Source organism: Lotus japonicus, chromosome 5 (assembly GCF_012489685.1).
Source record: "Lotus japonicus ecotype B-129 chromosome 5, LjGifu_v1.2".
NCBI classification, from domain to species: Eukaryota; Viridiplantae; Streptophyta; class Magnoliopsida; order Fabales; family Fabaceae; genus Lotus; species Lotus japonicus.
Genome location: NC_080045.1, coordinates 9,896,274 through 10,040,452, shown reverse-complemented (window position 1 = coordinate 10,040,452; position 144,179 = coordinate 9,896,274). Strand labels below are relative to the sequence as shown.

Sequence of the window (144,179 nt, the reverse complement as noted above, 5' to 3'; positions counted from 1 at the left end):
TTCTGCCCTTGGGTCCAATTTGGACCGAGATGTGGAAGATGTGTGCATATAATTGTTCAACCAAACACTTTTTAAGGGATATCAATATGTAATCAACATGCGAGAATTTTTTTTGAAAGTGTCTAAAGGTGTGCTATAATTTAACACACGAGTGCGCATTCTATTTATAAGATAGGCTGCTGTTAGGACAACATCCCCCCACAAATACTTTGGAACATTACTCTCAAACATGATGGCACATGGTACTTCAAGGAGATGTTTATTTTTTCTTTCAATAGTGTCATTTTGTTGAGGAGTATTTGGACATGTCGATTGATGTTGAATGTCTTTATTTTTTAGAAACTCATTGAGATTTTTATTGAAGTATTTAGTTCCATTATCACTCCTCAAAATGGATATCTTTGTGTCAAATTGAGTTTCTTCCATTTGTGAAAAACTTTTAAATATATTAGGAACTTCAGATTTTTCATGCATAAGGTAGACCCAACACACCTGGGTGTGATCATCTATGAAGGTTACAAACCACCGTTTTTCCAAATTGAGTTGTAATTTTTGAAGGACCCAAAACATCACTATGGATTAAGTAAAAAAGGTCTAGATGCATGATAAGGTTGAGAATAATAAGGAGCTCTTTGATTTTTTGCAAGAACACAACTTTCACATTCAAGAGAAGAACAATTAACATTTTTTAATAAATCTTGAAACAAATGCCTAAAATATTGAAAATTCAGGTGCCCTAGTATGTTATGATAGAGTATTATTTGGTCTGTAACAGAGGTGCAACTCATACTACAAAGACCTTGAGCTACTTTATTTTCAAAAGGCTTAAAAGCATTTCATGCTCCTGATTTATCAAGTTTGTGCAAAAGTCGCCCCTACTCTTCTTTTGTCTACGTTTTTGCCCTCGATGTTTCACAAATGAGCAACGTTTGCCCCTCCGTCACTCTGCCGTTAAAAAATGGTGACGTGGCTATTAAATGCCACATCAGCATCCTATGTGGCCTGCCACATCATGAAATAAAATTCAGAACTTAAAAAGAGGGGTGAAGAGATTCGAACTCGGGTTTTGTAAGTGGCATAACAAACACCTTATTACCAGTTAAACTACACAATCAATTTATAAATCTTTCAACACAATTGTATTTATATCGTTTATCTTGTTTATCTTTCTTCATCATCAACTTCATATCATCCTCTTCATCGAAGAAAACCCAAACAACCCCAATACATGAATCAATCAAACCGAGAACCTCCAACCCCACAAACCCAAAACTCATACAGTCTCAAGAGCCCAGTCGAAACCCCTGTCACCCCCACTTTCTGCCATAGCCAAGCCCGGAAGCTACCACTGGAGCCAAAACACATAACCCCCTGTCAAGGGAGAAGGAGATCGGGGCTTCAAGGCAGAAAGCGCCGCAGGTAGCGGCGGAGATGGACAAGAATGAGCGCGACACACATGACAGATCTGGAGTTGGCCAATTTTTTTGATTTTTTGGGTCCTTCATTTGAAAGTTCCCACCTTTATCTTCTAGTTCTGGTAGAAATACCCACAACGATTTGGGTTCGATTGTTTGAAATTAATACCATCTCCATCTACTTCTTGTTGGATGCTTATTACAACCACAAAAAACATAATCAAACATTGTATATTCAGAATGAAATATGATGTTGAAGATTGTATATTCGGACAGCTTGGGAGGAAGGTGATGATGAAAATTTTAGATTTTAGTGTGGGTATCTTTTTCCACTGTTCGGCTAAGTTGATATACGCATTGGCCAAATTAATTAAGAAATCTTAAATACTATTTGATCATTGGATGCTTTCTTCACCTGAAATGATGCTTTTTGGTTTTTTTGGTTTTGTGATTGCAGATTCCTTTTTTTTGCTTTCTTAATTCTCTGTATTTTCATTTCAAACCACTTCTTCAATTATTCTCTTATTCATTTTGAGGTTATACCCTTTTGAATATTCTGGTTGTGTTTTTCTTAGGAGAAGAAAAATGGAACAAAGATCGTAACCTCCTCATGATAGATGTGGGTTTTTTTATAGGAAATGATAGATGTGGGTTACTGGCACTGAATTGGAACATGAAGAGGATATGAAGTTGATGTTGATGTTGTCGATGATGGAGAAATATGAAGGGTGAAGAAGATAAATGATAAACAAAATTGTGTTGCTATATTTATAATTGATTGTGTAGCTTAAATGGTAATGTGGTTGTTTTGCCACTTACAAAACCCGGGTTTGAATCTCATCACCCCTCTTTTTAAGTTCTGAATTTTATTTAAGGCTTAATTGCACTTTTGGTCCCCCACGAATAACAAATGTGCATTTTTGGTCCTAAATGTTTGAAAATAGCAGAATCAGTCCCACATGTTTGTCTCCGTTAGCGTTTTTGGTCCCTCCGTTAAAATTCTAACAGAAGTTACTTATTGCACCCCCATTTTACTATTCTCACCCCTCACTAGGACTAGAAATGCACATTTATCATTCGTGGGGAACCTAAAGTGAAATTAAGTTTAAAAAATAAAAAAACCAAGAAACCCATCAACCACTTCTTCTTATTCTTCTTCTCCCAATTCACATCTCTCCTTATGCTATGTTATCTGTCCATACCCAGGTGTAGGTTCATCATTAACTTCCAATGAGAACCTGTAAGAAAAAATAAGTATAAGTTTGAAAACTAACACTGCGTATCTCACATGTTTGTGCTGATGAGTACTTGCAGACCCTGGCAATAAAGACTTGCAACCATGTGTGTGAATGGATAAAAGATGTGGAAAATGAAATATTTTTGCTAGGAGCTAGCCCCTTTTCATGGTGATTCCCATGAAAATACTGTAAACATGTACAATAATTTTAATTTAATACAGTGATGCCAACAAGAAGTGGAAGTCATTGTGGATCATTAAAAGGAAATATTTCTCTAATCATTTAAGAACTTGATGGAGAAGAAGAAGTGGTTGGTGGGTTTCTTGGTTTTTTTATTTTTTAGGCTTAATTGCATTTTTGGTCCCCCACGAATGATAAATGTGCATTTATAGTCCCAGTGAGGGGTGAAAATAGTAAAATGGGGTGCAATAAGTAAATTCTGTTAGAATTTTAACGGAGGGGACCAAAAACGCTAACGAAGACAAACGTGTGGGACTGATTCTGCTATTTTCAAACGTTTAGGACAAAAAATGCACATTTATCATTCGTGGGGGACCAAAAATGCAATTAAGCCTTTATTTAATGACGTGGAGGATGCTGACGTGGCATTTAATAGCCACGTCTCCCATTTTTTAATGGCAGAGTGACGGAGGGGCAAACGTTGCTCATTTGTGAAAGATCGAGGGCAGAAACGTAGACGAAAAAAGAGTAGGGCAACTTTTGCACAAACTTGATACATCAGGGGCATAAAATGCTTTTAAGACTTTTCAATAGTATTCCTCAAAGTAGTAAAGTTCATCCATCATCTTAGCATTGACAATCATCTTTCACGAAATCCGGTCCTGAAAAACACAATGAGTGTCAAAGAATTTCACAGTGCAATGGGGTTCCTTGCAGATTTTGCAAACATAAATAAGGTTATAGGATAGTTTGGGCATATGCAATACATTTTTTAAGTCAATTTTTTAGATAACTACAATTGAGGAAAAATGTCATCTGCAATTCTAATTTTTTCATTTCCAGAACAAGGAGAATAAGTTATTTATAAAGAAGAAAGACTAGTCATATGATCTAAAGCACTTGAATCAATGATCCATGGTACATGAATATTTGGTGTGCAATTAAGGGAGCTAGAGGTAGACAAATTACAAGTTTGTGCCACAGAACCACTAGGAATACCAGATCAAAAATTATAGTTTAACAACCGTATGAGTTCCTCAACATGTTCCTTTTTCAAAGAAGTCTTTTCTACCTCATGAGCTGTATGGAAAGATCTGTGATTCTTGGGACATTATTTGCCGCCCTTTAGAGGTGCTGGTCTCCCATGAATTTTCCAGCAAGTTTCCCGAGTATGCCCTGGTTAATTGAGATTTAGCTATTGAATCGACAATAGCAAATGCAATGTCTGTTGTTCAATATGGTTTCAACTAATCAAATAATTTATCAAATGAGTGGATGCATATTTATAATTGGGATATTCATTCAGCCTCTAGAGTTGCCTTATAATATATAGCTATATAATATATGTTACTATAACAGGTGGCTGGTATATGGTTAAAATGTTATACTAATTCAGTCATCCCTAAATATTTCTATACATTGCAGGGTGATGGTCATACTTGAGACTGATGGCAATATAGTTGGGAAGGGAGCTGAACTTTGCTTTCTTGCTTATTGATAAGAATTGGTCAAATTGTGGGTAATCCACCACCCTGTTTTGCATCTTTTGTCACATATTTGATTTATAATGTCAAGGTTTTTACTACATTAATTATAGGCTAAAAAACACTTTTGACCCTTGATGTTTCAAGTTTGTGCAAATTCTGGCCCTACTTTATTTTTGTCGATGTTTCTACCCCTCATGTTATCAAACAGTGCACCGTCTGCCCCTCCGTCAGTCAGACGTTAAAAAACTAACAGAATGAACTGATTTGACATTTTTATATATATTTTTTGGACCTGAAATTGGAAAAAGAGGGCATGGAAGATTCAAACACAAGACCTGTAAGTAGCAAAACATGCATTTAACCGGTTCAGTTACATACATAATTGATATATACATCAAGCAAATTTAATTTATATCATTTCCTTGATCATCATCAACTTCATATACTCATCTTCATCTCTCCAGTCCACTCAGGAACCTCTCCTGAGAAAGCCTGACCGACAGAGGGGTAGACGGTGCACTATTTGAAAACATGAGGGGTAGAAACGTCGACAAAAATAGAGTAGGGGCAGAATTTACACAAACTTGAAACATCAGGGGCCAAAAATGCTTTTTAGCCTTAATTATATTTTAGCTTTCCGTAGCCATAATCCTAAAACCTCACTTCTTTCTTCTAGTCCTTACAGCCATAGGTAAAATGCAAGTTATTCCACCATCACTTTCATTGTATCATTTTGTGTACTTCGCAACAAAGTTTCTTCAACAACTCTAAGTAGTTGTTTTGTATTCTTCTGTGATGTTAATATAATTTTCTGTAAATGCTTCTTACCCTACTTCTCTTCATTTGTTGCAAGGAGTAGACTTGGAAGAATCTGGTGGTCATGCCATGCATGCTTTAGGAGAACATGCTATGTATTTTATGATTAGATTTTGTTTGTGTTTATGAAATTGATAGGTATGGTTGATGAATAGCTCTTTTTCCCCATCAATGAGAGTGGATGGAATATGAAGCCCATCAGTTGGTGTTATACTAACTGTCTAGTATTTTTCTTCATTTATATATATCCTTTTGTTATGAATCATGTTCTTGTAGAATATTTTTTCTGATAATTGTATGTTTGATGCATGTATTAGCTTAATAACAAGCATGATAGTATCTATTTTTCAGTCTTTTTTCATATTATAAACAAGAATTAGCTCTATTAGAAAATTTCTGAAGGTATGAAAAACGGTAGAAAGGGGGGGGTTTGAATAACGTTTTTAGTACAAGACTTCCACCTTAAAGATTTTGGCAAATCTTTCGAGAACTTAAGTGCTAAAGATAAGAGATAGAAAAGTACACAAGGATTTTATCCTGGTTCACTTGATAAATCACTCAAGCTACTCCAGTCCACCCGTTAAGGTGATTTCTTCCTTCTTAGAATGAAGGCAATCCACTAATCAGGTAAGAGTTACAACTGCACTTGAAACCTACAAGTGACTAACAATTACACTGACTTAGCTTACACTAAGATTCACTCTCTTAGTCTTCTCTAGGATCCGATCAACCTTGATCTCCTAAAGGCAAACTATACAACTGTATATGAAGTTCTTGTTTACAAAGAAAGTGCTTCTAAAAAGCTTATAGTAAACACAATGAATTTCAAGATGAAAGAAAGCTTAGAATATTTTGAATATGTCTTGCGCGTGTGTATTGCTTCTACTTAGTTTCTTCGCCGCTTCTTTCAATCTTCAGCCTTTATATATACTCCAAGGATTAGGGTTGAGCGTTGCATGGGAAATGCTACCGTTGGAGGGCAGTTCTGGAAAATCCAGCTTCTGCTGTGGCTGAGAACGTTAGGTAGGTCGTCAGGAAGGTACACTTGCTTTTGTACTTGGATAGCGACTTGACCTTTTAACCTAGGAGACTTCTGATCAGGGGAATACTTCATATTGGAACTTGTGAAGCCGGTTGATCAGAGTCAGAGGGAAAGCACAGATCCTCTGACCATTGTATCTTCTGATTCTGAACTCAGAGGGAAGAACATGGCCTTCAGAGTTTCTTGCTTCTGGACTTCAGAGTTTCCACTATTCAGCTTCTGGATCTTCAGAGTCTTCTACACCATCAGAACATCTGAACCTTCAGTGTTTCTTGGTTATCAGAACTTCTGGATCTTCAAAGCTTCTAGCGACTGAGTCCACATCAGAGTTTGTATAGCTTCAGAACTTCTGAAGCTTTTCCACTGTTCATACTGAACATGGTGAATGCGAAAGCGTTGCTTGGGTCACTCTTTATACACAGTGCTTCTGATTTGTGTGAGATTGAGTTGAGGTCAGAGCCTGTAAATAGCACACTCAGAAAAACACGTTAGAGTACCACAATTGTTCATATCAAAAGGTTAACTTGTAATCATCAAAACATAGAGTTGTACTACTAGATCAAAACTTGATCTTACAATCTCCCCCTTTTTGATGATGACAAAACTAAGATTTTTGATGAACAATTCTTAAACATTAAACTGAATTCACTCAGAGTTTAGAGATATAGAATAATACTTATCCTGATGTGAATAGTTTATCTTGCTCATTCTGAATTCAAGTCACTGCTTGATTCTGAGCTTAGCTCCCCCTGAATCTAATACTTGATGAAAACGTTAGTAAAGTCTAGATTCTGAGCTAAATGATGTAAGAGTTCAGAGTGAAAAACTTATGACATAGATGAAGAACGAATAATCAGAGCGCATAAGTGATCAGAGTCAGGGACAAGGTATCAGAGTCTTGGGTATCAGAGTCAACTTAGAATCACTTCAGAAGAAGTGAAATGTATTCCTTGTATTTGCCCAGTGACACATCTATGGTCATGAAGGTGGAACTCTTAAATTCTCCAAAAGAAAAATAAATCACACTAACACATCTTACACATCAAAAACTGGGTTTACTCCCCCTTTTTGTCATAAGCAAAAAGCTTGGGGTGTGAAAAACTTAGCTTGAAGTACAAGGTACTCCCCCTTAGAGAAGGTCTAAGTTTAAAGAAAATGAAAACGATGTAAGAATCAGAGTTAGGCGAAAATAAATAGAAGAGTTAATGCAAGGGATGAACGTTTACCACCGGTCAAGTGAGTAAATAGAAGGGTCAGTTACCAAGAACTTAACCTCGAGAAACTGTAATAGCATTAACTTTCAGAGAGAAAGTGAAGCCTATAAAAAGCGTTGGAGAGAAAGGTAAGCTTCACACCTCGAATAATTTTCAGTAAGAAAAAAAATGGCATCATACAACGTAGCACTAGAAGAGCTGAGGAAGAAGGCCTTTGAAGAGGACTTGTTCCTGAACATCAGGCATCCAGAGGGTGCAACGACCATCGCGGAGCTGACACGGACACTGCTGGAAGAGGACCTGCGTCCAGAGTTGGAGAGAGACCTGAAGGAATTTCTTGCCTTCGTGGAGGAGGTGCAAGAACTCAGCCGGCTTGAACTCAAGCTGCTGGAAGAAAAAGAAATCTTGGAAAAGAAGCTCAGGACTTCAGAAGAGATTCTGGAGAAAGATGAGCTAAAGGTCAGACTCAACAACATCCAGCATGTACTGGAGCGTCTGGAGAAGGATAGGTCAGAGCAGCGCCAGGAGTGCAGAAGAATGAGGAGGGATCCTCCATTCTAGATTATATGATGTAAAGAAATATGATGTAAACATAGAACAATGAATAAAAAAGACTTTTGCAAACATATGTGACATAAGTATATAGATATATATGCATATATAATCACAAACGAACAAAAGAGAATAAATAAATAAAAAGAAACAGAGTTTAACAAAAGAAAAACAAAGTTAACGAAAAAGAAGAAAAAGAAGAGATCCTAAAAACTAAGGTTTGTCAGTGCGTCTCAGAAGTTCCATCATCATGTGCTTCATCTCAATCAGCATGGATTCATGAGTGTCAAGACGTTGTTCCATGATGTCGAGTCTGGATGAGCTTGTCTGAGTAGAGCTGGAAGGAACATTCTGAGTAGCTTGAGGTTCTGGAATGGAAGCAGAAGCAGCAGGAGTAAACACAACTGGTGCAAGTCGCTCTGCCTCAGCCTCAGCTTCAAGACGCTCTGCCTCAAGTCTGGCTTGTTCAGCCTGAGCTGCTGCTTCACGTGCAGCTTCGTCTGCTTGTTCTTTCTTTCTCTGGGCTTCTTCAATAGCTTCAAGAAGCTTATTTCTCTGTTCGAGTTCGTGAAGAGCCACCCTCCTAGCAAGCCTTTGCTTTGCAGCCTCAATGCTGTGACTGCCCTCTGCATGTAGGAGCTGCATCATAATTGGAACTTGAGCCACTAGCCAAGTGCTCAGATTGTTCCACTCATCAGCCACATTTTCAGCATTCTCACTGAGATCAGTCTGACCGTGCACATTGCGGAGCCTCAAAGAGGCTTCATGATAGAAGATATTGATGCACTCAGAGAGAGATGTGGGTTGAAGGTGAGTATAGGGAATTATGGAGAGGTTGGGTTCAGGAGAGGCTGGGTGATTGCTGCTATGGGCTTCAGAGGCACCTTGTGGAGAACCAATGTTAATCATGGGAGCATTGGGTTCAGAGGTTCCAAGGTGAGGGTCTGAAGTTTCAACCAGAGGGTGAGGTGATCTAACCGAGGATTGGTTAGACACTGATTGTTCAGGTTCAGGGTCTGGTTGAATGGGCTCTTGTTGGTCAGGGACAGGGTGAGCTTGTTGAACTAAGGGGTCTGCCTCTTGGATAGGATTGGCCAAGATAGGTTCATCTGGGTCAACTAGACGTTCAGGTCTAGGGCCAGGATATCTCCTAGGGCTTGGACAGGTAAGGTAATACTCTTCCAAGGCAGATACCTTTTCTTTTCTAACCTCCATGAATTTTCTAATTGATTCAGAGGTATTGGAGGGAGGAGAGTCAATAACATTGGTTGGGAAGGATACAGGTGTGAAGGCTGTTGAAGAGTCTGTATCCGTGGTTCTGGCAGCAGGACGTGCTGATGCTCTGAGAGCAGAGTGATCAGACGTTCTGGGTTGTGGTTCTGTTTGGTTGGGCTCGGGTTGGTCTTGGACGATTGGTTCAGAAGATAATGGGTCGTACGGAATGGTAAGGAGAGATGTTGGTTCTTCTGACCTAGAGGTTGGGTTCTGAAGCAAATTCCAGAGAGGTGCTTCAGTAGGAGAAGGTTGAAAGAAGGAAGATCTTGGGGAATGTGGTGGAGAGGTGGTTTGTTCGGCTGGCTGGGATTCAGGAATAGGAGTGAGGGGATTTGAGGAGTGTTGAAGCAAGGCAGAAATAGGGAGTGCATCAAATAAATTCAAATCATCATCAGAAGCAAGTGCAGGCTTACTTGAATGTGCTGATGATCGAGTCACTCTGGCAGGAGGTTCAGTCCTTCTGACCACTGCAGCAGCTGGTTCCACCCGAGTAGGCTTCACCACGATTCTGACCTTCTTCTGCTTCTTCTTTGGAGGACCATCCTCACTATCATCATCATCACCATCATCAGGATTTCTCTTTGTCTTCTTGACCAGAGGGACATCAGATTCTTCAGAGGATTCTTCCAGAACCATCTTCCTCTGAGCTTTCTTCTTTGGAGGAGAAGGAAACTCTGGAGCTGGCGGTAGTCTGCTGATGAAATCATCAAGGTCAATCTCGAATCCTTGAGCCCTGAGGTCTTCAACATAGCATCTGATGGCTTCAGGATGGTCTGCTTGAGTCCACAGAGGGTAGTCATTCAGAGGCATTCTTCTTCCTCTGATCTCAGAAGATGAGTCTTCATGAGCAGGAGCAATCTTCTTCTGGATTAAGCCCATCTTCTTCAAGGAGTTTGCAGTGAAGACATCACTGACAATTGTGCTCAAATCCTCTGTGCAACCAGCATCGATCAAATCTTGCACCAAGTTGCTTTCAATGAGAAAGTCTGAGAGCAGCCTCCCAAAAGGGATGTATTTGATTGCAGACTTGATGGAGGCGGTGGTGCGAGACTTCCGGATGCATTCCTTCAAGTAGGAGAACAGGAAGTAGGGAAGGCAGATCTTCTCCTGATCTTGGATGAAGAACAGCATCGCCTTCTGGTTGAAGTTGATGTAATCTGGGGAACTGCCCTTCGGTCTCTGATTGATGCAGTTGAGCAGGATCTTGTGCCAGATTCTGAGTTTGGGGTGAAGATCCATCACCTTGTAACTCGTCTTGCCCGGTTTGAAGGTGGTGTACAGGGCCTTGTTGACTTTGTCTTTGGTGATGGGTTTCAGCTTGGATTCCGTCAGTTGGAACCGATACCCATAAGCAGTTTCTGCTCCTAGCAGATTCACGAATGACTTCTCAGTGATAATGATCTTCCTGCCAAGAATGTGAGAGACCACCTGAGTGTCATCGCAGTCTGCGTGCTTCCAGAATTCCTTTACCAATTTCTCATACACCGGTCCTCGAAGTCGATTGAAATAGTTTCCCCAACCTTGAGCTTGAACTTCAGGACGAAGATCATACCCATTTGCAGCCAAGTTATCGAGGTTGAATCTCCATTCTGCCAGGACTTGGAGTTCCTCAGGAGCAAATACGCAGTGAACGGCACAGCCCCGTTCTGCAATAGAAACAATCTGCTCTTGAGCTTGAACTTGTTCTTGTGCCGGGTTCTCAGAGCCCCTTTGACCCGTTGCCAAACCAACTTCCATGTGAGGGAACTGAGGTGTATCTGCAGTAGATCTTCTGGTTTGTCTCACCATTTTGAAGAGGTTGAAGGTTTGAGGTAGAAGATGAAGTTTGAAGGATGAAGAGAGATCGAGAGAGAAATCAAGAAAGAGGCGGTTTTGAAAAGCAGAGAGTGCGAGAGTGAAAACCGGAAGTGAACGAGAACGTGTGTGTATAGTGGGTTTTATCAAATAACCGTTGTTGATTCAAAAAGCACTTTAAGATCAACGGTTGAAAATTAAAGATAGATAGTAACAGTAAAATACACAATCACACACAGGAGATAAGCATATCTACACACAATCATAACAGACTGTCACACGGGCACAAGGAATTATGCATCAGAAATTCTGACACACGTGTTGTTGTCTCAGCTTCAGAGTCAGTACCAGTGGGCACACACACTCTGATTGAGTTACCTTCTGGACTAGACATCTTCTGATCAAGAAGTATCATAGTCAGAGGTTCTGATCCATCTTCACTCTGGACAAAAGTCCATGTTTAGATTTTTCAGAATAAAATTAAATCTATCCTCTGCTAAGGGCTTTGTAAAGATATCTGCCCATTGATGGTCAGTATCAACAAACTTCAGAAGAAGTACGCCCTTCTGCACATAATCTCTAATGAAGTGATACTTTACCTCAATGTGCTTTGCCCTTGAATGCAAGATAGGATTCTTGCTCAACGAGATTGCAGCAGTGTTATCACAATAAATTGGGATATTGCTCTCAAGGATCTGATAATCCTCCAGCTGATGTTTCATCCAGAGCATCTGAGTGCTGCATATTGCTGCTGAGATATATTCTGCCTCTGCAGTTGATAGTGCAATGGTTGATTGCCTCTTGCTTGCCCATGAGACTAGATTGCTTCCCAGAAATTGACAATTTCCAGAAGTACTTTTTCTCTCTGTTCTATCTCCAGCATAATCAGCATCACAATAACCTGAAAGCTTATACTCTGATGTTTTCTTATACATCAAGCCAAGGTTAGTGGTGCCTTTCAGATACCTTAGGATCCTCTTAACAGCAGTTAAGTGGGTTTCCCTTGGATCTGATTGGAAACGAGCACATAAGTGAACACTAAATAATATGTCTGGCCTAGATGCAGTTAAGTATAGAAGTGAACCTATCATTCCACGATAGAGCTTCTGACATACTTTACCACTTTTATCTTCTTTCTCCAAAATGCATGTAGGATGCATTGGAGTCTTGGCCACTGTAGATTCCAGCATATTGAACTTCTTCAGAAGTTCTTTAGTGTACTTTCTCTAATGGATATATGTTCCTTCTGGTGTTTGATCAACTTGTATTCCCAGAAAGTACTTTAATTCTCCCATCATACTCATCTCAAATTCAGCCTGCATCATCTCAGAAAATTCTTTGCATAGAGATTGATTAGCAGAACCAAACATAATATCATCAACATAAATTTGCACAATTAAGATATCATCTTTATAAGTCTTGCAAAAGAGAGTTGTATCTACTTTACCCCTTACAAACTCATTCTCCAGAAGGAATGAGCTAAGTCTCTCATACCATGCTCTGGGAGCTTGCTTCAGACCGTAGAGTGATTTCTTCAATTTGAACACATGGTCTGGTTTCTTTTCATCTTCAAAACCTGGGGGTTGATGAACATAGACTTCCTCTGAGATATAACCATTTAGGAAGGCACTCTTTACGTCCATCTGATGTAGAACTATGTTGTGATTTACTGAGAAGGAGATCAACAGTCTAATTGCCTCCAGTCTTGCTACCGGAGCAAATGTTTCAGTGTAGTCTATTCCTTCCTGCTGGCTGTAGCCTTGAGCAACTAGCCTTGCCTTGTTTCTGACTACTTCTCCTTTCTCATTTAGCTTGTTTCTGAATACCCATTTCGTTCCAATAACATGGACACTCTCAGGCTTCTTCACTAAGCTCCAAACATCGTTCTTGGAGAATTGATTCAGTTCTTCTTCCATGGCCAGAATCCAATCCTTGTCCTGAAGAGCTTCATCTATGGACTTGGGTTCAATTAAGGACACCAATCCTTTCAGACTCAGCAAGGTCTCTTCAGAGGGTCTGAAGGCAGATCTGGTTCTGACTGGTTCATCTTTGTTGCCCAGAATCAATTCCTTAGGGTGAGCTGCAGTGATTCTGCTCTTCTTCAGAGTTTGTGAGTTAGAGGGACCAGCTTCTTCCTCTGGTTCATCTTCCTCTGGCTCAACTTCCTCTGGAGCTTTGCCTTTGTCAGAAACATTAATGCTTAAATCTGCAAACTTTTCAACTAGCTTTGACTGGTCAGAGTCAAGCTTATCATCAAATCTAACATGAATAGATTCTTCAATAGTCTTAGCATCAGTATTATAAAATCTAAAACCTTTAGATCTATCAGAATAACCAAGTAATAGACACTTAGAAGACTTAGCATCAAATTTATGCAATCTATCCTTAGTATTGAGAACATAACAAACACAACCAAAAGGATGAATATAAGAAATGTTGGGTTTTATGTTCTTCCACAATTCATAAGGAGTCTTATTCAGAATTGGTCTCACAGAGATTCTGTTCTGAATGTAACATGCTGTATTTACTGCCTCTGCCCAAAAGTGCTTAGCCATGCCAGTTTCTTGGAGCATGGTTCTAGCCATCTCCTGAAGAGTTCTGTTCTTCCTCTCAACAACACCATTTTGTTGAGGAGTTCTGGGACAAGAGAAATCATGTGCAATTCCATAGGAATCAAACAGACTCTCAAACTTGTCATTCTCAAACTCTCCACCATGGTCACTTCTGACACGCACAATCCTACAAGCCTTCTCGTTTTGCACTTGAGCAATGAAGGTAGAGAACACAGCATGAGACTCATCCTTGCGGGTTAGAAACTTTACCCATGTCCAGCGGCTATAGTCATCAACGATAACCATCCCATATCTCTTGCCACCTATAGACTCAGTTTTCACTGGTCCAAAAAGGTCGATATGCAGAAGTTCCAACGGCCTTGAGGTTGAGACAACATTCTTTGCCTTGAAAGGGACTTTTGTGAATTTGCCTTTCTGACATGCTTCACAAAGAGCGTCTGAAGCGAACTTCAGATTGGGTAAGCCCCTGACAAGGTTTAGCTTGCTCAGCTGAGAAATCTTTCTCATACTGGCATGCCCTAACCGTCTATGCCATACCCACTGCTCTTCATTAACAGACAGAAGGCACTTCACATTCTGAGCCTCCAACTCAGATAATCTGATCTTATAAATGTTGTTCTTCCTCTTGCTGTTAAACAGAACAGAGCCATCGATCTGACTTACAGCCCGGCAGGACTTTTGATTGAATATAACATCATAACCCTTGTCAGCTAATTGACTTATAGACAATAAGTTATGTGTTAAGCCGTCTACCAATAAAACATTATCAATGCATGGACTACTATCTACACAAATAGTACCAGTACCAACAATTTTACCCTTTTCATTTCCTCCGAAGCCAACTTCGCCTCCAGGCTTAAGTTTCAGCTCTCGGAACATACGCTTTTCTCCCGTCATGTGACGCGAGCATCCACTGTCCAGATACCATGATTGGTGTTTCAGTGGAGCTATCAAGGATATCTGCAACATAGATGATCTTGTCCTTAGGTACCCACTTTCTGGGTCCTCTTTTGTTAGTTACCCCAGAGGTTCTGATCACCTTGGGTGTCTCAACATAATATTTTAAAGGAATATTTGCATGATATTTAGTCATAGAGAAAGATCCCTTTTTAAGAGGATGTTTAGCAACTTTAGCAGGTACAGGATCAGGCAATATGGTACCAGAGGGAACAAGGCATTCATACAAGGATTTAGCTTTAGACACAGAAGGCTCATTTCTAATTGGTTTAGAATAGCCAATGCCATGCATTCCATTTCTGCTTACGCCATAGATCATTGAAGCCATTAAGCTTCTATCCACGCTTTTAGCTAGGAATCTTTGAAAAGACTTTTCATACTTAGATTCATTTCTACAATCAGAGGCATCACAGGTAACAATTTCTTCTAACTTAGCAATCTGGTTCTTAAGCACAGAGTTAGAATTTACCAAAGCATGATTTTCATTTTTCAAATCAGAAATAATTTTCTCATGTTCAGAAGGAGTCTTAGAGACAGCAGATAAGTTCTTTTTCAACTTTTTATGCTTAGACAATAAAGAGTTATACTTATCCATGATATCAGACAAAGCATGTTTCAGTTCAGAGGTAGAGAAGGAAGCGAATACCTCATTTTCATCGTCTGAGTTAGGATCTCCTTCTGATTCTGAGTCAGAGTCAACAGCTTCCTTTGACTCTGCTCCTTTGTCTTTGACAATGGCCATGAGTCCTTGGACTTCACCATCAGAGTCAACATCCTCTGACTCTGATTCATCGAATGTCACCATCAGACTCTTCTTGGTCTTGAAGTGCTTCTTTGGCTTCTTGTCTTTCTTCAACTTTGGACAATCACTTTTGTAGTGCCCAGATTCTTTGCACTCAAAACATGTGACTTCCTTGATTGAAGACTTCTTCTGGCCTGAGGACTCATACTTGCCTTTTGCCTTTCCAGAGCCTTTGAACTTGCTCTGCCTGTGCTTCCAGATGCGGTTGAGTCTCTTGGAGATCAGAGTCAGCTCATCTTCATCAGTATCTTCTGATGCTTCTTCAGATTCTTCTTCTTCAGCTTGAAGAGCCTTTGACTTCTCAACCTTAGCCTTTTCAGATTTGGATTTCAAGGCTATGGACTTTTTCCTCAGATCTTGCATCTCTGAGCGTTTCAGCTCATGGCATTTCAAAATGCTGATGAGTTCTTCTAAACTCATATTCTCAACGTCTCTCGTGAGCTCTATTGAAGTCACCAAAGGCATCCAACTTTCAGGAAGACACCTGATGACCCTTATGACATGATCTTTTGTTGTGTAGCTCTTATTGAGAGGTCGTATGCCAGCTACAAGCAATTGAAATCTGGAGAACATTTCTTCAATGGACTCATTTGGCTCCATGATGAAGGATTCATACTTTTGGATCAAAGACAATGCCTTTGATTCTTTGACTTTCTTGTTTCCTTCATGAGACATCTTCAGAGAATCAAAAATGCCTTTAGCAAACTCACGATCGGTAATCTTCTGGTACTCCTCATAGGAAATAGCACTTAGAAGAATTGCTCTTGCTTTGTGATGTTGTGAGTACAGCTTCTTTTGTTCTGCAGTCATCTCTGACCTTGGGATCTTCTTGCCATCTGCATCAACTGGACGCTCATAGCCATCCACAATAATATCCCAGAGATCTGCATCGAAACCCAGAAAGAAACTTTCCAGTCTATCTTTCCAATATTCGAACCTTTGACCATCGAACATAGGAGGCTTTGCGTTGTAACCATCTCTTTGAGTTTCACTGGTGGTGGCAGCCATTGTTTTTCACACCGGCCCGGATCACTGAACACTGTTAGGTGTGGTAATCAGAACTTGCGCTCTGATACCAATTGAAGGTATGAAAAACGGTAGAAAGGGGGGGGGTTTGAATAACGTTTTTAGTACAAGACTTCCACCTTAAAGATTTTGGCAAATCTTTCGAGAACTTAAGTGCTAAAGATAAGAGATAGAAAAGTACACAAGGATTTTATCCTGGTTCACTTGATAAATCACTCAAGCTACTCCAGTCCACCCGTTAAGGTGATTTCTTCCTTCTTAGAATGAAGGCAATCCACTAATCAGGTAAGAGTTACAACTGCACTTGAAACCTACAAGTGACTAACAATTACACTGACTTAGCTTACACTAAGATTCACTCTCTTAGTCTTCTCTAGGATCCGATCAACCTTGATCTCCTAAAGGCAAACTATACAACTGTATATGAAGTTCTTGTTTACAAAGAAAGTGCTTCTAAAAAGCTTATAGTAAACACAATGAATTTCAAGATGAAAGAAAGCTTAGAATATTTTGAATATGTCTTGTGCGTGTGTATTGCTTCTACTTAGTTTCTTCGCCGCTTCTTTCAATCTTCAGCCTTTATATATACTCCAAGGATTAGGGTTGAGCGTTGCATGGGAAATGCTACCGTTGGAGGGCAGTTCTGGAAAATCCAGCTTCTGCTGTGGCTGAGAACGTTAGGTAGGTCGTCAGGAAGGTACACTTGCTTTTGTACTTGGATAGCGACTTGACCTTTTAACCTAGGAGACTTCTGATCAGGGGAATACTTCATATTGGAACTTGTGAAGCCGGTTGATCAGAGTCAGAGGGAAAGCACAGATCCTCTGACCATTGTATCTTCTGATTCTGAACTCAGAGGGAAGAACATGGCCTTCAGAGTTTCTTGCTTCTGGACTTCAGAGTTTCCACTATTCAGCTTCTGGATCTTCAGAGTCTTCTACACCATCAGAACATCTGAACCTTCAGTGTTTCTTGGTTATCAGAACTTCTGGATCTTCAGAGCTTCTAGCGACTGAGTCCACATCAGAGTTTGTATAGCTTCAGAACTTCTGAAGCTTTTCCACTGTTCATACTGAACATGGTGAATGCGAAAGCGTTGCTTGGGTCACTCTTTATACACAGTGCTTCTGATTTGTGTGAGATTGAGTTGAGGTCAGAGCCTGTAAATAGCACACTCAGAAAAACACGTTAGAGTACCACAATTGTTCATATCAAAAGGTTAACTTGTAATCATCAAAACATAGAGTTGTACTACTAGATCAAAACTTGATCTTACAATTTCTTCTTGAATTTGTTTGGTTAAAATCCAATTCGGTAACCATGAATCGTCATATTTGCAATTATTCAACCGCTAGAGATTAGCCACAAATTAGCTTTGAATTGACATTACACTTTTGTTGGATTTTACTTCGACGATCGCTAGCAATTTTCATAACTATGCGGCTAGGAAAGTGAAAATTTTGATAATATTTTGCTAGAAGTTAACTTATGAATAGCTACAAAAGTTTTAAAATTGGCTACTATTTAGCACCCAAAATATATGGAAACCAAGCAGCGACTTGTTTCAGGCGACCAAAGACATTAGGAAAATATTAGTTTTTTAGTACCTAAACGTCGTTTGTTGGGAACTTACTGCTAATTTGTTGGGTAATGTTTGTAGCAAATCTCCATATTTTTAAATCAACATGTGTGCGTTGTGCGTGCTTCGTGTGTGCATTGTGCATGCATTGCTAAAAAAACTAAATATATTGTAATTTATGCGTTGAAATACTATTCAGTCTCCCTCAATTTTTTTCCAAAGCTCCTCCATTGGTACTTGATTAATCATGGTTCTTAATCAAGAACAATGATTAATCGAGAGCACTAGACTTCTCCACTATATATCGCTGGCCACATTTAAAAGTATATATGGCCATTCCATGCCACGAAGAAATCAAAAAGCATTGCCCCCAGGTCTAATTATTAGTGTGATTACCATCTTTTAATTAATTCTTACCTACACTTTCTTATTATATACTATATTATTTCATTTTCTCAATTTCTTGTGAAATCTAACATGCATTGAATCTTCTTTCTTAACACACACACTCCCTTGCCCTTGGAATAAAATCCATAAGAAAGTGACATCAAGAGGGGTGACTACAACTTGTTCTTCTTCCAATCAATGTGATCCCTAAATCAACACTTGCCTCCCCAACTTCTGCAAATAGCCCACAACTCCTCATGTGATCCCTTCTGCAAATGGCCCAATCAATGTGATCAGCATCCTTGAGATTCATCAGACCTTGGAGATTGAGCACCTCCCTTCATCTCTAACCTCTTCCCTCGCAGACTGAGCACACAGTGACCATCAACCACTGCTCTACTGTTTTTAATTTGACCCATTTAATTTAATTTGTGTATCATGTAAATTTTACCGCATTTATTAGCTCTTTCACTAGTGAATGTGAATTTTTGAGTGAGACAGAGAAGGACCGATGATTGTTGAGAACTTTGTTTCACCAATTTAATTTGAAGTTCCACATATGAATGAAGTATTCAATCTGCAAAACAAAAGGAAGGAATGAATCATGAATTATATAATTTGTAATAATTTAAAACTATAATCTATATATAATCGAGAGAGATGGAGAGAGACTTGTACGCGCCTTGATGAGAATTTTATGACTCCAAGCTGATGAAGGAACTCGGCCTATTGTGGCTGAAAACCAAGGATCTAGAAGAAACTAAATTAACAAGTGCATGGGTAAGTTGTTTGTGAAGAAGGTTTAATTTGGAAACTAAGTGTATGCATTAATGTGTGCTATGATTGAAGAATGCAATTTAATTTATAGGACTGAAAAATGTTTGAAATTATTTTAACTTTGGCAAAGCTTGGGCAATATATTTGAGATTCGGGAGAACTCAATTATTTTTCAACACATAACTAAAGTATATATTTTTTTAGCCTACGTGCGCACGACGCATGCACGCACGTTGGGTCATAAAAATCAGATTAAGTGTATGAAATGTGTGCTATGATTGAAGAGTGCAATTAAATTTATAGGGCTAAAAAAGTTTTGGAAAGTAAAGCTAAATTAGCTCGATCTTGCATGGCATGCACTATAAGTTGATCTAGATCGCTTATCAGATCAATTTTGCTTTTTTACTACATTTATTTTTTCTTGAAAAAACTGACACAGTCTTACCCAAAATAAGAAAGCAAATTAATTCAAGACACTCACCCATTTTCACTCTTAATTAGTTTTCATGGAAATTAAAACCAACTACTTGCTCATTCATGCTTCTTCATTATTCATAAGAAAATTAAGTTTATGACTGATGTTTGTGGTTTAGGCTTTTTTAAAGCAATACGCATGGCAGTGGAAATAATTTGATTATCTGATGTTAATCTAATTCTCTGTAAATGCTTCTTACCTTGCTTCTCTTCATTTGTTGCAGGGAGTAGACTTGAAAGAATTTGGTGGGCATGCCATGCATGCTTTAGGAGAACATGCTATGTATTTTATGATTAGATTTTGTTTGTGTGTATGAAATTGTTAGGTATGGTTGATGAATAGTTCTTTTTCCCCATCAATGAGAGTGGTCGTACGACATAGGAAGCCCATCAGGTGGTGTTGTACTAACTGTCTAGTATTTTTCTTCATTAGATTTCATGCATTTATCTTTTGAATTTCTTTTTCTTTGTTTCATTTATATTTGTGAAAACTCACACACAAAAAATCAATAAAATACAAAAGATCTATACATGGATGGAAAACATGTATTGGCCAAAACAAGTAGAAAATATATATTTTATGTCAATATACTCTTACTTTCGGTGGTTAATTTCAAGTCATATACTATATATTAACTCAACGTTGAAATTAAAAGCAACTAGTTCATGCGTGCTTCTTCTTTCATACATGCTAGCTATTTCTATCCGCTTTTCTCACTTTTAATTACTTTTTATCTTAATTTCTAAAATTCACAAACCTAAGTTGTCTAGTTAATTAATTTATTTCCTGTATTTTATTTAAGTTTATTATATTTATAGTTGTTTTATTGATGAGAGGTAAAGTAAGGAATTATTACTGAATTAAATCTAGTGCACTGCACTTTTCCATGCACTATCTATCGCTGGCATCATTTCAAGTTATATATGGCAATTCCATGCCACGAAGAAATGAAACAACATTGCCCTCAGGTCTAATTATTAATGTTATTAGTATCTTTTAATTATTACCTCCACTTTCTTATTATATACTATATTATTTCATTTTCTCAATTTGTTGTGAAATCTATAATGCATTAAATCTTCTATGTTTCTAGAGACTAAGTTTGTTGGACTGTTAATCTTGACTTTCGATGTTTAGAATGAAATCAAGTTTTAATTTTTGTTCCTTCCGGCCCAAGTATGAAGTAATTACACACTGTGCGCACACTGTGCACACGAAGTAGCACCAACACACACTACAACCCCACTCTTTTTTCCTCTCTTTCTCTATATATCAACCATGATACATGGACGTCTAATTTAATCTAGAGAGGAACTAAGAAAATGAAAAAAAGACAAAACTCACAACATCACACTTTGTAAGTATTCTCAAATTTACATGGCCTTGGCTAAGCAAGCAAATTAATTATAGATACCCACTCATTTCCAATCTTAATTACTTTCGGTGGAAATTAAAAGCAAGTGCATGCATGCTTCTTCAATTTGTGCGTATATACTTGTATTGGATATTATTATATATGATGGATGGCTTAGCTTTGGAGTAACTAGGTGATTATCATTTTTAATAATGATTTGTTGACAATAAATTTATACTCTTTCTTTTTTATGGATACAAGATAATAAATTGTCTTCAATTGGATTGTGTGTGATTGAGTTACTTACTTTCATAAATGTTGAATAATTAACTGTTAAGCTACAATATGCTTTGTACAATTAATTTTCTATTTCTGAGAATAAAAAGGAGAAAAAGTGCGTAGAACAAAGGCGATGAAAAAAGTAATTCATGTACATACATAGGTGTACTTGGAAAAGCTAACAACATTATCAATAGATCTCATCACAATTTAATTTACAACTTATGCATGCATGCATATTTCCTTGGCATTTTTTTTTTGTGTCATTTATATTTGGAAAAACTCACACCAAAAAATCAATAAAACACAAAATGATCTATACATGGATGGAAAGCATGTATTGGCCAAAACAAGCAGAAGATAATACTATACTACATATTAAATCAACGTGAAAATTAAAAACAACTAGCTCATTCATGCTTCTTTATTCATAGATGCTAGCTATTTATATCTGCTTTTCTCACTTTTAACTACTTTTTATTTTTAATTTCTAAACTTTCACATGTATTAGCATATTTTAATATTACTTCCACTTTCTTATTATATACTACATTATTTCATTTTCTCAATTTATTGTGAAATCTAACATGCATTGAATCTTCTATGTTTATGGAGATTAAGTTCGTTGAACTATTAATTGTTGGCTTTCTATATTTAGAATGAATCAAGTTTTAATTTGTTGTTCCTTCTAGCTGAAGTGTGAAGTAATTAAGCAAAGGGGAAAAAAGAAGAAGTTGATACATGGTTGTGACATCCCACTATGTTATCATTATTATCATATATCACTCACGACATTTCTTTGTCACACACAAATTCAATCAATCATTTTTTTCTTAAATATCACATGTTACACACTGTGCGCGCACTGCACGCACGAAGTAGCACCAACACACACTACGACCCTCTCTTTCTCCATAAACCAATCATAACTGTCTTCACGATCCAACCTTCATTCATATATATTGGCCGAGTATTCAATGACTTAGCTTTGAAGATTTACTTTTTTTTAATACATGATAGTAAATTGTTCAAACGATAGAATATTCCTAGAAATAGTATGTTGAAAGGTGAAGTGTGAAAAGGGTAGCAACAAATCCTGAACATTTTTTCGGATGGTTTTCATTTTTTGATAAAAATAAAAAATTGAAAGGTGTTCAGTGCTTCTGGAAACAAAACAAAATAAAATTTCTAAGTAGATTTTTAAACTGAACTCAAATTCAATTTCCCCAAAAAAACAACACAAACTTGTTTCAATTTGAAATTGCTAGTTGAAAATAATGTGTTACAATTGCAAGTTGCTGTTTTGAAAATTTCCAGAAATTTTGATTGCAGAAGAATAAGATGACTGTATGATTGAAAAGACAAAAAAAGACAAAAAAATGATTGGTTAGCTTTATTTTTCATAACTTTTTGAGCCTACAAACTATCTTGCTGTTGGAAGAATGTCCCCCCGGATAAGCAGTTAGTTCGATAAGAATAACTTTGTTCTATTTGTTTTAATTATTTGCTATATATCCCTGTTTACTAGCTGAAAAAATTAGTTACCTTTTATTATTGCACTATTAATTGTCTTGTTACATTTTTATTCTACATATAGACCCAGAGAAGAGGTGGCCGGTGAGGAAGAGTGTAATGTGGCCAGTGCGTAAACAGTTATACTTGTTTTATTTGGTGAATTTGATTTAGGCCTTTTTTGGAAAATTAAGCTTTTTAATAACTAAGCACTTATTGGAGAAGCTCTAGTGTGAAAACCTGGCCTGCTTCTAAATAAGGTCTTTCATGTTTGGATGATTATCATCATATATGTAAGTGAAAAGTAGCTTTTGGATAAAAGTGTATATATAAGTGCTTATATATTGTCAAATTACTAAAAAGAACATGTTTAATTTAAAAATAAAATTCTTATATATATTTATAAATATTATTTTGCAATTTTTATAGGAAATTCATAATTCTCATTATGATATATAAGTGAAAAATGACATTTAATTTGAAATAATTTTGTTTGTAATTTTTTATAAAAATAACATTTGATTATTAAGTTTTAGAGATAAAGGTAAGATATTTTGTGATGATAAAGGTAAAATAATATTAATTAATTTTTTTCAAAAAAACAAGCCATTAGTGTTTAGTATTTCTGGAAACAAAAATAAAATAAAATTTCTAAATAGACTTTTTTTTTTGTTACAGGAGGAAGATAATTTCTAAATAGATTTATTAACTTAACTCAAATTCTTTTTTCCAAAATAAGTAAAAATAAACATGAATTAGTTAAAATTTGAAGTGTGACTTTGCACAGGGGAACTGAGGAAGAAAAAAAATACCTTTTCTTGAGTGTGACTTTGCACAAGGGAACTGAGGAAAAGCAGTACTACTAGTCCAAGAGCATAGTCCATGTCCATCATGAACTAAAGTAGTAATTACCTGCCATAGAGCATATAAATATAGATGGTTAAAAGAGACATTTTAATTTAAACACATGGATCGATATGAGTTTCTATTAATCGTATATTTTTTACTTCATATCACTTTTGGTCCCCCAATTTTTTTCTGTGAGTGATTTTAGTCCTCGGTAATTTTTTGAGAAGATTTAATCCCTCAACTTTTAAATTGATGCAAATTAAGTCCCATATCATTATTAATATTCTACTTTAACTCTAAATTCTAACTTTTAAGAAATATCTTCACAAATTGAACCAACTTAATAATTTTGATCATTTTGTGTAGATGTTATTCTCATTAAAACCCACCCACTAATCAAAATATGAAATTTCAATATAAAAGTTAAAACAAATTCCAATATCCCGCCTCTTTAAACATTAATATATCATTTCCTTGAAAATTTAGCAAATAATATATCATATATTTTTTTTAAAAAAGAGAGGATATTATTGAAAATAGGAACAATATGAGAACAACCATGAAATAGGAAGAATGTCAAGACACCCAGCATTAAGAACCCCCCAATTACATAACTGAACAAGTCACAATCTCTAAAAACATATTAAGAGTATCCTAGTACAATTAACTATCACTATGCCTTACAAACATAAATTAACTAAAACAACCCCAAAACTACTCGTGAGAGAGACCTGCCAGTATAATACACAGAGAGAGAAGGAGAGAGTATTGTACTTGCCTTGATGGTGGGAATTTTATGACTCCAAGCTGATCAAGTAACTTGATCTATCGTGGCAGAAAACTAAGTAACTAGCTAGAAGGTTGTGGTTGTTTGTGAAGAAGGTTACTAAGTGTATGCATTAAAATGTGTGATATGATCAAAGAGTGCAAGTTAATTTATAGGCTCAAAAAGTTTTGAAAAATAAAGCTAGCTTAATTGATAGGTCTTGCATGGCATGCACTATAAGTTGCCTTGATCAGTCATTAATTTTCCTTTGTACTTCATTTCTTTTTCCTTGGACAAATTTACACACAATCTTAGCCAAAACAAGCAAATAAATTAAATGAAGACACTCACTCATTTCCACTCTTAATTAATTACTTTCGGTTGAAATTAAAAGCTACTACTTGTGCATGCATACTTCTTCATTCATACTAGGAAGCTACCAGAAAAATAAGAGGAAATTAAAGGGTGATGATATTCCCATTATCATGTTAATCACATGGAAAAGCAAAAGCCATATACATTAGCCGTGCATTATTCAATGACTTAGCTTTGAAGATAGTAAATTGTTCAACCATGGAATATTCATAAGAAAATTAAGTTTATGACTGATGTTTGTGGTTTAGGCTTTTTTAAAGCGATACGCATGGCAGTGGAAAGAATTTGATTATCTGATGTTAATCTAATTCTCTGTAAATGCTTCTTACCTTGCTTCTCTTCATTTGTTGCAGGGAGTAGACTTGAAAGAATTTGGTGGGCATGCCATGCATGCTTTAGGAGAACATGCTATGTATTTTATGATTAGATTTTGTTTGTGTGTATGAAATTGTTAGGTATGGTTGATGAATAGTTCTTTTTCCCCATCAATGAGAGTGGTCGTACGGCATAGGAAGCCCATCAGGTGGTGTTGTACTAACTGTCTAGTATTTTTCTTCATTAGATTTCATGCATTTATCTTTTAAATTTCTTTTTCTTTGTTTCATTTATATTTGTGAAAACTCACACACAAAAAATCAATAAAACACAAAAGATCTATACATGGATGGAAAACATGTATTGGTCAAAACAAGTAGAAAATATATATTTTATGTCAATATACTCTTACTTTCGGTGGTTAATTTTAAGTCATATACTATATATTAACTCAACGTTGAAATTAAAAGCAACTAGTTCATGCGTTCTTCTTCTTTCATACATGCTAGCTATTTCTCTCCGCTTTTCTCACTTTTAATTACTTTTTATCTTAATTTCTAAAATTCACAAACCTAAGTTGTCTAGTTAATTAATTTATTTCCTGTATTTTATTTAAGTTTATTATATTTATAGTTGTTTTATTGATGAGAGGTAAAGTAAGGAATTATTACTGAATTAAATCTAGTGCACTGCGCTTTTCCATGCACTATCTATCGCTGGCATCATTTCAAGTTATATATGGCAATTCCATGCAACGAAGAAATGAAACAACATTGCCCTCAGGTCGCCATTTGATACATGGTTGTGACATCCCACTATGTTATCATTATTATCATATATCACTCACGACATTTCTTTGTCACACACAAATTCAATCAATCATTTTTTTCTTAAATATCACATGTTACACACTGTGCGCGCACTGCACGCACGAAGTAGCACCAGCACACACTACGACCCTCTCTTTCTCCATAAACCAATCATAACTGTCTTCACGATCCAACCTTCATTCATATATATTGGCCGAGTATTCAATGACTTAGCTTTGAAGATTTACTTTTTTTTAATACATGATAGTAAATTGTTCAAACGATAGAATATTCCTGGAAATAGTATGTTGGATGCTCAAACCAAGTAAAAATCATGTGTAGCCGCATTAATAAAAGACTTTCTTACTGAGATGATATTGCCATTATCATGTTAATCACTTGGAAAAGCTAAAGAAGAGAGGGGCTTAATGCTTCTTTTTCGGGGAGTCATATATATATATAGACACACACACACATATACACGCACTCTCTTCATTCATGCATGCATATATATTCCTAAAGTCATATATATTGGCCGAGTATTCAATGACATAACTTTGAAGATTTACTTTTTTTGAATACATGATAGTAAATTGTTCAACCGATGCTGAGTATTCAATGACAAAGCTTTGAAGATTTACTTTTTTTAATACAAAATAGTAAATTGTTCAACTGATAGAATATTCCTAGATATAGTATGTTGGATGCTCAAACGAATTAAAAATCATGTGTAGCCGCAATAATTAAAGGACTTTCTTACTGAGATGATATTGTCATTATCATGTTAATCACTTGAAAAAGCTAAAGAAGGGAAGAACTTAATGCTTATTTATCTGGGGAGTCATATATATTTATATATATATATACACACACACACACTTACTCTTCATTCATGCATGCATTTATATTCCAAAAGTATATACATTGGCCATCTATTCAATGACTTAGCTTTGAAGATTTACTTTTTTTTTGAATCCATAACAGTAAATTATTCAACCGATAGAATATTCCTGGAAATAGTACGTTGGATGCTCAAACCAAGTAAAAGTCATGCGTAACCACATTAATGAAGGGATTTCTTAATGAGATGATATTGTCATTATCATGTTAATTACTTGGAAAAGCAAAAGAAGGGACGAGCTTAATGCTTCTATCTTAGGGGAGTCATATATATATATATATATATATATATATATATATATATATATATATATATATATATATATATATACACACACACACGCACTCACTCTTCATTCATGCCAGCATATATATTCCTAAAGTCATATATATTAGCTGAGTATTCAATGACATAGCTTTCAAGATTTACTTTTTTTTGAATATATGATAGTAAATTGTTTAACCGATGCCGAGTATTCAATGACAAAGCTTTGAAGGTTTACTTTTTTTGAATAAAAAATAGTAAATTGTTAAACTGATAGAATATTCCTGGATATAATATGTTGGATGCTCAAACGAATTAAAAATCATGTGTAGCCGCATTAATGAAGGAATTTCTTACTGAGATGATAATGCCATTATCATGTTAATCACTTGGAAAAACTAAAGAAGGGAAGAGCTTAATGCTTATTTATCGGGGGAGTCATATATATAGACACACACACGCACTTACTCTTCATTCATGCAAACATTTATATTCCCATAGTCATATACATTGGCCAAGTATTCAATCACTTAGCTTTGAAGATTTTTTTTTTTTAATACAAAATAGTAAATTATTCAACCGAAAGGATATTCTTGTAAATAGTATGTTGGATGCTCAATCCAATTAAAAGTCATGTGTAACCACATTAATAAAGGGCTTTCTTAGTGAGATGATATTGCCATTATCATGTTAATCACTTGGAAAAGCTAAAGAAGGGAGGAGCTTAATGCTTCTATCTCGGGGGAGTCATATATATATATATATATATATATATATATTTATATATATTCCTAAAGTCATATATATATTAGCCGAGTATTCAATGACATAGCTTTTAAGATTTACTTTTTTTGAATAAAAAATAGTAAATTATTAAGCTGATAGAATATTCCTGGATATAATATGTTGGATGCTCAAATATGTAGCCGCATTAATGAAAGAATTTTTTATTGAGATGATATTGTCATTATCATGTTAATCACTTGAAAAAACTAAAGAAGGGAAGAGCTTAATGCTTATATATCAGGGGAGTCATATATATATATATATATATATATATATATATATAAACACACACGCAATTACTCTTCATGCATGCATTTATATTCCCAAAGTCATATACATTGGCCAAGTATTCAATGACTTAGCTTTGAAGATTTACTTTTTTTTGAATACATGATAGTAAATTATTCAACCGATAGGATATTCTTGGAAATAGTACGTTGGATGCTCAAACCAAGTAAAAGTTATGTGTAACCACATTAATGAAGGGCTCTCTTAAAGAGATGATATTGCCATTATCATGTTAATCATTTGGAAAAGCTAAAGAATGGAGCTTAATGCTTCTATCCCGAGGGAGTCATATATATATATATATATATGTATATATATATATTTATATATTTATATATGTATCTATGTATACACGCACTCACTCTTCATTCATGAATGCATATATATTCCTAAAGTCATATATATTAGCCGAGTATTCAATGACATAACTTTGAAGATTTACTTTTTTTAAATAAATGATAGTAAATTGTCAACCGATAGAATATTCTTAGACATTGTACATTGGATGCTCAAACGAAGTAAAAATCATGTGCGACCGCATTAATGAAGGACTTTAATGTGATAGCTTCAATAATTACAACTCTATTTACCAAGATATTAATTATGTCATCTCCTTGTTTCCTCATTTAAGAAACACAAAAGTAACTAAGGGTATATTGCATCAACGCAAGAGACCCACATTTTTTTTCTTTGGAAACACCTACACCTAACAAATAGAAAAAAAAATTGTTTAGCACTTCTTTATATCAAACAAAGTATAAGAACAATGGTGGAGCATGGACAATATATTTGGAGGATCCAACTTAATTTTCCAATACATAAACTAAAATTTATTTTTTTAGCTCACATGCACACGACCCATGCACGCACGCACGTATGTATGCATTGTATGTTATGATCAAAGAATAAAATAAATTTTATAGGGCTTAATAAGGTTTGGTAAATAAAGCTTGCTTAGCTCGGTCTTTCATGGAATGCACTATAAATTGATCTTGATCACTCATCAGATCAATATTACTTCATCTCTTTTTCGATTAACAAAGTTTCACGGTCTTAGAAAAATAAAGCAAACAAATTAATTGAAGATACTCACTCATTTCCACTCTTAATTACTTTCGGTGGCAATTAAAACCAACTACTTTTGAATGCACGCTTCTTAATTCATTCTTGGAAGCTAATAGAAAATTAAGCTTAGTGACTGCACTAGGGAGCTAATAGAAAATTAAGTGTGGTGACTGATGACTGTGATTACGCTTATTTGAAGCAATATGCATGTAAGTGGAAATTAAATGTTGTTTTCTTACTGAGATGATATTGTCATTATCATGTTAAGCACTTGGAAAAGCTAAAGAAGGGAGGGGCTTAATGCTTATTTCTCAGGGGATTCACACGCACACACACACACACATATATATATATATATACACATACATATATACACACACATACACACACACTCATTCTTCATTCATGCATGCATATATATTCCTAAAGTCATATATAATGGCCGGGTATTCAATGACATAGATTTGAATATTTACTTTTTTTTAATACATGATAGTAAATTGTTCTACCAATAGATTATTTATGGACATAATACGTCAGATGCTCAAACGAAGTAAAAATCATGTGTAGCCACATTAATGAAGGATTTTAATTTTATAACTTCAATAATTAAAACTCTATTTACCAATATATTAATTATTTCATCTCCTCGTTTCAAGAAACACATAAGTAACTAAGGACATGTTGCATCAACACAAGAATTTCAAGATAAAATGGGTGCCCACATTTTTGTTACTCAGGAAAAACCTACACCCAACAAATAGAAAAAGTATACTTTGCTTAGCACTTCTTTATATCCAACAAAGCATAAGAACAATGGCGAAGCATGGACAATATAATCGAGGGAGCTAAATTAAATTTTCAACACATAAACTAAAATTTATTTTTGTAGCCCACGTGCGCACAACGCATGCACGCACGTAAAGTCATTAAAATCACATTGTGTCTGCAACTGTATGTTATGATTGAAAAATGAAATTTAATTTATAGGGCTCAAATTAAAGCTTCCTTAGCTCGATCTTGCATGGAATGCACTATAAATTGATCTTAATCGCTCATTAGATCAATTTTCCTTTTTTACTTCATTTCTTTTTACTTTGACAAAGTTACACGGTCTTAAAAAAATTACGCAAGAAATTAATTGAAGACACTCACTCATTTCCACTCTTAATTATCGAGGGCAATTAAAACCAATAGAACTGCTCCTGCATTATATTATATATATCAAAAAAGAAAAAGAAAAATGGGTGGGATGTAAAAATGAATCGGTAGGGGAGCGTTTCGCCTTAGAGGGAAGTATCCGCGCGAGCAGTGGTGGACGATTTACTTGTGAATGCATTCACCTTCATTCATACTAGGAAGCTAAAGAAGGGAGTGACTTAATGCTTATTTCTCGGGGGAGTTTTCTATATATATATATATATATATATTTCTATAGTCATATATATTGCCCATGTTGCGCCCCCCTTCCATAAGTGATGACTTCGCCCAACTCCTATCACCTCAGGAGCGAGCGACGCGACACTATATTTTTTTTCCCTTTTTTCTTTTCCTATCTCTCAATCAACCTTAGGGACCACTAGGATAGTAAACTGCCCAAGAGTTCCCTTCATCCCTTTAGGTATATGACCTCCATTCTAAGATATGGAAGATAAATATAATGGCAAACGAAAACAAGCACACATCATATCATACATAGGTGGCGGAAACCCACCATATTGTTTAAGAAAATTATTCAAAGTGAGGATACACAATCCTCTCCACACCCAAAAGTTACTGTTAAGCATCACAGAAATAAAACTAACACAAGAACTAACTAAACATCATCGGACCATTAGACTTCATTCACTGTCCTTCTTCCTCCTCCGGATCCTCCTCCAACTCATGGCTGCTTTCACCGGCTGGCACTGGCATTGACACCCGTTTACCCGAGGTCTCACCTCCCTCGAACCGCTTCTTGTAGAGCCTGGCATCCTGTGAGAAGTAGGGTGGTCTCACCCGCTTCCGGGCCGTAGTTCTGAAACATGGGCCAGTCCTCCATGGGGGAGATGAACCCAAAGATTCAGGGAGTTGCGGTCCGTTGTCGGATGGTTGGCGAGGACCGATCACATTCACTAGAGCATTCGGAATGGGCACTTCGTCCAAGATGGAGTCTACGGTGGTGGTCTGCTAGGTGACGGTGGGCGGACTCAGTGTGCATGCCTTGGCAGATAAAATTAAAACATCAGGGGCATCGTCACTGGAAACCCTAAGTGTTCAACTCCTAGAATTATGCCATCCTCAAAGCTTCAAGCCATGGTTCAATTAAAGGAAGAACTTGACCCTAGAAATTCACATAGCAACGAACATATTTCTCACATGAAGATATAAAAAGGGGGTTCAAGCTGAAGGCGGTGTGCTGGTGTAGTAAGTGTACAAGTGGTGGAAAAATGTAGAAGCTCAAAAGCATTAAGTATGCTAATGCCCCCAAATACAAGGCACCAAGACTTTGATGTGTGTATTGAGAAAAGACTCAAAAGAAAAGTTAAATTACTAAGCCTTTGGGAGAATAGCAATGAATGATTTCGATCAAGAAATTGAGCTACGACGTTTATCTAGCTTGATCAAAATTAGAAGTTAAGATGATAAAGCAATCAATGTTTATTTAGCTATATCTTGTAAATACTTTAGAAGTATGCAATCTAGTAAAATCAAATGCAATCTAGTGAAAGGAGAAGTCTTGCAAATCCTTGTTGGGAGAATTCCCTAGAATACTTGTTGAACCTAGAGGGGCTTGAAAAAGAATAATTATTGGGAGAAGCCCCTATAATATTTTTTGAGCTTGAAGAGACTTGGAAATGAATACTTGGTGCGATAAGTCCCTAGAATACTTCTTGAGTCTGGAGTGGCTTGGAAAAAAATACCTATTTGGAGGAGTCCCTGATAATAATCCACAGTTTGGAGAGGCTAGATTAAGGAACACTTGGTAATGGTCCTGAAGAATACTCAAAACAACTTGGAGGGGCGGGATCAAAGAACACTTAGAAGAAGTCTTGCGAATACTTATAAAAGGAGAAATCTTGCTAATACTTGTGATAATGAAAATCTTGGTGGAAGACCAAGGACTGGATATAGCCCTTGTTAGGTGAACCAAGATAAAAATCATGTGTGCTCTTCATCGCTTACCTTCTTGCAACTTGCTCATCAATCATTCACTGCCATCAAACTCAGGATATGATAGAAGAAGTTTTTGAAAACAAAATTTTCAGTTGCCAAGTTTACACAGACACAATTCAATCCCCATCTTGTTTTCTTGTGATTTTTCTCAATGCACGAGGTTTTTACTTCTCATATGGAGAAGGGTCTCTACAAGGTAAAATATTCCTACAAGATCTCCTCCATTAATGACCAACAAACACTCGCCAACAAGATCGTCGAGAAGAAGACGAAGATGTTGTGTAAAATCATGAGCAAATCAATAGAAGGAAACTGAGAAATTTTCAAAAAGGTGTATGTGTTTGAAGGGAGGGATAAAAGGTGTGTAATTGTTGAGCTAACGATTCTCGACATCAATGTTGGAAAGATGGTTGCTCGACAGAAAGGACTATGGTGAAACTTGTGACTCAGCACGTGGCGTCCCTCAGAGGCAAGTTAGTAAGAGCCACATCTCGACAAACTCAGCAGATGAGACAAATCGACAAACTCGACGAAGGAGGCAGTTACCAAGTGGTGGGCAATTATCAGCACGTGTGCATACCCACGATGCCACAAATGGCGGCGGTTACCCACGACTCAAGGCCACCCATGTCGCAAACAAACAAATTAAAGTCACGTGCGCAAAGCTACCGGCTAAACGTGGGGTAAGGCGCTAAAATTCAAACCCACGAAGCCATCATGCATTGAAGAAAAACCGCCAAGAACGTGGAGGAAGAGACAACACTATAAATAGAAGAAGCAGCAGCAGAAAAAGGGGTTCCAACTCACACTCTGAAAAATTCACCAAAAAGCTCTAATGTCCGCATCAATGAGACTCAAGGAGCAAGGCGTGATGATGGAGGAGTACGTTGCAGAACCAGCATTTTAGTTTTCTTGCATTAAGCTTGTCAATTTCCAGTTCCTTTGTGTAGTTTCTTGTCGAATTCTACGTTTCTTGTAATTTTCATGTTATTTTGATTTATGTGACTTCATGTAATTGATCCTTATTTAATGAAATCCAGTTTTCTTTTGAGCCGATCATCACTGTCGAAAAACACTAACTCACACACAACACTTTGGCAAGACGTTTTCTCAAAAGGACCCTGAATCTAAACTTCCTTTAGTCGAACTAAGAGAATATTTGTTTACCAAAAATCACCGTAAACAGTAATATTTATAAGTAAGATAGAGAAGGGGTAGAAAAAAGTTCAAAGGTTGTGGGCGTCGAAAGAGTGCAGTAATTTCATTGGGTTAACGACTTGTTGACTTGGGTAGGGGCAACACAACAGACGAAGGAAACAGGAAAGTCGAAGACACAAATTAAGATGGTGGGGGTGAGATAGAGAGTGAGAGGGAAGAAGAAGAAGAGTGTGGGAGTGGGAGTTGTGGTGGAAGTGGTGGTCGTGAGGTGGGGAGGGATGATGGTGAGAGATAAGAAGAAGATGGTGGAGGTTGAGAAGGAAATAAGGAAAAGAGGTTGAGAGTTTTTTTGGGGGGTTATGTCTAGTTTTGTTTGTTAAAAGCATTAATTTTTTGGAGTGCTAGATCATTAAATGAGAGTCACGTTACCGTCACTCACTTCCATTAGCACTTGGGCAGAACCTAAACGGATGGACCAATATACTCACATCACTAAAATCTGGAATTGAAATCGCTTGTTTTGAAAATGAAGACTCAAATGGCAAAATCATGAAAGATCAAAAGACAATAAATGAAAATTAAACCTTAAAAATATTATTTTGGAAAAAAAAACTTTGGTGTCTACACCCAAATCCCTTCTTCTATTTGTTTCTTTTAACAAAAATCTCTGATTTGAATTAAACTATTGTTTGTTTGTTCTCCTTAGAAAAGTAAAGTTGTGGTGCCCACTAGGGCGGTCATTTTGAAAAATGGTCCACCCATGGACCAAGGAAATTTTTAGTAATTTACCTATCTAAAAATTTAAACCCTAATCCCTTCTTCTCCTTCACCAGATCTAGATCCTTCCCCTTCTGCACCTTCTTCACCATCTACTCTCGACAGCAGCAGCGATATGGATCCAGTGGAGCTGCGGTGCATCCTACACCTTCAGCATCTACTCCCCAATCCTCAAATCCATATAGGCCTACGACCAATCCACTCTCGATACTGTTTCCATCTTCAAAGACATCGGCGCCAACTTCGACGTCCTCTCCGGCCTCCTCTACTCCGCCGTCACACCCTACTCCAACCGCTGTGACTCCAACTTCACCAAATGGACCTCCTCGCTCGCTGGGCCCTGGATTGTTGTCGCCGTCGGCGCCGTTCAGATCCAAATCCAGAACCCCCTCCCCTCTGCATCTCCGCCGGCGCCGGCTACGAAATCCGGAAATTTGTTGCATCTCCGATCTGGGTTTTGATGAAGTCAGTTTTAGCTCACAGTCATTTCGTCACTTTCTTGTGCATTCGGTTACTTTCTCTTTCGCATCTTCGTTTCGTTGCGGTTGCCGGGCATAAAACCCTTTCCAAATCAGTGAAGCGGAGCCTCGCCGCTGGCGAGATTCCCGAGGTTGTTCAGCCGCCAATCGAGCACCTTGGTAGCAACCAAGATGAAGATTTTCGTGAAGACTCTAAAAGGATCACACTTCGTAGAGACCGCTTGCTCCTACGCCCTTCTCATCCTTGAGGATGACAAATTCCCTGCTACTGTATCCTTGTTTATGCCCTTTGCTTCTGGACTAGACAATTTAGTGTTCGAAATCATTGATTAATTCAGTTTATGTTTTATCTTGTTGGCAATTTGGTATGGATTTAGAATCAAATGTAGAACTGGGTTCATGGGATTAATATAAAAAAAACATTCTTTTTAGGAAGAATAAACTAGGCCTATTGAAAATGATAACATCATATATAATCTTCACCTTATTGGCAATTTGTTTATGTCCATTTGAGGACTGAAAAATGTTCTTGTTGATGTTATTCCCAGTTTAGTTTTTGTTTATTGTTGTGTTTATGTTTCAGAAAAACATAATAAGAGAAGTAATTTTACCTTCCTACCCTTTTGTCATCCTTTCGATCCTAACCATTCATCTATAGAATATTCTTAGATTTTAAGATCTAACGGTTCTTAACAGTGGACCACCCATGGACCAATTTTTAGTGGTGGAAGTCGAGGTTAGACAAGAGAATAGTTGACGAAGTAGTGGTCAAGTTTGGATTCGCGAGTGTCGTCTGAGCCTGACAAACTCTCCTTCTTCGAATTCTCCTCCCAAACTTCCAATCACAAAAACAACTTCGAACGCTCCGAACAAGAACAACAAACAAAACCCTCTTCTTCTTCTTCTTCTTGTCTTTTCCATGATGTCTCTGAAACCGTCTTCCAATTCGTCGGAGAATCTCATGCTTCCGGTATCGGACCCTCCGAGGGACCAAACCGGAGGAGGAGCAGCGCCGAAGGCCGACGATAAACTCTTCAAAGGTTCCGCCATGACCAAACGAGGTGCCTACGCTGCCATTTCTTACATGTCCTGCGCAGGTACTCACCTATTCTCTTCTCTCCCTTTTCAATTTTACTTGTTGAATATGCAATCATGCAAGGAACATTGATTAGGGTCTGTTCAATCTACTTATATAGCATGTTTGGATCAACTGCATTTTACTTCAGAATCAATTCTGAAAGTGAGAAGCTACTTACTTACAGAAGCTTTTTCCCTAGGATTGGTGGTAGCTTTAGAATCAATTGGAAAAGAGTTTCTAGATATGCACTTAAATGATGCCTATTTTTGTGTGTGTTGTAGTTCTCTTGGTGATATTCAACAAGGCAGCTCTTTCATCTTATGACTTCCCATCTGCAAATGTCATCACACTTCTTCAGGTTCATACTTAAACTCAAAATTATAGTCCTTAAAAAACTAAGGACAGTATTAACTATTCTTTTTGTGAATTATATCTTTATCCTTGTCAATTAATTGATAAGAGAGGTAGTTGTGTATAGAAACATTGACATTGATTATATTTCTTAGTCTGTATATCATTATCTTACATGAACTTGAAGAGGAATGGAGAGAGTATATTGATATGTTCTACGGCCCAAAAGTAATTGATAATAATTATGTCTACTTTTTATTTTGCACTTATGAATTGTTAAGACTCTGTTAGTCTTTTAATCTTGATATGTTTTAAATAATCTTGTTATGTTCTAAAACTTGAAAAACTGAACCAAAAACCATCAATTTCATTATCTCTTTTCAAGAAAAGAAATTATTGTATTGATTATTTAAAACATTTCGACCGCAACCATGTGAAGTCCAAGGTTGGCGTGATGTTAGGGTTTGGGACCTTTTATTTAACACAGAACACTTGATTAGAGCTGGATTTTGAACAGTGTCAGAATATATTGATGACGCAAATGATTTGGATTCTACATGGCTTGCATATGGGTACAAAGTACCTCCCACTAACATTATGTACATGTATCATTGTAATGCTTGGTAAAGATGTATGTAAATATTTTTGACATTGAAATTTGAATACAAAAAATCAAATGTATCAATATCCATGTTTAATCCAATAAGTACATAAACTGGATGCATATCGGGTACAGGTATGGTAACCATGCAGGAGTACCCATTTTTTTGTTCTTCCCATGATTCTTTTGAGACAAGACTTGACAGGCCACAAATTTCTTCTATTAGAAGTTTTGGGCATCTCATGCACTAGATTGTAATTTTTAAACATGATCCACCTTTGTTATCTTTCTGCTCTAGTCTAACCATATCATAGTATTTGGTTGATATATAGCTTTCTTCACAGTCCTTATTTGCTTCTCACAGAGTATTGCATGCTATATAGATTTATAGTTCTGCTCTAAACTTGCATTCTTGATTTCTGTGGTTCATTATTTTTTCTTTTAGTCTGCTATTCTGCATTCATCTCCTCATTTTGATGCTTAATTTAAAACTTCAATGCTCCACACTGTAAAGCAGTGTATATATATTGAAAATTATGAAGTTTTCAGACTAAGTTATTATGGACTAGTTAACTTAATTAAAGCAGCAATGCAAGACAACAAGAGTTATAATTGCATGCATTTTATAAGAGTTAGGAAGGGATTGTGTTTGGATATAAAATATTTGGTATCTAAGCTGTGTGTACTGTACACTTCTATGCAGTTTAGAAGGGGTGGAAAGGAATTATGTTGAATATAAAACATTATGTCACTAAGCTGTACTACACTTCTATTGACTACTATCATTCTTTTGTTGTGAAGATCCACTTGATCCATTTCATATTTCCAAACACGCTTCTGTGCTTCTTTTTGTTGCAGATGGTATGCTCGTGTTGTTTTCTCTATTTATTGAAGCGCTGGAGGATAATTTCTTTCGTGGCTGGCGAATCTTTACTTGTATCAGAGAACTCAACAAAATTTGTATCATTAAAGACATTGAAGCACACTTTTCCTCTAGCAGGAGCATATTTACTTTACATGGTATGCCTCACTTTCCTCCCCCATCTCCGTACTTGGACACACTCTTAATAATTCATTTTCTTTTTTATTATGTTTATTCACTGCTGCACTTCTCCTTAGCTAGTCACAATGGAGTCTGTTCGAGGAGTAAATGTTCCAATGTACACCACCCTTAGGAGGACCACAGTGGTCTTTACGATGCTTGTAGAGTTTGTTCTGGTGGGGCAGAGGTATACACCCTCTATCATTTTCAGGTAAATTGCTTACTCAACATTTGTTCTTGTTGTAATTGCTGATTTATTACTTTTATCAACTGTTCTGTGACGAGAGAGGGAAATAACTATAGCAAATGATGCCTTGCTCTGCATATGGTGATATTGAAAAAAAAACTTACTAGTATTTGTTGCACGAATACATGCTGTATAGTCAGTCATTAAATATCTGAGTGTTGTTAGTCACAAAAGAAAAATGAAAGACTTTTGTATTGAGATGTTCTCATCGTTAAAAGAATATACATTGACTAGGTGATAGGTATGCAGGGTTAGTTAAGAGATGTTAGCAGTTGTTAGTAAGTTAGAGGGTTAGTTAGAGAGTCAATTAGGCATGTTGCCTATAAATAAGAGAGGTTAGTGAGCATTAGGGGGTTATCTTGGTTATCATTTGGTATTGGGATTAGGAAGAGGGTGAGGACTCTCTAGAGGGTGTGGACTCTCTTGTATCTCTCTCTAGTTCCCTAATTGGGGATTAGGGATTTGTGTGAATAATATCATATTTCTGGTTGGTTCCTATCACTAAGTAACTAATGTAATCAACTCTGTTGAACAATGAAAATTTACCATTTTGCATGAATTTATTTTTGTTAGTGCGAAGTTATTTTCTTGGAATCTTTTCGTAATCATTCTTATTGAGAAGCTTGTGTGAATGAGTTAAAATTCATGTGTGAAATTCTCAAGGGTTAACAAACTTTGGTCTTCAACCTGTGTAAGATGATGTCCTGTGTACACACAAACACACACACATATATATATTGTTATGCATCTCGAAGTTACATTGGAGTTGCACCAAATACTCTCATTCGGAACTACCGGTGAAAAAAAAGATACTTTTTTTGTTTATTGAGAAATGGAGAAATGTTCATGATAGGATATCATGTTGCCATATGATTTATTAAGTCGACTCCACTCAGCAGGAAAAAGGCTTTGGTTGTTGTTTTGTTGTATTGGGAGATAGGGAATTGAACCATTATGAGTTTGGGTTATGTTCTGAGTGCACTTCATATATGTAATCTATTGTTGGACATTGGAAATCAAGTCTTGGAGATGCTTCCCTTGCATGAACTGTTGAAAGTTGATATGCATTTGCATAATGAATAACATAACTGGTTCACTATCCTATGTTATTTCTCCATTTTCCTTCATAACTCTATGAAGCCTAAGTTCAAATTTATTTTAATGAACATCCGCCTGATTCCTTCATTCAACTGAAATTTATAAGGCTGTTATCAGTGTTTGCTTGATTGTCTTTGGTGCATTTGTTGCGGGAGCACGGGACTTCTCCTTTGATGCTTATGGCTACGCCGTTGTTTTTATGGCAAACATCACCACAGCAATATACCTTGCCACCATAGCCCGCATAGGTTGTATTCCTATCTATCACTCATAAAAAGTGGACAATTTATACCTTGTTTCCTCGTTATCCTGCACTCTCCTATTGATTCAGTATGCTATCTTTTTTCCCAGGAAAAACTAGTGGTCTTAATAGCTTTGGCCTTATGTGGTACAACGGTAAGCTGATAGATTGTATGGTGGTGTATTATTATTTTTTTTTTGTGGTAGGATTTCTAAATTTGAAATGTTTTTCTATTGTATTATAGGTATCATGTGTGGCCCAGCATTACTCATCTGGACATTTATTCGGGGTGACTTGAAGATGGCAATCAATTTTCCTGATCTCTTCTCACCTGGTTTTATTGTATGTTCTGCATTAACCTTCTCCTTCATTAAGTACTATCAGTGTTGGCTATTCGCATTATTTTCTAAAAGAAGCTTATTGGGAAGTTAACTAGTGTCTGTTTGGAGTAAATAATATGGAGATCAAAAGAAAATGCTCCCCCCCTCCCCTTTTTTAAACATGTCTACCCTGAGCTATGTCAGCCATTTCCTTAAGGAAAATTATTTATTATTTATGACAATCTCCCAACTCAGTGGTGATGCCAATGGGTATAAATCCAGTGAAGGGGAAGAACAAAATACAGAATTTCAGACACGGAAATTTAACCTCCCAAGAAATATTGTTTACATACACTGTCATTTCGCATATTTCTAACTATCTATCTCAAAAACTCTACCTAGCTAACTGGATAGAATTACCTCACAAATGCTAACAAAATAAACAGCCTGGGGGGAAGTGGAAAAGTACAATGTAAACAGACTAAACCTGACAAGCTATGAACATTTGTTCTATATCTAATCTGCTAAACTTGTTGATGGGCATTTGCTGATGTAACAAACTATAGCAGACAAACATGTCTCATTTTTTAAACCAAAATCTAGCCGAAGTGAAAATGGGCCAAACCACTACTTGCCATTTGATCTTTTATCCCTGATAGAAATATGACTACGGTTTTAGAACTGCACCAAAACAGCCAGTTCAGATAACCCTAAAAGGTACTTTTTTTTCTTTTCCAAAACCAGTATTTATACCTTTAAATCAACACCAAACAGGTCTTCATGTAATACATTGGTACTTTGGTAGTTGAACTGGTTCTACTTCTACAGAAGAAAACAACTTTAGTTGTCCAATCTTTTTTTTCACTGAATAGATTGTTCAGAATTTATAAACAAAACTCAGCTGATCTCCTTGTAATACAAGCTTGTAAGTGATAACATAACAATAGTTAGATTTCTACAGTGAGAAGCTACACCTCTAACGCTTAAACATTCAGTGAGACTAATATAGGATGAGACTTTTTACTTCTCTTTATTTATTATATGTGGAACTAGTATAGGGTAAAAGATCATGCCTACAAGTGTAGTGTAGTCCATTTGTTTAATTTTTTTTATGTGATAAATTAATTTAATTATGCTAGAAATGCATTTCAATGTTTTTTCCATGATTTGATTTATCCTCTTAAGTCTGAACATAAGTATATATTGTTTTCTTACCCATTGTTGTATATTTATGCAATACACAATGTACATGTATATATGTGATCAGTATTTGCAATGCACCTATATTATTTGTTTTTTTATATTTTAAACCAGTAAAAAGTTCAGATTTCCCCCTTACAAGCATGTAAGGTCTACTGGCACTGGTAACAGTTGGTCTGGCCGTCTGAGGTTGATGTTGGAGGGTTGATCCTCCACTAGGTCATCTCTGTCCCTCTTCTGTCCAGGTGCTTGCAACTCCAATGTGCCAGAAAAAATGTAGTGTTGTATTCTGTTGAACTTACAGGTCTATCTCGTCACTAGATACAAAAAGTACATCAATGATCAATCTTTTTTCATGACAATTGTCTCAACATTGTCAGTGTTCATGTTTATCTGGGTCTTTTATTTATATGCTTTGATGGGGTGAGAATTGTGTCCAATCTTTCAATTAAGAAAGGCCAGAATTATGGTTTTGGTCATCAGCCTACGTCAATCTGATTGAACTTAATACCTGGTTTTCTCTTAATTTGAAACCGTGACAAGTTGTAATATTTCTGTATCTCTCTTTTTTTCTTTTCTTGGGCAGGTTATTTTGCTATTTTCATGCACACTGGCATTCTTCTTGAATTACAGCATTTTTCTGAACACAACTCTAAATTCAGCTGTGACACAGACAATTTGTGGTAATCTGAAGGTTCGTTTTTGTTTTGCCCATTAATGATGCACGCAGTGGTTTTATCCCTTTTATATGTCACACTTTTATTTGTATTATATGCAGTTTTTATGCTTGAATTCTAATTACTCTGTATTCATGTCCAGGATCTATTTACCATTGGCCTTGGCTGGATAATTTTCGGTGGGCTACCATTTGATTTTGTGAGTGTTCTGTGTTCTTGTCCTGACTACTGTTCTGGTGCACTTTGGAATATTTGTACTCATGATAGAAATTGTGGTGATTTGATTTCAGTGGAATGTAATTGGGCAACTTCTTGGTTTTGCGGGATCTGGTTTATACGCCTATTATAAGCTCGTTGGCAAGTAACTTGGAAAGCCAATCTTTAATTATTTGGTCATCACTCCATGAAGGGAGAAGAATCTGAATCTAACTCGGGTGTGTGGAACTTGTGATCAAGCAGTCTAGATATTTTGGAAGTTTTGCGGAATACAAGTTGACAGCAACCATGTTCTGGGGAATTAGAAGAGACCTGCAGTCATGGCTTTAGTTTATTCAAACCTCTATTGATATGTTAGTATGTTCACCCTCTCTTTGTAACTGTTAACAAACACTGTATTTTGATAACAGATTAATCTTAGTTTGAGAGAATTTTCTAGAGATAAAATCTACTGGTTTATGTCACAACTCACAATCCCCTTCACCCTCCTCTTTCTTTGTGGTTTCAAAATACAGATTAAAATGATAATATAAATGTAGCGTTTCATAGTTACTGAACAATTAAATACTATTTTCACTTTGCGCAAGTTTGCCTTAGGATGGTGCACCCAAGTGATGGGAAAGAACGAACTCATGCAAGTGCAGGGAGATGAGATGTTGCTACTTGCTATAGTGGAGAAGGCTGAGAGGGATGGCAAAACAAAGCAAAACAAGGATCACATGAGTATTTAAATTTAAAAATTAAAAATTAAAATTTAAACTGTTTATTTTAAAAACTTATAATTATTCTTTTCATCTCTCACAATACCTCACTCCTCTCACCTGATATGCTCCTATATATATAACATGACAATATAAGTCAACAATGTTGCTCGATCAAGGGGCAACGCCTTCACCAATGTCTAGATAGAGTTTGAATCCCGCGCGCGACATTTTTGAATATATTTATTGAATGCATACTTAAATATTAACCTGGACGAGTTGACTCTGAATCTTGGTTAAACTCGACCGGTTCAATAAAGCTGTAAAAATTTGATCACGTATCCGACCTAATCTTATGACCATACCTATCACGATAACGATTCCCTCAAGCCCTTGAATTTCCAACTCCTTCTTTTCCTCTTTTTATGACATTTTATCTTGTATCCCTCATTCCAGCCGCCAAACTCTCATCCAGTCACTGCACTCATTATGCAATATTGTGTTTCGCCACATGCTTATAAGGAAGCATGCCAATGTCAAAGAGAAGAAACTCTATGACATCTCAAATGTGCTCCTCCCTCCCCCTCTTACTTCTTCCTCGCCTTCCTCTAGTTACATCCTTTCAACATCAAGATCCTCGATCCTTCCATGAAGCATGCATGGTGGCCACAGCCGGTTAAATCGACAGACCGTCGACCTTTTAGTTGATCGAATTCGTCGGGTTTTGTTTGGTTTTATATCACTCTGGTTATCAAAGTATACTTGACTGTTCACCATACTGATTCTGGTTGGATCGGTCAATAGCAGCCAACATAACCTACTCCAAACACTTGCTGGTAGCCCAAAGAATTGACTTGATAATTCACCAAAACAAACTAACATATTCATGTTCTAGATAAAAAATTCATTTCTAGAGCACATTACATGTGTTAATCTTCGCCTTAAACTTCCAGACAAACCTTAAACCCTGAAATCATAACTTTTGATGCTTTTAATACTAAACGATATTGTGTAATCACTAGATCATTGCCTTTATCATCATCATAAGTAAAACTTTGCTAATATCTCAAGTTTGAGTTAACTATAGATCGATCTATAGCTTTAAAGTTTTATATATTTAAAAATAGTTTTTTCAAACAGTTTTTGTATATCGTTCCTCAAAAGAAAAGAACTGCTATGATATTTCAGTTTTAAAAACTGAAAATAAGAACTATTTTAAAAACAACTGTTTTTGAAAACTGTTTGTCGCAACCAACACAATATATCAAACAATCCCTGACTCAAAACAACAAAACATTTGAAGCAGAATTAAACTAACCAAAGCCCAAAGGTGAATAAGAGAGAAAAGTTTAGGGTTAAAAATGTTAGTAACTTATTACAAACATTTAGTATTTATTTACTTAGAAAAAATAAAATAAAAAGTATTACTCCCTCCGTTCCTATTTATCTGTCCACTTTGAGAAAAATAATTTGTTCCTATTTAACTGTCCATTTAGCTTTCAAGAGAGCATTAAATGATGTTTTTACAACTAATACCCTTATCACAACAATAAATGAAGAAAGATAAAATGCAATCTAAAGGGTAAAAATGAAAAACTAATACTACTTTTATGAAAACCAACAAAATTAATTGCACTCTTTAATATGTGTGTTTCTTCTCTTCCCGGACAGTTAAATAGGAACGGAGGGAGTATTATATAATACTGGTATCGAGTCGGGTTGGATGAATTTATTGTCAAACCTGATTCTCAAACCAAACATATTCGGATTGAAGGAAATCCAATCGATTAGATTCGCTTACTCAATCCAATCAAGTCCATACTTTTGCTATTGGATCGATTTGGGTCGGCGGATTCGTCGGATCTACCCGACTCATCAGCACCCCTAAAAAATAATAACTTCCTTGCCCTAGCTGTATAATTTTTTGTGAAAGCCCTATCACAAAAACATAAATGCTTATAAAAGAACAAAAATAAATTTGGCTCTTACTTTTTTTGGGTCAACAAATTTGGTTTCTCTAAATCCTAAACCTAAGCTTAGAAACGAGGGCCCGAGCCCACACACCAAAAAGAGACCGTTGACGCCACCAGTAACCGTTTTCCCTCTTGTTCGAAAACCCTCTACTCTCTGCATAAGCAACCTCTTCTTTTCCCTCTGAAACTAGAATCTCCCAAACACAAGCACCATCACACAGTTCCCAAAAAGCGATAGAACCCTAATTCTCACAATGCGTGTTGTTCTCCTTCGCGAATCTCTTCACACTTTCTCCCTCCTATAAACACCACACACACACCTTCAATCTTCACCCCCAACCCTAACCATGGCCGAAACTAGCTTGATTCTCACCACCACCACCGAGAAAATCAAATCACGAAAGCTGCTGCAATTCTCAACAATTTCCATCATCGATACCATTTTCGCCAAAAAGAGCTTCCTCTATGGCAAGCTTCCTTCCCAACCCTTCAGGCTCTCTGTCCTCAAATTGGACGGTTCTTCCTTTGGTAATTTTTATTATTTGTTTCATTGAAAAATTGTTTGCTGCAATCAATAATGCGAGAAGTGATTGTTCTTGTTTGCAGATATTCAAGTTTCAAAGACGGCGAGTATTGCAGAGCTTAAGGATGCAGTGGAAGCGGTTTTTAGTCACATGCCTGAGAAGGGACCAGCAAAAATTTCATGGTTTTTGTTTACTCATTCTTTGTATTATTATTTATAGCATATGAAAATCCTTCATAGTTAGCTAAGTACTTGAATCAATGTGGATAGACAAAATGGGTAGTTTTACTTTTTGTTATTTTTCTGAAATCTCATGGATTAGTAGTGGCGTTGTGCATTTTTAAATTTTGATTCTGCAGTTCCTATGATTAATTACTGGATTTCCAAAGTCTGTTGTTTGATTAGTTTTGTATACATTTTTTGTTTGTTTATTGTGAAGGCCACATGTTTGGGGCCAGTTTTGCTTATGCTATGATGGGCAGAAGCTAGTTACGGAGGAGGATTATCTTAGAAATTATGGCATCAAGGATGGTGACGAGGTTTGAAACTTTTTTTTAAGTCTTTTAGATTTATTGAACAGCATGCTTGATATATGCAGTATTTTGTTTTGTGAATCACTTTCCTAAATTACAATGACACTTGAACCTACATGCTTTGTCCTTCTTTCTTGTGCTTGTGATTTGGAGTATCTACTCTCTAAATGTTTGTTTTTGTCATCAGAGATATCTGTTTGTAACATGTTCTTATTGATAGAACCCTGATTTTATTGATAGAAAACCCTAATTCCCAATTGGAAACTAGGGAGAGATACAAGAGAAAGGGATACCAAACACCCTTCCAAGCCTAAGAGAGAACCACTTCTCTCTCTAACCCAATTCCTAAACTGAATAACCAAGATACTAATGTTCTCTACCTCTTTCTTATTTATAGGAAACCAGCCTTACTAACCCTCTTAACTAACTAACTAACCCCTAACCTTGAGTTCCTATCAATACTCCCCCCCTGAAAATTCACCTTGTCCTCAAGGTGAGGAACAAAAAGCAAACTAAAACAGTGAACAAGTATGCCTACTATACAAAAGTGACAAATTCAAGCTAAAACAATGAACCACCCAAAATACAGCATGCTAACAATACAAAAGTGACAATAATCACAGCTTCCACCTGGATCCCACAACCTAAAGCAAAAGAGTCCAACACAATTTGCAGAAGATCCCATTGATGCAAATTGGTTGAGGCAGCAAGATAGCAGCATCGTTCAAAGCAAACCCATAACCAGCCAACAAGTTCTCAAGTAGTCCAGTAAGTGAATCAACACCAACAATAAACCCTCCTCCAAGTGACCCAAATTGGGTGAATGTCCAACTACCACCAATATGTTGATGCCTCCAATACGTTTCTTGCCTCCAAACCCAAACATTGAACTCAGAAATTTGAGAATTCGAACTCTGATACCCAGTAACTAAATCAGCTTAGACATGTGGGTTACATGACCAAGCACTTGTTTGCCAATGGAATAGCAATTCTGGAACTGAGTACCACTCCAGCTTATAGCTTATCCTCCTTTGCAAAAGTTCAGCCATGTGTGATGTGTTGGGCCAACCCCCAAAACAATTAAAACAGATTCTGATGTGGTTCCTTAACCTTTGAAACCCAGCAACTAATTCAGCAGAAACATTTAGTTGGCATGACCAAGAACTTGAGTGACCTTGTGTTAGAAATGATGGAACAAAATAATTTCCCCAAACCCAGATTTTTATCACCTCCCAACATGCAAACCTCCAAATCTGTTCATGTTCCCACCTCAGCAAATTGATCTCAGTACCTATGAATTTCCACTCACCAAATTTGAATTCATTTGGAACAGCAACCTGACTCAATGTAAGGTCTGAATCTCGGTAAAACTCCAAGCTCTTTTCAACATATAGTCGACCATTTGAGCTCTCATGGGCAATTCCAGCTGCTTGTTGAATTCGACACATCCAGACCAAATCCAAATTTTCCTGGGCTTTCTGTGTCTCCAGAACCCATTTTCTAAAATGGCCTTGGCTCATTTGTTCATTAAGTAGTTGGAGTGGACATCCCCTGCATGTTGCTCTCACCAAACTCACCCATTTGCTGTTCCCTCCTTGAGCTGCCAGCAAATAACTCAAAGACTTTGCCATCAAGACACCTGGATCCCACTGCAAATAGCTTTTTAACCAAACATATATTCCAAGGTTTTCAACAACTCCTGCTAGTTGAATTTGGCACAGAAAGTCCAAAATTGTATGGGCTTTTACTTCCTGCCAACATGTAATCATTGCTTCCTAACCAGTCTGACAAATCAGAAACAACACACATGACTCACCTATCTCCTTCACTCTTGCTATCGTAAGTCTGTTCCCCAAAGCTGCAAACTGTGGAAGAGAGTCGCAGATCAGAAGATCTATCAACAGAAGTGGGATTACCTCGTCTTCCAGCAGAACTCTGGCCACCGTACAACCTTGGTTTGGTGGTTTCGCCGGTGAACGAGAATCCTTTGCCAACAATTCCCGGTCTGGCGGTTGCGGTGGTGGGAGTGGCCTCGCCACCCTCCCTCGATGAGTCTTCTTTGACGACATGGAGAATCGACGGAATCCACTACCATTTTTGAATTTCTGGGTCCTGCTTCTCTCTACCCCCAATTTCAGAATTCTTGTTCCGTCGAAGAACCCTAAATAAACAATTTGGGGATAAACGGCGAATCCTTCCTTCTTAACACCTCGAAGGTTGCAATTCTGTAAACCTTCGATTGCCATTTGATTCCTTGTCGCAATTGCTACGCTCACCCCACCATATCTTCCTTCAATCTCTGTTTCAAAGGTCAAGTTTTTCTCTGTCATTGATGCAAACTCTGAATCCTTCCGCCACTCCTCCGCTGTTTCTTGATTTCCCTCTGCAACTTCAAGAATGAATTTCTGAGTCGCCTCCACCACCGCTGAATCAGTCTCAGGCGCGGTTTCCAAATTCGCCGGAGATACCTCCGCCGCTTCAAGATTTGGTTTCTGCGCCTCCACAAAGATTAAGACCTCCTCTGCTATAGATGCTTGTTCAGCCACCGCTGCGACTTGTTCTTCTTCCGCTCCTCTCAGCGATGCCGCCGCCCCTGTTCGCTCCGCCTCGATTACCGCCTCTGATTCTTGCCTTTCTTGTTCCATCTTCTGCCTCTTCTCTTCAAGTTCCCTCCACTGATTCTTCCTTGACTCTAGTTCCCTTTCTGCTCTCAGCAAACTCCTTATGCAATTCCTTTACAAGAGCAAATATCTCCCTCCTTTCCTCATGTGAAAATGAATCCATGAATCCTCTAGCCATGGATGCTGTTGCGGTTGAATCTTCTTGGCCAGTGCACCTGAATCGGTGCTCTGATACCAATGATAGAACCCTGATTTTATTGATAGAAAACCCTAATTCCCAATTGGAAACTAGGGAGAGATACAAGAGAAAGGGATACCAAACACCCTTCCAAGCCTAAGAGAGAACCACTTCTCTCTCTAACCCAATTCCTAAACTGAATAACCAAGATACTAATGTTCTCTACCTCTTTCTTATTTATAGGCAACCAGCCTTACTAACCCTCTTAACTAACTAACTAACCCCTAAGCTTGAGTTCCTATCACTTATATATATGTTGGTGGGGATGGGAATGTGAAAGATGGAAGTTCTCTATGTAACTGCATTGTCAAGTTCCTTTGCATTTGTTATTGAGCAACTGTCCAAAAGGTAATGTGAAATATTGACGATAGAGGATAGACAGGCGAGGAAGACATATTTTCTCACAAATGGTGTAGTTTTTTTACTCAATGTTTTTGAATAACAGAGATTGATAAATTTTATAAATCATGTGAATTCAATCAGGGTCCAATACAAGTCTCAAGTCTCAACTAGTTGGTGGCTTGGTATCTTTGATATTTCAAGTTATCTTTCTCACATTTTATGGTCCCAGTCGGTGTATGGGAAAGGAAATTTGAAGCCCAATTGATTTTAATTTGCTCTTGTTCATGTTTCTCATTAGTTATGAGAGTTTAAGAACTAATTATCCTATCAGTTTAGGATTGCTTCTCTTTTAACATAACTTCTTCATTGCGTTATACTTATAGTTAGAAGTCTATTGCTCATAAGTCATAATAGTTCTTGTTTTGCTTTGATATGATAGCTACATTTCATGCGCCATGTCTCAAACAATTGCACTGTTAGGAGAAAGCGGCCAAAGAAAAGAGTTCTCCGTTTGAAAAAACGAAGGAGGTACAAAATTTCCAATATTTCTTCAGTTAACTAGTAAATTTTCAGCTTGCTCTGCATGATTCAGGAAATCCACCTATTGTCAGGAAAATGTCAAAAATAATCAATGAGATTAAATATGCCGTTTCATCACAAATCATTAGTTAAGGCTTGAGGACATATCTCCTGTTTGTCATATGCTTGAACTTTAATGTGTTTGGCAATTATATTCACTTTCTCAGTAGTCAAAGAATATTTGAAGTCGTATTTCACTACACAAGAAAAGGTTTTCTTTCTCCTTCAATATTTGATTATTCCTCACCAGTTAATACCATCTTCTCACATTCCAAGTTATGCTTTTCCATCTGCATTGTGCTATTATTAAGTAATGTGTAGATGCTCCTGTTATGCATTTATCAATGTAGTCCCTATTAGACACTTTAAAGTAAAAAAAGAGAAGAGAAGAGAAAAGAAAAGAAAAGAAAAGAAAGAAAGAGAGTCTAAGGGAGCACCTGCTGAATAGAAAAGCACTACTCAAAGGAATTGTGCACCAACTATGTGATGTTTCAGAAAAGAAAAGAAAGAAAGAGAGTCTAAGGGAGCACCTGCTGAATAGAAAAGCACTACTCAAAGGAATTGTGCACCAACTATGTGATGTTTCACAGCGAATGGAAGCATGTGAAGGAGCACCTGACAAAGTAACGCTTACAATAATTGATGGTGTTATAAGGACAGGGACTATTCTGAAATCAGCTTGTAAGGGCTAATTTGAACTGAAATACTACAGGGGTTAAGTTCAAAATGAATGGAAACAATATGGATCAAATTTTAAATTTAATTGAAAATAAGAGACCATCTGAAGCTGCAGTTTCCTACTAGTAACTTATGTTAGTAATTAATTTTCCTTTCAAAAACCAAAGTGTGTGAGGAGCATGGTTTAGACAAATCTTTCATGAATAGTCATATGGTATTGCTCTGAAATAAGTCCCTTACTAATGCTAGCTACATGGTATAAATGTAAGGTCCAGGTCATCGCAAGTTAATAGCTGTGAACCCGAAGAAAATTGCAATGATGGTGAAGTTAGTTCTGATGGGGAAGAAGACCAAGAGAATGTGAAGACCAAGCATTGCATTGGAGAAGAAGAAGAAGAAGAGCATGTTGGGAAGAACAAGTTAACTGGCATTGTAGGAGAGCTGTTCTCATGCACCCCACTAGCGGTTGTGAGAAAAGCTAAATCTAAAAGCAGGAGTTGGTCATCTACGATTCCCAGATGTTTACTGGGCAGTTTCAGAAAGATTAGAAGGATTGTGTGCTTTGGCCGAAGGAGGCACTATTCTATGAGACTTACATGGAGTGAGTAATAGTATTTGGAAGAAATGTGTTCCTTAGCTACAAAACATCCAGTAACCCTCACAAGAGTTGGAAGCTGATATCCTTGTACAAATTTTGAATCATATGCAGTCAGTGTGTGTGGAATTGTATTGCTGTATTGAGTGAAGATGGCCGTGAGTGAAGATGGCAGTGGATTGGGGTTGTAGATCAATATATTCTCTTTTTAGTGATTCTATTGTACACACATACGGCTTGGAGGTGAAGAGTTTTCAATTTGCTTTGGTTCTTTTAGGGCTAGACACATCATTGTCTTCACCGGATAAAGTACTGTGGTATATTCTATAGGAAATTCTCACTTTCACCCTTTTATTCGATATGAAATCCTTTTGATTTTATTCAGTTTTAGTTGTGAAATTGGTTATTTCTGTGAATTCACTACTAGTTTCAGTTCCTTAAGATTGTATATAAGATGTCCAAGTTATTCAATGAAAAGTAGAATAATATAGTATCAAATGAAAATCTCCACCACTTCTCTCTTCTTTCCTTCTAACTGAGTTTAGTTTTTCTTCCCCTCTTTCTGCGATGGCCGTTTTTTTTTTGACAGCAAACAAATGATTTCATTAATTAGGAAGGGACATAATGTCCTTGAGCACACAGTGCTGAATACAAAATGGAGTACTACCCAGCCAAACTTTATCAGCATTGGACAATGAGAACTGGGACAACTCATGAGCTACAGAGTTTGCATTCCTATTTCCTACCAACATGAACAATAGAAAAAGACATAAAGCTAGAACTCAAACTATCTATAGAATTCAAAACTAAACCCTGATAAGAGCCATATCTACTCTTCTGCAGAACCGCATCCACCATTCTTTTACAATCAGATTCAACTATTATGGCAAAAAATCCACGTTCAAGAGCAAAGGTTACACCAAACTGAATGGCACACACCTCTGCATATTCCGGCCCCAACTCCACCCTAAGGGTCTTCGTAGCAGCTGCCACTACATTGCTAAAAGATTTCCTAACCACCGCTGCCATCCCCTAAGCTGAACCAGAACCAGAGGCGTCTACATTAACCTTTATCACACCACCCGGCTGGGCTTGCCATATCTGAATGGATCGTGGATTGGCGCTCGCAGCTGCTGCCCTAAGCTTGTGTTGAGATTCTTGATACTCCATGAGGAGACCCACTGCTTGTTTTACTACCATACATTCCGAGCTATCTTTTCCTTCAAAGCAGAGCAGATTTCGAGACTTCCAAATATGATAGCAGATTGTGGCAAATAACTCTCCCACTTCCCTTGGTGCAGAAACTATCATCTCATGGCACCATGCACTCAATGGTTGATCAACAACATCTGGCCAAGAAAGTCCCAAGGGTGATGCGAACCAAACCCTCCTCGACCAAGGGCAATCCCTCAACACATGCTCCACATATTCAATTACAGTATCACATCGGGGACAGAAAATTGGACACTGAACACCTTTGTTCCATAGCCTTTGACGGGTCGGGACAATCCCTTTCAAGACCTTCCACATGAAGTGAGCAAACCGTGGCAGAACCTGCATTTTCCATAATCTTTTCCACAATGAATCAGAGGTTGCTGATGACGGAGATGCACCACCATGGTCTTCCCAAGAACGAATACAGTGGTAAGCCGACTTCTTTCTGCGATGACTGTTGTTTCTTCATCTCCAATAACTGTTAATTCTTCTCAGGATCCATCTAGCTCTTAGAATATTCATCCCAATGAAAATCTCTCTCCCCCTTTTTATTGGCAACCCATCTCTCCCATTCTTGATTGCAACAATTATCATTGCTTACCATGGCCACAATTTTTGAAGAAGCCTTCTTCCACTAATCCCCTTTTCCAGTTGTGCTTTAATCATGCAGTCACCTGAGATAACAACCAACATCATTTGGATTGAAGATGCTCATCACGATTGCTTAAATTACCTAATAATATTTTGACATGTCTTAGAAAATTTTAGTTCATAACACATGTCAAAATATTATTAGACCACTTAAGACTAAGTGATTATCATCTGAATGAGAAAAAAATGATCATATTTAACAATCGGGAGAACCCATTACCTTCCATCAAATTATATTTTATAATCGTGTGTGTTTTTTAATTTTCAATTTTGAACTCAAGTATAAATGATGTGATAATTGAAATTTTTAATTAAATTATGTATAAAACTAATTTTATCGATATTTGTACAAAAAAAAATCATTTGTTGATTTGTTTTGTATTTTGAAAGTGATTTGTTTTGGATGGTAAAAATAAAAATAAAAAATTGGACCGTTGAGGTGGAAGCTTCGCGCATTCATTCCCTGAGTTATAAAAGAGAAACCCGCGTCATCTCATTCATTCATTGATTCACTGAGAAAGAAAAAGAGAGAAAGTGCGGTTTTTGAATTCAATACCAAAAAGAAAGAAAGAAAGTGAGTTCCGATCGGAGAAAGTGCAGTGCAGTGAAAGAAAGAAAGAGTGATCATTCATGGCTTCACCCAACATCATCGTTCCGACCAAAGGTACTACATTTCTTTTCTAGTTTTCCTGTTCTGATGAATCATTTTGTCTCTCTGTCTTGTCTGTTCCATTTTGCTTTCCAATTTTCTCCAAAGTTTGAATCTTTATCAATAACATTCAATATCAAAGATTCAATTTTTGTTATTCAATGTCTAAATCACACCAAAGTTTCAATTTTTCCCCAATCACCCACCACCAAAGTTAGGGTTTTTCTTTACTTTTCTTCCGATTCGGTAATTTCTAATTCTATTATAATGGGTTTTTCTAACAGAGGAAAGGAACCGGATAATACTTGGTGATATTGGAAACGGAAGAACCCTAAGAGAAGTTGATATCAACACCAATTTCTGTCACCAACCACTTGCCACTCAAAAGAAACCGAATGAGCAAATTGTTGACAATATTGATGCTGCTGATGTTCACAATGAGCTTGCTGCTGTGGAATATATTCAAGACATATACAAGTTCTATAAGACGGTTGAGGTATCTATCTATCTATCTATCTATATCTCAATGGTTATTTATGATGTTGTATTAATCTAGTGTTATGACTGATGATGTAAATAATAATGCAGAATGAGAGCCGTCCCGATGCCACCTACATGGACTCACAACCTGAGATAACTCAGACAATGAGAGCTATGCTTGTTGATTGGGTGATTGAAGTTCATGTTCACATGACCAGGTTTCATTTTTCAATTGAAACCCTCTACCTCACCATTAACATAGTTGATCGTTTCCTATCACTCGTGACTGTGCCAAAGAGGAAATTGCAATTGGTTGGCATCACTGCCATGCTCATGGCATCCAAGTATGAAAACAACTCCCTGGCCCCTGAGGTTGACTACTTCGCCTTCCTCTCGGATCGAACTTATTCTCCTGAACAGATACTTAGCATGGAGAAAATCATACTCAGAATACTGGAATGGGACTTGAGTGTGCCTACACCATTTGTTTTCCTAGTTCACTTTATCAAGGCCTCCTCAATTCGAGATCCGGATGAGGCAGTAGAAAACATGGCACATTTTCTTTGTGAGCTGGGAATGATGCATTATGCTACCTTGCAGTACTGTCCATCAATGATTGCTGCCTCAGCAGTGTTTGCAGCTAGATGCACTCTCAACAAGAGCCCTTCTTGGAATCACACACTTGAGATGCACACTGGTTACTCACAACAAGAACTTATGGATTGTGCTACACTCTTGGTGAGCTTCCATTGCAGGGCTAGGAATGGAAAGCATAAGGCTGCGTTGTACAACAAGTACTCTGATCCTAAGAGAGGAGCTGTTGTAATGCTTCCACCAGCTCAAATCTAGTTTCTTTGGAGTTTGATGATGTTGGATATTATTATTAAGATTTAGTTTAGAAATAGAGATATGGTTCAAATATAGTTTCTATTATAGATTAGTATCTTTTAGATTTAGATAGATATAGTTTTGATATCTTTTTACATCTATATATATTGTACAAGTTTATCAATGAAATACATATTAGAAATCTACTGTGTTGCTGTGTTTACTGTTTTTTATTGTTCATTTCAGAATGCCTTTATTTTTTTGGAGCAACAAACCTTGGCCCAGTTTAATGCCTTTATTTCCAATATCATGTATGCAGTTTGATTTCAATTAGATTTGACCTTAGTTTCATTTGAATCAGACTAACCATGCTTTCCTATCTAATCTCTTCTATCATCTCATGGTACGATTCGTTGAGTGAAGGTAAATAAAACCGCATCATACACGGCAATCTTGGTTCTCTCACTAAATTTTTTCTTAAATTTCAAATTCTTGCCGTCAATCATGATTGATGATTTGGTTCTTTTGGTCAAAACCCCAAATTTCTCCCTCAATACGCAAATCTTCATGGATTATGGACCTGTTTTTCCTGTTTCCCTTAATGTGTGACTAAAGCTATTATATCCATGACGTTGGATCCAGGTATGTTGGTCCATAACTCTTCCCTCAGCAGACGTACTCTTTGCCAATTTTTATGGTTTTCTTTTGATATTTGGGATAAATATATGGTTTTCCTCTGTCAGGATATGAATTTGATTTGTATGTGTTGTCAATTCATATAGACTATTGCTGAAAACGAGCAATGAGGCATTGTTGAACTGAGCTCCCTTGCTAATATTTTCTCATATTCACCAATTGATGCATTGTAGTCTTATAATCACCACTGTTCACCACAGGAGCCAAGAAAGATATACACCATATGTGCTAGCAGGTTACACACCAATGATTTGTATGTGGTGTTTAAATCTGCTACTGCTGTTGTGAATAAGGACAGGTTAGTTGAATTAATTAAATTGAAATTCTGGAACTGGTTGAGATGCAAGTTAACTCATATTCTTGGGTTGCTGATATGGAGCACATCACTTTTATATGCTAGCAGGTCAGCCTATAAGGCAGATCCAAGAAAGGAGAGTAGAAACTTGAGATCATTACTATCCTTTGAAGAGTAATGGCAATTCAAAAGGAAAATGCAATCGAAGGGCTGTTGGTATTCATTTTAAACACCTGTTGGTGAAGAAGGAAGTTTGAAGGCTAATGAGGAAGGCTTAGGAAGGGGCCTATCTAGGGAGGTGTTTCTTTCAATTGGTGGTGACAGCTCATGGCATTTCATATGGCAAATTGCTAATCTTTTATCAAGGTGGGTGATTGAGTTTTCTGTCTACTTATTTAAGTGTGGGGCTTGCACTAGTACAATTGTGGTCTGTGGGTCATTTTGTGTTGCTACTGATAAACTTCATCTACCTGTTAGCATTGTAGGGAAAGAATTAGAGTTGGGTTCCTATTGTTGGGTTTTGTATGGCTGCTGCCACCTAGTGTACCAAGTGGTTCCCAAGTGTTTTATTTTCCTTATTAGCTAGCTTCTTGTCTCTAATGTAACTTTGTAATGGTTCTCTTTGTAATGGAATTTGTGCTGAGATTTTTTGATACACTAGCACAGGTTACCGTTGTTTGTCATGTTAAAAGTGCATTTTTGCAATATCAACCGTCATGGTGATGTTTTCAGAAGATGAAGTGTTGGTGAAAGAGAAGGTTAAGGAGCCTACTAATCGGAGACAATGTTCCACTTAGAGTGATCCAAGACACTCTTCAATTACTTGGGTATGTATGTGCTTTTGCTCATAAAACAAAATTGTTCCTATTCTAAAGTTTCCACTTTTTTTTTTAATTTCTAAGTCCTATTAACATTTATCTGATTGAACCTTGTTCGTTTGCAGGAATGCAACAATTCCTTGCATCACCCTTTTGCTTGGTGGTAACTCACTCAAGGTATAAAAAAAACTAGCTTCTACAGATATCTTCAGCACAATTTAACCAATTGAGAGCAAAAAAATGGTTATGTGAATGTGAACTTTGTCTTAAATGGCAGGGTTGAAATCATCAAGTGTAAAACCATTGACACTCATATGCATTTTTTTAGGCGAGTTATTTCTCTTTCATGCAGTCTTCATGTCACTTTGTTCACTATATTTATTGCTCTCTGTTTCTTCAATTTCAAGTGCGTTGATTGGTTTTGTTGATTGTTGTGCATGAGTGGTTAATAATTTTTTGTATGAAATGCTTGGTCATAATTTGCTCTTTTTTAGTATCTCCGTCCTTCCGTCCCTTAGTTGTCTTTTAGTAGTGCATTCAGTAAAAAATCTTTTTGGATGTGTTCATATCTTTTCGCTTCATTTTTTAATCTCTTGGGTGCTTTTGAATGAAAGCAGGTCTGATCCACTGTTGATGAGATAAAATAGGTGATCAAAGCAAGTTCTAGTACAAGAAAAGAGAGCACCAAAGCTGGAGATTTTTATGCTGAAGAGTTAGAACTGGTTAAGAAGGAAAATGAAGAAGGTGAAGAAGTTTTTGATCAGGTTAGTTGTTTATGCTCATCTAAAATATTATAAACCTTTCAGTAACTTTGGAGGATTTTTACATCAGATAATTGACACCCAAATTATTAATGTCGATAGCTCTTCTTTTTCTATGTGTTGCATCAGCATAATTACTTGGCTGAGTGTGAGCATTAAGAAATATAAATGAGACATCTATTAGAAGTGTGCAATGTCTATCTTCCAACTGGTTGTTTAGTATTATTCATAGAGCTAGCTAGCTGGTTGTTTGGCCTAATGTAGGTTTATTTTGCTTATCTTGATTCTGAGCACATCATGATTCATCTAATATTTTGGATCAGTAGATTCATCATAATTAATTGTGGTTTTTTTGCATGGTTTCTATGTAGTGAAGGTTGCAAGATTTGTTCAAATGTTGCAGAAGTTGATATCACTGGGCGGACAAAGTCTAGCAAAGCTTTGGTGGGGAAAGATTCTTGAGAGGATGTCATTGAGTGTTCTACCTCTTTTGCTGATACAGTTTATTTATTGTTGGGATCTCAAAATTGTTGAATTTATTTTGGTGCACAATTTTAGTTTGTTTGATTTCAGCACAGTTATATAGATTGGGTATCAATATTAATTTAGTCATGTTTTGATTCATTTGGTTGCGGTTAAAAAAAGTTGGGTAGCGGTTCTCCATTTTTTTTTTTAATATAAGGTAGTGGTTTTTTCCTTGATGCGTAGCGGTTTTCAACCGCTGCCCATTTAATATTGTGCGTTGCGGTTCGCGGAACCGCTAGGGGTGGCAAAATGGGCTTGGTCCGCTGGGCCAACCCGTTTGACCCACTTTTTTGACGGGTTGGGTTGGGTTGGGATTTTGAAACTAAATTTTAAAAGTGGTCAGCCCAACCCAACCCGCATTTTGGCGGGTTAATGACGGGTTGGGTTAGCCCGCCAACCCACTTTTAATTTTTTTTTTGAAATTTTTAAAAAATTCTTTCTATTTTTATTCTTTAAATAGATTATTGTAAAGTGCGCATATATTACGGCAGACCTAAACTAAAAAAAAACTATTTTGAAAACTAGTAAATGATGATCTTCCATAGATTCACCTATATAAGTTGCAGCTATTATTTGTGGAGGAATTTAGCATGCACATCTAAAAACTTGTGTAAGGTTACACATGACATTTTTGACCTGCAATAGGAAGTTTAGCAGGTAATTTGTATTTTTTAAAATAAAAATATTTAATATATTATGATATAATTAGGGAAATAGTTAGTGAATGATTATAGTTAAGTGGGTGAGGTAACTTCTTGAGTTACTTGTTCAGTAAAAAAAATTAATATTTTTTAAGTAAAACATTAATCATTAACAGATTAATTCATCCCTTTCACCTTAGTAACAAACCCAATTCACCCAACCTTAAATATGATTCCGAAACCCTGACCCATCATCATCATCTTCAACCTCCATACCAAGATCCAGTTGGAACCCCTCAATCAAAACTTGTTCTTCGCCTCTATGCCCAAAAGATCAAACCTTTCCGGTGTCAACAAGAACGAACATGAAGAACGAACACCCAGATCCCAGGAAACCAAGTTCGAAGCTTTTGCCCAGATCGCAGATGAGGTCGCGATCATGGTTCGGGGTTCAATGATGTTGCGGTTCAGGTGAACGACGGTGCGGTGGTGGTTCTTGTTCGGAGTTCGAACGGTGAAGGAGGCAGATTCAAGCCACCACCTTTCTTCTTCAGATTTGATCTCTGTTGTTACCCACAAGTTTTCAGTGGGATCAATTTGTATTGTGGGTGAGGTTGCGGGGTTGGGTATCGGATTTGGGGTGAGGGTCGATTTGTATTTTGGGTTGTAGTGAGGATGGGGTGAGATTGGGTGTTGGTATGGGTGTGGGTGTGGTGGGTTTTGGGTTCGAGTGGGTTCCTTAGTCTGTGTACTGTCCTTTTTCTGGTAGCTGCAAGGGGAAGTGGAAAATGGAGCACTGGGAACAAAAGTCTCTTCGTGGGCTCGTTTTGAGCTTTGACGGTGGGGAGATGCTGTTATTGATTTTGTTTGAAGGGGATCTTGGGGAGCAGATTCACACAAAATTTTGGGGATTTTGGGGCTTGGATTTTGTGGGGTTGGTGTTTTGGTTGCATCTAAATGGAAGAGCAACATTAATGGTGATTATTTTTTTTTTCACTTTTTAAATCTTTTACTTCTCAGATTTACCTTAATTATTTACCACCTGGGTTAATTTTAAACTAACCCTAATTATTCTCTAATTATTAACTTAAATATTGTATAATATAAAAACTATTTTATTTTTCAAAAATAAAAAAAATGCAAAAAACCTGATTACCAGGTCAAAAGGCTCATGTGCAACCTTACACCACTTTTTAGATGATCATAATAAATTTTTCCCTTATTTGTAGGTTATGTTTTGTCTAAAACTTTCATGACTACTCGACATTATCGTTTATAATTGTTGGTTGACTATTATTGGCTAAAGTAAACTCTTGTTGATGATTGTAAAACACATCAAGTGATGTTAAGTAATATTAAGTGAGTGTGTATAAAAAAATTTACATTTATCAATGATTTGATGAAGGTTATTGACACTTACACTTGATAGTTGCTACTGAGGTTACAGTTTTACAACTTTTAATAACCACGCATGATAAATATTTTTTTTGTTTTGCTATTGGGTGAAACTTTCTAGTTATACTTGATGAAAGATTTTTTACCACTTTACGTTTGAATCTCTCAAGACTCAATTGTAGTATAGTAAAGGGTTTTGTCGTATCCACAGGGAGGTGTAATACTTATGCCGTTCAATAGCTAACAAACTCAAATAATGGTTTACAAAGAGATTGATTGTTTGTTTAAGAACATAAAAACATAAATCAAGAAGATAAAAAGAGTTGGATTCACCAAGGTAGATAGTTTTGCTGGGATTAGAGTTTCGTTATTCGACCTCTATGTATTCTATTGATTCACATATAAATATTGTTCTATGCAATTGATTCCTCCTACCATTTCTTATCTTACTACCCAGTTCCCCGATGTAGAAGATTATCAACTCCCTATATTAACCTTCAATCCCTTGACGATTAACAATAGTGAGTAGCATTAAACATGGATGTTTGAATAGACTAATGATCTAACCCTATCCCTAGACCTTAGAATCATTAGATGATTTTACCTAATTCAGATTTAAATAGTTAGTTCCCACCGTCCTATTAAATCTAAATTCATGTTTTAGGTGATCAATCCAAAACAAGCATGAAGCACAAGGTAAAAATCATGGAAAAGAAACATATGATTAACTCTAGTTCGGACTCAAGAACGTGCGAGTTCCCTACACAAGTTTGAATCAATCAAAATACCCAAGGGGATCAAACCTCAGATATAGCATGAAGCAAAAGAGAAAACCATTGATTCTTTAGCATGGAAACATGAAATTTGCATGAAAGGAAATCAAATAGATTACATGAGCATCAAAGCAACTAGTTCTAATCCCAACAAATGAGAAATTAGCTATTCATTTCCATGGATAGCTTTACAATCATAAAAGAGAAGAAGAACGATGAAAAACCGAATACGTGACGGTTCCCCGACGATGAAATCGGCTCCAAAGCCTTCTCTCTAGTCTCCTATATCTCCCTTGATGCTCTCCTTCGAGTTCTATCTTTCCCTAAGTGATGAGTTTCAGTTTTGGTCCAAAATTCTCTCCTAGATTTCTAAAGAGGGGGCTTTAAATAGGAAATTCGTCAGACAGAGTGCCCGGCGGCCTCTGAGGAGCGCCCGACACTCTGCTTTCTTCAAAGTCGGGTTTCCTTGACCGCCAGGAGCGCCCGGCACTCTCTGTGGAGCGCCCGACACTTTGCATTCTTCAAGGTGAAGTTCCCTTGACCGCCAGGAGCGCCCGACACTCTCTGAGGAGTGCCTGGCACACAGGAACTTCAAATTTGCATTTCCTACTCAAAGCTTTGCATTTTCTTCCATCTTCAATCCTACAACACTTTTTTAGATTAGAATCAATGCTTGTGCATATTCTAACTAAATTTCACATATTAAGAAGTTATAATCAAAAGAGGGTGAAGTTGTCAAATTTAACTCATTAATCACAAAGATAAGTGTCTAAATTGCACATCAAAACTATGTAAATATGACACTTATCAATACTCATACCAACCAGTATAATTCTAATTTTTTCATGTGCCAACATATGAAAAGTGAAAGATTTCTTAAAATTTCTCATTGTCACATCTTTTTTTATTTCACTACATTTTCTAAGTGAGCTAGTTCGTCAATCCGCCGTCCCGTCAAAATATGGGTTGGGTTGAGACTTTGAATCCAAATACCAAAAGTGGGCTAGCCCAACCCAACCCGCATTTCGGCGGGTTAGTGGCGAGTTGCGCCCGGCCCGGCCCGGCCCGCCACCCCACCCATCTTTTAATTGGGTAGCGGTAAAAAACCGCTGCCCAACTTTAGCAACGACTTGTTATGCACGGGTCGCAGAACCGCTACCCAACTCATAACAGAATCGCTACCCAAGGCCTTTTCTGTGGTAGTGCCACCTTCTTTAATCAAATTCTGGAACTTATAAACCAATGTTTTTCGAATGGTAGCATGAATCTTAGCTCCATGTAACAGTTCGAAAAAATTAAAAATTAGAGACAAGAAACACATATGTTGACAAAACCGACTAAGAAAAACAGAAGTAGTTCAACAACATGTGGAGTTTTACATCCATTGAAACGCCTTGCAGACCACAACCGAATAACATTCACCAAAATCTTCAATGAATCTTCTATGGCAATGGAAATGCATATGTCTGTTGAGATGAACCACTGAGTACCGCTCTTTATAGAGAAGATTAGAGTCGGATTCAAGAAAACATTACAAAACAATTTTCAATTTCAAATTGAAGCTGGGAGGGAAAAGAAAATAAGTTGAAATAGCAAAAAGACAGAAACGTGAAATGGAATGGTAACACTGGTAACATAGAAGAAATCTATCATACTCAAGAAACACTGGCACCGGTCCAATCTCAACATGCAGAACGCAAGGGAATTAAATTTCCCACCCCTCATTTAGAATTGCCACTCCATTTAAGAGTGGGAAAAAATCAAAATTGTCCCTCCGTGTTTTACTTCGGAGGTTGAACATTCAGACTCATCCAGAACTTCAACTTTCGGACTCTGTTAATATTAGAACAGAATTCAGATTCACTTTTAGAACAGAACAAAACATCAACACTCGGAGCTCTCAAGACGTGCGACCCAGAAGCGACATTGAGGTACCCAAAAGCGACCAAGAATCGCGACCAAAAGGGTATTGTAACCATGTCTGTTTGTCCCATATTATTGTCACTGCATTTCCATGTTTCTGTTTTTGTGACAGTATCTGGTTTGAGAGATCCGAATCTTGAAGTTTCATATTAATCCAGTACAACAACTCTCGGACGTCTTAAAAAGGGGGTGACAAATTTTATTATAAACCAGTCCGAACCTTGAAGTCCTGGAGAGATCCGAAACTTATAGTCCTGGATCACTATCACTCTTACTAGATGCAGTATTGTTATTTTGCTTTACTTTTCAAATGCTTAACTTGGATTATGTATTGTAATTTTGTTTAAATTGAATTATGTAACTTTTCAATTTTAAAGTCATGTTATTTTTGCTGCAATTGGACTAAAGTCATGTTATTTTAATTGTAATTAAAGCTTCCGGACTTATAACTCTCGGACTAGTCCAAAACATCAACAACTGGACTGATATAGAGGTTTAAGTCCCGGAGGGTAGTCCCGACATTTTTTTAAAAAGGCTAGGGTGGCAATTCTAAATGATGGGGTGGGAAATCTAATTCCCAGAAAGCAAGTAGAGGAAAGAAAGGGTGAAAAGCTTTTGGAAAAGAATAAAACATAGAGGAAAAAGGCTATTCGAGACTGTTGAGTATCAAGGCAAGGGAAGAAATTAAGGTGGCTGTCTGGGATTGTGGTGGGGATAAAAGTCCTGGCCATGATGGTTTTAATTTTAAATTTATTCAGAAGTTCTGGGTGTTGCTGAAGGATGACTTTCACAGGGTGCTCAATGAATTCTGGAGTAGGGGAGTGTGGCCCAAAGGTAGCAATGCATCATTCATAGCTCTTATTCCTAAGGTGAGTTCCCCGCTTGGCTTAAATGATTTTATGCCTATTTCTCTGATTGGGTGTATGTATAAGGTGGTCTCAAAGATACTGGCATTAAGGCTGAAGAAGGTATTGTCCAAGGTCATTAGTGATTGTCAGTTTGCTTTTCTGGGGGGGAGGAATATGTTGGATAGCGTGGTGGTAGTTAATGAAGTCCTGCATGCTGCAAAAAAGTTGAAGAAGGAAACACTTATTTTTAAAGTTGACTATGAGAAGGCATATGACTCTGTGAGTTGGGAGTTTTTAGAGTATATGATGGGAAGGATGCACTTTAGCAGGAAGTGGATTCAGTGGATTATGAGTTGTCTCAGGTCAGCTTCTGTATCTGTGCTAGTGAATGGGAGTCCCTGTGAGGAATTCAGTATGAAGAGGGGTCTTCGGCAGGGGGATCCACTTGCCCCATTTTTATTCCTAATAGTAGCTGAGGGTCTTACCAGTTTCTTTGCACAAGCAGTACGTTTGGGCAGATTTATAGGGTTTGCGTTTGGGGGAGATTCAGAGATTGGTGTCTCCATGCTACAGTTTGCAGATGATACAGTATTTATTGGAGATGCAACAGTCCAGAATGTGCAGACAATTAAATGCGTATTGCGGTGCTTTGAGCTTATTTCAGGGCTTAAAGTCAATTTTCATAAGAGTAAGCTGGCAGGGGTGGCAGTGGACCGACATAGTTTGGGGCAGTTTGCAGCTATTCTTCACTGCAAAATTATGTCTACTCCTTTTGTGTATCTGGGAATACCTGTAGGAGGCAGACTGAAGAGTCTGGCCTTATGGGACTCAGTTATTAAGAAGATGAAAGTGCGTTTGTCCTCTTGGAAGCAGAAACATATTTCATTCGGGGGTCGTGTGTGCCTTATACAGAGTATTTTATCTGCCTTACCATTATTTTTCCTTTCCTTCTTTAAAGTTCCAGTAGGTGTACTTACAATTTGTACTGGAATTATGAGGAGATTCCTTTGGGGAGGAGTAGAAGGGGATAATAAAATTAACTGGGTTAAATGGTCGGAGGTGTGTAAACCAAAGGAGCATGGAGGATTGGGTATAAAGGATTGGAGGTTGTTCAATATGGCGCTTTTAGGGAAGTGGAACTGGAGATTCTTGACAGAGCCTGATAGCTTGTGGTGTCGTGTGGTTAAGGCAAACTGTAATACGTGTGGTGAGTCTTCATGGTGGAAGGAAGTTCAGTTGACTCGCTTTGAGGAGGGGTGGTCCTGGTTTGAGCATAGCCTACAGAAAACTGTATTCGAAGGAAATGAGACACAGTTTTGGATAGAGAACTGGCTTGGATCTGGTTGTTTGGAACTTCGGTTTCAGCGCTTGTATAACTTGTCATGTCAAAAACGGGTATCAGTAAAGGATATGGGCGTGTGGGAGAATGGGGAGTGGCGGTGGATGTTTCGATGGAGGAGGAGATTGCAAGGAAGGGAGGTAGGATGGCTTGAGGAGTTAATGGTTGTTTTGGGTAGTGCGCAGTTAGTAGAGGATAAGCGGGACAGGTGGCTGTGGACGTTGGAGGGGGGGATCTTTTTCAGTTAACTCTTCTTATGTTTTTTTGCAGGGACAATCTCTAGATGAACCAGATCCTGTATATTCATGGATATGGACTGCGCCTGCACCCTCAAACATGAAAGCCTTTGCGTGGCGGGTAATGTTGGGAAGAATTCAGACTCGTGATAATCTGCTCAAGAGATGCGTTTTAAATACTGCTGTTGAAGCTCTTTGTCCATTATGTGGGTTGGAGGAGGAGACATGCTCGCATCTGCTCTTTTCATGTCGTCATGCATTGCAGATATGGTATGAATGCTATGCTTGGCTGGGTATCTCTACAGCTCACATTCCATTACCAGAGGTACATTTACTGCAATTTGCTTCCACAGGAGGTAGTAGAAGGCAAAAATTAGGTGAAATTACAATCTGGTTGGCAATTATTTGGACCATGTGGGGACTGCGGAATAGGGTAATTTTTAAAGGTGGTGAGGTGGATACAGCTCAAATGTTGGAGCAGATTCAACTTAAGTCTTGGCAATGGTTAACAGCTCGATTGGTTGATTTTTCTTACTCTTGGTTTGAGTGGAAAATGAATCCAGGGATGTGTCTCCTGTCATTATGAGAGAACTGGTTATAATATATGACAGCTATTCTGCTGAATATGGTGCATGTGGAATTGCTATTTTGCTATCCTGCTGAACTAGTTATAATATATGTCTTTCTAGTACACTACTGGCCAGTGGATTTCTAAGACTGTGCTGTTTTCAACTTGCTGCATGATTTGCTCCTTTTGGACATTTAAGGTGCTGAGACTTGGAATTAAAAGGGTGAGGGGGTATTATTACACTGGGTTAGAAGTAGTGTTTGGTATTTGTAATCAAATTCTTGGGGTGTAACATAGGCTTTTTATTGTGTACTCTTTGCTTTATTGAGGCACAATTCTAAAGCTTTATATGTCAAGGGTGTATATTTTTTCTTGTTTGTTTTTGTTTCTATTATCTTTGTATTGGGTTGAAGTACCCCTTGTACTTCATATCAATATATTATTTGGCTTATCAAAAAAAACCAAGGCAAGGGAAGGAAAAGAGGGTACCAGAATTGAATAAACTTGAATAATTGTCAGTGTGCCACATCAGCCAAAGCCCTGTCTGTTTGCCACATCAGCCAAAGCCCTCTAGATCTTTCACGTTAGTAAGACTATGTACAATGATTTTGATTTTCAATACCCTCCTTTTTCATTTTTTACACTCCACATCATCTTCTATCTCTTCCACCTAATAAAACGCGCATTTAATTTTTACTCACTATAATGGATTTGTTTAGTAAAATTCAACACCCTACCCACCTACTTTTATTTCATATTTTTATTTTCTTTATGTTTTTTTAATTATATATTAATAACAATTATCGATTGAAATTAAATTAAAATAATTAAGAGTTAAAAAATTTTCTTTCTAATTTAATAATTTATTTGAAATTTATTTTTTTAATTTTATATTCTTAATTAATTTTTTTGCAAGTAATAAAGACGAGATATAGATGAAAAAATGTCGTTTTTTTTTCCATGTCTAAATCAAATTAACTAAGTCTCTATTTATAGACAAAAAAATGATGAACTTTGGTGAAATAAAAAATAAAAATAAAAATAATTTACTATGAAATAGTTGACCCCGAATAATTAGGATGAGATAAAAATTTAAAAATCACAACAACCAATGAGATTTTACCAAATGTATTAAGTGACCTCCCCTCCCTTTTTTTTTTTTGAACTTCCCCACTCCCTCCTCATTCAACCAGCTTAATATTCAACTTCCTATTCAACCATCCATTGCAATCATCCAACCGTTGAATTTCTTTTTCAACACCTCCATTGTATGCAGTCTAAGAATGATCTCTGAATGAATCCTCTATATTTTTCTTTTTTCTTCATCGGAAAATAGTGAATCTTATTATAGTATATTATAGATTATTGATCTTATATTTATTAAATATTTGTATTAAATAGATTCGAATTTGAAACTACAACAAGCAACAACGCAACTTACGTTTAAGCAAGAACTAGGAAGAGAGAGCACATTTAACGTTGCACTGCAATACTCCACATACGTGTCACCTCGAATAAATCGACGTGTCACCTCATAGTGGGTCCCTTATCGCATTTACCACAATACCCTCTGAATTAAATAATCTCCCCTTCTTGTCCTTGTTCTCTCTGTCTTGTAAATTAGATTCATCGTTTTGTTTCCTCAAACTACGGTTCTGCTTTCTCGGAGATTCCATTCCTCCAACTCCAAAGGTTGTTTCTTTAACACAACACAACACTTTTTTTTGTTGACCAAAAAAGAAACCACTTTTTTTTTTGAATTTAGGTAAACCTTGTTCTCTATTAAGTCTTTGATTCCTTCATAGCTCTTTCACAGTTTCACTCTCACACCACAGTCACACTTATTATGGTTATTAATTATTATACATCTGAACCTTTTACTGTTCTTGGTTCTTCAGTTTTCATTTTTTTGATCTCTTGTTGGTTGAAAAATAATTGGTTTAAAATTTACTTGGTTTGGTTATGTTATGTGAATGATCTGTTCTTTGTTTCTGAGAAGGTTTTTGATTGTGCTGATGATGATTTGAATTTACTCACTTGTGTGCTTGCATGTCTTGACTTGCATGGTGGAGGATGAGTGAATTGTTCTGTTCTATGTGAAAGATGAATTTCTTAGGCTCTTTCAATTCCTCATATATTATTCAGGTGTTTAATGCTCTGGAATTGTTTACAATTTGTGGTTCACCATCTAGAGATGAATGTATGAAAGCCTGTACTAGTTGACTTAGGGTTGAAGTGATTATTTTCTCAAGCTCAGTTTAGTCATTGAATTTATTTTTTCCTTTGTTTTCATTTGATTCTGATTGCATTTATGTCAACTATGGTTTTGATGTGGTTTAATTGTTAGCAGAATATTCATTTGGGGGGTGATATTGATGAAGAGTATTTTGTAGTTGAGATCAGTCTGTGAATCCTTCCCCATCTGTCAAATATTTATGTATGTTTACGAGTCGCATTTTTTTCTCTTCGTGATTTTCTGTCTCACAGGCACATGATTATGGCCAAAATCGATAGAAAAGGGAAACAAAAACATTCCTTGAAATTTGAAAATCCATATATATGTTACAAAGGGATGCAAATTTGTTGACATGCCTGCTTGTAGAGATAAGTCAAATAAGATGTAGTTTGTTTTTCTTGTTTACATAACTACAGCTTCTCTTTTTACAATCTTGTACTTATTTTTAACTAAGGATGAACTATTGTCTGCACATTCATATCCAGAAGCTCAAATGTCAATCATCACATTTGAATTTGATTATATGTCTTGGGATTTATGCATTTGCTGATTTATGAATATTTAATGTACATACAACTTCAGATTCAGGGATGTCTAGAGAAGTCATTGCTACTCCATCAGCTCCTTCATTTGATTATGAGATCTTGGATAGAGATCCTGACATCCTTAGAACTGTTAGTGCCTCATCCAATCGCACTAATCCATGGATTGAACCTGAAAGGTTGAAACTGAGACATAGAATTGGTCGGGGGCCCTTTGGTGATGTTTGGCTTGCAACCCATCATCAGTCAACTGAAGATTATGATGAGCACCATGAAGTTGCTGCTAAGATGTTCCATCCAATCAGAGAAGATCATGTGAAGATTGTATTGGAGAAATTCAACGAGTTATACTTTAAATGCCAAGGAGTTTCTAACGTTTGCTGGCTGCATGGGATTTCAATCATAAATGGAAGGGTTAGATTTGGACTGTACATTTAGCTCTGTATATAGAAGATTGTTGGCTACCTTTTTTTACTTGTATGATTCTAATATATCCATTTGTATTCACAGATCTGCATCATTATGAATTTGTATGGGGGTTCAATTGGTGATAAGATGGCTAGACTCAGAGAAGGCTTTATTTCTTTGCATGATGTTTTGAGGTGATGTGTTTTCAATGAAATGTGCTTATCTTTATCTTTATATAGTAAGATGGGGAAAAACTTATCAATGCTACATGTTACTGGCTGCAGGTATGGAATCAATCTAGCTGAAGGTATTGTGGAACTTCACTCTAAAGGGATCCTTATTCTCAACCTGAAACCATTCAATGCTCTTCTCAATGATAATGATCAAGCAATTTTGGGAGATGTTGGTATTCCTAGTGTTTTGCTTGGCTCCTCATTTCTTAACTCAGATATGGCTCAGAGGCTTGGAACTCCAAATTACATGGCTCCAGAACAATGGGAACCGGAGATCAGAGGCCCGATATCCTTTGAAACGGATACATGGGGGTTCGGATGTACCATTGTTGAGATGTTGACCGGTAATCAACCTTGGTTTGGATGTCCTGTTAGTGGAATATACCAATCGGTTGTTGAAAAGTATGAAAAACCCCATATTCCGAGTGGCCTTCCTTCTTCGGTTGAGAATATCCTTAGTGGATGCTTTGAGTATGATTTGAGAAATCGCCCTCTGATGGTTGATATTTTGAGCGTCTTTAAAAGGTTTGTATCCATATATGAGAACTTGAAGCAATTTTTCTTTTAATTAAGCTTCTTGTTTGATTTAGATGTACTAGTTATCACTTGAGGGGAACTTATTAGATCTTTTCTAGAAAATTGCTATATTTTTAACTGATTAAACTATGTATAACCTTGTATAGATCTTGTTAATACCAAGAATGATTATTTTCCATTTTGGACAACAGGTCGAGGTTATATTAGAGTTTGAATTAATTATTAAATTTTAATAAGTTATAAATTTTCTAAAGAACACCATTTTTCTGCTGCACTCCACTGTTTTGATTCTACTACTTTTTTATTTGCTTGGCATTGCAATTGAATTGGTGATGTCTCTTCCTTCTAATCATTCCATCATCATTATGTGTAACTTTGTCTATATTGTTTTCTCCAAAATACAGTATCAAGAGAAAGGCCCAAGTTGTGGAAATTATTAATATCTTTGTGCCTATAGCTCTGAACACATTCTTCTTCTTTTGGCTATAGGTGCAGACGTGCAGTTCTTACTTTGTATATGCAAAGTCAACTTAACAGCATGTTTGCACCACATTTAAGCAGTGACATCACTGAAAGACTAATTCAATTTATCAGAACAGGGATTTAGATGGAGAATTTTGTGATTGGTTTAGTTTATATGAAGAATCACATGAACTTTATGAATATCCTCAACAGTTGTACAAGTCAAAGTCAACTCCATTTTTAGGAAAGCTTTTTCTTAGGATGGCACATGATGTATAAGTATCTTAAAAGGAAAAAAAAAGACTACCTTTTGATAATGACCTATTTTAAACTGATGACTTTCCCTCCCGAACCTGCAATTTATTCAATGTTTGGAATGATTTTTAGTAACTATTCAAGTTATATGAATTTTCAAGTTAAGAGTAGTAAATACTAAATACTGCTGGGCATAAAGGCATAGTGGTTAGTTTTCCAATATTTTTCTTGCTAAGAAGAAGCGCGAAGCTTCCTTTCATTATATTATGGAAAGTGCAGTATTATTATCTTTCACAAATGTTGTGTACTTGTGTTAATCAATTACAAATGCACACCATTGCATAACTAGGTAAATTATTGAGTTAACTTGAAGATGCACCACCACATCACCGCCACATAGAATCTGGTGATAATGTCTGTACCAGAACAAACTAAGCAATAACCTTGTAGAAAAGAATGGGATTGTTTGTAATGGTTATTTTCTGTTTATCTTCATGTTGAATATTATTACCTGATTCTTAATCATTCTGCTTACCTTGCAGCTCACTGAATGAACTGTCCAATGATGGAGGATGGAGATATCAGGGAATCATGAAAGTTATTCCCAAATCAGTTAGCACGGGCTACACAAAGTGGGTCCCCTCAAAGGATCATCTTCAGGTGGGCGACATGGTCCGATCTAGAAAGCCTTCCAATTCATGCAAAGCTCAAAACATGGAAATCTCGGAAGGAACTGTTGTTGGTTTAGAACGCAATGCGGATCATGGTTTTGTTCTCGTGAGGGTCCACGGTATTCACGACCCTGTGAGAATTCACGCGTCGACTCTCGAACGCGTCTCATTTGGCTTGGCAGCCGGTGACTGGGTGCGCTTAAGAGATGAGAACGAGAAACACTCACCGGTGGGCATTTTGCATTCCATCAATCGCGAAGATGGTAGAGTCACTGTTGGATTCATCGGGCTGCAAACCCTTTGGAATGGAAATTCCTCAGAATTAGAAATGGCAGAATCATTCTGTGTGGGCCAGTTTGTCAAGCTGAAAGACACTGTTTCGAGTCCTCGGTTTGAATGGCGTCGCAAAAGGGGAGGCGGTGCGTGGGCTACTGGTAGGGTTTCATGGATCCTCCCTAATGGGTGTTTGATTGTCAAGTTCCCAGGGATGCTGAATCTTGGGAATGAATCTAGCACATTCTTGGCTGATCCATTCGAGGTTGAAGTGGTTAATTTTAAGACTTGTCCCGGGATGATAGAAAAGTATCAACATGTGGAGGATCATCACTGGGCAGTTAGACCTGTTCTTATTGTGTTTGGCCTCTTCACAGCTCTCAAACTAGGCACATTGGTTGGAAAGAAAGTGAGGAGGAACGCGAAGGTCAATGCAATAGAAAGCGAAAATGAATATGTTGAAGGTCAAAATGGCAGCAATGCTTCAAGGAGATCCTCTAGTACTATAGCTCCTGGCACAACATGGGTTCCTTCAGTTGCTAACATGAGTAACATCCTTTTTAAAGGTGGTATATAACACTTTCACTGGTAGGTAATTTTAGCTTCCCCTTCAGTTAATATTTGTAGCATGCATTGACTAGTTTCTAGACCTATGAAGCAAAGTCCATCAGCTGTGAAGTTAAACCAACATCATTTGAAATATGCTTAAATGCCATCCCGGCTATCTCTGAATGGTGAAATTGTACATATCCTTTACAGGATTAGCTCTGTACATAGTTTCCAAAATGCTGCTTGTATGGTGAACAAACAGTCAAACACTATGGAAATTTCACGATATGCATATTGAATTTTAAAAAGGAATGGAAAGATTTGATTGAAACAGTGTTATCAAATACCCGCCATGGCTAAATTTCATGGCAGGTTTTTGGCTCTCCACCATGGCCGATATCCCTCCACAATCTGCCACCATTATTTGTCAAATATGGCGGGTTCTTGGCTCTCCGCCATAGTCCGCCATTAACAACACTGGAATGAAATTATCAATGAATCAAAAGATACATGTATGTATTGATTCTTGGATTGTTGTTTGACTTCACCACTGGATTCTGTTTCTTTTCCTAGTCATTTGTTAGCTCTGGAAAGTATATTTATTGTTGTTTTCTGACTTAAAAACATTCCAATAAACATTTCTGACTAGTAATTCGTTAGCTCTGGACTAAGAAACATGGCTTGAAAATTTTGGCATGAAAAACATGCTAAAGTTGATATCCTTGGTAATTTTGGCAGGAAGGACATATGAAAGGTGTAATAGCCAATCATGTTCCTAGTATTAGACAAAATTTTGGCAGGAAGAACATATGAAAGGTGATTTAGCCAATCACGTTTCCTAGTATTAGACAAAATTGTTATAGTCAATCACGTTTCCTTCATGTTAGACAAAATTATGGCAGGAAGAAATAGAACATATGAAAGATGTTATATCCAATCACGTTTCTCTGATATTAGACAACATTTGCATAGCGCAAGAAACAACTTTGACCAATCAAATTTTAGTAGGCGGAGACTAAGGTGAAGTAGCACGTTGTCATAAGAGAATGGATTAAACTTTAAAGCTAAAACACAAGTTAAAGCACACTTAGACAAATAAATGATTTAGAAACCGTAATAAGAGCAATTCAACAAAACACCGCAACAATTAGGGGTATTCATCGAGTCGGCTCGACCTAATGCTGTTTTGTTAGGATTTCTGTTGGTAGAATGTGAAAGTATATTCACCTAATTCAACAAGGGCATTCCATTGTATGAATGTGTATTGGAATCGTGATCTCGATTTAAGAGGTACAAAATATTATTTTGAACTGAAAATCAAACATGTACAAAACCGATGATCCACACCTAACCAATATAGTTAGTTTAAATTTTGTTTGGTTAATTGGTCCAGTTCATGTTAAACATGAACCAATTCGTTCGGTCCACATATTAATTTTTTAAAACCAAACTAATTCACCTCTCAATTAATTTTTTATTTTAAGTTTTATATTTATACTTTAAAAGTTTATTATTTATAAATTTTTTATATATTTATTTTTCTTAAATATTTTGATTTTCTCATCTTGATTGTCAAGACTCTTTAAGTATATATTTAATTTCCAACTTTATTATTATATTTTATTTAAAAGACTATCAAGTTACATTATAAATACAAAATAGTTCATTGTTTAATAATTTTATGCATAAAAGTGATAATATATATGGATAAAAATTTAAAATCTAACAATTTATGTTGTATATACCAACCCGATGAACTGTCGGTTCGATTTGGTTCGAATTTGCTGAATATTTTTTATAAAACTGAATCAAACCTACCAATTAAAGTTGATCGGTTCAGATTCTATTTCACCACAAATATGAACCAACCCAACCCAGAACACACCCCTACTACAATCAGGACTTGCTTGCTCTAAATCACTAAAATATTAAAAAACTAATAAAGGAAATGGAAGGAAAATAAACACCACCACTAATAGGGAGCTCCAGAATTCAAACTTCAACACATTCTTTTACCTTGGTAGAGATACTTTCATTGTTGGGCTGTCCCACTTGAATGAATCTAGACTTCTCACTTGAAGTTTGGTAGCACCTTAGCGATGGGGGCGAAAAGAAGAGAAGGAAGAAATAAAAGCTAAAAAACCTACCTGCAAAATCATCTCACAAAGAAGAGAAAATAAAATATCCTAAAGAGGGTAGAAAGCCACCTGAAAATGAGAGGCACAAGTAGGGCTTTTTCTTCTTGTCTGCAAGGGTTTCTTCTTATCTGGTATGTTAAGTTTAGATCAAAATGAAATACCACTAAAGTTTTGTTAATTTGTCCGGTTGATGTTTTAAAATTGAGTCAAATTGGAGGGGGTGTTTTGCCACCATATTTTTATTTATACACTTCAATCCAGGTAAATTGTGGAGGACAGGAGGTCCAAGTATGGCCATGATCCTCTGGTGGTGGAAAGTGACTGCAAGATGATGGAGCTAATTTTTGAAACAAATCTAACTATTAAAAAGCTTCAGAAATTTAATTTCCAGAATAAATAGCTTTCAGAAATTAAATTTCGATAGACGTCATGGGATGAGTGATGGTAGAGCTAGTTTAGGAAATTTAATTGGAAGGGTGGTGGGGTAAGTAAAATCGTTGGTGTGAATTCTCACCTTGATCTTCAATCTATTTTTGCAGCCTGATACCTTTTTTGTTTTGGAATGTTTTTTACTGCTGATAAAAAAATGAATGCTCATTGAATCTGAACAAATATTATAGATGGTTGCAAATTTGCAATGAATCAGCATTGCTGCTATAAATGCTACACCTTTAACAGTAGCATCAATGACGAATATTTACAAGCCAGTCTTATACAAAGTTATGTCACTCCTTTTACACAATCTTGAAAGCAAGATGCAACACATGATTTAGTAGAAAATGAGGGAAAACAGTCTAAACTCTTTCCATCTATTCATGTTGTCGAAAACAAATCAAATATACTCTGAATGAATATAGTACAACAATAAGATTTCACCTCCACAACTAAACAGATATGATGGCTACGCATATCTTGCAAATGAAGTGAAGATATTATTATGATCCACCAAAAAGCCTGGTTAGCCTTGCAATGGCTTTTGGCCTCAACAACATACATTATCGCTGCCCAACCTTCTTCAATACCTCTTCTAGTTTGCAGCAGCAGAAATACCCGCTTCTAGCACAAGCTGTTCAGTCAAAGATGAAAGTCGAGCAACTCCTGCTTTTACCACACTGAAAACATCAATGTTATTGATGTTTTTGATTGAGTTGGGGTTACTATCCTTATTTTTCAGGATATAGTTGTCAGCCTCAACACTCAGGATCGCCGTATTCAATAGTTTTCGACTCATTTCTGCAAGTTTCTGCAGAGCGCTTGTACAAGCTTCAACTTCAAGCTGAGCTGCCTCAAGCTGAAGCTTCTCAACTGCCAAGTCCCCCATAGTTTTCTCACCAATTCTCTCCTGTGCAAAAGCATACAGCCTTTGAAGATCATTAGCATCTTCTGTCATCTCCACCTTAGCTTTTTTGAACTCTTCCTCTTTTGCATCCAATCTTGCAAGAGTCATTTTAAGCTCCTCATCTTTTATTGTTAGAGCCCTCTGAGCAGCAAGAACTTCCATCTCCTTTGTTTTTAAGCTTTCTTTGGTCAGCTCAAGTTGATTCTCAAGCCGTTTTTGTTGCCACCTCAAATCATTATTAGGTTCCTCCAGAAGTTGCTCGAGTAGTTGATTACCCATTTCATCTAGAGGTCTCGGTGAGTTTATGTCTTCATCATTAATGGAAGTAACCAGTTGATTAGTGAGGTCTAAAATTCGTTTTACCACAGTTTCAGCCTCGAAAGCCTTCAGGTTTGTATTATTCAACTTGTTCTCGATGATCTTCACGTGCTCATCTTTCTCCCTGAGCATATTGGCCGCTTCAATAAGCTGTGTTTCTTTACAGTTCACAAGCATCTTAAGATCAGAAATTTCCTGGCTTACCTCCACCAGCATCTTCCTAGCATTGTAAAGTTCCATGTCTTTCTCCTCCAAGAGATCCTGAAGAGAAGCCTTTTCAGATTTCAAGTGCTGGATTTCTAGCTTAGCATCAACAAGTTCTGACTCTTTGAGCTGAAGAAGCGCACTCGCTTCCCTAAATTCTGCACTTCTTTTCTCTAATTCCTCCTGAAGCAAAGACACTTCTTGAACTGTCTGCTCCAAAGAAGCTCTCTCTTTCTTCAACTCTTCTTGTAACTCCTTTATATGCTCCTTTTCGAGGGACAGATCCCGTTCAAGTTCCTTGTTCAATTCCTCTGCAACCTTAAGTTTTGTTCTTTCACTCTCCACTTCTATTTGGGCATATTTTAAATTATCCATGTATGACATAACACTTTCCCTCTGCTCTGTAAGTTCTGCCGCCTGCTGTTCTAACAAACGCTCTTGTTCTTCCATTTTATATCTAGAAGATGCCAGTGATTGCTGAGATGAAACTAATTCAGACCTCACATCACTGAGAAGCTTCTTTACCCTTGTGAAATCCTCCAGTGTTTCACTACTTTCCTGCGCTTGTCTTGAAGCCTCCTCCCGCAGCTTCCTAAGTTCTTCCTGTGCTAACATCCACTCCATCGCCTGCTTTTCCAAATTTGCCTCTGTAACCTTGAGCTTTTCTTCTTCAGTTTCCCTCAGGGCCAGAGACAATTGGAGTTCTTCTTCCCTTTCCCAGACAGCCCTCCTCAGTTCCTGAAGCTCGACTTCTTGTTTGTTCACAACCTCATTTGCTTCACTAAGAAGCTGAGCCTTCTGTCTGAGCTCAGAATCAACAGAAGCAGCTTCCTCACTCTTCTTGGCCAAATCAGTCCTCATTTTCTCCATTTCTTCTTCCTTCAAAAACAGCGCATTCCGGACATCAGCAATCTCATGATCACGATCCCTAAGCCGGAGCTTCAGTTCCTCTATCTGGCCAGCTTGAGACACCAAAGAACCAGTAGCCTCCTTCATCTCCTCCTCAAGCCTCTCATACCTGGTGCGAGCAGCCTCAATTTCATTCTCTTGCCTCTCCAACTCCTCCTTCGCCTGCTTCAACTTCCCATTCTCCAACACCACAGCCCTCTCCACTTCCTGCAAATGATCCTCCTTCTCCTTCATCGCCGTTAGCGCCGCCAAAAGATCCGTCTCCAAACCCCGAAGATCCTGTTCCCCACCACTCATCTGGTTCTCCAGCTTCTGCGTCTGCTCAAACAACCTCTCCAGAAGAACCCTAGCAGGCTCAGCCCCTCCATAACTACCAACACTCGACCTATTGTCATTCAACACCGACCTAACAACACAAACACCATTCCCTACACTTCGACCTTTTCTCCCTCCGACGACAACCAAACCTCCTCTACTACACTGCTTCGTATTGCACCTTATAGAGCACCACAACTGCACACACAGCACATCAAGATTCACCAGATTTCCATCAATTTTTTTTAATTATTCATTAAAACTTCCACAAGATTATTCATATTACGGAACCGCAAAGCACAATCGGAAACAAACAGAAGTTATTTTTAAATTTTTGGCATAAATCACAACAAGCATTACATGAACAAAAGAGCACACAACACATCAAGATTCACCAAATTTGAATTAATTTAATTTTTTTATAAATCATAATAAATCCTGTTGAATTTCAACAACATAATCATACATGTTAATATTAACCAGCAGATTTTTAACTAATTATTATAAAATTTGTGGCACAAATCACAACAAGTATTGCATCAAGAAAAAAGCACTCACAACAAATCATGATTCACCAAATTTGAATTAAATTATTTTTTTATGAAACATAAACCCTGTTTGTTGGATTTCAACAACATAATCATACTACATGTTATGGAACAAACTTCAAAGTACAATCGAAAACCGACATAGAAAGAGAAGAACCAAACCTGTGAGCTGCAGGAATAAGAGGAAGAGCGAAGAGATGCGGAGGAGAAAGCCATAGGTGCATTTGCAGTTAACTAATCGACAAACGCCATCAACAATCGCACGCAAACAGTGTTTTTAGAAGATGCTGAATAGAGAGAAGAAGAAGCAAAGAAGAATTGATTTTACAAAGCGGCGCAGAAGCAAGCTTAATTGTGAACTTCTAACAATGACAAGTTTTACGCAAGAAGTGATTTTTGGATTCTTATTCTTTTTTTGTCGATCAAAGTTTTGGATTCAGATAATGAAAATGACGAGCTACTTTTATGTAAACCATGGCACTGTATAAACGGATTAAATGAGGACAAGAAATTATGATAAATACTAAATAGGATGAGACACTTATATTTTTTTTTTTTTTGTGTTAACGTTTTAATTTTCATTCGCTTGTTATTTGTGTTTATGTCAAAAAATAACGTATGCATTTTTGTAAGAAGGCTTAAATATGTTGGGGGCCCCTATAAAATAGGGGTCCTTTGGTTTAAGCCCCTACAAAATTTTTTCTTGGGAATAAGCCCCTAATGAGAAAATAATATATAGTGATAAGCCCCTGCCGTCAACTTCCGTTAAAAAATATATGAGTCAGCAAACGGAGCTGACGTGGACCTTTGCCACCTCATCAAGTGGGCCCACAAGCTGCTGACGTGGAAATGAGAAGAGAAATATGAAAATGCCAAATGTGGGATTTGAACCCAAGACCTAGAACATAATGGGCAACATCCTTCCCACTAGGCTACAAGCTGCATCATTAGTATAAGTGCAAAATTTAATATATATCTTATTTAAACTGAAGCTGCTAATATTTCAACCAAAAATTTAAAAATGTCCTAAGCATGATTTGAACCCAAAACATAGAGGTTCATGGAGGAGGCTCTAACCACTAAGTCAATGCCTAATTTATGCATGTATTTTTAGCGCAAAACTAAATATATATTTAAAAACAAACTGATAATGCTAAATAAATTTGATGTGGTAGATCTAAAAATTACATTTTTAGGCTCTTAGACGCTCTTATATAATGTATCAATTTGAAACAAAATAAAATATTAAATGTAAATAGAAAAACATATTTACAAAACTTTAAAACGTAAAAAAGTTAAATCTTACAAATTTATTAGAGTTCATATATTGACTTTTTTTAAGTACTAATGAGTATATATACTGAAAGAACAAAATAATAGTTTTTTATGATTTAAGTGGGGTTGAATTCTTGTTTTTTTTTTACATAATATATATATATATATATATTGTTGTGCGCATGAATAACAAAATGAGCCAGTGGCTCAATTGTAAGGACATTGAGTATGATCCTCCATTTATGGTGTTCGAATCCTGATTATGGTGTTTTTAAAAAAAATTGTTAGTTTAAATGAGATATATATCAAATTTTGCACTTGTATTAAAGATGCAGCTTGTAGCCTAGTGGGAAGGATGTTGCCCATTATGCTCTAGGTCTTGGGTTCAAATCCCACATTTGACATTTTCATATTTCTCTTCTCATTTCCACGTCAACAGCTTGTGGGCCCACTTGATGAGGTGGCAAAGGTCCACGTCAGCTCCGTTTGCTGACTCATATATTTTTTAACGGAAGTTGACGGCAGGGGCTTATCACTATATATTATTTTCTCATTAGGGGCTTATTCCCAAGAAAAAATTTTGTAGGGGCTTAAACCAAAGGAACCCTATTTTATAGGGGCCTCCAACATATTTAAGCCTTGTAAGAATATGGAAATATTATTCTATAAGAAATTATTTATTCACAAGTGGTTGGTTGGTTCAAACTTTAATTCTTCTTGAGCCAATTTTATTATAAATGAAAAAGCCTGAGTTGAGGGACTTTTAGTCTCACCATTAACTTCTAAAAATTTATTTGTGGACATATGAGAAGCAGCAACACACGAACATGTAGATTGTGATGGTTTAAATATTCAAAAAAATTGATATCGATAATTTTTAAACACTATATTAATCGATCGCCACAAATTTATATGTTACATTAGTGGATGTCAAAAACTTATGCCAACAATGTTTTTAAAATCACCATAAAACACATATATCTTATCGAGGATTTGCGTATAAGAGGTAAAATTGTAGTTAGGCCAAACAAAATGAATAATTTTATATGAAGCTTACACGTATTTTAATTTAAAATTTTTAATTTTTAAAAGAATTTAACTAAACAGTTTTATACATCCAAAGTGTCTGTTATTCATGTACCCGGTAACGGAACAAGGTTGTCGATGCCCTCGCCAAGCTTGCTGTCAATGAGAATTGGGATTGGAAGCTCTGGTCTCAACTACCACCAACAGTGATATCCTTGCTATGTCAGGACGTTCTTAGTTAGTTGTTTTCTTTCCTATTGTAACAAAAAAAATCAAATCTTTTCAATGTTTTTTTTTAATTTAATGGTGAAACCTAATAGCATGTTTAAATAAAAATAATTATTTAAATTATGAGTGTATAATTATTAAACTGCTTTTATGTATAAACTTCATGAATATTATATATTTTTGTCATTTTAAATAACATAAAAATAAAAAATTTGAAATGTTATTTAATGCGTAAATATGATTGGTTGAGAAAATGAAAGTCAAATAAACAGCAGAAGGAACACCACTCAAAACTCAAATTATGTTTTTGTTGAACTTAAATTTCAGCCACATATGGATAAAAAGTGGAAAAATAATCAATATCTGATGACGATGATAAAGCTCGAGAGAGAGAGAGAGAGAGAGAGAGCCCAATGGATTGGTTTGTAAGGAAAAGAGACTGTGACTGACGGAGATATGGGAACGAATGTGAGTGCGAGGATTAGTTGTGGAAAATCGGTGGAAGTCATGCAAGCCACGCGTAACGCGTGTAGATACTTCCAGTTATTCAGTTTCTTTCATTTGGAATTGGCTTGCTCTTGCTCTTTATTCTTTCGGTTCCACTAATTAGAGGATAGGATTTTTGGGTCATTTTGTCGTGAAGATGAATTACAAGGATTTCATTTCTATAATTATATATGTCGATAGGATTTTTGGCCTCATTTTAGTGAAGATGAATTATTACAAGGACTTTTATTTGGTACAAGAGGATAAGGAAAAACAAAAACAAATGGAAAAGGAAGAAAAACCAAAACCCCAAGGCGAGGTTTACACCCCGAGCAAAACTAGTGTTTATAGGCTATAGCGTTCGTAACAAGAGGAGATCAGAGCCGGCCCAAGGCTTATGTGACCCAAGCAAAGCCTTTAGGTTCCAAAAAAATTTTACTAAGTTAAAAAGACATATCATTCATGTGATATGTTCAATAGTCTTTTTGTAAAGAAGACCTCATATAAAAATCAAGACATCAGTTCAAAAACCCAAGCCTAATAGTCTTATCTTAGATCAATCATGTCTCAACAAAGATTAAATGGATTAGCTTTATTATCGATTGAAAAAGACATGTTAAATCAAATTGATTGTGATAATTTAATAATTTATTTTGTATCTCAAAAAGCTCGAAAAATAAATTTAAATAAATTTTTTTTTATGTAAAAAGTGTTAATAAAGAAATATTTTTTTAGGTAAAAATGTCTCACTTTAAAGTTTGCTTTAGCCTCATTTAGTGTTGGACTGACCCTGGAGAGACTCAAGTTCAGGAGGGGGATTCGGAGCTAGAAGAAAGTCCACAGACTAAAGGGCACCAACTTTGTCAAGGAAATCATCACACACACTAAGCGAACCTTCTAGTCTCTTCCAATAAAATCCTTAATGTTCTAAATCAAGATCGCATAACCATGGTGGTCAGGCGGGGGTTATGAGAGAGGGGTTAGAGTAGCATACCACAGCCCGGTGCCCTCGATTCATAGCAATCTGAAGCCCGTGCAAGATAGCCAACAATTCCATGTGAAGGATGCCGGAAACCCCTCAAGAACCTATGAATCTCACAATCCAATCACATGTGCTATTCCGCAAGCAACCTCCAAAGCTAGCACTCACAAACATTCCACCACGACTACTGTCACATATTATAGTAATTTTAGGGCCAATAGGAGCCAACCACGAAATAAGCCTCGCCTTCCTCTTCATGACTTCATCGAGTGTTGTTTGTAACGCCCCAATTTCTCGAGTGTTAATTAGTAACCTTTTCACCAATTTTAGAAAGAATTTTTGCCAATTAATTACTCCTTAATTAAAGTCAGAAACGCATTTAATTAATTACTGTCAAAAACGCAGCTCACCATTACTGTCAAAACGTATTTAATTAATTTCAGAAAACTCTTGAATAAATAATTCTTTCCAAATCGCTGTCACAAAACTGTAAATAATTTCAACAAATATTTAATAGAAAATTGTTGTAACCTTTATTGAATAATAAAACTTGGTTACACTGTCTGCAAATTATTCAACAGAAAAATAAAGATAAATGTACTACTTTCGTCTCTCGCCCCGCAAATACAATTTCTCTCAACCTATCCCATCTCTATGCTCCGCTGAATAGTCTCAACCTACTGCTCCGGCTTCTTTGCGTACTTCTCCAGCATATGCGCCTTTAGGCTATCATATATGTCTCCAGCCTTCTTATCAAAGTGTTGTTATGCTCTCGCAGTGAAGCTCCTAAACCGCAACTCATCCTCTGTTGGCTCCATATCCTCCCAAGGATCACCAGTCACTTCTGGAAGTACCTCTTCCTCAGGTTCAGCTCGAGTCTCCTCTTCCATAGGCTCTGGTTCGTTGGGTTCCTATCCCTATAGCTCGTCCAACAGTTTTTGCCAACATGCAGGGTCTACAGAAGATCCACTATCAGAATCTGACTTGCACTCTGACGAGTCTGTCTCCATAGCAGATTGCTGGTCCACGGACTCCTCTGATTCAGCCGTCGTTGGTGTCGCAAATCTCTCAGGTGCAAACGAGAGACTAATTCTGCCATTCACTAACTGGGTCTCAATCCACTCTCCCTACTGGTCGTAGAAACAAAAGGCAACACTTCCGACGTAGATTCTTCGGACTTGGTTCTCGTCGGCAACCCAAGCTCCGTCATCATCCTCTCTATGCAGAACGATCTCGCAGGACTTCGCCATCATCTTCTGATAGCTCATCTGGCAGCCACATAACACACAATCGTAGGAGGGGTCACTTCGACGCTCACACAAAGCACATCACATCTCATGGCATACGCATACACTCATAAATTTCGCACATCAACAATCAATTCGCAGGTCTAATTAGGGTTAGGGTTAAACCTACATGTTGAGTTAGTCTAAACGTTCCTCACATCTCACAACCACCTCAACACCTTGGATCCAATCTCAGTTATCCGCAAATAACAATTCTCATGAGTAAAACTCATAGTCGCACAACTCCCCGCTGTTTGATCTCCATGAGTAGAAACTCAAATCGCACAGCTCCCCGCTGTTTTATTCCCATGACGCATCATGGTTAGTCTCGTGGAACTCCCCGTTACCACGATCTCCCTCGCGTGCAAGTTAAGTCTCAGTCTCTAACGAAACCATCGTTCTCATAGCTCGTAATCGCTATAGATTTTAAAATCCATAATTCACAACACTTGCAAGCGAATCACTTCTCATATGTTTAACCTAATTTTTTAAGGTTAAGCAATTATCACATCTTAAGTTTAATTCTCGGAATCAAACAATTAGCAATAACTAAATAATTAATTCAGTCAAGCATTCAAACATCACCATCACCAAACACGCACACAAGCATAAAATTAGGGTTTCATGCATAGTTCACAATTTCACACTCAAGCATGCATAGATAGAAATCAATCAACACAATCACATATATGCATAGGTCACGCATAGCATACATAAGCATATCAATACCATCATGCCAAATCCTAATCACATAGTCACACAATTCATATCCTCATCATCTTTTCTTTAAAGGAATCCGCATCGGTTTTCAAGAAAGCAAGTTGAAAGCATGAGAAATTACTTGTAATTCAAGAACCTCGGATTTTCAAGATTAGTATGTCAAAACGTCCGCTTTTTCATATAGAATAAATCATAAAACATGGTGTCTCAGACCCGAGTTCGTTTAAAAAAAATTAGAGCCAAAATTCAGAAAAACAGGGCAAAACCCTAGATTTGGTCACGTGAATCCCCTTCATTGTGACAAACCATTTGATCAAGCTTTCATTTAAGGAAAATATGAAGATAGGAACATGACACACATAATCATCACATAAGAATCATAAAGACTCATCACACATGCATAAAGACTCATCAAGACTCATAAAGATTCGTCAGACATGCATAAAGACTCAACAAGAATTCATCAAGATTCAAGAAAATTTCACATAGCATGCATAATCCCACAAAACAAGTAAGCATGCATATTCACAAACTGTAACACCCCGATTTCCAGGTGTCACTTTAGTAACCAAAAATAATCTTTACGCGGAAAACAGGTAATTTTTTTTCGATTGATTCCTTTAAATCAAAACGATAAAGAAGTAAAGACAAAACACAACTACTAAACTAACCAATATACAACAAATATAAACATGTACAGCCTCAGCTGCACTCCATGTCACGCGCACTCGCAGTGACTCCAAAGCAGTGTGCCCGTAGGCAAATATATACAGACCCAGAAGTGTAAGTGAGAAAAAGTATAATTACAAACCACTAGGAGAAAGTCGGCCTCAAAATGGCCTAAGCAAAGACCCCTATGGTCCAACTGACTCACTGTGAACCCTCAGTAAGAGAACCACACGAAAAGTCATGCGTCGGAAACCTACCCGATCCCAAAAGCAAAACGAATCAGAGCTATTACAGTAACAACCAACTCCAAAAGACTCTAACCACCCATACCCCACACTACTATCATCGACCCTCCCTCGATCAGGCATGAAGTCCGGGTCCTCGTCGAAAGCTTCAGTAATAATCGTTCCGCTCCGGGTCTTTCCCGCACAACGAATCATCATGAACCGGCTGACAGACGCCTGGCAGCAGGCCGACCGCCCAAACACAAACATACAAACAAAGCCAAGGCGCTAGGGTCAACTTACAGAATACAATAGATATACAATCAACTTGTGATAAAGGGGATATATACATATGTTGTATATATATACATATAAGTTATGTATTGCCTACTCTAAGGTATATACATAGCATGTTCTCGAATCTCCTACACAGTTCAATCATTAATACCTAACGATGTTCATCAACATCAAATCATCATAATCTCAACATATGAAGTTAGGTGATAAGGTTAGTCAAACAATGTATCGTCCTCCCAACACACACGTATCCAACTAAACCAATGTTCCCTGTCGTTGCCCTAGGGTAAACGACGATGAAATCTCACGCTTCCATGAAGTCTCACGCTTCAATGGGGTCTTACGCTTTCACGAAGTCTCACGCTTCAGTGAAATCTCACACATTCACGAAGTCTCACGCTTCAGTGAAGTTTCGCGCCTTCACGAAGTCTCACGCTTCAGTGAAGTTGCACGCCTCCGCAAAGTCTCCCGCTTCAGCAAAGGTTCCCGTCTCCACGAGGTCTCCCGCCTCAGTGAAGTTTCTGCTTTCACGAAGTCTCACGCCTCAGTGAAGCTTACTCACTTTCACGAAGTCTCACGCTTCAGTGAAGTTCCATGCTTTCACGAAGTCTCACGCCTCAGTGAAGCTCCGAAGGTATATACTGTACCCGAAGGTATATAGATATACTGTACCCGAAGGCATATACTGTACCCGAAGGTATATAGATATACTGTACCCGAAGGTATATAGATATACTGTACCCGAAGGTATATACTGTACCCGAAGGTATATAGATATACTGTACCCGAAGGCATATACTGTACCCGAAGGTATATATCGATTCGGCGACAAAAGACAATTATTTATGAAAGGAGTGCGATCACCCTTGATGACTTCTTGAGTCATCTGACTCATCAAATCTCGATGGTCAAAAACTGCTCCGACCCAAACTCAAAACAACCCAAGAGTTAGTGTCGGTCAATACAACACAACTCCACCAACAAGATTACACGAGGGTCTAGTGTCGGTCAATACAACACAGCCCAAACAACAAGAGCACTAGGTGTCGGTCAATACAACACGGCTCCACAACACTCCCCAAGAGTACTAACGTACTCGGTGACTTTCAATCATCACCATAGCTCACCTTAGTGGCTTTCCCAATTCCGATAACTCTCCAAACCCACAACAAAGGTCGACTTTTCCCCGCCTTTCGTAAATATTTTTCCCCTTCAGTTCTCCTATGCTTAAACGTTAATAAAAATGATTTCAATTCAAATTAGTCAAATTATGAGTTTATTTCTCAAAGTCTAAGTTTCCCAAGTCTTTATTTTTCGAAAGCTCTATCATTCTAAGTTTCCAAAAATCAACCACCCAAAATACATTTCCCGGGGAAAGTCTAGGAATTCCAACGAATCCCAACAAATGACTAAGTCTCAAACCCCACATTTGGACTTGCCTAGGTTTGTTCATCCAACCCGAAATGTCAAAGATCACCGGATCAATGAACCTCCACTCCGAAGTTGCGTCAAAACGCTCAATTCAACACATCATCAATATCATAAGTTATGAAACAATCATAACAAGAAATCATCATCATATACAACATCAGATAAAGCATAGGTCGAGTTTATCGACGCCTATCATGAAATCATAGCTAAATATAGCAAGTTGCCCTAACCTCGAGCTGTTCCAGCTTCGCGAACAAAGTTCTCCTCAAACAATTGCTCTGAGTCTTCCAAAGTTCCCTCAACTGAACCTCGGAGAAAAACAAAGCAGAATCCAAACAAAATCGATTAGTTCGATCGCAAAACAATACATAAACGATAGACAAAGCATTAAAGCTTCAGAATAGGACAATCAGGTACGAAAAGACAAGTTTTCGAAACCGAAAAACTCCCCCCTAAAGGAAATAGTCCACGGCCTCAAAGGAAAAAGGGCTTCGGCTCTTTTTCTTCGATCAAATCAATTTACAAGGTAGTTTTAGGGTAAAACTAAGGCAAAGAAACTGTCAGAACAATTTTCGGACAATCGGGCCGAAATACGACTACGCAGGGGCATTTTGGTCCAAAATAAAGGCTCAAAACTTCAAAGTTATCCGTTCTGAAAACAGATTTGACAGCAACGATCCTCATGACATCCGTGACAACAAATCCTAAAGGCACGAAGTCAGATTATAGCTTTACGACAATAAAGTTTCGAAATGTGAGCAAAAAGGGTTTTGAAACAGTTTTTCAGATCCTGGACAACTGGATCACAATCAGAGTTTACTGACAGAGGTTTTAGACTCAGGGGGACATAAGGAACATAACCCAAGCGAGAAATCAGAGAAATCGGACAATTTTAGAAAAAGCTCAAAACTTAGAGCACAGAAACGACTTCAGAAACTCAGCAGAAACAACAATCAGAGGTAGGAATCGTGTTAGTTACCTTGATACCTAGAAGTAGGGACGAACTGCACGAAGATTGGTCAAGTTTTCGCGGAAATCCCCTCCCCCCTTGCTCTCCACGAAATCAGCCACAAATGGAGGAAAAATGGAAGATATTTTGCTTTTTCGCCTATTTATAGGCGGGCGAAATCCCGGGAAAATGAAAATTTCGCGATTCCGATTTTTGCAGCACGTTCACCAAGGAATTCTAAGAGAGATTCTGGCGTCAGAAATCCAGAACTCAAAACAAATATCTATGATATGGGAAAAACGATATCGAAAATCTCAAAAGCGGTGTAAGTTAAATCTGTCCCGAAAAACTACTTTTTGCTGTGATCGCCGGACGACAAAACTTCCTTCTGAAGAAAGATTGGAAACGTCGAAACAAATCTGGCAGCGCGGACGGAATCTTCGTTAGAAGTCCCGAATAGAAAAAGTCTTCATCCATTGCTCGAAAATAGGGTTTCGAAGCAAAGAAATTAGCGTCGGCGGACATCCGAAAAGTGAAACCTATCGTGCGTACAGTCCAGAGTTCCGAAATGAAACGCTGGTCGATGGAAAAATAAAGAGAATCTTTAAATTTTCCGAGAGTTCGAAATCTCACTCAAAACGTTGCTTTAAGAGCGAAATAGCCTATTCTGGACACGCTCGCCATAAGGCAGGTGTGCAGACAACTCGCACTAATTCCTACAGCGACTATGCAACATACCTCAAGCAATTCCTGAACTTTCTTCTTCATTAATCTTCCTCAAATATCAAACTCCTGTCACGCTTACACTGATTCTACGCGTGAGTCGGAAACTAGCTTGTTCTGAAAATCCAGGTCTTACACAAACTCTAGGGACCTAAATCCTGGAAGCGGTTCCCTCACCTTAGACTTAGTTGAAAAGAAGAAAGAAAGTCAAGGTTCCTCTAGCCTCTTAGGGTTTCAAAATTCTCCTCCTTCCTTGATGATCCACGAATTCTTCTTCTCCTTCCCTCAAGATCACGAGTTCTCTTCTCTCTTCTCTAAGTGTTTCACAATTTTTCTAAGTTCTGGAGACTTATGATTTATTTTCTCTAAGGTCGGGTATTTATACTAATCCTCAAGACTCATCAAGAATGATCAAAATCTCTATCTCTTCCTATCATAGCCGCCCATCACCTTCTCCATGTGATAGATTTTTCAAACTTTTCCCTCATCTCCTATGATCTTTCAAAATTTAACCATATCTCTTCTTAATTCAAAATTTAAACCTCATAACAAATTAACAACCTCATCTTTCATAATTAAAATAAATCTTGATTAGATCTTTTAATTATTAAGTGAATCTTTCAAGTATGATCACTTAACAACCTTAACAAGATAACAAACTCCAACAACCTCATTTTCTCCTAACAAATTCGGCCATCTCTCCCCCCTAGGACTGTCTAGTGTTTTCCATTGCTCCATACTTAGTCAAATTCGGCCATGGCATAATCTTAGGCCAAATCTTCACCAAATTTCACAACAACCTTAAAATCTTAATTTGCTATAACTTCTAACAAACAACCTTAGTCTCACAAATTAAATATAACTAATTTACTTCATTTAAATTCCCTTAATTTAATTATTCACAAAATAATAAAATTTCTCCTCATATATGATGCAAAATCACGCCTAACACTCCCCCTTAGGGCATCATCTCGAAATTTCTCATCTCATGCACTCTTGCATAACTCATTTCTCAATTACGCATTATTTCTAATGACGTAAAACTCTACTGATCAAAATCACAGCGCAGGCAAAATGCCCGAAATCACACAAATCACACAAAATCACACAAGTCACATCAAAACAGCAACTCTAAAGTTACCGTAAAATCAAAACAATAATCGTATGGTTACTGTAACCTCGAAACATTAATTCTAAGGTTACTGTAGAAATTAAACAGTAACTCTGCTGTCACTGCCAAATTTAAACAGAAACTCTAAGATTACTGTATTAGCTTGACAACAACTTTACAGTTACCGTAAGCTAAACACACATCGCACAGTAAATTTCTACTGTAATTATATTATTTCGAATAAATATAAATATATTTAATTAATTAAATAATTGCCCTAAAATCCAGGCCTTACATTGTTGGGCCAAGTTACCTTGAGAGCATCGCGCATAGATTGAATCGACGACAACACAACATCATATAGGAATAGATTCTTCTCTAGGAAGCACTATAATGGGCACACCACAAGCCCCACAAAGCAGTCAATGACGAAAGTTCCGCCTCTTTGATCATCTTATGAACCCATCGATGAGCATCAACAACAACATTGAGCGGATGATTTACACGGAGGCCCAATCTAAACCATATATACGCTTTGCAAAATAACACTCAGCTGGCACCTACTGCACACCTGTTAGCCTTAGATTTTACTAAGTATAAATTTAAGGTTAATTGTTGGCTTGTGATAAAAGTCAATTTTTCTCGACATGGAGAATATAGTTTGACTATAAATCATGTAAAGAATTGGCAAAGTGTTTAAATGTGGTGTTTATGTGTTTTACGACTTTCTAGTAATATAGTCAAAATCGTCGATGAAGACAAGTTAGAGGCCACACGTTCATTTTATGGTTTTTAGCTGTTGTTAGCAATTAGTATTGTAGGTCTATAGATATAAAGCTTTCTCTGTTGTAAAAGAACCCAATTACACTTTGAAGGTTCAAATCATCATGACTACATAGCGATTATGGGATTGAATTGAGTATGCATTTGCTAAAACCATTTCTAATTCATGCAATGTTATGTTTTAGTGCATATGTGTTTCTTATTGCAATTATTTTCATTTCAATGTTTTAAATTTATGCTTTTTCGTTTCTGGGTCGAAATCTATTGTTTTTAGGTTTTATGTTTGTATGTGTTTAAGTTTGTGAGTTGTAGTTTATGTATTCTTGATTCTTAAACTTTAAAGTCTTTTATTTAAACAATTTTGAAAAGTGTTTCATTAAATAACTCACAATCAAACTTGTTTCTAATTCAAAAATTGAAAATTGTTTGTTCATCAAAATTCGATGTAAATCAATTGACACATCTGATGGGTCTGGTTTGTGAAAACTAAGTTTTTTCAAAAGTGTCCCTTCCGAGCCCCTCTCTGGCGTTCTGTCCCATTCACCTACTGTTGTGGCTCTTCCTAGGCCAAGGGGCAGACCCAAGAAGGTTGGGGTTAAGGGTTGCGGGAAGAAGGGCCTGCCTCCATCGTGTTCTAGTTCGGTCTCTTTGGCTGCGGGTGGCACGGAGGGGTTTGGGAAAGAATTGATGGTCCTTCCACCAGAGTTGTCCAATCCATATGACATTTTGATGCGTGCAAGGAGCGCCGTTCTGATGGGGAAACGCCTGGAGATGTCTTTTGATTGCTCAGACGCCGCAGCTGAAACTGCGATTGCAGCCCAGATTTTGGCTAGTAAACCTCCTTAGTCCTTGCTGAGGGAGGTTCGGTTTCTTGTAGGCTTTTTTTCTGGTTTTATTGGTTGGCTTAGGTTCGGTGTTTTTCTTGGGACCTTAGTTGGGTTTTGTTGGTTGTTTTAGTTTCTAGTTAGGTTTGTTTAGGCTTTGGGGTCGGGTTTTTTTGGCGTTTTCCCGAGCGCGTGGTTTTTCCTTATTGGTTTTTCGGGCTTTTTCGAGGTTGCTTCTTTTTTGGTCCCTATGAGGAGGGTGTAAATCTTGCAAATTTCCTCATCTTTTATTAATACACATTTCTATTTTCGAAAAAAAGTTTTGTGAGTTTGCTTGTTTTGGTTGATTTGTTTGTTTATTCAATGTCGTCATCTCCCAATACCTATTTGCATAATACATCATCAACTACTTGTTACTTTGTTTCTTCAAAACATAACATCTACATTTTTTCTTGAATAATAAGGTTTTTGATCACCCTATATTTCACCTTACTACCCAACTCTCTTGTATTATAGCTTAAGATCTTCATTGGTCACCTTTATTCAATCCTCCCGCCACTAGTCATACACCAGGGGCTACTCTAATCCATCCCTTCTTTCCATCTAAATCAACCTCCTTATAACTCCTTCCTTCCTTACACCCTATGAGGAGGGTGTAAATCTTGCAAATTTCCTCATCTTTTATTAATACACATTTCTATTTTCGAAAAAAAGTTTTGTGAGTTTGCTTGTTTTGGTTGATTTGTTTGTTTATTCAATGTCGTCATCTCCCAATACCTATTTGCATAATACATCATCAACTACTTGTTACTTTGTTTCTTCAAAACATAACATCTACATTTTTTTCTTGAATAATAAGGTTTTTGATCACCCTATATTTCACCTTACTACCCAACTCTCTTGTATTATAGCTTAAGATCTTCATTGGTCACCTTTATTCAATCCTCCCGCCACTGGTCATACACCAGGGGCTACTCTAATCCATCCCTTCTTTCCATCTAAATCAACCTCCTTATAACTCCTTCCTTTACTCCTGCATGGGAAACACCTAATTCCTTTCATATTGACCAAATATTATTTTCCTCATCTCCCACATTCTTGATCCATAAAACCTTATTGCAATTATAGAACCTATAATGAGAGGTAGAGTTGGACAGAAAATTAATTTGATGTTCTATCATGTCCCTGATTGAAGCTTCGATCGCTTTGAATGTGACTGAAAGAGTCTTCTAGAGACTCTAACCTAGAAGGACTGAAAGTCTCTAAGACCAACTTCACTTCTCACAACCATCCTCCAGTACATCCTAATTCAATACTATAACAAAATATTCTCTTGGCACTTGCAATGGGTAAACATGTGCATCACCTTCGTTGAATTCCTTCTACTCACTTGTGAAACCCGCTTTCCCCAAATCGCTTTGTGGAAAAGGGGCCGGGTGGCTCCTCGGGGGCCTACGATCTATCCTACCAAAGGTTGGGCCTAGGCTGGGTTATTTGCTAAAAAGGTCAGACTTAGACTTTTCAAAAAGTTTGATTATCTAAAAAGGCTAGGTCTAGGCTTACAAATAGCCTATTAGGCTTGATAGGTCGACCCATTCACCCTTCTTTTATAATTTAATAAAAATATTATACTAATATATTTTTTTGGTACATCGGAAAGATTATTATACTAATATATTAATAAATTTATTTGTAACAAAAAAAATATTAATAAATTTAATATCATGTCTAAAATATACCAAAAACTAAAAGAGAAGAAATCCTAAGATGAAAGTCTAAATTAGAGACGTTCTATCCTTTTGTCATTCACTCTGTTAACTCTCACTCTCTCAACAATGATCGGTGTTATGAGCCCGCTAACCTATTAGCTTGTGACCTATTAGCTCCAAGGCCTTCCTATTGGTCTATTAGCCTCTTTAAGAGGATACTTTTAGGTAAGTAGGTTTGAATAGGCTCGTAGGTTAGGCCAAGCCTCCTAGGAGGTTAGGTCGAGTCTTAAAATTTGCCTTACGAAATGTCACAGGCCGAGGCTTTAGGCTGCGAGTTTTGAATGCAGGCCAGGTCTAGGCCTCGCAAAGCATAACCTAGTCCAACCCATTTCCACCCCTAATCATATACATCGAATGAGTTTCCTTCTATTTGATTTTCATTTAGGCACAAGGCTTACGTTGCATCTAGAAAAGGGGCCTCTATTACTAGTGGACTATTTTCCTGTTGCAGCCCACATTCTACGTAACCTCCATCTTGAATCCCAGTCGACACTATAACTTCCCCTATTAATTGGGTTCGATAGCCCTACATCTCCCTTTGCTCCAACAGGCCTCATTTACTCCTTCTCCAGAACTGGCCCCCTTATAGAACTAACCTAGCCTAATCAACATGCCTCTCGTTGCCATGTTTTATCCCTTTTATAGGAATGAAAACTTCTCATAATCTACCATAATTCTAATAAATCTTCGACATTTCCATATCACTGAAATTCCGCAAAACATGCGAAAAGAAGGAGGTGATATGTCTATCTATGCAATTTCTTCTACTCCAACTTGAAACCAACCACCACCTGCTCTCTCTCTCTCTCTCTCTCTCTCTCTCTCTCTCTCATTTTTTTAGTTTTTTGTAGACCTTTCCAACATCCTCTAGTTTTAGCAGTGTGAAATTTACAAGAATCAATATTTGCGGCTGAACTATATATGATTGATCTCCAACAAATAAATCTATGATAAGTTTTAATCTGATCTTAAAATTTATGTTAGGACTAACTCTACACTAAAAATTAGTTTAGGAGTGAGAGTTGTTGATTTACTCTTTATGCGGACTACTTTAACCATTATTTTAGTTTATATGAGACTTCTTAACAAACAAATTATTCGTATACTATAAACAAGTGAATACAAACATAGGGATAATAATTTTTTAATAAACTTACACCATATTCATAAATTACAATAAATCTTGTTAATTAACAATTTTGTAGATTAGATTGGTGTTTGAGACTTGGTTTAACAATGATATCAGAGGTTTAGATAAACCATCCTCTAAGAAACTTGCACTCCAAATTCTCACACCTCCAACATATTCGAAAAAGAAAATTAAACAAACAGATACATCAATTGTACAATGTCTAATTGAAACAAACAGATACAATTCTTCTTCAAGCAATACATCAATTGTACAATGTCTAATTGAAAAAAAAGAAACAGAATGATTCACAGTCACTCACAACAATCTAAAGAATTTCGTCCTCTCAGTAACAGCTTGTTTCGAAAGAAAACCAATCTTTTGTCAAACACTCAGATACAAAAATTGTACAATGTCTAATTGAAAAAGAAGAATACTAGCAACTGCTATTGAACCCATAGTAACCAAGAACCGAATCCCCTCCGGCTTGGACTGCGTAATGTTGCGTGCGTAAATCATACCGCAATCTATCAAAACTCCAATTATTGGTGCGACTGCAATTTTCTAATCAAACTTGATTCCATAGCATTGAGCTAAGATGATGAGCGCAATCGATTTGGAAATTCCCAAACAGTTGAGAATCATTAATCGTTTAGTAGTAGCGTGGGCACCAGGGATAACAAATTCTTCAACACCGTTAAAAAAATTAAGTAGTATATATAATATAATTTTGTGTATATATGTAATTAAATTATATATTTATATTTGCGAAACATAGATTAAAACAACTAGCGTCCTAGTGGTCATAGAACTTGCCTTTCACCACCTTCTACAGCGTTCACATCTCACCTGTTTGATGCAAGCCTATGCAACCAATTGCCAAGAGCACGCGGGAAAGTAGATAGAGACTTTTGTTCACCGTTGCCGGCATGGTAGTCATATCTTGGAAGCTTGGGAGAGAGAGATCGGAGGGCTTGGGTGAGAGTGTGTGCGAAATTAGGGGATTAAAGAGAGAGATTTTGGAATTTCGAGAACAAATTGGTATAACCGTAGTTTTCAACTGAATAACTAAATGTAATTGTTTTGTCCAATGAATCATAACCGCTTGATCACGCTTGCGCAAGCGTGATAAGTATGCCTACTACATAGTCTAAAAAAATAGCAATGTATTTAACAATTAATAATTAAATGAAGAAATTAAACATGTATTTAACAATTAATGTTTAATTGCTTCATATATTTTCTTCTTTTCAGTTAGTTTTATTTTAGAAAATATAATGTAATTTTTTTATATTATTAATGTTACTAAATATATATAAAAAATATACATTTCATAAACTGTTATGAATATTTGTATGTTATATAGATAAACACATAATAATTATACCTCCACACCTCATTTTTTAGGCGTAGAGAAGTGGAAGAACAGAAATATGAAGAAAGGAGAGAGAAAAATAAAGATGTGATAGGTGATTTGATTGATAAAAGAGACAGAAATAGATAGAAAATAAATGTAGAAAAGAGGTGGAGGTGTGTATATATCAAAACTCGATAAACACATATATATAGATAGTAAACATGTATTATATGTTCGTTATGTAAACATACATTTTAAATTGGGTTTATAAACATGCATTTTATCATTCTTGAATTACAATACCTAGACGGTTGAATTGTTATTTATAAATATGATTTTTTTATATGCAAATATTAGTTGTTAGTAATGTTAGTAAATTAGTCTCTCCTCACTCCTCAGGGTTTGAACATTGGACCCTTCGCCCTCATCCCACCCAACCCTTTTGTCCCTAATTGAATTGCTATTTATAAATATGATAAATATATGTAAAAAACATAACTTACTTATTATTGATATATTTTTATTGAATAATTATTAATAATTATAATTTTGATTAAATAATTTTAATGTTCAATATTTTATTTTTCTAATTTCGTATATAGTAGATATTATTTTATTGATTTATAAAAGGACTAAATATGAAAATCGAATGAAAGGTTTTACATTTATATTATATTATTTAAACTCTATAAATGAGTTCTATTAATGAAGAGTGCTAGAAATTACAAGTTTAATTTTTTCGACCAATGACGCACTTCCACCCCCGGTAAAGGTTTTTATTTTTTTTCGTCCGAATTGGCTTATTACTAACGATCTGTGTGGTCCATTATAACAACGGTTATGACCAATGCTAAGTTACCAACCACTTTTCAAAAATCGTCGTTAAATACTACAGATGAGCTTAATACCGAAAGATCTTCAGTTGTTGGTAATTTCTCTTTAACAATGACATTTAGGGTTTGTCGACGGTTTTTTACCATCAACAATTCTCGTTACTCTTGTAGTAATTGTCATATTTGTAACTTACAGTTTGAAATCTCTTAGATGACATGAAATGAGATATGTGGCACTGTGACAGCTCGACATCTTAGCTTTAGATTTAATAAATTACTAAAATATGACACACGCAATGCGTGGACATATAATTACTTTTTAAGATTGTTGATAGATTAATAATAATAATAATAATAATAATAATAATAATATGACATGTCAGAATGTGAGAGGTCAATGATCAATTAGAGACAACTGAATTCAATGGGTTAGGAATCACATATTTGAAGAGCATTGGAGATGAATTGACACGTCATTTAAAAATCTGATGTGGCAAGCAAGGAGTAAGAAAAAAGAGTTGTGTTGTTAGCATTATAATACACGCATGAGAATTAATATATTATAATAGATAGATAGATAGATTGTTATTCTCACGCTCTCTCATCTAAGTCTATCCCCTTACATATTTGAAACATCAAAACACCCTTAATATTTTTACCGATCGCACTTTGTAACTGCGTAGGCTACACACTTTCCAACTGCGTTAACTACGTACTTTGAAAGTGTGTTACCTACGCACTTTGAAAGTGCGATGCCGACCACTTTGACTTCAACTGATGCAAAATCTGAAACTTCCACTTTCCTAAACTCCCAATTCCCAATTAAAGCACATGTCACACACTAATTTAACTGTTAATCCATTAATTCCTATGACAATTTCGGATTCTATATAAATAGCCAACTTTGCCACACAATTCTTCATCCATTGTTTCTCAATTTCTTCATTCTTTCTCCATTTCTCTCTTTCTCCATTAAGGATAGTGCTCAATTAGGCCCGTAAGTTGCTCATTAAGGTCTCTTTGTAAAGTCTTTGAAATATGTTAATCCTTAAACTAGTTGGAATTCCCAATCAACTTATTATTCTTAAACTGGTTGGGGGTTGCAACTTGGAATGGAATTCCCAAGAAGTTTATGGAATCGTCTGCTCAATACGATCACTGAAGTACACCGGTGGACCCTATAGATGTCTGCCATGGTAGTGAAATTTGACCAACAACTCCAGGAATTGCTCCTCCTCTGAAATTTGAACCGTCTCTCATTTGTTATAGTTTTTTACAGACCTTTCCAACACACCCTCTAGTTTTTTTAGTGAGAAATTTGTAGGAATAAATATTTACGGGTAAACCATATATGAGTGGTCTCCAAATAAACAAATCTATTATAAGGTTTAATACCATCTTAAAATGGGGTTGTCTAAATGACTCATGATAAAGTTTGGGTTAAATAACTCATCATCCAATCACATTGGAGATAAATAAGTTGGAATTTCTATATTTTATTTATTAATTTATTTTCATTTCACTTATCTCAAATGTGATTGGACGATGGGTTATTTAACCCAAACTTTATCATGGGTCATTTAGACAACCCTTCTTAAAATTTATGTTAGGACTAACTCTACCCTAAAAATTAGCTTAGGAGTGAGAGTTTATTTATCTTTTATGCGGACTACTTTAACCATATCTTTAGTTTATATGAATTTTTTTAAGAAAGAGAAATACTTCACTGTTAAGAATAAAGTATAAGCATGAGATGGAAGAGAAAGGAGAAGAGAGAATGCAATAATGAGATAAGTGATTCTGTGGAATGAGGTGTGACTGTTTGATGCAGCCTCCTTTATTATAGCATAAGACCTAGGTCAATTACATGGAGATGAGATACATGGCCCAAGCCCATATCGGCATCCTATTCACAACATTCACATAAATTTTTAATAAACTTACACCATATTCATAAATTACAATAAATCATACTAATTAACAATTTTGTAAATTAGCATTGGTACGGTGTTTGAGGTTTGGATTAACAATGATACCAGAAGTTTAGTTAAAGCATCCTCTAAGGAACTTACACTCTGCTCCAAATTTTCACACCTCCAACATATCCAATAAAGAAGAAGAAAATTACAATTATCCGACGAATTGCACAAATTAAGCATGAAACGCAATCATCAAAAGGAATTTCCCTAAATTATTTACTAAAACTAAAAGAACAAAGATACTAAATAAGGCAAAAAGGCTTGCCCCATTATTAATTAGCACGAAACACATCACACAACCCACATGAAACTGATATATGCAAAAACACAAAATAACAATAATGCCCATTTGGACACATATCCCAATCCATCAACGACATGTTACTCAAATATGGATCGACACTGAGTTCAATATAATCCAAACGAAAATCAAGTGAAAGACAGGATCGACTTGAATCTTATGCACATTGGAAACCAGAAGGAACCGTTTTCTGGCAAGCACTAAGGAGGACGCTGAGCGTGACAGGAACATTCAAGTTGATTCCAAGCACATTGGCCTTAACAGCAGTGCAGAGGCAAACTGCTGCCTCCAAATCAGCCAAACCCTCCAACAATGCACAGCACTTGCTCGAAGCAGGGGATCCAAGAACAACGTTAACAAGTCCTAGAAGGTCAGCACAAGCTCCTAGCTTCAACGTGTCCTTAGGGCACTTGCCTGCTGGTGCTGGCGTCGGCTTCGGCTTCGGCTTGGGGGTGGGGTTGCATGAGCCGCAGGCGTGGGAGAATGTTGAGTAAGAGAGGAGGGAAAGCACAAAAATGGCAGCAATGAGCTTGTGGGAAGCCATGGCAAAGGTTACAGAAGAAAGAAATGAAGAGAACACACAGTTGCAGTGTGGTTTGATGATGTTGAATTGTGAGTGGGAGGTGGCCCATTATAAAGGCAAGTTGTGAGGTGGTTTCAAGTGGAAATCTGATTGAGTGGAAGGGAGAGTGTATGTGATAATGTTACAGGTGGATGTTTTGTATGTTTCTGAATAATGGTTTCCTGTGTTCTTGGCTGCTAAAGACTAAAACTGTCAACTATGTATAGCAAGTAGTAAGTAATTTAGATATTTTCTCAATTACCCTTGTGACTATGGTTTCTTATTTTTTTTTTTACTGAGGAAAATGACTTATGAATATACCATTTTAATTTGGGGCAACACTTATATGGACACAGGTCCTCGCCGCAGTTTTTAACTGTTATAATCTGTTATACCGCTAAATTAATCCTTCACAAAATTGTATGTCCAAAAGGTTTTACCACCAATATGTATGTCTATATATATAAGTGCTCTTTTACTAAATCTTTTATGATCTTGAAAAGGATCTCCATCACTAATACAGTATGTAAGGCCAGGAGGAGAGGAAAAAAAGAGGAGGAAATTATTAGTGGTTGTCTTAATCAAATAAGCCAGTTTCACAAGGAGCAACTTAATACTAGTACCCAAAACTCGGTATTCTACCTTTCACATATACAAGCAGTTAACTTCTACTTCTATTTAAAATTCTTTTTTTTTTTAATTTAAAAAACAACAATACAAAATGTGTCGGCATACCAACAAGAAGTTGGTTCAAGTAATACTTACCTAATTTTTCTTAAGCAAATTCTCAGCAATGTAAAATTTGAACCAAACTCAAAACCAGTTGTGGGGAGGTAGAGTGTGGAATTTCCTAAGCAGTGACTGACTTTTTACTAAAACAGTATGATAGAAATAAATTAATATCATAAACTTAAAGAAAGGAAAATTTAGCACCTTAGGCTCCATGTGCTAGCTTGATCTCTTGGTTGTTATTCAAAACTATTAATGGTGCTAAAATATTAGAGTATTTAAAAAATTCACATGTTATCCCACAATGAGCCTCACTTTAGACAAACATAGAGTATCAGCATAACTTCTAAATGTGTGGATTCTGTAGTTGTTCCTAGGAGGGATACAAAATTTAGAAAAAACAGTAGTACTGTTGCTATTTGAGGTTAATCTTTTGAGAGTAGAAGAACTAGTTATAGTTATGGTTTCTTTAAAAAGATGAAGAATTAAAGTCGCATATAAACAAACTATTAATTTCTCTTTCACACCTTAAAAAAGAGAGAAAGAAAAGAGAAAAGTAAGAGGGGGAAAGTTCATGAGATGTAATAGGTAATATATGATAAAAAAGGATGAGACTTTGAGAGAAATAGAAATAAAAATGAGTGGAATTAAAGTGGGTAAATATAAAGTGTGAATGTATTAAAATTCATACATAAATAGAAGAAGGAAAGGAAGAAAGAATTAATTGACAAGTTGCGTCTGATTGGTTTCCAGCTATTGGGTTCAAATTAAACTATGATGAAATTGGGGTATAGAGTTTGTCTTGTTTCATATCCATCCCGGAATTTTTGCATGAATTATTGAAATCAAATAGGCCATTTTGCAACTAACACACATGTTCAACAATGTTTGTGTCGGCAATGTTAAATTGTTTATCTAAGTTTTTATAAGTTAACCTTAACCAATCAATCATACTATATGTTCTCATTCTGGAGAGATAGAGATAAAGAATGACTCTTAGAAAATCTTCTCTCTTGTTGAAGCATATGATGTTTTTGAGCCTTCTGTGTGTGAGCCTCTTAAAAGCTACTTGCTGAGTCTTTAGATCTTGCTCTTTATACTTCAGGATCTTTTGTGATAAGAATGATAGTTGTTGGAGCTTATATTTCATAGAGATTCTAGTCGTTGGATCAAACAGTGCAATTGTATACTTGTCTCAGGTGCATTAAATGCATGACACTGCTTGATAAAGACCTTTTGCAAAAAGGTGTAGTCTGTCACACATATTTTTTTATCAAGCAGAGTAATAAGTAGAGGACACACATGTTCTTTATCATGGTTCACCCCTGAACGACGGGACTACATTTAGTCCTTGGTTAAACTAAGACTTCACTAAATAAGTATCAAGGACTTCTCATTTACAAGTATTCTCAGGGACTTCTCCCACATGTATTCTCAAGGACTTCTCCCATAAGTATTCTCAGGACTTCTCCTAACGAGTATTATACAAGACTTCTCCTACAATCTTTTACAAGATCATTTTCTTCTACAATGATCTTTTCTTACAAGAGGGATAGTGGAAACTTTCTAAGCACTAGAACTATAAAGTATTGGGTATTAGTTTTGACTATAAAGATCTACTTTATGTTCTCATTTCGGAGAGATAGAGATAAAGGACTTCACTCTTAGAAAATCTTCTCTGTTGTTGAAGCAGACGATGTTTTTTAGCCTTCTGTGTGTAAGCCTCTTAAAAGCTACTTGATGAGTCTTCAGATCATGCTCTTTATACTTCAGGGTCTTCTGTGATAAGGATGATAGTCGTTGGAGCTTGTACTTCACAGAGATTCTAGTCGTGGATCAAACAGTGCAATTGTGTACTTGTCTCAGGTGCATTAAATGCATGACACTGCTTGATAAAGACCTTTTTCCAAAAAGATGTAGTATGTCAGCTAGTAAGTAGCATACTTTTGTACTTCTGTCCGTTGTTGTAAAGATATGGTAACTTGATAATGACACCATTGTTCTTTCACTTTGTGCATTGTACCATGTAGGTCATGTGATATGCTTTAAAAATTCTTCAACAAGATATTCTGAGTTTTCTTTCATTTTGAAAGTGATGCACATTCTTCATACACACATCTTTATTTTTATGATAGACTTTTTTCTTCTAACGATCTTTCTGCTTTCTTTCTATTGATCAGAGAATTTAGACAATGTGATTCGATCAATCATGTAGCTTCTACTCAAAGATTGAACTATTTTGCTACTGTGTTTCCTGACTAGGATAGAACGAGGTAGGCATAGATGATAAGCTTTGTTCCGTTCCTTTAGAGAGAGAAAGAGGAAACTCTATCATGACAACGTTGTACTTGTTTTCTTTGTTCGTATGCTTTTTAGTGTATCATGTGATCCTTTTGCACTTGACTTGCTCCTCAAGAATGTAATAGATAAATTCCAATTCTAAGATGACACTCAATCTATGGACACTGCTTTCTTTGGTCAGCTTGAGATATACGATGAGTGCATTCAGTCAGTGTAGTCTTATCTTGGGAAGAAGGTCTAGCAGATTTGACTTTTCTTAGTTTTCTCTTGTAGCTCAATCTATGGGTGCCCACTAGGGTGGACAGTTTTATAACTGGTCCACCGGTGTACTAGGGGCTATATTAGTAATTTACAATTGATAAAAAATATATTAAAAAAATCTCAATCATCCAAGTTCATAGCTTCATTGGCATTTCTTGCGTTTGGCCTGCATTGTTGTCTGCAATCTATCTCATATTTTGTCTGTCATCTAGAGGTTCATGTGGCCCCTGGTTCTTTTGACGGGTTCCTTTCATCATATTGCACCATGAAAAATCTGAAAGCTGGATTGCATGATCCATCCTCTTTCTAACAAAATTGTTATATATCACTCTGGCCTCAGATTCAAATCTAGGTTCATAGGATCAGAATTCTCCTCCCCCATCACAGCTTGAATGTCCAAATTAGAGGTGAATTAGAAAGAAGATTGCTTTGTTACAAATTTCCAAGAACAAATTACACAGAGAAGAAAAAAACAATAAAAAAGAGGGGCAAATGAAAAAGGATGATTTTTTTACCCGAAAAGTATAATCTTCATTACAAATTGAAGAAACCCATGTTTGAAGGCGGGGATTGATTCGAGAAAACCATGTTAATTGGTAAAATTGAAGAATCATAAAAGAAAAATAGCTAAGATTTGGGAAATAAACCCTAATTCTCCTCACTCACTCTCTTTCTCTCTACTTTCTCTGACTCTCACAGTTTCTCTCTCTCTCTCTCTCTCTCTGTTGTTGGATTTGCAAAGGAGGGAAGATTCAAGAAATGCGAGTGAGGGAGAAGAAGGATTTGCTGCTTGTGGGGACAGCACAACATAGCCCTACCACCATCGTTCCACAGCTGTGTGGGTTAAACCATTTTCGTCGATCTGGTGAGGAAGAGAGAAGAAGGGTTTAGAGTTAGAGAACAAAACACAAAATTGAATGATTAGGATCTGAATCAGACCTGCGCTCCCATCTCAGATCTCTTCGTCCTCCTCCATCGTCATAGCATCAAAGGAAGCAAAACGCAACATGCCGACTTGCTTTGTGAGTGAAGCGAACCAGTATAATAGTTGTACCTTTGTGCTAGGTCGGCGACGCCAGATCTGAAATCACCGACGCAGTTCCTTCTTCTTGAACAAGTTCAGTTTTTGAAGGTGCAGGACGATTCGCCAGCGCTGTTCCGGCGCAGGTGGATGACGGTGGGTTGGTTGGGGAAGATGAAGAAGGGTTATAAATTTACATTTTTATCCTTTTTATCATCATTCAATCCTAACCATCCAATAAAAGAATATTCTAAGATTCTCAGATCTAACGGCATATAATAATGGTCCACCGGTGGACCAATTTGTAACTTGCCCACCCTAGTGGGCACCCAATCTATGGACACTTCTCTTGATTAATTTTATATCTATTTTACCTAAGTTATTCATTAGTAAATATTATTTATAATTAATTAATTTTACTTCTCGATATTTATCAACTCAAGTTAATATTTTAAAATTATTAATATTATTATTTAATATAGATAATTGTGTATATATTAATGTAAGTAGTTGAATAGCTTTTGACAATATAATTTTTTTTTTCAGTTTTTTTATTATTTAATATATTTATTACAAAGATAATTTGTTATTACTTAATATATTTTAATACCAAGATATTTAAGTTTTTATGTTACATGTATTTAATGCATTTAATGTAAAGGAGTGCAACAAAACTCAAGTCTCCTTTACATATATATATAGATGATTGATTGATTTTTTTTTTTGAAATATCAAAGCTTTATTGAAATAAAGCCAATAACTGGCAAAGATACAAGGTGCATAAAGTAAGCAAACGGGTTGCCCCTCACAGCACCTACTTGACTACTAAATATAAAGTGACCAAGTACACTAGAAGAAGCACCAGCCCAACTTTACAGTTCTGCATGCCCTGAAAGAGTTTGTCTTGAATCTTCAATGAGTACCCATAAGGGTTCTCTTCTTGCACATCCAACGTTGGCTAAGGAATCAACCCAACTGTTTTCTTCCCTATAAATATGTTTGACCCCCAAGCAATTCACTTCTTCCATCAAAAAATCAATTTGGTTCAATTCATTTAATAGTCTCCAAGGCCTCTTGTCTTTTGAGCAGACCCACCCCACAGCAGTTGTAGAATCACTTTCCACAATCACGTTTTTGAGAAGAAATTGTTGGCAGAACCTAAGGCCATTTAGGATGGCTTTAGTTTCAGCCTCATATGCCCATCCATGCCCAGAATCCAGTGCAAAAAACCCCAACACTTTCCTGTCTGAGTTTTGAATTACTCCCCCTACTCCACAAGGGCCAGGGTTCCCTTTGGATGCGCCATCAACATTACACTTTAGGATTCCTATGTCTGGCGGTGACCATACAGCCAAGCATGGGCTGGGAATTTTACACGGGAGTCTAATATTCCCCAAGTTCCTAGTGATCTGATCAAGCTCATAAGGGCATCCGCTCCATGTGTTTTTAATCCACCATGCCAACCTTATGTTATGCAAATCCCATATCCCCTGCATATTAACGGTTTTTCCCCTGAAAATGATCTCATTGCGCCCAAGCCATATTGCCCAGATCAGCGAGAATGGAATAAGGCTCCAAATTAGCTTATCCATTGAGTTGGGAAGATGTTCCCACTCCTCAATGACTGAAAGCAAGGACGCTGGGCAGCACCAAGCAATATCTTCATTCCTCAATATGCTCTCCCATAAAACTCTAACCCGGTTACATAACAGGAAGAGATGATCATTGTTTTCTTCGGATAAGTTGCATAGACAGCACATACCTCTATCCTCTGCTAACATTCCTCTTCTTCTCAGATTAGCTTTGGTTGCCAACTTATTGTGACAAGCTTGCCACACGAGTAGGCTTACCTTCGGCGGCAGAGCTTTGCAAATCTGTTCTGGTATAACAAGGGATTCCTCATTCTGTGAGTTTGCCTCAGCCCATTCGCACAGTCCTTTACACGAGTAGAATCCATTGCTGTTGCCACACCAGATCAAGAAATCCTCAGAATTTGCTGCTGGAGTAAGGGAATTAATTAAGGCCATGAAGGAGGACCATAATTCTAGTTCCCAGCCAAAGAACGCACGCCGAAAAGGAATATCCCATATCCATTTCCCTCGGATAAACATCCCTACTTCCGCGATCAGAGCTACTTTTTTGATAGCCATTGCAAAAATTCTAGGGAATTGGCTATTTAAGGGTATTGCATTGATCCCAGGGTCTGTCCAGAACCGAGTGTAATTTCCATCTCCAACTCCACAAACTAGTTGGTCTTTAAACCCCACTGCGAGCAATGAATCTTCTTGTAGCACAGCAAAGATATCCTTCATTAGTGGAGAGACTTGGTTACCTTCTCCCATCATCGAGTGTAAGAATAGCCTTCTGCTGTCCCATTGATATTTTCCAGCTATAATCCTCCTCCAGAGGCATTTCTGATCAGTTCCATAGCGCCATGCCCATTTGAGTAGTAGACCTCTGTTTTTCCATGATATATGTCCCATTCCCAAGCCACCTTGAGCCTTTGCTTTGCATACTAGCTCCCATGGTATCCAAGTAGCTTTCTGACCCCTTTCTTCATGTCCCCATAAGAATGGCCTGTACTGTTTTTCAATCTGGGATATAATCCCTGCTGGGGCCTTAAAGAGATTCATCCAGTAGATTGGAATTGCATTAAGTGCAGCTTTGAGTATTACCATCCTACCGCTGAGGGAGATATATTTTGAATTATACGACCTCCCCTTCTTCTTCAGCTTCGTTAACATGGGTTCCCAGAAGGCCAACCTCCTTGGGTTACCACCAAGTGGTGCTCCAAGGTATGTAATTGGTAGGGTACCCACCGTCCATCCGTATTTCTGCGCCATTCTCATCACTGTTCCAGCTTCCATATTGCATCCAATCAATTCTGATTTAGCCATGTTCAATTTCAAGCCCGATGCAAATAAGAATGAGAAGAGAGTGTGGCATAGCAATTCCATTTGATTCTCATCTTTCTCGCAAAAAAGAAGGGTATCGTCTGCAAATTGCAGATGATTCAGAGCCTCCGCTGTCCCCATTTTCACTCCACAAAAAAGATTGCTTCCTGAATTTCCCAATAACTGCGAGAGCATGCAAGATAACCCGTTTACGCATATATTGAATAGGAGGGGGGAAAGGGGGTCACCCTGTCTCAGCCCTCTCTCAATATCAAAGAAATCCGATGGCGTCCCATTAACAAGAACTACAAGTGAAGCTGTAGATATGCAGGTCTTCATCCAAAGGATCCATTTCTCCCCGAAATTCATGGAATCCAAGAGGTCTAAGAGAAAGCTCCATTCGATTGAATCGTATGCTTTGGCGAAATCTAGCTTGAGTAGGAAACCACCTTCCTCCCTTTTTTGCAGAAAATCCACAACCTCCGCCGCAATAAAAATGCAATCTGAAATTTGTCTCCCCGGGGTGAAGGCAAATTGATTTTCAGAGATTAATCTAGGCATGCATTGTTGTAGCCTTGCAACAAGAACCTTTGCCACTAGTTTGTATACACTCCCTATTAGGCTTATTGGTCGAAAATCTGCCACCTCCTTTGGACATGGAGTCTTTGGTATCAAGGCTATAAAACTTGCATTCAGTCCTCTCACAAGCTTTCCATTCATATGGAACTCTTCAAAGAATTTCAGGATATCTCCTTTAATGATAGGCCAAAAGTGTTTAAAGAAGTTGAAATTAAATCCGTCGGGACCGGGAGCCTTATTTCCATCACATTTCTTGAAAACTTGCCAAATTTCTTCCTCGCTGAATTTCCTTTCAATGTTTCCTTTCTCAGCCACAGACAATTTAACCAAGTTTGGGCATCTCAGTTTGGGCCGCAGAGTATCGTCCCTTGTGAAGAAAGATTTAAAATGATTCCTTATTGCCTCCTTAATCCTGCTGGGATCTTCCTCCCACTGATCAACCACTCTCAACCTCGAGATAGAATTCTTAGCGTGTCTCATCTTGCTAGTAAAGTGGAAGAAAGAGGTGTTTTTATCCCCTTCCTTGAACCATCTAACCCTGGATTTCTGTAGCCACTTTGATTCCTCTGCCTTGTATCCATCCCACAGACCGCTAATTATCTAGCATCGTTTAATTTTTAGCTCTTCCGAATCCCCATCAAGTTCAAGCCTCTCCATTATAACTTGTAACTCCTCTTCAAGAGACTTAATATTTTCTTCCCCTCGGGTCCTTGAGTGACCACTCCAACCTTTGATTTTCAGCTTAAGCTCTTTGAATTTTTGCTGCAGCACATATCCAGACCATCCCTGAACCGCTGTTGAACTCCACCATTCTTTTACCATTCTATCAAACTCTTTGTCAAGGAGCCAATTGTTATAGAACAAAAAGGGTTTGGGGCCCGTTACTTGTTGTCCCCATGACAATGCTACCATTCTGTGATCTGATAATCCCCAGTTTTCTGCACGCTGAGTGACCTCCCCTAAACTATCCCATGCCTCTTCATTGAGCAGCCATCTGTCTATCCTGCTCCACACCCCACCATTCCTTTCACTGTACCATGTGAAATCAGAATTCTGTAGTGGAAGGTCAATTAGGTTCCAGTCCTGAACAAAATTGGAGAAGGATGCCTCTGTTCCCCCCAGCCTACCACTCCTATCCTCTGCATTCAAAGTGGCATTGAAGTCACCCCCGAGCACCATGCTGCAATTCCATTGTCCAAATACCAATCCCAAATCAGTGAAAAAACTGATTCTGCTACTTTCAAGGTGAGGCCCGTATATATTGCCAACCACGCAATTGGAGCTTTGATTCACGCTGAATAGCGTGAACAGAAATCTATCTCCTTTAGAGACCTGCAGTAGGGTGAACGACGCCGGTTTCCATAGGGTGAGGAGACCCCCGGCAGTGCCCTGAGCCGGCACCCACTCACATTCAAAGTTCAGAGATCTGGCGAAGTTCAGTGCTAGCTTCTCCTTCTGTGCATCCAACTTCGTGTCTTGAAGCAGCACAAGTTCCGGTTGTGCCTTCTTCAGGAGCTCCTTCACAGCCCTCCTCTTCTCCGCTCGCCCCAGGCCTCGAACATTCCATGATATCCAGATTCTCTCCATTCCTTTCTCTTGGTAAGAAGGTATTAAGTTCTCCTTCTAAGCTTGCAATAGCATTCGCATCAGACCCTTCGTATTGTAGCCCTAGAACCTTTCCTAGCATCCAAACCTTATGAGCTCTGGTAAAGTCTACAACATTTTTCACTTTAGACCACGCTAAATTCTTCAACGGAGGAAAAACCGTGGCCTTAGTATAGTATATGCCACGGTTTAGTAACTGTGGACGCTTGGTGACCACGAGGGAAAAAAAGCGTGGCAAATACAATTTATTCCACGGTTCAACAATTGTGGACAATTGATGGCTACGCCTTTCCAGCTGCGGAAACCTTATCCCACTAATATAACCGGGGCATAAAAATCTATATTTTTTTTTTACAGAAAAAAATTCCTTCCTCCGAAATTTTGTGATTCCCGCGCATGTTTTTGGATTTGGCACAACTAGGATGATTTTTTTATTAAAAAACATTTAAAACTAATAGAGGAAGAAAAACCCCTAACACTCTCATCAGATCACTTCACGATGATAAAGGGAAAAGTTATGAACCCTAGCTTTCTCCATCCTAATTGATCGTGATCGACACCGCTCATCTCGCCGCAAGAACCCATCATGGGGCGGTGGCTGGTCTTCATCGTGGTGGGAATTTGAGCCCAATTTTTGCAAGCGGTGAACGACTTTGTCGATGGCGTTGAGGGGTTTGGAATCATCGGTCTGAGGAGGAAAAGGGTCAAACAAGTCGTCGTCGTCGTGGGTGGTTGGGTTGGGTGGTGGTGGTGGTAGGGAGCCCCTAACATTCCCTCCTCCCTCCGCCCGCACCGCTCATCTCGCGCGTCCTTTCTCTCTCCGCTGTTGAGGTATGTACTTATGTCTGTTGGGGTGGGTTTTTCTATTTTGGGTGTTTTGGTGCTTTCCTCTCAATTAGTAGCATATTCTACCTCCTCTGGTGCCTTTGGATACTTGCTTGCTGATTTAGGTTGTAATTTCGTGGTGCGGTTCTGTATTCTGATTTTGGTTCCCATCTATCATGCTAAAATCTCTTTGGAAAAGCTGTTTTTTCTTGACGCCAGTTATGTTCTGGCCTTGTGTATTTGATGAAGTCTCTAGATGATCTTTGCCACCATGATGGTAGTGGCCTTGCATTTGATAATTGCGGCTGGAGTAGTATTTACCCTCATGGAAGTCTTTGTAGACCTTTCCCAATTGATGAATCCTACATGGGAGTCATAATGGAGACTCGGTAGCCACCTTGTTGGCATAAAATATATTTTCTTCTTTGGAGTTCTTGTAATTTATCCCAATCCTTTTGCTTTCATTATATTTGTCTAGTAATTGAAGAGAGGCCTCTGTTTTTAGCTGTCATGTAATTTCTCTCTTTGAAAATTTATAGTTTCTGTGTTCAAAAAAAGAAGATGCAGCAAATAGAATTAAAGTGAGTAGAGGTGGGGTGTGTCTCTCTTATATTACTTTCTTTATGCATGTAGGGTGAGATTGAGGTAAAAATGTATTGTTTAATCTGCTTGAACATTATCTTGCTCGTGAGCACATTTGTATCTCCAAGAGAAACTAGTCATTTCTTCCTACTTGATTTTTTTTATAGATGACCCTATATATTAGTCCCTTTGTTGTTAATCTTGTGGAGTGCAATCACAGTTCTAATGAGAGATGATAGGTATATTACTAGCATCATGTGAAAGCCTTGATCATATACTTCCTTTGATTTTAATAAAGCTTTTTTCCTTTTCAAAAAAAAGATAATTGTTAAAACTCTGTATTTTACTTGTGTGGTTTGTTTTTTTATCATATCAATAGGTGTTTCAAGTAACTGCTCGTGAGTAAGAGTTAAGATATATATGGGCCAGTGTATGTAGTAGTTCCAAGACTTAAAATATTCATTAAAATCATTGAATAGTTTCTTGCTGTCCTTGGAATCATACTGTTATGCTCTAGTTTTTATGTTGGGGTGGGCTATAGGCTTGGAGCTGTTTGTTTCCTCGGATTTTTAGCAGCTGCAAGATTCCTAACGTTTTGTCCTATGCTTTCCTTGGCTGTTACAGGTTGATGAGGACATGTTACTATTGGTTAGAGGTTGTGTTAAGCCAATAAGGCAGCAAGGGGGTCATGGTGATTTGGTTTTTATGACTGAGTTGATGATTCGGGTTCATGATCCTTATGCTGGGTGTTAATTGGCGAGGTCTAATCTATGCTTGGAGTTGTTCCAAGCTGGTTCCAAGGTTTTTATAAGCTTTTATTTCTAGCTATCCTAGATTTTTAGTATCCATGTAATGTATCTTTTGTTGTTTAAAGTTGGTGTTGTTTTCATTATGTGTCAAGTTATCTATTTCATTTGCATCAATTAGAATCTTCCTTGAACTAGCTTTTTTCTTGTGCTTATTTCTAGTGCTTCCAGGTTAAGCAGGACTGTATCAACTGTGGTGTTTGCATACGCAAGTACTTCTGTGGGACATGTAAACTCTTTGATGATGTAAGTGATTCATCATGGAACTGAAGAATTTTGTGTATGAGAGATGTTCATAAGCTGGTGCTTATTCTTTCACTAAATGTAGCATGTAGTTTGGTGATGAATTATGTAGTTTGGTCCAAACTGATAGTAATAATTTCTTTTATCCTCTTTTTCTTTCCTTATTTCTGAGTTTTATGAACAGGTGCTAATCACTAAACCTAAGGTTCTCAACTAAGAAAGATCCAGAGTGGCTAAAGGACGTAAGGGAACAAGAGGTAAAGATCGTAGAAAGTTGCTTGTGAATATTTTCTCATAAAAATCTAGCTAGCAATTTAGAACAATGGACATTTGTTTGTGAATTTTCATTTGTGGATAACTTGCATGTATATAGTTTAGCTATGTCAGTGGGTAACTTGTGCAGACAAGTACTCTATTTCAAACTTTTAGCACTATTTGTTAAAATTCTCTTGATAACTTTAGATCATGTTGATTTTTTTTGTCCATTTTTACATGGCAGGCTATACTGGTTTGTTGCAATTGAAGCTGGAATGGGTACAAATGTTTTCTATTGTCTCAAGATTTTGAAGCCTCCCCATATCCACTTTTCCTGTCTTAGGATTTGGACATAAAGAAAGGGCACATACTTTTGCATTTGTTGTTGCAATTTTAACTCGTGGTTAGAATTTTATCCTCTTTTCTATGCTACTTTATAGAGTAACCCCAGATGCTTGCTGCTATGGCTTGTCATAGGCTGAGATGTAATTTAAGTAGGCCAAATAAGAATTAGGCCTTCTTCACTTTACCTTCTTCCTGAACATTTGAAGCCTTTCAGAACATCCTTTATTTGAGTTCATGGGTTTCTTTTGATTGTTTGATATCTTTGTTTCTGTTTCCCTTTCACTCAATGTTTTGGGTAGCCAATAATACTTTTAGAGGACGATTGGATCTAGATGGTAGGTAATATGCAGTTAAGTCGATTGATAGAAATTTCTTCTCATGTTAGCACACCTATCTATCATTGTATTAGGCTTATAATTTTAATGTTAGATTGCAAGCGCAGATGAAAAAAAAGTAGCTTAAAAGCTTCTAGAAAGCAATTGTGGTCTAAAGCTTTTTGTAAAAAACCACTTTGATGGCAACAGTTATAAAACTGTGGCCTAAAAGGCGTTAATAAACCGTGGCATAAGCAGCACAAAGAAACCGTGGCATAATTTCTCAATAAACCGTGGCTGAAATTTCTAGGGCCACGGTTTCCCAAACGAGGTATTATATAAACCGTGGCATTAAGATTTTAAGCGAACCGTGGATTTAACTTCACAAAACCGTGGCACTTGAGCTTGGCCACGGCCACATACACTGCGACATGAAAACCGTGGCCTAAGCTTTTAACCACGGTTTTTTGACATATGCCCGCGGTTTTCTGTGCGCAGCAGAAAGCCAAAAATGCTGTAGTGAGTATCTCCTTGTGGAACCCCTTCCACCCCCTCGAGGCTCACCTGACGCCGCCGGCGATGACGGTGAGGGGGAAGAAATACGTTTTGGCTTTCTCCCACGCTTGGCCGAAGATCCCCCACGCTCGATCACACCTTCATTGTTGGAGGAAATGGTACCAGATCCCTTCAATTTGCGAGGTCTTCCTCTTTTCTTTTTTCCAGAGTCCGGAGTGGGTCTTCCCTGAATTTTCCTAGAATCAGAAGCTAAGGTTTGCTCCTCCAATACCAAGGGATGAATCGGGTCCACAAGGCAGAAGCTCTCCAACGGGCACGGTAAGGGCGGCCCAATAAAAGGTTTTGGGCTATGGGGGGGATGGCCCAATGTAAGTGCCTCACCCCTTAAGTTGGAAGCAAGCCTCTCATCATCCCATAAAGGTTTTAACCCTAAAAGATCCCACCTCAGCTTAAGGCTATCTATTCCCATCCCGCTATTCAGCGAAGCAAAGGTCCCCCTATTTGAATGTTGACAACGTTAGGTAGTCTGAACCAGAGGTCTAGGTAGTCTGTGGATGCTATTCTTAGTCGTATGTTGTCCCCAATGCATAGGTGTAGTACTCCCTGTGGCCCAAAATTCCGCAAAGCTAGTCCCATCGCTGTCGTATTTTTGAAAACATTCCCCAAAGCGGGAACGAGTCCCTGCTCCCATTCTGCACCCTCTATGTCCTCCAAAGATGCGCCAGCGTTGACCTCGCCCCCCTGCGCCGACATACCTGTCCCCTCCAGTGATACCTGTACCGGTACCAATAACTCCACTTGTGAGTCCGCCACCACTGTATCCTCCGACGAAGATACCATCTCCCTCGGAGAGGCACCAGAATCCTCCTTTAACCACAGAGCTTGGCTGCATCTCCAAGTTCCCCTTCCAGAGTTACTTCTAGTACTTGATCCTCAATCGTAATGACTATCTTGTGACGTGCCACCAATGGAACAGGGGAACTCACGAGTAATCGCGCATAGTCAAACCTTGCTCCCAAAGCAGTGTCTTCATCCATAGAGACCAGCTCTCCAATGTGTCCCGCAAGGAGATGGAAGAAATCATAGCTCCAAGCCCCAGGGGGATGTGCCACACTCTTACCCAGCACAAAAATCGGGTGGGTTTGTCAAAGGGGGTAGCGGGTTTTAAAACTGAGAACATATTTCCCAGGTCACCTTCGGAGCTAAGAAAGTGGAACATTTCCTGCTGATTTCCGAATTCAATGGCCACTTCCCGAGCACCCATGGAAGCAACCTTTGTTTGTAACCATCCCTGTTTCTTCAAGAATTCCATCACCGCGCGGACGCTCTGCATTTCTCTGAGAGTTGCCATTACCGTTCTTCTAACTCGCTCCAGTGAATCCTCCTTTGGTCGATATAGGGCCTCTGAAGTTGTGGTTTTCTTGAGTTGCACCATTGGAACACCATTCACCCTAGCCTTCCAACGATGGATATTTCCACCATACTCATGTCGTACATTGAATCTGCTATCATTCCTCCGTTCGTTGCGACTCGCGAAGAACGGGTACCTCGCCCTCGATACCTTGATAAAGCTCCCGTTGAGCTTTTTCCCATTCAGTGCTTGAGCCGCCGCAGTCGCGTCCACCGCTTTGCAGAACCGAACGAAGCCAAACTTGTGCCTTCGATGGCTTTTTCTGTTCCTCTGAACGAAGACACCAGCAAGATTTCCCCATCTTGCGAAGGCCTCCTTCACATTGCTGTAAGATGTGGTGTCATTGAGACCATCCATGTAACGCCCCGATTTTCAAGGGTTACTTAGTGATCAAAAGTAAATTAATCATGCTAATGAACTTTCGAAATCATAAAAATGCAGGTATATTTTTTTTTTCCTTCTGAAACATAATACTTTCTAATACTTTCCAAAACATGCTCTACGATGAGTAATAAATAATACCCAATAATAGTACCCTTACATCAAAGTATTTAATTACAACATATACTCCAAAAGGAAAATAAACTAAAAGGCTCATATGCCCACCGAGCTCCCCGCAATCTCCACACGGCTAATCTCTGAATCGATAGCTCGTCGTCACATCATTTCCTTGCGGCGTCTCCTCGCCTGTGTCCATCGGTCTCTTGCTCATCCTTTAGAGCGGCGTCGTCGAACATTTATAACAGAGAAAAGGTGCAAGGGTCAACTTCTTATACCACAAGGCCATAATTAGGACGTGCACACATACGAGCAAGTAAGAGCATGCATATTCACATATATAATCACCTATCAAGAATCTTACCAACGGCATACTAATACATCCCTAAGGAATTCTAGATGTAGCATAAGATAAGGATAACACTTCAACAAGCAAGGCACAAGGCCCACAACCACACGTTGCACCTTATAGGGAATTCAATCGTCTAACACAAGCCACAAGACAACAACCAAAGTTCTTACGTCAACGACGTTCAAGGGAACCTATGTGTCTCTATATTGTTAGCGTATGCTATATGCTCAATGCTCAATGCACACCATGATCCGGATAAACGCCAACTCCATACCAGGCAGGCGGGACAAAGACCCATCCAGCAGTCAATTGCCACTTATCTAATGACCCTTCCCATGCAGTCATTAGCCAACACCTCGGCGTACCCTATCCAAGCAGTACCCTCGGTCAATGCAATGATATGTTCAATGAATTAGTCAAACAAAAAAGTTATAGTCTTCTGTCGTTTGATGACGACTTCACCACACCTTAACATGAGTGATCGGGGTCACCAACTCATAGGTGTCACCAGCTATCCGTCGCCACGGTAGCCCAACCATCGTGGGTTCCACGTTCGATCTCATTCGATCAATATCGCCCATACAACGCTTATCATTCGATAAATATCAGGGCATACTATATCATGCATCATAGGAACATAACTCAAGACTTACATTCATCATGAACATCCTAAGAGTTCATCATATCATATTCAACAAGTAGTCATGTACTCAACAAGTAAGCATGTTCTCACAAGTAATCATGTTCTCAAACATCAAGGCACCTAAGCATGTTATCATTTATCATGTTCATAAACAATTTCTCATGTTAATCAAGCATTCTTAACTCATAAAATTCATGTATATCATGCATATAATTCAGGGCAACAAAACAGCAGAAAATGGTAGAATTAAAATTGAAAACTGTATTAAACTAGCAATCTAAAATTTATGAAACTTTCACAGATTTAAGGAATTTAAGTTAGCTTTCAAATAAAATTGGTTTCACCCGATTTGGACTCATATCCAAGGAGTTATGCCCAAAACAATACGAACTGTCCAGCTTACTCGGCAGCAGAAAAAGGGGTGAACTAAAATTGCAAACTGTATTAAACCAGCAGTCCAAAAATTATGAAACTTTGACAGATTGAAGCCCTTTAAGTTAGCTTTCAAATAAAAGTGGTTTGACACAATTTAGACTCGTATCCAAGGAGTTATGCCCAAAACAGTTCAAAGTAGCAAAAAAAAAAAGGTCTCTTGGCGCTGGAAGGACAGAAGTCCCACGCATGTGCGTCGTCTACCCACGCACATGCGTCCATAGCTGCAGGTTCCCCACGCATGTGCACCAGATAAGCACGCACATGCGTCGCGGTTCTGTACCTCTTCCGAGTTTCATCCATTTCCTCACTTTTAACTTGATTTTTAGCCCAAGACTTAACCTTTAAGTTCCCTTTCATGATTATAAGGATCATACAACATACTAAGCTCATTTACATAAGTCTTCCAAGGTCTTAACATGTTCATAGTCATCAAACAAGTTCATGCAATTCCTAACACACAATTCGTGCACGCTAAAGTCCAAGACCCGGAAGTGCCCTTACCTCGATCGGTGGCTTTCTCCTTAACTCCTCTAGTCTGATTTCCTTCCTAGCCTTTAGCTCCTCGTAATGAAATGAACAAGGTGTTCTTCACCTTCACACAAGCACACAATGCACACAACCATCATTCATCAAAATCAAATAGAAATCACACACACTCTTAACTAAGTCTAGCACTTCTCATGAATGAACTTAGTCTTAAGAGTTCATGGGTTTTGAGTTTTGAAACAACACTTTGAATGATCTTTGAGAGTTAAAAACTGAACTTTTAGCCTCAAGGCTCTTAAGAAACAAGCTTGAAAACCTACTCTTGGAGTCTTTACTTCATGAGAACATTGAAACATCAAGATTCAACCTTTTGAACAAGAAAAGGTTTTATGATGAGTAGTTTTCTTCCTTGGCTCTCCATTTTCGAAATCTAAGGTTCAGAACACAAGAGCATGAAGCTCTAACATCAAGCTTCAACCTTTTTCAAAACACTTTTCACATGCATGAAGCCAAAGAGACCACAAGCTAACCACAAACATGCAACAACAACAACTCAGTTTTTAGAAAAGGTGAAGAGAAAGATAGCTCCTTTTTGAATTTGGAAACCATCACCATGATCCTCACCTTGAATGCTAACTCTTTTGTCAAGGAATGGAAGACAAAAGATGATTTCTTGGTGGTGTTTAGAGATGATGAAGATTTCAGTTTTTGGTAAGAAGGATGAAGATAAGATGAAGATGATGTTCACTCTCTCTCACTTATCTCTCTAAAGTCCTCTCCTTTCCTTCCCTTTGGTTCAGAAATCTGATGGGAAGCTTCTATGATGAGAATATGGACAGCTCCCAAGGTCAAAGGATGGCTTGTACTTGTGGTTTTGGTCCGTTTTCCCATGCACACTACTTTGACAAAGTCATCATGCTACTGGTCTTTTTATCTTGGTTCATGAACCCTATCCTGTTAGCCTTTCCCTCCAACACTCCAAATCTGAACATTCAACCTCACAATCAGATATTTTCTAGCCAATTTCGTGATTGGCTCGTTTACGAGTCGAACTCGACTCGTTTTCGAGCCGAAAACACTACCGGGCGAGTTTCGCGACCCTATATCGATATTACAGTCAAAATTCTCGAAATTACGCGTGGATCATCGTAATGATAAGGAAAATATTTATTTCACATTCAAATAATAATTCGATGACGAAAGGGCGCTCTCGGCGAAACTCGTCGGTTCGACCGTTTTCCGTAGTGCAGCCGAATTCTCCGACGAACGAAGAATGAAACACTTGGAAAATAACTTCGATATTAATAATCAAAATACTACATTCCTAAGATAAAATTCATCGTACAAGGTCACACCCATAAACATCACATTAACCTGAAGGTATGAAAAACGGTAGAAAGGGGGGGTTTGAATAACGTTTTCAGTACAAAACTTTCACCTTAAAGATTTTGACAAATCTTTCGAGAACTTAAGTGCAAAAGATAAGAGATAGAAAAGCACACAAGGATTTTATCCTGGTTCACTTGATAAATCACTCAAGCTACTCCAGTCCACCCGTTAAGGTGATTTCTTCCTTCTTAGAATGAAGGCAATCCACTAATCAGGTAAGAGTTACAACTGCACTTGAAACCTACAAGTGACTAACAATTACACTGACTTAGCTCACACTAAGATTCACTCTCTTAGTCTTCTCTAGGATCCGATCAACCTTGATCTCCTAAAGGAACTAAACAAACTGTTTATCAAAGAATTGTTTACAAGAGATTTGCTTCTAAAAAGCTAATAGTAAACTCAATGAATTTCAGATGAAAGAAAGCTTAGAATAATTTGAATATGTCTTGCGCGTATGTATTGCTTCTTTTTGCTTCTTTCAATCTTCAGCCTCTATATATACTCCAAGGATTAGGGTTGAGCAATGCATGGGAAATGCTACCGTTGGAGGGCAGTTCTGGAAAATCCAGCTTCTGCTGTGGCTGAGAACGTTAGGTAGGTCGTCAGGAAGGTACACTTGCTTTTGTACTTGGATAGCGACTTGACCTTTTAACCTAGGAGACTTCTGATCAGAGGAATGCTTCGTATTGGAACTTGTGAAGCCGGTTGATCAGAGTCAGAGGGAAAGCACAGATCCTCTGACCATTGTTTCTTCTGATTCTGAACTCAGAGGGAAGAACATGGCCTTCAGAGTTTCTTGCTTCTGGACTTCAGAGTTTCCACTATTCAGCTTCTGGATCTTCAGAGTCTTCTACACCATCAGAACATCTGAACCTTCAGTGTTTCTTGGTTATCAGAACTTCTGGATCTTCAGAGCTTCTAGTGACTGAGTCCTCATCAGAGTTTGTATAACTTCAGAACTTCTGAAGCTTTTCCACTGTTCATACTGAACATAGTGAATGCGAAAGCGTTGCTTGGGTCACTCTTTGTACACAGTGCTTCTGATTTGTGTGAGATTGAGTTGAGGTCAGAGCCTGTAAATAGCACACTCAGAAAAACACGTTAGAGTACCACAATTGTTCATATCAAAAGGTTAACTTGTAATCATCAAAACATAGAGTTGTACTACTAGATCAAAACTTGATCTTACAATCTCCCCCTTTTTGATGATGACAAAACTAAGATTTTTGATGAACAATTCTTAAACATTAAACTGAATTCACTCAGAGTTTAGAGATATAGAATAATACTTATCCTGATGTGAATAGTTTATCTTGCTCATTCTGCATTCAAGTCACTGCTTGATTCTGAGCTTAGCTCCCCCTGAATCTAATACTTGATGAAAACGTTAGTAAAGTCTAGATTCTGAGCTAAATAATATAAGAGTTCAGAGTGAAAAACTTATGACATAGATGAAAATCGAGTAAACAGAGCGCATAAGTAATCAGAGTCATGGACAAGGTATCAGAGTCTTGGGTATCAGAGTCAACTTATAATCACTTCAGAAGAAGTGAAATGTATTCCTTGTATTTGCCCAGTGACATATCTATGGTCATGAAGGTGGAACTCTTAAATTCTCCAAAAGAAAAATAAATCACACTAACACATCTTACACATCTCACACTAACACATCTTACACATCAAAAAGGGAAGGAAAGGAGAGGACTTTAGAGAGATAAGTGAGAGAGAGTGAACATCATCTTCATCTTATCTTCATCCTTCTTACCAAAAACTGAAATCTTCATCATCTCTAAACACCACCAAGAAATCATCTTTTGTACTGAAAACGTTATTCAAACCCCCCCTTTCTACCGTTTTTCATACCTTCAGGTTAATGTGATGTTTATGGGTGTGACCTTGTACGATGAATTTTATCTTAGGAATGTAGTATTTTGATTATTAATATCGAAGTTATTTTCCAAGTGTTTCATTCTTCGTTCGTCGGAGAATTCGGCTGCACTACGGAAAACGGTCGAACCGACGAGTTTCGCCGAGAGCGCCCTTTCGTCATCGAATTATTATTTGAATGTGAAATAAATATTTTCCTTATCATTACGATGATCCACGCGTAATTTCGAGAATTTTGACTGTAATATCGATATAGGGTCGCGAAACTCGCCCGGTAGTGTTTTCGGCTCGAAAACGAGTCGAGTTCGACTCGTAAACGAGCCAATCACGAAATTGGCTAGAAAATATCTGATTGTGAGGTTGAATGTTCAGATTTGGAGTGTTGGAGGGAAAGGCTAACAGGATAGGGTTCATGAACCAAGATAAAAAGACCAGTAGCATGATGACTTTGTCAAAGTAGTGTGCATGGGAAAACGGACCAAAACCACAAGTACAAGCCATCCTTTGACCTTGGGAGCTGTCCATATTCTCATCATAGAAGCTTCCCATCAGATTTCTGAACCAAAGGGAAGGAAAGGAGAGGACTTTAGAGAGATAAGTGAGAGAGAGTGAACATCATCTTCATCTTATCTTCATCCTTCTTACCAAAAACTGAAATCTTCATCATCTCTAAACACCACCAAGAAATCATCTTTTGTCTTCCATTCCTTGACAAAAGAGTTAGCATTCAAGGTGAGGATCATGGTGATGGTTTCCAAATTCAAAAAGGAGCTATCTTTCTCTTCACCTTTTCTAAAAACTGAGTTGTTGTTGTTGCATGTTTGTGGTTAGCTTGTGGTCTCTTTGGCTTCATGCATGTGAAAAGTGTTTTGAAAATGGTTGAAGCTTGATGTTAGGGCTTCATGCTCTTGTGTTCTGAACCTTAGATTTCGAAAATGGAGAGCCAAGGAAGAAAACTACTCATCATAAAACCTTTTCTTGTTCAAAAGGTTGAATCTTGATGTTTCAATGTTCTCATGAAGTAAAGACTCCAAGAGTAGGTTTCCAAGCTTGTTTCTTAAGAGCCTTGAGGCTAAAAGTTCAGTTTTTAACTCTCAAAGATCATTCAAAGTGTTGTTTCAAAACTCAAAACCCATGAACTCTTAAGACTAAGTTCATTCATGAGAAGTGCTAGACTTAGTTAAGAGTGTGTGTGATTTCTATTTGATTTTGATGAATGATGGTTGTGTGCATTGTGTGCTTGTGTGAAGGTGAAGAACACCTTGTTCATTTCATTACGAGGAGCTAAAGGCTAGGAAGGAAATCAGACTAGAGGAGTTAAGGAGAAAGCCACCGATCGAGGTAAGGGCACTTCCGGGTCTTGGACTTTAGCGTGCACGAATTGTGTGTTAGGAATTGCATGAACTTGTTTGATGACTATGAACATGTTAAGACCTTGGAAGACTTATGTAAATGAGCTTAGTATGTTGTATGATCCTTATAATCATGAAAGGGAACTTAAAGGTTAAGTCTTGGGCTAAAAATCAAGTTAAAAGTGAGGAAATGGATGAAACTCGGAAGAGGTACAGAACCGCGACGCATGTGCGTGCTTATCTGGTGCACATGCGTGGGGAACCTGCAGCTATGGGCGCATGTGCGTGGGTAGACGACGCACATGCGTGGGACTTCTGTCCCTCCAGCGCCAAGAGACCTTTTTTTTTTGCTACTTTGAACTGTTTTGGGCATAACTCCTTGGATACGAGTCTAAATTGTGTCAAACCACTTTTATTTGAAAGCTAACTTAAAGGGCTTCAATCTGTCAAAGTTTCATAATTTTTGGACTGCTGGTTTAATACAGTTTGCAATTTTAGTTCACCCCTTTTTCTGCTGCCGAGTAAGCTGGACAGTTCGTATTGTTTTGGGCATAACTCCTTGGATATGAGTCCAAATCGGGTGAAACCAATTTTATTTGAAAGCTAACTTAAATTCCTTAAATCTGTGAAAGTTTCATAATTTTTAGATTTCTAGTTTAATACAGTTTTCAATTTTAATTCTACCATTTTCTGCTGTTTTGTTGCCCTGAATTATATGCATGATATACATGAATTTTATGAGTTAAGAATGCTTGATTAACATGAGAAATTGTTTATGAACATGATAAATGATAACATGCTTAGGTGCCTTGATGTTTGAGAACATGATTACTTGTGAGAACATGCTTACTTGTTGAGTACATGACTACTTGTTGAATATGATATGATGAACTCTTAGGATGTTCATGATGAATGTAAGTCTTGAGTTATGTTCCTATGATGCATGATATAGTATGCCCTGATATTTATCGAATGATAAGCGTTGTATGGGCGATATTGATCGAATGAGATCGAACGTGGAACCCACGATGGTTGGGCTACCGTGGCGACGGATAGCTGGTGACACCTATGAGTTGGTGACCCCGATCACTCATGTTAAGGTGTGGTGAAGTCGTCATCAAACGACAGAAGACTATAACTTTGTTGTTTGACTAATTCATTGAACATATCATTGCATTGACCGAGGGTACTGCTTGGATAGGGTACGCCGAGGTGTTGGCTAATGACTGCATGGGAAGGGTCATTAGATAAGTGGCAATTGACTGCTGGATGGGTCTTTGTCCCGCCTGCCTGGTATGGAGTTGGCGTTTATCCGGATCATGGTGTGCATTGAGCATTGAGCATATAGCATACGCTAACAATATAGAGACACATAGGTTCCCTTGAACGTCGTTGACGTAAGAACTTTGGTTGTTGTCTTGTGGCTTGTGTTAGACGATTGAATTCCCTATAAGGTGCAACGTGTGGTTGTGGGCCTTGTGCCTTGCTTGTTGAAGTGTTATCCTTATCTTATGCTACATCTAGAATTCCTTAGGGATGTATTAGTATGCCGTTGGTAAGATTCTTGATAGGTGATTATATATGTGAATATGCATGCTCTTACTTGCTCGTATGTGTGCACGTCCTAATTATGGCCTTGTGGTATAAGAAGTTGACCCTTGCACCTTTTCTCTGTTATAAATGTTCGACGACGCCGCTCTAAAGGATGAGCAAGAGACCGATGGACACAGGCGAGGAGACGCCGCAAGGAAATGATGTGACGACGAGCTATCGATTCAGAGATTAGCCGTGTGGAGATTGCGGGGAGCTCGGTGGGCATATGAGCCTTTTAGTTTATTTTCCTTTTGGAGTATATGTTGTAATTAAATACTTTGATGTAAGGGTACTATTATTGGGTATTATTTATTACTCATCGTAGAGCATGTTTTGGAAAGTATTAGAAAGTATTATGTTTCAGAAGGAAAAAAAAAATATACCTGCATTTTTATGATTTCGAAAGTTCATTAGCATGATTAATTTACTTTTGATCACTAAGTAACCCTTGAAAATCGGGGCGTTACATGGATGGTCTCAATGACACCACATCTTACAGCAATGTGAAGGAGGCCTTCGCAAGATGGGGAAATCTTGCTGGTGTCTTCGTTCAGAGGAACAGAAAAAGCCATCGAAGGCACAAGTTTGGCTTCGTTCGGTTCTGCAAAGCGGTGGACGCGACTGCGGCGGCTCAAGCACTGAATGGGAAAAAGCTCAACGGGAGCTTTATCAAGGTATCGAGGGCGAGGTACCCGTTCTTCGCGAGTCGCAACGAACGGAGGAATGATAGCAGATTCAATGTACGACATGAGTATGGTGGAAATATCCATCGTTGGAAGGCTAGGGTGAATGGTGTTCCAATGGTGCAACTCAAGAAAACCACAACTTCAGAGGCCCTATATCGACCAAAGGAGGATTCACTGGAGCGAGTTAGAAGAACGGTAATGGCAACTCTCAGAGAAATGCAGAGCGTCCGCGCGGTGATGGAATTCTTGAAGAAACAGGGATGGTTACAAACAAAGGTTGCTTCCATGGGTGCTCGGGAAGTGGCCATTGAATTCGGAAATCAGCAGGAAATGTTCCACTTTCTTAGCTCCGAAGGTGACCTGGGAAATATGTTCTCAGTTTTAAAACCCGCTACCCCCTTTGACAAACCCACCCGATTTTTGTGCTGGGTAAGAGTGTGGCACATCCCCCTGGGGGCTTGGAGCTATGATTTCTTCCATCTCCTTGCGGGACACATTGGAGAGCTGGTCTCTATGGATGAAGACACTGCTTTGGGAGCAAGGTTTGACTATGCGCGATTACTCGTGAGTTCCCCTGTTCCATTGGTGGCAGGTCACAAGATAGTCATTACGATTGAGGATCAAGTACTAGAAGTAACTCTGGAAGGGGAACTTGGAGATACAGCCAAGCTCTGTGGTTAAAGGAGGATTCTGGTGCCTCTCCGAGGGAGATGGTATCTTCGTCGGAGGATACAGTGGTGGCGGACTCACAAGTGGAGTTATTGGTACCGGTACAGGTATCACTGGAGGGGACAGGTATGTCGGCGCAGGGGGGCGAGGTCAACGCTGGCGCATCTTTGGAGGACATAGAGGGTGCAGAATGGGAGCAGGGACTCGTTCCCGCTTTGGGGAATGTTTTCAAAAATACGACAGCGATGGGACTAGCTTTGCGGAATTTTGGGCCACAGGGAGTACTACACCTATGCATTGGGGACAACATACGACTAAGAATAGCATCCACAGACTACCTAGACCTCTGGTTCAGACTACCTAACGTTGTCAACATTCAAATAGGGGGACCTTTGCTTCGCTGAATAGCGGGATGGGAATAGATAGCCTTAAGCTGAGGTGGGATCTTTTAGGGTTAAAACCTTTATGGGATGATGAGAGGCTTGCTTCCAACTTAAGGGGTGAGGCACTTACATTGGGCCATCCCCCCCATAGCCCAAAACCTTTTATTGGGCCGCCCTTACCGTGCCCGTTGGAGAGCTTCTGCCTTGTGGACCCGATTCATCCCTTGGTATTGGAGGAGCAAACCTTAGCTTCTGATTCTAGGAAAATTCAGGGAAGACCCACTCCGGACTCTGGAAAAAAGAAAAGAGGAAGACCTCGCAAATTGAAGGGATCTGGTACCATTTCCTCCAACAATGAAGGTGTGATCGAGCGTGGGGGATCTTCGGCCAAGCGTGGGAGAAAGCCAAAACGTATTTCTTCCCCCTCACCGTCATCGCCGGCGGCGTCAGGTGAGCCTCGAGGGGGTGGAAGGGGTTCCACAGGGAGATACTCACTACAGCATTTTTGGCTTTCTGCTGCGCACAGAAAACCGCGGGCATATGTCAAAAAACCGTGGTTAAAAGCTTAGGCCACGGTTTTCATGTCGCAGTGTATGTGGCCGTGGCCAAGCTCAAGTGCCACGGTTTTGTGAAGTTAAATCCACGGTTCGCTTAAAATCTTAATGCCACGGTTTATATAATACCTCGTTTGGGAAACCGTGGCCCTAGAAATTTCAGCCACGGTTTATTGAGAAATTATGCCACGGTTTCTTTGTGCTGCTTATGCCACGGTTTATTAACGCCTTTTAGGCCACAGTTTTTTAACTGTTGCCATCAAAGTGGTTTTTTACAAAAAGCTTTAGACCACAATTGCTTTCTAGAAGCTTTTAAGCTACTTTTTTTTCATCTGCGCTTGCAATCTAACATTAAAATTATAAGCCTAATACAATGATAGATAGGTGTGCTAACATGAGAAGAAATTTCTATCAATCGACTTAACTGCATATTACCTACCATCTAGATCCAATCGTCCTCTAAAAGTATTATTGGCTACCCAAAACATTGAGTGAAAGGGAAACAGAAACAAAGATATCAAACAATCAAAAGAAACCCATGAACTCAAATAAAGGATGTTCTGAAAGGCTTCAAATGTTCAGGAAGAAGGTAAAGTGAAGAAGGCCTAATTCTTATTTGGCCTACTTAAATTACATCTCAGCCTATGACAAGCCATAGCAGCAAGCATCTGGGGTTACTCTATAAAGTAGCATAGAAAAGAGGATAAAATTCTAACCACGAGTTAAAATTGCAACAACAAATGCAAAAGTATGTGCCCTTTCTTTATGTCCAAATCCTAAGACAGGAAAAGTGGATATGGGGAGGCTTCAAAATCTTGAGACAATAGAAAACATTTGTACCCATTCCAGCTTCAATTGCAACAAACCAGTATAGCCTGCCATGTAAAAATGGACAAAAAAAATCAACATGATCTAAAGTTATCAAGAGAATTTTAACAAATAGTGCTAAAAGTTTGAAATAGAGTACTTGTCTGCACAAGTTACCCACTGACATAGCTAAACTATATACATGCAAGTTATCCACAAATGAAAATTCACAAACAAATGTCCATTGTTCTAAATTGCTAGCTAGATTTTTATGAGAAAATATTCACAAGCAACTTTCTACGATCTTTACCTCTTGTTCCCTTACGTCCTTTAGCCACTCTGGATCTTTCTTAGTTGAGAACCTTAGGTTTAGTGATTAGCACCTGTTCATAAAACTCAGAAATAAGGAAAGAAAAAGAGGATAAAAGAAATTATTACTATCAGTTTGGACCAAACTACATAATTCATCACCAAACTACATGCTACATTTAGTGAAAGAATAAGCACCAGCTTATGAACATCTCTCATACACAAAATTCTTCAGTTCCATGATGAATCACTTACATCATCAAAGAGTTTACATGTCCCACAGAAGTACTTGCGTATGCAAACACCACAGTTGATACAGTCCTGCTTAACCTGGAAGCACTAGAAATAAGCACAAGAAAAAAGCTAGTTCAAGGAAGATTCTAATTGATGCAAATGAAATAAGGCTCTTGTTGGTCAGGGACAGGGTGAGCTGGTTGAGCCAAAGGGTCTGCCTCTTGTAAAGGATTAGCCAAGATAGGTTCATCTGGGTCTACTAGACGTTCAGGTCTAGGGCCAGGATATCTCCTAGGGCTTGGACAGGTAAGGTAATATTCCTCTAAGGTAGACACCTTTTCTTTTCTAACCTCCATGAATTTTCTAATGGATTCAGAGTTATTGGAGGGAGAAGAATCAGCAACATTGGTTGGGAAGGATACAGGTGTAAAGGCTGTTGAAGAGTCTGTATCCGTGGTTCTGGCAGCAGGACGTTCTGATGCTCTGGGAACAGAGTGATCAGACGTTCTGGGTTGTGGTTCTGTTTGGTTTGGCTCTGGTTGTTCATGGATGATTGGTTCAGAAAGTAATGGGTCATACGGAATGGTGAGGAGAGAGGTTGGTTCTTCTGACCTAGAGGGTTGATTCTGAAGCAAATTCCAGAGAGGTGCTTCAGTAGGGGAAGGTTGAAAGAAGGAAGATCTTGGGGAATGTGGTGGAGTGGTGGTGTGTGCGGCTGGCTGGGATTCAGGAATAGGAGTGAGGGGATTTGAGGAGTGTTTGAGCATAGCAGAAATAGGGAGTGCATCAAATAAATTCAAATCATCATCAGAAGCAAGTGCAGGCTTACTTGAATGTGCTGATGATCGAGTCACTCTGGCAGAAGGTTCAGTCCTTCTGACCACTTCAGCAGCTGGTTCCACCCGAGTAGGCTTCACCACGATTCTGACCTTCTTCTGCTTCTTCTTAGGAGGACCATCCTCACTATCACTATTATCACCATCATCAGGCTTTCTCTTCGTCTTCTTGACCAGAGGGACATCAGATTCCTCAGAGGATTCTTCCAGAACCATCTTCCTCTGAGCTTTCTTTTTGGGAGGAGAAGGAAACTCTGGAGCTGGCGGCAGTCTGCTGACGAAATCATCAAGGTCAATTTCGAATCCTTGAGCCCTGAGGTCTTCAACATAGCATCTGATGGCGTCAGGATTGTCTGCCTGAGTCCACAGAGGGTAGTCATTCAGAGGCATCCTTCTTCCTCTGATCTCAGAAGATGTGTCTTCATGAGCAGGAGCAATCTTCTTCTGGACCAAACCCATCTTCTTCAGAGAGTTTGCAGTGAAGACATCACTGACAATTGTGCTCAGATCCTCTACACATCCAGCATTAACCAGATCTTGCACCAGGTTGCTTTCAATGAGAAAGTCTGAGAGCAGCCTCCCAAAAGGGATATATTTGATTGCAGACTTGATGGAGGCGGTGGTGCGAGACTTCCGGATGCATTCCTTCAAGTAGGAGAACAGGAAGTAGGGAAGGCAGATCTTCTTCTGATCTTGGATGAAGAACAACATCACCTTCTGGTTGAAGTTGATGTAGTCTGGAGAACTGCCCTTCGGTCTCTGGTTTATGCAGTGAAGCAGGATCTTGTGCCAGATCCTGAGTTTGGGGTGAAGATCCATCACCTTGTAACTCGTCTTGCCCGGTTTGAAAGTGGTGTACAGGGCCTGGTTGATTGTGTCCTTGGTGCTGGGTTTCAGCTTCGATTCCGTGAGTTGGAAACGAAACCCATAAGCAGTGTCTGCACCTAGCAGATTCACGAATGACTTCTCAGTGATGATGATCTTTCTTCCAAGAATGTGAGAGACCACCTGAGTATCATCGCAGTCGGCGTGCTTCCAGAATTCCTTTACCAGTTTCTCATACACCGGTCCTCGAAGTCGGTTGAAGTAATTTCCCCAACCTTGAGCTTGGACTTCAGGACGAAGATCAAACCCATTTGTAGCCAGGTTGTCGAGGTCGAATCTCCATTCTGCCAGGACTTGAAGTTCCTCAGGAGCAAATACGCAGTGAACGGCACAGCCCCGTTTTGCAATTGGAACAATCTGCTCTTGAGCTTGAACTTGTTCTTGTGCCGGGTTCTCAGAGCCCCTTTGACCCGTTGCTAGACCAACTACCATGTGAGGGAACTGAGGTGCATCTGCAGTAGATCTTCTGGTTTGTCTCACCATTTTGAAGTGGTTGAAGGTTTGAGGTAGAAGATGAAGGTTGGAAGATGAAGAAAGATCGAGAGAGAAATCGAGAAGAGCGGTTTTGAAAAAACAGAGAGATCGAGAGTAAAAACCGGAAGTGAAAGAGAACGTGTGTGTATAGTGGGTTTTATCAAATAACCGTTGTTGATTCAAAAAGCACTTTTAAGATCAACGGTTGAAAATTAAAGATAGATAGTAACAGTAAAATACACAATCACACACAGGAGAGAAGCACATCTACACGCAATCATAACAGACTGTCACACGGGCACAAAAAACTATGCATCAGAAATTCTGACACACGTGTTGTTGTCTCAGCTTCAGAGTCAGTACCAGTGGGTACACACACTCTGATTGAGTTACCTTCTGGACTAGACATCTTCTGATCAAGAAGTATCATAGTCAGAGGTTCTGATCCATCTTCACTCTGGACAAAAGTCCATGTTTAGATTTTTCAGAATAAAATTAAATCTATCTTCAGCTAAGGGCTTTGTAAAGATATCTGCCCATTGATGGTCAGTATCAACAAACTTCAGAAGAAGTACGCCCTTCTGTACATAATCTCTAATAAAGTGATACTTTACCTCAATGTGCTTTGCCCTTGAATGCAAGATAGGATTCTTACTCAATGAGATTGCAGCAGTGTTATCACAATAGATTGGGATATTGCTCTCAAGGATCTGATAATCCTCCAGCTGATGTTTCATCCAGAGCATCTGAGTGCTGCATATTGCTGCTGAGATATATTCTGCCTCTGCAGTTGATAGTGCAATGGTTGATTGCCTCTTGCTTGCCCATGAGACTAGATTGCTTCCCAGAAATTGACAATTTCCTGAAGTACTTTTTCTCTCTGTTCTATCTCCAGCATAATCAGCATCACAATAACCTGAAAGCTTATACTCTGATGTTTTCTTATACATCAAGCCAAGGTTAGTGGTGCCTTTCAGATACCTTAGGATCCTCTTAACAGCAGTTAAGTGGGTTTCCCTTGGATCTGATTGGAAACGAGCACATAAGTGAACACTAAATAATATGTCTGGCCTAGATGCAGTTAAGTATAGAAGTGAACCTATCATGCCACGATAGAGCTTCTGACATACTTTACCACTTTTATCTTCTTTCTCCAGAATGCATGTAGGATGCATTGGAGTCTTGGCCACTGTGGATTCCAGCATATTGAACTTCTTCAGAAGTTCTTTAGTGTACTTGCTCTGATGGATATATGTTCCTTCTGGTGTTTGATCAACTTGTATTCCCAGAAAGTACTTTAATTCTCCCATCATACTCATCTCAAATTCAGCCTGCATCATCTCAGAAAATTCTTTGCATAGAGATTGATTAGCAGAACCAAATATAATATCATCAACATAAATTTGCACAATTAAGATATCATCTTTATAAGTCTTGCAAAACAGAGTTGTATCTACTTTACCCCTTACAAACTCATTCTCCATAAGGAATGAGCTAAGTCTCTCATACCATGCTCTGGGAGCTTGCTTCAGACCGTAGAGTGATTTCTTCAATTTGAACACATGGTCTGGTTTCTTCTCATCTTCAAAACCTGGGGGTTGATGAACATAGACTTCCTCTGAGATATAACCATTTAGGAAGGCACTCTTTACGTCCATCTGATGTAGAACTATGTTGTGATTTACTGAGAAAGAGATCAACAGTCTGATTGCCTCCAGTCTTGCTACTGGAGCAAATGTTTCAGTGTAGTCTATTCCTTCCTGCTGGCTGTAACCTTGAGCAACTAGCCTTGCCTTGTTTCTGACTACATCTCCTTTCTCATTCAGCTTGTTTCTGAATACCCATTTCGTTCCAATAACATGGACACTCTCAGGCTTCTTCACTAAGCTCCAAACATCGTTCTTGGAAAATTGATTCAATTCTTCTTCCATGGCCAGAATCCAATCCTTGTCCTGAAGAGCTTCATCTATGGACTTGGGTTCAATTAAGGACACCAATCCTTTCAGACTCAGCAAGGTCTCTTCAGAGGGTCTGAAGGCAGATCTGGTTCTGACTGGTTCGTCTTTGTTACCCAGAATCAATTCCTTAGGGTGAGCTGCAGTGATTCTGCTCTTCTTCAGAGTTTGTGAGTTAGAGGGACCAGCTTCTTCCTCTGGTTCATCTTCCTCTGGCTCAGCTTCCTCTGGCTCAGCTTCCTCTGGAGCTTTGCCTTTGACAGAAACATTAATGCTTAAATCTGCAAACTTTTCAACTAGCTTTGACTGGTCAGAGTCAAGCTTATCATCAAATCTAACATGAATAGATTCTTCAATAGTCTTAGCATCAGTATTATAAAATCTAAAACCTTTAGATCTATCAGAATAACTAAGTAATAGACACTTAGAAGACTTAGCATCAAATTTATGCAATCTATCCTTAGTATTGAGAACATAACAAACACAGCCAAAAGGATGAAAATAAGAAATGTTAGGTTTTATGTTCTTCCACAATTCATAAGGAGTCTTATTCAGAATTGGTCTCACAGAGATTCTGTTCTGAATGTAACATGCTGTATTTACTGCCTCTGCCCAAAAGTGCTTAGCCATGCCAGTTTCTTGGAGCATGGTTCTAGCCATCTCCTGAAGAGTTCTGTTCTTCCTCTCAACAACACCATTTTGTTGAGGAGTTCTGGGACAAGAGAAATCATGTGCAATTCCATAGGAATCAAACAGACTCTCAAACTTATCATTCTCAAACTCTCCACCATGGTCACTTCTGACACGCACAATCCTACAAGCCTTCTCGTTTTGCACTTGAGCAATGAAGGTAGAGAACACAGCATGAGACTCATCCTTGCGGGTTAGAAACTTTACCCATGTCCAGCGGCTATAGTCATCAACGATAACCATCCCATATCTCTTGCCACCTATAGACTCAGTTTTTACTGGTCCAAAAAGGTCGATATGCAGAAGTTCCAACGGCCTTGAGGTTGAGACAACATTCTTTGCCTTGAAAGGGACTTTTGTGAATTTGCCTTTCTGACATGCTTCACAAAGAGCGTCTGAAGCGAACTTCAGATTGGGTAAGCCCCTGACAAGGTTTAGCTTGCTCAGCTGAGAAATCTTTCTCATACTGGCATGCCCTAACCGTCTATGCCATACCCACTGCTCTTCATTAACAGACAGAAGGCACTTCACATTCTGAGCCTCCAACTCAGATAATCTGATCTTATAGATGTTGTTCTTCCTCTTGCTGTTAAATAGAACAGAGCCATCGATCTGACTTACAGCCCGGCAGGACTTTTGATTGAATATAACATCATAACCCTTGTCAGCTAATTGACTTATAGACAATAAGTTATGTGTTAAGCCGTCTACCAATAACACATTATCAATGCATGGACTACTATCTACACAAATAGTACCAGTACCAACAATTTTACCCTTTTCATTTCCTCCAAAGCCAACTTCGCCTCCAGGCTTAAGTTTTAGCTCTCGGAACATACGCCTTTCTCCCGTCATGTGACGCGAGCATCCACTGTCCAGATACCATGATTGGTGTTTCAGTGGAGCTATCAAGGATATCTGCAACATAGATAATCTTGTCCTTAGGTACCCACTTTCTGGGTCCTCTCTTGTTAGTTACCCCAGAGGTTCTGATCACCTTGGGTGTCTCAACATGATATTTTAAAGGAATATTTGCATGATATCTAGTCATAGAGAAAGATCCCTTTTTAAGAGGGTGTTTAGCAACTTTAGCAGGTAAAGAATCAGGCAATATGGTACCAGAGGGAACAAAGCATTCATACAAGGATTTAGCTTTAGACATAGAAGGCTCATTTCTAATTGGTTTAGAATAGCCAATGCCATGCATTCCATTTCTGCTTACGCCATAGATCATTGAAGCCATTAAGCTTCTATCCACGCTTTTAGCTAGGAATCTTTGAAAAGACTTTTCATACTTATATTCATTTCTACAATCAGAGGCATCACAGGCAACAATTTCTTCTAACTTAGCAATCTGGTTCTTAAGCACAGAGTTAGAATTGATCAAAGCATGATTATCATTTTTCAGATCAGAAATAATTTTCTCATGTTCAGAAGGAGTCTTGGAAACAGCAGATAAGTTCTTTTTCAACTTTTTATGCTTAGACAATAAGGAGTTATACTTATCCATAATATCAGACAAAGCATGTTTCAGTTCAGAGGTAGAGAAGGAAGCGAATACCTCGTTTTCATCGTCTGAGTTAGGATCTCCTTCTGATTCTGAGTCAGAGTCAACAGCTTCCTTTGACTCTGCTTCCTTGTCTTTGACAATTGCCATGAGTCCTTGGACTTCATCATCAGAGTCAACATCCTCTGACTCTGATTCATCAAATGTCACCATCAGACTCTTCTTCGTCTTGAAGTGCTTCTTTGGCTTCTTGTCTTTCTTCAACTTTGGACAATCACTTTTGTAGTGCCCAGATTCTTTGCACTCAAAACATGTGACTTCCTTGATTGAAGACTTCTTCTGGCCTGAGGACTCATACTTTCCTTTTGCCTTTCCAGAGCCTTTGAACTTGCTCTGCCTGTGCTTCCAGATGCGGTTGAGTCTCTTGGAGATCAGAGTCAGCTCATCTTCATCAGAATCTTCTGATGCTTCTTCAGATTCCTCTTCTTCAGCTTGAAGAGCCTTTGACTTCTCAACCTTAGCCTTTTCAGATTTGGATTTCAAGGCTATGGACTTTTTCCTCAGATCTTGCATCTCTGAGCGCTTCAGCTCATGGCATTTCAAAATGCTGATGAGTTCTTCTAAACTCATATTCTCAACGTCTCTCGTGAGCTCTATTGAAGTCACCAAAGGCATCCAACTTTCAGGAAGACACCTAATGACCCTTATGACATGATCTTTTGTTGTGTAGCTCTTGTTGAGAGGTCGTATGCCAGCTACAAGCAACTGAAATCTGGAGAACATTTCTTCAATGGACTCATTTGGCTCCATGATGAAGGATTCATACTTTTGGATCAAAGACAATGCCTTTGATTCTTTGACTTTCTTGTTTCCTTCATGAGACATCTTCAGAGATTCAAAAATGCCTTTAGCAAACTCACGATCTGTAATCTTCTGGTACTCTTCATAGGAAATAGCACTTAGAAGAATTGCTCTTGCTTTGTGATGTTGTGAGTACAGCTTCTTTTGATCTGCAGTCATCTCTGACCTTGGGATCTTCTTGCCATCTGCATCAACTGGACGCTCGTAGCCATCCACAATAATATCCCAGAGATCTGCATCGAAACCCAGAAAGAAACTTTCCAGTCTATCTTTCCAATATTCGAACCTTTGACCGTCGAACATAGGAGGCTTTGCATTGTAACCATCTCTTTGAGTTTCACTGGTGGTGGCAGCCATTGTTTTTCACACCGGCCCGGATCACTGAACACTGTTAGGTGTGGTAATCAGAACTTGCGCTCTGATACCAATTGAAGGTATGAAAAACGGTAGAAAGGGGGGGGGTTTGAATAACGTTTTCAGTACAAAACTTTCACCTTAAAGATTTTGACAAATCTTTCGAGAACTTAAGTGCAAAAGATAAGAGATAGAAAAGCACACAAGGATTTTATCCTGGTTCACTTGATAAATCACTCAAGCTACTCCAGTCCACCCGTTAAGGTGATTTCTTCCTTCTTAGAATGAAGGCAATCCACTAATCAGGTAAGAGTTACAACTGCACTTGAAACCTACAAGTGACTAACAATTACACTGACTTAGCTCACACTAAGATTCACTCTCTTAGTCTTCTCTAGGATCCGATCAACCTTGATCTCCTAAAGGAACTAAACAAACTGTTTATCAAAGAATTGTTTACAAGAGATTTGCTTCTAAAAAGCTAATAGTAAACTCAATGAATTTCAGATGAAAGAAAGCTTAGAATAATTTGAATATGTCTTGCGCGTATGTATTGCTTCTTTTTGCTTCTTTCAATCTTCAGCCTCTATATATACTCCAAGGATTAGGGTTGAGCAATGCATGGGAAATGCTACCGTTGGAGGGCAGTTCTGGAAAATCCAGCTTCTGCTGTGGCTGAGAACGTTAGGTAGGTCGTCAGGAAGGTACACTTGCTTTTGTACTTGGATAGCGACTTGACCTTTTAACCTAGGAGACTTCTGATCAGAGGAATGCTTCGTATTGGAACTTGTGAAGCCGGTTGATCAGAGTCAGAGGGAAAGCACAGATCCTCTGACCATTGTTTCTTCTGATTCTGAACTCAGAGGGAAGAACATGGCCTTCAGAGTTTCTTGCTTCTGGACTTCAGAGTTTCCACTATTCAGCTTCTGGATCTTCAGAGTCTTCTACACCATCAGAACATCTGAACCTTCAGTGTTTCTTGGTTATCAGAACTTCTGGATCTTCAGAGCTTCTAGTGACTGAGTCCCCATAAACATCACATTAACCGAGCATTAAAGCACTAAACCGAGAAATTGACCGAGTTTATTTATCTTAACTCTCTCGGGTCTTACATTTCTACCCCCCTTAAATTAGTTTCGTCCTCGAAACTACAAGTCTAAAGGTAGCTCTAACTGCCACACTCTCTTCTATTCACCCGAAGTATCACCTCTATCTAAGCTCTTGGTAGCACATCCACAAACCACCACTTAGAAAAAAAAAATCAACTCGACGCCGAAAGCTCCTTCTCTAGCTCGATAATTCCAACAAAATCCAAACCCTAGCTTCTTGATCACATCTCACTGAATCTTAAGTCTCTCATACTCATAGCATGATTCCTCAATCCCTATGATCTAAACCGTTCTCAAGTCCAAATCTCTGCTATCCCCTCACCTATCAACTTCTAACGTGATTCCATTTCTTAACTCCACATCCTCTTCCATAAACATCAAGAACTTAATCCCCAACTCATTTTCCACCCTCTAACAAAAAAAAAACAATTAATGCCAACTTTCTCACTCCTCTCATCACAAAGGAATACACTTAACTCGAAATCGAATCTTCTAAGCTATTCATCCTCTAACAATTTCCCCTAGGATTTCACACAACCAAACATTGAATCCCTCGACTTAGTCTCTCTCTCTACTTGGAGCAATCGTGTGAACTAACCAATTAAGGATCTCACAACCAATTGTACAATTCCTTCGTCATCAACTTCTATACTTAGGTACTATTTTCACGGACAATCAAAGACAACACCGAACGACAACTCCGAAAATTGCTTAAGTCATATAAAACGATTCTACCCAACTCAAACTCGAACGAAAGAGATTCAAACATTCACTTTCCACATTCAACCTTCTAGACATAAGTCCTAGCTCACGATTAATTACTTAACTATGGAAATTCATCGAGTTTCCAAGGATTCAAATCTTAATCCCCTATAACCAATTACTTATAGCAAAATCCTTAAACCTCTCAAACTCAAGATTCAATCCAAAAACAACTCCAACAACACAACTACCATCACAACACAATCAATTCGACAATTCAGTAATCCGATAAGTTGGTATAAGCCCCAAAAATCTTTTAAATCGGTCTAAACCTCCACAGTCCAAAGATTCAAAACCTATCTCGTAACTAATAATCCAGTAATCAAAATCTCCCAAAATGCAAATCCTTATTCGAGAATCCATAATCTACTTCTTCTATCTCAGACCAAGGAATCCTCAAGTCCCAACTCTTCGAATTCCAACTTATACACAACATGACTTAGCTCACTTCTAAACACCCTAACCGGTACAACTTTAGATCCTTCCCCTCCTCAAAATTCCTCAAGCAAAATCATCCGCTTAAACTCTAAGATCCATTTGCCTAAACAACAAGAACTCGATCTAATTCTGATCCTTACCCATGTCTAAGAACAATTTCCAATTACAACCCTTCTAAGGATAGAACTCGAGCAACCTTACCCATACGAGGTCACCTCCTAGGATCAATTCCTAGCCCTGCCTTCATCTAATCCATTTCACGTAAGCACATCACAAGCCTCTAACCTAGTATAGTTCTCTCGTCCTTCGACACTTCCACTTGAAGATCGCACAACCTTAACATCTCACTAGAATCAATTCCCTAGTTCCTCTCTTCCTTTACCAACACATACCAGCACAAGACGAAATTCTAGGCCTAGTGGAACTCCTCTAAATCTCCCTTAAGAACACTACAAGTGCAACACACAAAAAAATCACGCGAGCATATCACATGCCCACCAAGGCACTGAACATCTACAAGAGATTTGCAAGGGAGCACTTGCTTCCAAATACCATGAGTAGCTTAGATAAGAAAAGGTCGTAGTCAGAGACTTAACAACCGAAGTAGCAACATAAGGACAGACGGGAAAAGAAAAAAAAAAAAAACAACATAAGGTTTGAAGCTAGTTCCTACAATCCATAGAAGAAACAAACACGTCGTTCCTAAGCAAAACAAACATTAGAGAACTTGCATCCTCGCCACATATCCTCAGGTCTCCTCCTCAGCACCAGTAGCCTCGGTCCCCTCCATTAAGTGCACTCGTCCTTCGACAGTCGGGTGAGTCCCTCGTGTAACGCACGCAGCTAGCTCCACTTTTGGTGCCCTACAGTCTCTGGAAAGATGTCCCGGCTTGTGACAATTGTAGCATAATGGTCCATCCTCCTTGCAAGCAGCGGCAAAATGCCCAAACTCTGCACATATGAAGCACTGAACACCACGGTTTTGGGCTTGGCTCCCTCGTCTTCCTAGGGCTGTAGGCATGGGTCTGTACCCTCCCTGAGACTTCTCATCTTCTTGTTGACGATGGTAAGGCTTCCTCTGATGTCGTTTCCTCTTGTCGCGCCCTCCTTGGCCTTGGCTTCCGGACCTCATCGGTCCTCCTCGATACCGCTTATCCTTCCTCTTGTTCTTTATTGCTTCTATCTCCCTGCACTTCTCCACCAACGGTTGGAATGCACGTATCCCCAATGGCTGCACCGACTCTTTGATCTCAGGTCGGAGCCCATTCGTAAACTTAGCGCATAGATACGCCTCATCAACACGGTTGGCAAGGAAACGGTGCTTCGCCCAAGATTCCAGCTTAGCGGCATACTCTGCCACCACCATATTCCCCTGAAAAAACTTCAAGAATTGTGCTTCCTTTTCTTCCCTTGCGCTAATCGGAAAGTACCTGTCCATAAAGACAACGCAGAAAGCATCCCACGTCACAAGCACACGGTTGGATTCCATCATCATGCGTGTTCCTCTCCACCAATATTCAGCTTCTCCCATCAGCAGATAAGTTGCACAATCCACCCTTGTCTCGGTTGGGATCCTCGACACCCTGAAGATCTCCTCGATCTCTTGAATCCACAAGTCCGCCTTCTCTAGGTCGGCTCCTCCAAAGAACTTAGGCGGGTCAAGGCGACCGAAATCAATGAGTCCCCTAATCTGAGCTTGTGCCTCCTCCTGTCGCTGCAGGCGTGCCAGACACTCTTCCTCGGCGACAATCCATTGAGCAGTTGCAGTAACCCATGCGGCAGCATTAGCAGCTTGTCGCGCCACCACAATCGTCAAGTTCGCCATGGCCTCCGCCATACGGCTCATGTCCACCATAGTCTGTCGCTCTAGGTCCGTTCTTTGAGGCATCATCTTCCCTTCGCAAAGCAACAAGTTTTTCCCAAGATAAGAAGCATAACCAGCGCGTCATCCCAACTAAGAAGTCACACATAAGTCAAACAATGGGTATGGCTCACGCATACCCATCCACAACATACAACACAGAGATCACACAACCTAGCACAACAGACCTATTCCCCAACAAGCCTTGGTATCCCTAAACCAATGCTCTGATACCACAATGTAACGCCCCGATTTTCAAGGGTTACTTAGTGATCAAAAGTAAATTAATCATGCTAATGAACTTTCGAAATCATAAAAATGCAGGTATATTTTTTTTTTCCTTCTGAAACATAATACTTTCTAATACTTTCCAAAACATGCTCTACGATGAGTAATAAATAATACCCAATAATAGTACCCTTACATCAAAGTATTTAATTACAACATATACTCCAAAATGAAAATAAACTAAAAGGCTCATATGCCCACCGAGCTCCCCGCAATCTCCACACGGCTAATCTCTGAATCGGTAGCTCGTCGTCACATCATTTCCTTGCGGCGTCTCCTCGCCTGTGTCCATCGGTCTCTTGCTCATCCTTTAGAGCGGCGTCGTCGAACATTTATAACAGAGAAAAGGTGCAAGGGTCAACTTCTTATACCACAAGGCCATAATTAGGACGTGCACACATACGAGCAAGTAAGAGCATGCATATTCACATATATAATCACCTATCAAGAATCTTACCAACGGCATACTAATACATCCCTAAGGAATTCTAGATGTAGCATAAGATAAGGATAACACTTCAACAAGCAAGGCACAAGGCCCACAACCACACGTTGCACCTTATAGGGAATTCAATCGTCTAACACAAGCCACAAGACAACAACCAAAGTTCTTACGTCAACGACGTTCAAGGGAACCTATGTGTCTCTATATTGTTAGCGTATGCTATATGCTCAATGCTCAATGCACACCATGATCCGGATAAACGCCAACTCCATACCAGGCAGGCGGGACAAAGACCCATCCAGCAGTCAATTGCCACTTATCTAATGACCCTTCCCATGCAGTCATTAGCCAACACCTCGGCGTACCCTATCCAAGCAGTACCCTCGGTCAATGCAATGATATGTTCAATGAATTAGTCAAACAACAAAGTTATAGTCTTCTGTCGTTTGATGACGACTTCACCACACCTTAACATGAGTGATCGGGGTCACCAACTCATAGGTGTCACCAGCTATCCGTCGCCACGGTAGCCCAACCATCGTGGGTTCCACGTTCGATCTCATTCGATCAATATCGCCCATACAACGCTTATCATTCGATAAATATCAGGGCATACTATATCATGCATCATAGGAACATAACTCAAGACTTACATTCATCATGAACATCCTAAGAGTTCATCATATCATATTCAACAAGTAGTCATGTACTCAACAAGTAAGCATGTTCTCACAAGTAATCATGTTCTCAAACATCAAGGCACCTAAGCATGTTATCATTTATCATGTTCATAAACAATTTCTCATGTTAATCAAGCATTCTTAACTCATAAAATTCATGTATATCATGCATATAATTCAGGGCAACAAAACAGCAGAAAATGGTAGAATTAAAATTGAAAACTGTATTAAACTAGCAATCTAAAAATTATGAAACTTTCACAGATTTAAGGAATTTAAGTTAGCTTTCAAATAAAATTGGTTTCACCCGATTTGGACTCATATCCAAGGAGTTATGCCCAAAACAATACGAACTGTCCAGCTTACTCGGCAGCAGAAAAAGGGGTGAACTAAAATTGCAAACTGTATTAAACCAGCAGTCCAAAAATTATGAAACTTTGACAGATTGAAGCCCTTTAAGTTAGCTTTCAAATAAAAGTGGTTTGACACAATTTAGACTCGTATCCAAGGAGTTATGCCCAAAACAGTTCAAAGTAGCAAAAAAAAAAGGTCTCTTGGCGCTGGAGGGACAGAAGTCCCACGCATGTGCGTCGTCTACCCACGCACATGCGCCCATAGCTGCAGGTTCCCCACGCATGTGCACCAGATAAGCACGCACATGCGTCGCGGTTCTGTACCTCTTCCGAGTTTCATCCATTTCCTCACTTTTAACTTGATTTTTAGCCCAAGACTTAACCTTTAAGTTCCCTTTCATGATTATAAGGATCATACAACATACTAAGCTCATTTACATAAGTCTTCCAAGGTCTTAACATGTTCATAGTCATCAAACAAGTTCATGCAATTCCTAACACACAATTCGTGCACGCTAAAGTCCAAGACCCGGAAGTGCCCTTACCTCGATCGGTGGCTTTCTCCTTAACTCCTCTAGTCTGATTTCCTTCCTAGCCTTTAGCTCCTCGTAATGAAATGAACAAGGTGTTCTTCACCTTCACACAAGCACACAATGCACACAACCATCATTCATCAAAATCAAATAGAAATCACACACACTCTTAACTAAGTCTAGCACTTCTCATGAATGAACTTAGTCTTAAGAGTTCATGGGTTTTGAGTTTTGAAACAACACTTTGAATGATCTTTGAGAGTTAAAAACTGAACTTTTAGCCTCAAGGCTCTTAAGAAACAAGCTTGGAAACCTACTCTTGGAGTCTTTACTTCATGAGAACATTGAAACATCAAGATTCAACCTTTTGAACAAGAAAAGGTTTTATGATGAGTAGTTTTCTTCCTTGGCTCTCCATTTTCGAAATCTAAGGTTCAGAACACAAGAGCATGAAGCCCTAACATCAAGCTTCAACCTTTTTCAAAACACTTTTCACATGCATGAAGCCAAAGAGACCACAAGCTAACCACAAACATGCAACAACAACAACTCAGTTTTTAGAAAAGGTGAAGAGAAAGATAGCTCCTTTTTGAATTTGGAAACCATCACCATGATCCTCACCTTGAATGCTAACTCTTTTGTGAAGGAATGGAAGACAAAAGATGATTTCTTGGTGGTGTTTAGAGATGATGAAGATTTCAGTTTTTGGTAAGAAGGATGAAGATAAGATGAAGATGATGTTCACTCTCTCTCACTTATCTCTCTAAAGTCCTCTCCTTTCCTTCCCTTTGGTTCAGAAATCTGATGGGAAGCTTCTATGATGAGAATATGGACAGCTCCCAAGGTCAAAGGATGGCTTGTACTTGTGGTTTTGGTCCGTTTTCCCATGCACACTACTTTGACAAAGTCATCATGCTACTGGTCTTTTTATCTTGGTTCATGAACCCTATCCTGTTAGCCTTTCCCTCCAACACTCCAAATCTGAACATGCAACCTCACAATCAGATATTTTCTAGCCAATTTCGTGATTGGCTCGTTTACGAGTCGAACTCGACTCGTTTTCGAGCCGAAAACACTACCGGGCGAGTTTCGCGACCCTATATCGATATTACAGTCAAAATTCTCGAAATTACGCGTGGATCATCGTAATGATAAGGAAAATATTTATTTCACATTCAAATAATAATTCAATGACGAAAGGGCGCTCTCGGCGAAACTCGTCGGTTCGACCGTTTTCCGTAGTGCAGCCGAATTCTCCGACGAACGAAGAATGAAACACTTGGAAAATAACTTCGATATTAATAATCAAAATACTACATTCCTAAGATAAAATTCATCGTACAAGGTCACACCCATAAACATCACATTAACCGAGCATTAAAGCACTAAACCGAGAAATTGACCGAGTTTATTTATCTTAACTCTCTCGGGTCTTACAATCCACAAACAACGTAGACGTAGTGCCCTCACCCAGTTGCTTCCTCTCTGGATGTTTTCTCCTCTTTTGCGCTGTCTTGAGATCTTTCCCTTCCTTAGCCTTAGAGGTGCTTGCCTACCGGTCGAATCTCCACGGTTCCTTTCCTCTTCCTTGCGATCTCCAAGCTGTTCCATTTCCGTTCAGGTTTCCTATTCCCAGTGCCTCCGCACCAGCACCTAGAGAGAGGGGAGAGCACATCTCTCTAGATTTCCTATTGATGATTGATTGATATTGATGATTGATTTATTGATTGATGATTTATATTGATATTAATATTGAATGATTGATGATAATGATGACTGATGATATTGATATTGGTGATTGGTTGATTGATGATTGATTTATTGATATTGATTATTATTATTTAAAAATCATCCTCAAGTTTTAATAATAAACTAGTGTTTTTTACCCGTGCGTTGCGCGAGGAATATGTTTATTGTATTTGATACATTAATCAATACATTGGTTATTAAAAATATAATAAATAACAAATGGAATAGAAGAGTAGGAAATGATGAGCAAAGTGGACAAAAAATCTTAAATTAAGACTCTTATTGCATAGATTGAAATCGGTACAATTGAATAACTAAGAAAAAGTTAGAGAGTAACAAAGCAAAGAGAAGAAAGAAAAAAATTAGGGAAGAGAAAGAAATCGGAGGTTTTAAAATTCTACTTGGTTTCTTGGGTCCTTTACCATAGGTGGAGGTTAATATTATTATAACTAACTCTTGTATGTCTCACATACTATGATTTGCTTAAGAAAATCAAGGTATGCTTAGGTTTCTATTCATGTATCATCTATCATTTAACCAATTATATTCTCCACTCTTATCAGTCTTTGGCGACGTTTGTATTTCCTTTTTTTCAAAACCATGACCCATGTAAAAGCTTATGTATTCATTTCAATGCATCATAAATTATGTTTAAATAACAAAATTATGCATTGACTACAAAACTAATCTGATCTTCCATCCATTTTCTGGCTCAAATTACTTTATTACACGATACTGCTCTTAGAATTCATTTATGAGCAAATAATCTTTGAATCTTCTGCAAATGTAAAATTCCACACGCCACAATAGCAACATGGTTGAAGGAGAAAATTCTTTACATGGGGTAAACCAACTACCAAAAACATAACAACACATTTGATCTTATAACCTCTTCTCTTTTGTAACTCTAGTACTGCCTGCAATGAGGGCTTTTCCTATCCATGTAACTTGTTTACCGTGACATTCAAATGGTATAAAAACTTGTTTGCTTCACTCTCTTGTTTTTAATGGGAATATTTCAGGGACTTGCTACATATAAACATAAAAAAAGGAAAATTAGCTTGTATAGAGAACAAATAAAAGTGAACACAATATTTAATGAGAATAAAATAAAGGTCAACCTCCAATGACAACAATGTTAATGTGAACCTTCTCCTCTAGCATGACTTCTTGAATTGTAGAACATAATCCAAAGGTTTTCAAGTCATAAAATTACAGGAAGAAACTAATTCAAAAGGGAAAAGAGATCAACATGAAAGTACGCCCCTTAGGAGCCATTTTTTACAGAGATAGGTAAAGCCTAAACATGTAAATGAAGTCTTGACAATCTGAAGATAATTAAGAGGTGTGGAAAGATAAAAGCTAAAAATTATTTCCAAGACCACTTGTACCCCAGGATCATATGACTTTTAATATGTAAAGGAGATTTTAACATAAATCATTCATGGATATATCAATATATAGTAAAAAAAGACTAAAGAAATAGAGGCTCTTAGAACTTGATGCCACTTCTGCTCTAATACCGATGCCAACAATGTAAAACTGACTGCTAATTATAAATAAATAAGAGTAAGAACGGTAACAGTTTGAAATGTAAACCAAAACATAAAATTCATAGAAACCCAACAGGTGCACAACACAGCTCAAGGAAAAAATCATAACATGATAGCTTAAACATTTAATTAAACGCACTTATCTTGGATAAATGGAAAAATATAGCAACAACCACAACTAATGAAAAACTCCGTTCACACTAATTCACCAGGAATATAAAACAAAGAACGAAGAAGAATACTAAAAAACCATTGAGTCCAACTCACCATTATAATGAGAATTCACACAATAATTGTATCCAATTAAGTGAATAGAGGTCTTTTTAAGCTTTGATATGTCTTCAAGCTTCATATCTTCTAGGTCCTTCAAGAAATAAAGCCAACATTTATTTTTAGAACTTTGAAGTGTTATAGTTGCAATAGTTTGGATTCTAGTCTTTGTTCGTTGTCATTTCATATGCTACCTGCAATCATAATAGTTTAAAAGGTTGATATAATCATTGATTACATAACAGATATATAAAATAATAAATGTCAACATCCATCAAATGTGCAGTACCTGCAAACAAATTTCTTCATTCAAAGATAGCAAAAGGTATGGTGAAGAAAATTAATGAGTATCACACAATTTCACATGACCAAGAAATGACTAAATAGAAGAACTAAATTCACACTGTTTAACACAGTCTATGATTGACATATGCAAGTTTAAGATGAAGAAGCTCAATAGAACATGACCACCACTTATAACAAAACTACAGCCAAAATGAACCTTACAACCATAGATACCAAAACATGACCCAAGGAAAATTTAAAGGAATCCAATTCAACATTCTGCTCATGGAAGCAGACAATGGTTCCACATTTCACATTAAATGAGAAAGTGTAGTGTTCCCCTTCCCTCAAAAATAAAAATAAGAGAAAAATAAAATGATATTTGTCATTCACTTTAAGGGATTTTAGCTTTATGCTCCTCTAGTCAAGCTCCTTCAGGATACAATGTTTCCGGTTTCTTCCTTTGCCTTGATTTGGTATTGGTTTTCATGGTACCTATCTAATCAAGTATCCACCCACAAATTAAAGATAGGAAATATGTTGTCATGTATCTGCAATGTAACAAATATGTAGATAAAAAATATATAGATAAAGCTTTAGTAGTTTGAAGGAAGCAAAGCTAACAAATATATAGATAAATAATTTTCTTTGTTTCCTAAAATCCCTCAACCATATCAAGAATTGTTTCCTAAAATCCCTCAACCATTTCCTATGAGGATACCCTTGTGCTAGTATTAGTGATTACAAAATGAAGACATCATCTAATGACTGGGAAAAAAATCCTTAGGATTTTCACAAGTCAGTTCATCTCAAAACAAACCACCATACATACAACACAATTGATTTAAAAAGAAAATATAGGAAATAGAAAACCAAGGAAAGGAGATCAAGTTAAACAACATATTAGATCAAAGTTCAACATGAAACCAATCAGAGTAGATACCAGCATTTTGGCTCCACTTATAGATTGCAGGTCCGGCAAATCCTAAGAATTCACATACAGAATTGGAAAAATCGAACTGCTAATTCCTCAACAAATATAGAATTGGTTTTACTTCCTATGGTAATGGGCAAGCACTATCATGATTCGATTAAAGTGTCATGGTTCATTTTTTATCTTTACCTATTAAAGAGATTGAAAAGAAAACTGCATAAAAAACCTGGAAGTCCAAGGTCATAAAAGTAAGAATTTGGAGAAGTAGACTTGTTTGAGAACAACGTAGTCC

General features: G+C 38.0%; 7 protein-coding genes, 6 long non-coding RNA genes and 1 pseudogene across 16 annotated transcripts; 7 read left to right on the top strand and 7 right to left on the bottom strand.

Moving 5' to 3' along the window:
* The first annotated feature begins 35,469 nt into the window (after window positions 1-35,469).
* Window positions 35,470-42,260, top strand: LOC130717769 (UDP-N-acetylglucosamine transporter UGNT1). The gene is made up of 10 exons (XM_057568130.1): window positions 35,470-35,819; window positions 36,082-36,158; window positions 37,611-37,772; window positions 37,872-38,005; window positions 39,257-39,387; window positions 39,491-39,535; window positions 39,625-39,722; window positions 41,487-41,594; window positions 41,720-41,776; window positions 41,868-42,260. Exons 1-10 carry the CDS (start codon window positions 35,642-35,644, stop codon window positions 41,940-41,942), a joined length of 1,065 nt encoding a protein of 354 aa, XP_057424113.1. The 5' UTR covers window positions 35,470-35,641; the 3' UTR covers window positions 41,943-42,260.
* Window positions 42,261-44,564: 2,304 nt separating this feature from the next.
* Window positions 44,565-50,960, top strand: LOC130717283 (uncharacterized; annotated as a pseudogene).
* A 1,978-nt stretch (window positions 50,961-52,938) lies between these two features.
* LOC130717282 (G2/mitotic-specific cyclin S13-7-like) lies at window positions 52,939-54,603 on the top strand. The gene is made up of 3 exons (XM_057567456.1): window positions 52,939-53,106; window positions 53,376-53,587; window positions 53,680-54,603. Exons 1-3 carry the CDS (start codon window positions 53,073-53,075, stop codon window positions 54,418-54,420), a joined length of 987 nt encoding a protein of 328 aa, XP_057423439.1. The 5' UTR covers window positions 52,939-53,072; the 3' UTR covers window positions 54,421-54,603.
* Window positions 54,604-55,499: 896 nt separating this feature from the next.
* Window positions 55,500-57,572, top strand: LOC130720198 (uncharacterized). Of its 3 annotated transcripts, none has more exons than XR_009012981.1 (5): window positions 55,500-55,756; window positions 56,123-56,217; window positions 56,334-56,385; window positions 56,826-56,972; window positions 57,341-57,572. It is a non-coding gene; the product is annotated as an uncharacterized LOC130720198 (long non-coding RNA). The 3 variants fall into 3 exon arrangements; XR_009012980.1 differs by having other exon boundaries at window positions 56,057-56,217; XR_009012979.1 differs by having other exon boundaries at window positions 55,500-56,217.
* A 9,210-nt stretch (window positions 57,573-66,782) lies between these two features.
* On the top strand, window positions 66,783-71,714 carry LOC130717717 (uncharacterized). Of its 2 annotated transcripts, none has more exons than XM_057568057.1 (5): window positions 66,783-66,909; window positions 68,036-68,409; window positions 68,506-68,597; window positions 68,688-69,161; window positions 70,433-71,714. In XM_057568057.1, the coding sequence occupies exons 2-5, from the start codon at window positions 68,044-68,046 to the stop codon at window positions 71,409-71,411; spliced, it is 1,911 nt and encodes a 636-aa protein (XP_057424040.1). In that variant the 5' UTR covers window positions 66,783-66,909; window positions 68,036-68,043; the 3' UTR covers window positions 71,412-71,714. The 2 variants fall into 2 exon arrangements, with proteins under 2 accessions (XP_057424040.1, XP_057424041.1); XM_057568058.1 differs by having other exon boundaries at window positions 66,866-66,982.
* A 2,404-nt stretch (window positions 71,715-74,118) lies between these two features.
* On the bottom strand, window positions 74,119-77,642 carry LOC130717219 (uncharacterized). Its single transcript, XM_057567367.1, has 2 exons — window positions 77,317-77,642; window positions 74,119-76,804 (listed from the first exon to the last, which is right to left on the bottom strand). Exons 1-2 carry the CDS (start codon window positions 77,368-77,370, stop codon window positions 74,549-74,551), a joined length of 2,310 nt encoding a protein of 769 aa, XP_057423350.1. The 5' UTR covers window positions 77,371-77,642; the 3' UTR covers window positions 74,119-74,548.
* Window positions 77,643-97,341: 19,699 nt separating this feature from the next.
* On the bottom strand, window positions 97,342-98,157 carry LOC130720633 (14 kDa proline-rich protein DC2.15-like). The gene has a single exon (XM_057571303.1). The coding sequence runs from the start codon at window positions 98,078-98,080 to the stop codon at window positions 97,694-97,696; it is 387 nt and encodes a 128-aa protein (XP_057427286.1). The 5' UTR covers window positions 98,081-98,157; the 3' UTR covers window positions 97,342-97,693.
* An 8,326-nt stretch (window positions 98,158-106,483) lies between these two features.
* Window positions 106,484-107,470, bottom strand: LOC130719054 (uncharacterized). The gene has a single exon (XM_057569702.1). The coding sequence runs from the start codon at window positions 107,468-107,470 to the stop codon at window positions 106,484-106,486; it is 987 nt and encodes a 328-aa protein (XP_057425685.1).
* Window positions 107,471-107,968: 498 nt separating this feature from the next.
* LOC130718482 (uncharacterized) lies at window positions 107,969-111,020 on the top strand. The gene is made up of 5 exons (XR_009012644.1): window positions 107,969-108,319; window positions 109,520-109,696; window positions 109,864-109,947; window positions 110,129-110,201; window positions 110,444-111,020. It is a non-coding gene; the product is annotated as an uncharacterized LOC130718482 (long non-coding RNA).
* A 2,216-nt stretch (window positions 111,021-113,236) lies between these two features.
* On the bottom strand, window positions 113,237-116,100 carry LOC130720130 (uncharacterized). The gene is made up of 3 exons (XR_009012943.1): window positions 115,824-116,100; window positions 115,215-115,305; window positions 113,237-113,498 (listed from the first exon to the last, which is right to left on the bottom strand). It is a non-coding gene; the product is annotated as an uncharacterized LOC130720130 (long non-coding RNA).
* Window positions 116,101-118,933: 2,833 nt separating this feature from the next.
* On the top strand, window positions 118,934-121,796 carry LOC130720115 (uncharacterized). Its single transcript, XR_009012942.1, has 3 exons — window positions 118,934-119,210; window positions 119,729-119,819; window positions 121,535-121,796. It is a non-coding gene; the product is annotated as an uncharacterized LOC130720115 (long non-coding RNA).
* Window positions 121,797-124,044: 2,248 nt separating this feature from the next.
* Window positions 124,045-125,894, bottom strand: LOC130716599 (uncharacterized). The gene is made up of 3 exons (XR_009012091.1): window positions 125,087-125,894; window positions 124,833-124,905; window positions 124,045-124,590 (listed from the first exon to the last, which is right to left on the bottom strand). It is a non-coding gene; the product is annotated as an uncharacterized LOC130716599 (long non-coding RNA).
* Window positions 125,895-135,684: 9,790 nt separating this feature from the next.
* On the bottom strand, window positions 135,685-136,791 carry LOC130719053 (uncharacterized). Its single transcript, XM_057569701.1, has one exon. The coding sequence runs from the start codon at window positions 136,789-136,791 to the stop codon at window positions 135,685-135,687; it is 1,107 nt and encodes a 368-aa protein (XP_057425684.1).
* Window positions 136,792-137,182: 391 nt separating this feature from the next.
* LOC130716600 (uncharacterized) lies at window positions 137,183-139,994 on the bottom strand. Its single transcript, XR_009012092.1, has 3 exons — window positions 139,718-139,994; window positions 139,109-139,199; window positions 137,183-137,393 (listed from the first exon to the last, which is right to left on the bottom strand). It is a non-coding gene; the product is annotated as an uncharacterized LOC130716600 (long non-coding RNA).
* Between the last annotated feature and the right edge of the window lie 4,185 nt (window positions 139,995-144,179).

Excerpts from the sequence above, each read along its gene's own strand:
- LOC130717769 (XM_057568130.1), top strand. The coding sequence starts at position 35,642 with ATGATGTCTCTGAAACCGTCTTCCAATTCGTCGGAGAATCTCATGCTT. Across the intron at positions 39,388-39,490 it reads TGCCACCATAGCCCGCATAG|GAAAAACTAGTGGTCTTAAT; the intron begins GTTGTATTCCTA and ends CTTTTTTCCCAG. Across the intron at positions 39,723-41,486 it reads TCTTCTCACCTGGTTTTATT|GTTATTTTGCTATTTTCATG; the intron begins GTATGTTCTGCA and ends TTTCTTGGGCAG.
- LOC130720633 (XM_057571303.1), bottom strand. The coding sequence starts at position 98,080 with ATGGCTTCCCACAAGCTCATTGCTGCCATTTTTGTGCTTTCCCTCCTC.
- LOC130717282 (XM_057567456.1), top strand. The coding sequence starts at position 53,073 with ATGGCTTCACCCAACATCATCGTTCCGACCAAAG. Across the intron at positions 53,107-53,375 it reads CATCATCGTTCCGACCAAAG|AGGAAAGGAACCGGATAATA; the intron begins GTACTACATTTC and ends TTTTTCTAACAG. Across the intron at positions 53,588-53,679 it reads AGTTCTATAAGACGGTTGAG|AATGAGAGCCGTCCCGATGC; the intron begins GTATCTATCTAT and ends ATAATAATGCAG.
- LOC130719054 (XM_057569702.1), bottom strand. The coding sequence starts at position 107,470 with ATGGAGAGAATCTGGATATCATGGAATGTTCGAGGCCTGGGGCGAGCG.
- LOC130719053 (XM_057569701.1), bottom strand. The coding sequence starts at position 136,791 with ATGGTGGACATGAGCCGTATGGCGGAGGCCATGGCGAACTTGACGATT.
- LOC130717717 (XM_057568057.1), top strand. The coding sequence starts at position 68,044 with ATGTCTAGAGAAGTCATTGCTACTCCATCAGCTCCTTCATTTGATTAT. Across the intron at positions 68,598-68,687 it reads TCTTTGCATGATGTTTTGAG|GTATGGAATCAATCTAGCTG; the intron begins GTGATGTGTTTT and ends TACTGGCTGCAG. Across the intron at positions 69,162-70,432 it reads ATTTTGAGCGTCTTTAAAAG|CTCACTGAATGAACTGTCCA; the intron begins GTTTGTATCCAT and ends CTTACCTTGCAG.
- LOC130717219 (XM_057567367.1), bottom strand. The coding sequence starts at position 77,370 with ATGGCTTTCTCCTCCGCATCTCTTCGCTCTTCCTCTTATTCCTGCAGC. Across the intron at positions 76,805-77,316 it reads CTTATTCCTGCAGCTCACAG|TTGTGGTGCTCTATAAGGTG; the intron begins GTTTGGTTCTTC and ends CTGTGTGTGCAG.